Source organism: Melitaea cinxia, chromosome 9, assembly GCF_905220565.1.
Source record: "Melitaea cinxia chromosome 9, ilMelCinx1.1, whole genome shotgun sequence".
NCBI lineage: Eukaryota > Metazoa > Arthropoda > Insecta > Lepidoptera > Nymphalidae > Melitaea > Melitaea cinxia.
The window spans coordinates 6,516,347-6,628,042 of record NC_059402.1 but is presented as its reverse complement, the minus strand read 5'-3'; the positions used below and the strand labels follow the sequence as shown (position 1 = coordinate 6,628,042).

The window sequence follows — 111,696 nt, the reverse complement described above, 5'->3', positions numbered from 1 at the left end:
TACACGGGGAGCGTACATGCCTAATAGAATACAAAGAATGTAATGTAAGGATAGTATGTATTATAAAGAAATATAGATTTAAGATTACCCATGTAACTTTCGTAGGAGTGCACACTGCACCAGCGCTCTTTAGGATGAGCCGCCTCTGGTTACCATACGAATAGTATATAACTGAAAGATACTAAACCTATCTAAGGGAACATCCATTAATTATGTGAGCTATTTTTCGATCAGTTTAGACTCCTCCCCCCTTTGGGTGAGATTTTCCTGGACTCTCCCCCCTCTTAAGTGAGATTGACCCTGAAAATATTTTAAACTAAATTTATTTTTATTATTCGAGAAAATAATAATCTGTTCAGGTATACTATAGTATTTATTTAAATAAAATAAAATTCAAAGAAATAACTAAATGATTTTAATAGAATGAACACTCAATATATATTTTTTAATGTCTGTAATATTTTATATTCTTTGAAGTTGACGTGAGATTTTCAACTATCACCCCTGGGTTTAAGGCTAAGCGCGCACTGGCGGCCAGGCCACAGCGGCCAGTATTGCGACCAGGCCGCGAGTGTCGCGACCAGCCGCAAGCGTCGCTCCCAAGCCCAAATTGTCAGTCTCATAAACCTCTCCGTATCAAAAGACATAACGATATAATTCGAACACTCCGTAAGCAGTAAAACGTCTATCCGCGGCGACCAGTGCGAGCACACTAGCGCACGATCGTACAATTCTTCGAATCTCGATGGCCGCGGCGGCCGCGGCGGCCCGGCCGCTACGGCCAGGCCGCCAGTGCGCGCTTAGGCTAAATGAAATTTGGTGAGATTTCATTGGACCCCTCCCCCCCCCTCCATTCAGAGCTTACTTAATTAATGGATGGATGTCCCTAATCTATCTTATCAGATCACTATTACACATAGAAAGTTCGGACATTACTTTTAGAAATGTGAGAAAATGAATAACAATTTTTTTTGTATTAAAATAACTTTTTCGGATTTTATCGTAGTTTATTATGTTTTTAAATGCTCGATGTTTCGGATACTTTACAGCAACCATGGTCACGGGAGGACCTACCCGGGACCTGGTTGCTAAACAAACGTAATACTCGCGCAATGCAAGCTGCAGGACAGGTCCTGCCCGTCGTACGGCGAGCGTGACGTTAACTACCGTTTCGAGGACACGCACCGTCACCACTTGAGTAAGAAAATAAAGATCCGTATCCGTATTCGTATCCGCGGATCTTGACACTAAATATCCGTGTACCTAGATATACATTTTTGACGATCCGGTACATCACTAATAAGTACTTTAAGTTTAAGCAATCGTAAGTCACACAATTTCAGATATTTTTGCGTGGATTCTAATCGAAATTGTATTTGTTTATATGTAAATTAAATCCTAGAGTGGAAAGCAGAAACACTACCAATTTTACCAGCGGGTCAGTCCTATTTTAATATAATTTTGTGCCGTTGGAAAATAAGTATAAGATCGATGATATATCAATCGAGTACGATGTACATCACTATCTGACAAATCACAATTGAGAATCTTTAACTTTGAAGATTTTGTCTGTTTGTCGTTTTGACATTAAACTAACAAATAATAATAACAAAATAAATTGCAAAAATAATTGAATAAGTTTATTTAAGTTAATTAATATATGTGAAATTATTAGAAAGCATAATATGTGAAACTAATTAAGAAAATTCCTTAAATGTGTTCAATTTTTCTGCTTATTAACATTGTTTACAAAATATTATTTTTCGTTGCTTTTTTCAATATACTCATGATAAGAAGCTTTTTAACTATGCCTATTCATTTTAAATGTCGTTCTCGATTATATCCTCGGTCTTCAGTCGAAAGATTTCCAGTTCCTGATAATAAAGTTGCTTGGAGCACAGAATTTAAAGAGTACAAGCCCCCTACATACACGTCTCCATCAATACAAGGCCAAGTTTGGGCAGATCCTGAAATAAGTATAGTCTTGTGTTTGTTGATAGATGAAAATCATATTTTAGTATATTTATATAATTTAATTTAATTGTAACAAAATTGTATTTCATAGATGAAGTCAATTTTAAACCAAAATGGAATAGCATTGATGGAAATGTAAACAGAGAAAGTTATACAGGTTCATATGATGTACAAAATGGTTACCCACTTAATCCAGTTGGTCGCACTGGTATGAGTGGACGAGGTGTTTTAGGTCGCTGGGGACCTAATCATGCAGCTGATCCTGTTGTCACACGATGGAAACATAATAAAACTGATGTTCAAAACAAGTACTTACTTTACCATACCATATATTGATGATAATTTTTCTAATTTCATTGTAATAGCTAAATGTTAATTTTAAAATGAAAGTTTAAAACATAACATTAATAGTTAACTATTGTGTTTTATATATTTTTAAAAACTTATAATTTTTCTTCAGGCCCATTCTTCAATTTATAGCAATCAAACGAAGAGACACTGGAGAATGGGCATTACCGGGAGGCATGGTAGATCCTGGTGAAAAAGTTGCAGCTACTGCAATCAGAGAATTTCAGGAGGAAGCTTTAAATTCTTTAGAAGCATCTAATGGTATGTTATGTTTTTGATGGAAAAATGTAAATGTCTTCTAAAAAAAATCTTTAAATTATACTATTGCAGATATGAAAAAATTATGGAAAGAGAAATTGGAACATTTCTTTAGTGTTGGTAGTAAAATATATAGCGGATATGTAGATGATCCAAGAAATACAGATAATGCCTGGATGGAAACAATAGCTTATAATTTTCACGATGAAACAGGTTCTGTAGTTAGTGCACTACAACTGCAAGCTGGAGATGATGCAGTTGGTGTACAATGGGTGGATATAACACAAGACCTAAATTTATATGCTAGCCACAAGGATATTGTCAATGCAGTACTAACAAAACATACCTCATTTTATTAATGTGATTGCAACAATAAAAATCATGTCTTGAGGAATTAACTTTATTTCTATAACCATTTTCATTTCATTGTAGTACAGTAAAAAGTAGACATGCAGAACTTAGAATTATTATTAATTCATACAGTTAACTTTGATGTATCAAAGTATAAAATGTTAGATTTTCTTTGATATAAGGATATATTACACACAAGTCATTCTTTCTGGGACTCTTATGTTTAGATATAGAAAATAGTGCAAGAGATTATTACATTAAATAAATTTGGTCCCCTACTTTTGTCAGTGGATATTATTTAAAATAATATAAAAGCGACTATTCCCAACTTATTATGGGTACAAATATGACACCATTATTTCTTATAAATATAATACAGAACTAATAATTTCATTACTATTCAGCAGAATAACACGAAATTTAATGATTCTGAAACTTACTGATACAATTTAAAACTAATGCTGATAAATTTTGTAACTTTAAATAAGTATAATTGCACTATACATATTATAACTTTGCAATGACACATAAGTATCATTACATTCAAGCATGATTTCATTTTCATGTAAAGTATCTGATATATCCAAATTTTTATGTTGATTTTTAAATTGAATTTAAAAAATCTAAATATATATTTCATAACATAATTATAAACAGACATGTGATTATTATCATATATATATAACGAAAATATTTAAGTATGGAGACATATGAAACATCTTTTCTTATAATATATATGCGTTGGCGCAACGGTCACATCACTGATTTCTGGCTGTTGCGCTGGCGGTTGCGGGTTCGATCCTCGCACATGACAAACATTTTTATTGGCCATACAGATGTTGCCGTGGTCCGGGTGTTTGTGCAGTCCTTGTGGGTCAGTCCCGGTTGTTTATCATGCCCAGCAGTGGGATATTACAGGCTAAAGCTAAAGCTATATATACTATGTATTCTTTTTCTTTTTTTGGAGACTTAAAGAGTTTGCTCCTACTTAAAAAGTAAAGAAATAAAAATGCCAATTTTTTACTGACAAAAGAGCAGTATCTACTATATTTTTTATGTGTCTACATTGACTAGCTACAACAAAATAACAAAATTATTATATTTTTGAACTATAAATTCGTCTTTTATCAGACTTAAAATAAACATGACCTTACAGTTATTACAAACTATAGCAATCCATAATTCTTTAAGCTGTAAATGCACCAAATTTTTTTTTATTAACAATAAAGTATGAAATGCCGTCACAAAAATGTAAATGATTCCATTCATGCTACATCATACATAATACGATTATGCAATGAATATGATATTTTTATTTACACTATTTTATAAAGTACCAACGGCCTAATGTTCAAGGTCTGTATCACAGCACCAAAATAATGTTGATTGAGCACGGTTTACGAAATACCCATTTCATTGCACGTGAGGGATTGATATGCCCGGTAACAGTTGACGTCGTTCATCAGTCGCTGGATATTTTGAGTGAATGTTGGTAAATCCTAAAAAACAATTATTACAATGTAAAATATAATAATACTTAGTAATAAGTGATTTATGGGGTGAATTAAGCATGGTGTATTTCAACCTAAACGAATTAAATATTACAACAACAACGAACAACCTAAACGAATGAAATAAGACGCCGCGCTGGCACAACGGTTACAGCCATGGATTGTACCTGTTGCGCTGGCGGTTGCGGGTTCGATCCCCGCACCTGACAAACATTTGTATTGGCCATACAGGTGTTTGCCGTGGTCTGGGTGTTTGTGCAGTCCTTGTGGGTCTCCTCACCGTGCCGCGGAGAGCACGTTAAGGCGTCGGTCCCGGTTGTTATCGTGTACACCTGATAGCGATCGTTACTCATAGTAGGGAACCCACATTGGAGCAGCGTGGTGGATTAAGCTCTGATCCTTCTCCTACATAGGGAAAGAGGTCTATGCCCAGTAGTGGGATATTACAGGCTGAAGCGAATTAAATATTAAGTGATCAGTAGTCCTGTATAACGATAGTTCAATTCTGTTAAAAGTACAAATAGCAGAAAAATATTTATGGGAAACGTTGGTCGGTTTATTATTATACTTGGGTGTGTTGTAATTAAGTCGGCAAATATCGCAATTATGCGAAAGATGGCCTCTATTAAATCGCTAAGACTCTTTAAAGAAGAAATATCAATTATCAAAATACTTTTCGTTTCCAGTTATGTAAAACGAACAATATTAATTGGACTTCTGCATATTTTCATGTACTTACGGAGTTGCTGTTTGCGTCCGTGCGTGCGGGCGTGTGTGTGTGCGCGTGTGTGCGTGTGCGCGTTTGCACGTGTGAGCGAGTGCGCGTTTGCACGTGTGTGCGTATGTGCGTGCGTGCGTTCGTGTGCGCGTGTGCGTGTGTGTATGTGTGTGTGACGGTACCGTGTCGGGCGGAAAGTCGGCGAAGCGCGCCGGGTCGACGCCGGGCAGCGAGCGCAGGAAGTGCGGCAGGAAGGCGTGGCGGAAGGCGGCGAAGTCGACGGCGGCCATGGCGTGCACGGCAGCGAGCGCCTCGTCGCGCAGCAGCGCGCGCGCTCCGCCCTCCGCCAGCCCCGCCAGTAGCACCGACAGGAACGACGCCATGAATTCGCTGCGGAATATCGCCTGCAAGCCGCACCGGAACGACCGGAACTCGTTAATCTTTCCGATCGAACTATTTAGTTATCGAAATCGTTTTCGTTTACGAAAACATAACAATACACTTTGTTGTACAACTTTAACGTACACCAATACAGAAATAATACATATCGGATTGATTTTAGCAGAAATGACATGAAATGAAATCATTTATTTCGTCATAAGGTGATATACACACTTAACGAAAGTCAAAATAATGTCATTCACAAAAATAAAAATACAAATAAATTAAAAAAAACTCGACAATAATAAAAGAAGGTTAAGGCAGCAAAAAAATCAGACATTAAAATAAAAATTTATATCTTAACATTAGGTACATTACAAACTTAGGTAATATACCCAGTGTTATGTGCAATCTTAACTTCGAAATAATCAAAATATTAAGTTAATTTAAATTTCTAATAACTCGGTAGACATTACCTTCCTATTCTGTCCTCGGCTTTATTAAATATTACAAAAAATAAGATAAACTAATGTCCCTAGTGTAGGCCGAGAGAGAAAAAATCCGGAGAAAAAAATCTCTCGGTACTCTTTTAAAAATTTAAAGTCATATACAAGACAAAAAGTAACAGTATGAGCATGAAATCGATGGCTCCTAAGTATACTGAGTCAATTCTACTTCTAATAACTTTATTTTTTTGTTACATAGGTAGATAGGAAATGAAGTAAATGTTATTAATATCTTAAAAAATGAAATCATCAAAAGTTGTTAGTTGACTCAGTATACTTAGGAGCCATCGAAATAATCAGGACAAACACGAGACAGCCAATCGTGTGGGTCGAAACCACCACATATCACCTACTCACAATATTTTAACTATATCTATTTACAGATTAAGATCAAAGACATAGCCTGGTCAAGCTTTATTCAACCCCATGCCTTTTTATCATTAAGATATTCATTGATGTTATAATAGGCTTTACTACATCGCAAGTTCGCTTAATATTTTTGTTTAAACTTCAGTAAAGGCAAATATTGAAGCGCAGCCGGAATCTTATTGTATAAAGACATTCCTATAAAGGAACTACATTTTTTCCTGCGCCGGTATTTAGAAAATATTAATTTGTGGTTGTTCCTGAGTGTTACATCATGTGAGGCATGTTGATCACTACGACTAACAAATAAATGCCTATTTTTCCGTATGTACATTATATTTTCATAAATATACTGTGATGCAAAGGTCAGGATGTTGATCTCTTTAAAATTCTCTTTCAGAGATTCTTTACATCCTATTTTATAAATATAACGGATAGCCCTTTTCTGCAGAATAAAAATAACATTAATATCAGCCGCATTGCCCCATAGCAAAATGCCATAGGATATTATACTATGGAAGTAGCTGAAGTAAACTAATCTAGCTGTAACGACATCTGTTAATAACCTTATCCTTTTAACCGCGTACGCTGCAAAACTCAGTCTATCCGTCAATTGACAGATATGGGGTCCCCACTGCAACTTAGAATCAATGGTCCTAGAAAAACGGTTGAGCTAACTAAGTTCAATTTATCACCATTGAGTTTTGGATGCATATCAATTTGTTTTACATTTGGAGCAGAAAATTTGATACAATTAGTTTTTTTTTACTATTGAGAAGTAAGTTATTCACACTAAACCAGTGCACTAGTTCAGAGAGAGCATTGTTTACATCGTCATAGTTGGTTTCTTGTCTACGTAATTTAAATTTTAATGATGTATCATCAGCAAACAATACAATCTCATGCTTCTTCGTTCGTTCGTTTATGTATATTAAAAACAAAAATGGACCAAGAATTGAGCCTTGTGGGACCCCCATTTGTATATGAGATCCAGACGACTTAGTACCATTTACTTCAACTTTCTGAGTTCTATCACTAAGATAAGAACTCAGAAGTTTTAGTGCGGTATTTTTAATGCCATAGTGACCGAGTTTCCGGATTAATGTGTTATGATGAACACAGTCAAAATGCCTTACATAAATCACAAAATACACCTAAAGCATCACGCGACTCCTCCCAAGCATTGACTATCGAAGTAAAAGCTCGACACCGGCATCAGTTCTTGAGCGTCCTATAGTGAAACTGAACTGCTTGTGACGTAAAAGATTATTTCTTGTGAAATAGTTTAAAAGCTGACCGAGAATCACTTTTTCAAATATTTTACTACAGGCAGGTAGGATAGAAATGGGTCTGTAAGTTGTTGATCTGTATGACAACCGGACTTAAACAAAGTATCATAAGATACAAAGGGCGGCCTTATCGCTGAACAGCAATCTCTTCCAGGCAACCTAGGGGCAAAGGAGATGGTATTGTGTCGGTGTAGGTGTAAAAATTGAGACATAAACGTTTGAATATATTTACTTACACACATATACATATAGGTACATACATACATACATACATACATACATACATACACACATACATTCATACATACATAAATACATACGTACATACATACATACATACATAAATACATACATACATACATACATAGATACATACATATATAAATACATACACACAAACATACATACAAATATACAATTTTATTCACGTTGAATATCAATAAAATGCTTCCTGACAGCATTTTTAATAATTGTGTTTGCAGGCAAACGAAGCAAAACCGACTTCAATTATATCGACAAGTATTACAACGTAGGTAGACGAAAAAATAGTCAAATCAATACGCATTATCAAAGATTACTCCAAAAGTTGTAATCAGATCTCAATGAAATTTAAATGTGACCACATGATTAACATCGGCTTTCGATTAAATTAAAAATCATCAAAATCGGTACACCCAGTAAAAAGTTATGCGGATTTTCGAGTTTCCCTCGATTTCTCTAGGATCTCATGATCAGATCCTGGTTTCCTTACCATGGTACCAAACTAGGGATATCTCTTTTGACAAAAAAAGAATTGTCAAAATCAGTTCATAAACGACGGAGTTATCCCCGAACATACATTAAAAAAATATACAAATATATTATATACGGTCGAATTTAGTAACCTCCTCCTTTTTTGTTTTGAAAACGGTTAAAAATAGAAAGCGATTGTAAACGTCTAATATGCAAGGGTAAAGAATTCCAAATTCGAGAAGCTTAAACAGTGCAAGATTTAGTATAAAAGGAAGAGGAGTGAGAGGGAATTTCAAGAAGTAAGCTATCCCCAGAACGAAGATTGCGTTCATGGGAATCACTAAGAAATTTAAACCGTTGCTTATATAAGCAGGTGCAACAAGGTTAAATAGAATAAAGTAAGTTGACAATATACGTATTCCTGCGAAAGCAAATTAGGAGCTACTGAAGTTTTTTTACGGAATTCAGAGATATGATCATATTTACGAAGTCCAAATACGAATCGTATACATAAATTCTGGATTCGCTCAAGTTTATTAATCTGCTCCCCAGTAATGTCAAGATAACATGTGTCTGCGTAGTCCAGAATTGGTAATAGAAGACTATTTGCAAGAGCAATTTTGGTGAGAACTAAAAGTAGATTACGCAGCCTGCCAAGAAATCCAGCCGAAGCAAAAACCTTACGACTGACTTCACAAATCTGCGGGCCCCATGATAGGTGTTGATCAAAAATAACGCCAAGATTCTTTACATTTTCACTATATAGGATTTCAATACCATCAAAAATTACAGGAGATAGTTGAGATTGATTTATACGACTAATTAATTTAAAACTTCCTATAATTATAGTCTTGGTTTACTACTAATCCGTAAGCTTTACTCCATGTAGTAATGGCAAGGAGATTACGATTTATACGAGATACACATTGAGGCAAGTCACTTACAGTAGAATGAGAGTATATTTGATGATCCTCTGCATAGAGGTGGTAGAGAGAAGTTATAATATTACAAATGGAATTAATAAATATAGAAAATAAAAGAGGAGAGAGCACCACCTTGGGGGGCACCAGCAGCACCAATGACCAATTTGAAAATGTGTCGTTCAATTTAATTCGCTGCCAGCGATCCTGCAAGTAACTTTGAAACCAATCAGTAGCCTCTGGAGATATGTTAAGAGAACGCATAATGTCACAAAGTTTATCATAGTCTACAGTATTGAAAGCGTTACTAAAATCAAGCAACGTCAATACTGTAACCTCGCGCCTGTACATGCTAGATCGTATATCGTCAGTTATTTTGACAAATGCAGTAGTCGTACTATGACCAGGACGGAAACCGGATTGCGAGGTATTTAGGAGACTGTGTTTCAAAAGGAAAAGGTTAAGCTGGTTATACACAGGACACCAGGCGCTCGAGAACTTTGGATAAAAAGGGAAGAATAGAAATGGGACGATATTCGGATAGGGATGATGGATTGAGTTTTTTTGGGATAAGTATAATATCAGCATTTTTCCACGTAGACGGGAAAGAGCCTAAAAATTGTGGTTAATGTGGGTGTAAGTAAATCAAGGAGAGGAATGATCATCTTACGACTAATGCTGTCAGATCCAACGGAGTTGGGATTTAATAGCTAAAATGTTCTTCTTAACATCACATTCAGCCAGCTGATTAAGAAGGAAAGTGGGAGTATTAGGAGTTGGCAAGGTTGAAAGTCAATTTCTTGTCAAAGATTTGGTCACAGTATCAATGATAACGGATGAGGAAAAATGGAGATTCAACTCGTTAAGGTCTAAATTTACGATATACGTATTTTCGGATTACATATATAGAAACACCACAATATACCTTTTATATACAGAAAAACAGAAATATTGAGTGCATCTCATGATACAAAGGTATCTTTAAATTTGAGGTAAGTTTTCCGATAGATGATTGATAGGTGTCATTAATGAAGCTAATGTTAGTACAAATGACATCCTAATCTAATATATAAAATTCTCATGTCGCGGTATTTGTAGTTAAACTGCTCCGAAACGGCTTGACCGGTTCTCATGAAATTTTGTGTGCATATTGGGTAAGTCTGAGAATTGAACAACACCTAATGTTAAGGGGTAGTCCACCCTAATTTTTTTTAATATTTTTAGATATATTATTTATTTTTTATTTTATTATGATTTGGCGTTGAAAAAAACATACAATCCTAAATTTTCACTCTTCTACCACCAACCCCTATTTTTAAATAGCGTTTAGCGGCAAGACAACGTTTGCCGAATCAACTAGTAATGTATATTTTTCTAAAAATTATCTTTCAAATTTGGGCTACACGATAAGGATACAATACCTAAGAAAAATATTCGGTGTAAATTATTTACTTTTTATGTATGTTATGTATTTTTTTAGAATATTTTTTAATTGGTGCTCGTAGTCACGCATTTGCACGTTCAACATGTATGGGATATGCAATTTCGGGGGGGGGGAGTTGTTTCCACCCACTTACCTTGTGGTACAGTTTCCACTTGGCGTTGAGCGTGTCGATAGTTGCGAGCGCGGCACGCAACAGCTCGATGTCTTGCGCCAGCAGCGCGCCCCCCAGCGCCGCCAGTGCGCCGCGCAACTGCTCCGTGCGCCGCGCGCCCTCCGCGCCCTCCACCGACGTCGGGAAGAAGTAGCGCCAGCGGTGGATCAGCACGCTGCAACACGAACACTCTGAGCACCGGTGCCGACTAGGTGCGGTCTGGACTGACAACTTACTAAATTAACATAAATACTAATGACTAACTGCAGTTTCTTGCGGATTACTTTCTGCAAAATAAATCACGGAGGGAAAGGCGCAGCACGTGCACACGTGTCCCTGCAAGCGCACGTGTGCGTGCAGCAGCTGCAGCACGGCGGGCACGCGCACACACGTGTGCGGTCGTACCTGGCGAGCAGACGGTGCGCGGCGCGCGCGAGCGCGGGCGCGGGGTCGGCCCGCGGCAGCACGTGTGCGTGCAGCAGCTGCAGCACGGCGGGCACGCGCACGCCGCTGCCGCCTGCCTCCACGCCCAGCCGCACGCACTCCACCAGCCGCTCCAGGCTGCCCGAGATGTCACCCGTGTCCCTACGAACATCGTTGTCGTTATGTATAAGATGTTAATAATGCTTCGTGAATAAATAAATGAATATTTTTTATAAAATCCTCTCAGTCGTTTGTTCCTTTGTTTTGTTTTAAGTAACAACCGACTAACATAGGTACATTTTTTTATAAATACATACAGACGATACGTAAAAATAATATTAAAAAACACACATTACACCCAGACTTGAGAACGAAATCGAACCCACAATCCCTGAGCAGAAAGCAGGGTCACTACAAACTACGCCAACGGGCTAGTGTATCACATACATCAGGTGGCACTCACCTCTGCGCCACCTCCAGGAATACGTCGATCGCAGTGTAAGCGAAGGCCCCGAGCTGCGGCAGCAGGGCAGTGAAGAGCGCCAGGAAGAAGTCCGTGATGTCCGTCTCGGCGGCCGCGTACGCCGGCTCGCACAGCATGCGGAGCGCGCTCTCGGCCGCGGACGACACGCCCTCGGCTATTATCTACGTGATACATTTATACATATAGTTGCTGTTGGGAGACTAAAAAGTCCGTGAACAAGAGATCTATTTCACATTTTTAACCGACGGTTGTAACGCGAATATATTATAAAAATACGCCAGAACGCCCGTATTCTTTAACTCGTCAATTTAAACACGACGTTCTAATTTACTACGATTAAATTGGTAAAGAAGCGTGGCTAATATATGACAGCGATGACTCACTATTTTCTTAATGCGAATAGACTATAGTTTTTACTTTGCTTTACGTCAAGGAAGGAAGGACAACATTAAAACGTGACAAAAAAAAATCCATAAAACGAAGAGGAGATATCACAACTGAAATAAGGCACACAGGATATGTCCTGCTTCCGCGCGCCTTACAGTTGATCACAGCTAAATAATTCCTGTGATGAGTAAAGTGACCAGAGCTGCTGGGTGGGGGGTGGGGATTGGGGATAAGGTCGGCTTTGCGCTTCCGATGCTTTAGGTGTTGCAGGCGTTTAGCTACTGTGATCGCTTACCATCAGGTGAGCCGTACGCTTGTTTGTCGTACAAAAAAAGACCATAAGAGTCAACTGCACCAAAATAATCTAATAGGAAAATTGTAATTTTACCTTCTTAGCAGCAGTGGGAGCTGCAGCGAAGGCGTGTAGCAAGGCAGTGAGAGGTGGCAGCGCGACGGCGGGGCCGGCCACTGGCAGCGCCGCCGACCAGGCCGCCAGCAGTGCGCGCGCCGCTTCATGTCCGCCGGTAGCGTTGCCGGTCGCGCTGCCAGCCGGTCCACGGGCAAGCGCCAGCGACACCAGCGCCTCGCGGACAACGCCAGCAGTCTGCCATACAAATCGAACGTGTGCTAATTATCACACTTTCGTACAAAGCAAAATTTTCCCACGAGATCCCACGTTACACTGCAATGCCTGAAAGATCTACAGAATTAAATTTATATACAAAAATTTGTTTGTATCTTGAATTTTTTTTTTTCAGTCAATGAGTATTTTGTACAATTCCAATCACTTGTTTGAAAAATAATATTACAATAGTTTACATATTAGTGCCTTTTGTCTGTTTCGAAAAGAGCGGCCTGCTTGATAAAATCTCCGAGAGACTCCGACCTACGCTGCCCCAAATACTATGTGGCTCCGAGCAGTTCCAACTGGAACTCCAAAACCGATTCGATTCGCTGGAAACTACTAGTAGTGAAGACGGTGTGTACACTGGGTTGAAGATACTTTCCACCGACGAATTCAACGAAGCAGTCCAAAGTTTCTACCGAAGCCTTGGATCAGATGCAGCGGAGATGCGAGTTGCCCACTGCTCAAGCAGCTTCGCTAGAACAGAAGGCTTTTTTCCAAGAGGATGCCGAAACTTGTACGCCGAGACCTCCGCTGCTCAAGTAGGAGAGAGATTACTACTCTTATTGAGCAGGATTTGCTGTGTGGTTACGGCAGTAAGGAATATAGCCACCCCCTCCCTTCCCGTGGGTGTCGTAAGAGGCGACTAAGGGATAACACAGTTCCACTACCGCCTTGAAAGTTATAAAGCCGATCGATAGCTTTGGCTTTCAAATACACAGGCCGAAGACGGGCAGCAACGTCTTCGGTTCGGTCCAAAGACGAAGAAGTTAGTGTTCCTTCTACTAATCATCAATTATATATAATTACTAGCGATGTTTCAGATATCCGTATCCGTATCCGTATTAGTATCCGCGCATATCCGTGGGAAAAATGAGGTTCTTATCCGTCACTTTCCTCGCGGATCTTTTATGGATCTTTTATTAGTTTTCAAATTCAATTGATAGGATAAAATGCTACATAATTATGTGATTAAGTAGTATAATTTGAAAAAATCCATTCAGAGTATTTTTTATTTCTTAAAATCAAATATTTGGCACCTTTATTTGCAAACATATAGGTATTCTAGTAAGTTAACTTACTAATAGTATATAGCACATACTAAATCAACTATCTTATGAGATCACTATTACACATAGAAAGTTATGACATTACTTTTATAAATATAAGAAAATAAAAAATAAATAACTTTTTACTGAAACCACTTTTTTGGATTTTATCGCGGTTTATTAAGTTTTTTTACATGCCCGACGTTTCCTGGACCTGGTTGCTAAACTAAAGTAATATGCGCGCAATGCAAGTCGAAACCTATCCTGCCCGTCGCTGCGGCGGGCTTGACGTTAATTATATTTTTATTTATTATTTTATTTTATTAGGAAAGCATACAGTGTTATATTTTAACAATTCCTAAAAAAGAAAATACCTAAGCACCATGTAGTTCCTTTCGCAAGTACAGTATTGTATGATCAATACGATCAAATCATTTACTGTAACATTTACAGTTAACGTGCGCACCTGAATCCATGCTAAAAGTATATAGTCTGTGAAAAGTAGCAGATTGGAAGCTGTCAAACGTCTTTTAACAAATCTATGTTGCTCGGGGATAAACGAAGATGAGAAAAAACTATAGGCTTCGTTGGAATCGGTCGGTATTTTTCACCTCATTCTTATTTTCACTTTTGAGAGTTTTTCACCTCATTCTTATTTTCACTTTTGAAGATTGTCGTTTCAAGGTCACACGCTGACATCGATTGAGTGAGTAAATAAAGATCCGTATCCGTTTCCGTATCCGCGGATCTTGACAATAAATATCCGTATCCGCGGATATACATTTTTGACGATCTGGCACATCACTAATAATTACTAGCTGTGCCTGCGACTTCGTCCGCTTGGAGTTTAAGAAAAAAAGTTATTGTTTAGTTCACAGACTTGTAAAATAAATAAATTTCTAAAATAAAAGTAGCCTAAGTTACTCCTTACTACATCAGCTATCTGCCAATGAAAGTCCGCAGTTTCAGAGATTAGCCGGAACAAACAGACCGACAGACAGACAAAAATTGTAAAAAATGTTATTTTGGTATATGTACCGTATATACATCCATATGTATTTATTAAAAACCGATTATTTTAATATTACAAACAGAGACTCCAATTTTATTTATTTGTATAGATGTCATTAGAGATAACAATTAAATCTTAATATATATAATTTCCCTGTACGAGTGTTTTCCACCAAACATCTCCCTAAGCGGCTAGACTGATTTGGTAGAAATTTTGTATGTAGATTTCAATGGGTTCATAGACAGTTTAAAAAATACAATTGGGCCCGATAGGTGGTAGTGGTTACTAATGTAAGTATAACACCAAATTTAATTTGCTGTCGAGAATATTTTTAGCGGTTCTATTTATTTTTCAGTTAGAAATTATAGAAATTTGTATCTGCTATTCCGGGCAGGAACGTTTGCTGCCTCCGCTAGTATAACATAAATAAAAAAAATATATAGAAAAGCTTATATTAAACGAAAACTAGAAGATACCTTTGGCTCTAGATAATGCAGCGAGCGTTGCGCGTGGTTGTACAGATCATTTAACATGACCATAGGGTCATTTACGAACTTTACGTTCTTGGACATACTGAGCAGCAGGTGAGCAGCTGCGTGGCACAGTAGTGGTGGTTCCTGTAACACAGAAATATATATTTTTTTACCTGCATTTTCACAAAGGAAATAAGTTCAAAGAAAATGAATGCCAAATCTTCTGTTTTGCGTCCAGATTGTTTCTAGATTGAAAGATAGTTAGGGCAATATAGTAAAAAATATTTCTCAATTTTTTGTAAAAACTTCAGTTTTTGTGTCTCAAAAAGAAACAGATAATTGAGGGACAAATATTTTGGAAAGTGTTCTCGATACAAACTGATTTTGACAAAATCTTCTTTTCTTTCATTTTTATTTTTAGCCCGACTTTGGAATTTAGGCAAATCGCAATGTTAGTTCATAAATAAAACAATTTAACTTCATATTACATGATGAAGGGTTATAATATGCCAATATATACTACAGTGAGTGTAGTTCAGTATGTCGGCGGGGCGTCACAGTAACATGCGAAAGCGATCCCACGGCGTGGCGCTATGACGAAGAGAGTACCGTTTTGTTTTAGTGAATATTGTGACTCGTGCTGTCCCTGCCAGGACCCCACTCTCCCGCCGACCTCGTCAGCGGAGTGCGTAAAAACGTTAAAAAAATAAAGAGTCGATGAGTGTGACGTGTGGCGTGTGCTGTGTGGCTACGGCACTAAAGAATTTAGCCACCCCCTCTCTTCCCGTGGGTGTCGTAAGAGGCGACTAAGGGATAACAAGGTTCCACAACCACCTTGGAACTTAAAATGCCGACCGATGGCCGGATAACCATCCAACTACTGGCTTTGAAATACACAGGCCGAAGACGGGCAGCAGCGTCTTCGGTGCGACAAAGCCAGTACTGCGGTCACCAACCCGCCTGTCCAGCGTGGTGACTATGGGCAAAACACATGAGTTCACGTTATTTTTGGCGTGAACTTGTGGAGGCCTATGTCCAGCAGTCGACTGTATAGGCTGTAATGATGATAATGATGAGTGTGACGTACGGGCGCGTCGTGTGGCACGAGGAAGATGTGCGCGCTGGCCAGCAGGCTGCCCAGCGTGTGCGGCGCCGCGCGCACCTCGCCCGCGTAGCAGCTCCACGCGCCCATGCACGCGAACATCTCCGCGTGCCTGCGGGGACACGGCTCATGCAACCTTGCATACATTCTGCTCACATAATCCTTTGGACGAGTGAAAACTTATTGAACTTAAGTATTATTAGTGAAAAGAAAATCTTTATTTTATATCCAAACTTCAAAGATTACGTCAACATGCAGACCTTTTAGCTATTTGTAAATTGAGTAAAACCTACGGCCTAAACATAAATCCAAACAAAACGGAAAGTCATTATTATATAGGAGGATCCAAACTGCTCAGCCGTATTGATAAATCTGAACTACCTCCTGTTACATTTAATGGAGTCAGTATTCCATATAGCGAAAAAGTGACAAATCTAAATGTTATCTTCGACCAACATGCTAATAAAGTTCGATCGCTGTTAAATACCGAACTCCAATCATCTTAAAATGTGTTTATACTTCTTTCTTTTTGTGTTTTTTTATTTTGTTTTTATTTAGTTTTTACTTCGACTCGTGATTAGAAGTTTTATTTCTATTAATTTAAGTGTTTGTTACATCTAGATTAAGTTATGTATATTATGTATTTTTTTTCTGTATGTATTGATGTAAACAAATGTTGGTGGATCAATAAATAAATAAATAAACATCTCTCTCGGGGCCCCGCAGATATGTGAAATTAGTCGCAGGTTGTTCGCTTCGGTTGAGTGAAGTGATTTATATTTGAACTACACAAATATGATATTCCCGAATATCGCAAAAAACTCAAGTGGCTCCTAATTCGCCTTCGCAGGAATACTTATATCCTTTACCTACTTTACTCTATATTATTTAATCCCGTTATCCCACATCCTATTTAATAGAATGGATCAAATTTTTTGGTGATTCCCATGAAAGCTGTCTTCGTTCTACAGTATTTTTTTTTTAAATCTTTCTAACTCTTTTTTCTTTTAGGATAAATCTTTTACATTTCAAGCCTCGCCTGTGGAATACCCTACTCCTGAAAATTTGACGTGTACAAGCAATTGCAACTTGAAAAAAAAACTCTTTTCTTGAAACTCAACAATAAACAAGTAATTTATAATTATATTATATGTGTATTTACAATTATTTAGGTATGAGTGTGTGTAGATATGTATGTATGTATGTATGTATGTATGTATGTATGTATGTATGTATATACTTATGCATATATCTATGTATGAGTATATGTTTAATTATTTGAATATTTATTATAAATTTATTGTAACTTGTACACTCATGCTGACGCTAGACCATTTCTTTTGTCCTAAGGTTGCCTGGAAAAGATCGCTTTTTAGCGATGAGATAGCCTTTGTACCTAATGAATATATTGTTAAAATCTTTCTTTTTTTGCTATGTATTATTTCTGTTTTTGGTACAATAAAGTGTATTTTTATTATATATTAATACGTGAAGCAAAAACTTTGTACCCCTTTTTACGAAAATTGCGCTGACGGAGGAGTATGAAATTTCACAAACTTTTAGTTTAATTAGTGTGGTAGTTTAGGAGTGCAGAAAACTAATATTTTTTTTTTAATTATGCATAAAAAATAAATCAATAAAAAAACACTGCACACACTACCATGTATTTGACACACATGACACGCATATATACTCTTTTGTTTAATCTTCAAACTTATAATTTAAATTTATTATGGTCGAGTTTTGACTACTGGGCGACCACTAGTTATTATTGTCGTGTTCTGTTTGATAAGAGTGAAAGTTTCATTAATAACACGGGTCGCGGTGACATCACGTTATTCCATAAGACAGCTTTCAAAACGAGAGCCGATCGGCAAAAGCGATTTAATGTATTTTAATCAGAATTGATTGAAATAAATTGAATCACTTTTACGTCATCTGAGAAGACCAAAGGCACACGTCTCATAGTGGGACGTGCGCGCGTACGCACAGCATGACGTGCGCCCGCGCCAGCGCCGGCGCCGGCAGCGCGCGGTGCGGGCGGGTGAGCGCGGCGCCGGCCAGCGCGCCCGCGCAGCGCTCCAGCAGCGCCGCGCCCGCCGCCTGCGCGCGCGCCGCGCCCGCGCCCTCCGCCTCTGGGGACCAGCTCGCGCGCTCAGTACGGGGCTCGAACACACTCGTACTTGCCACACTCGACTTGGCGATCGATAGAGTGTACAATAGAAAAAGACAAATCTATCTTACTTTAACTGTTCAATAATTTATTAGTAATGAACAAACACATAACCGCCCCAAACTCGACACTCTTCGATAAAATACTGATATTTTTAGACTACTTATTTCTGATCTCTTAGAGTTATTAAATTTAACCATCCCAGCACAACACTCGTAGGTGGCACACAAGCTAGCTCACCGGCGAGCAGCGCGGGCGCCAGGCGGCCCAGCAGACGCGTGAGCGTGGCGAGGTCCAGCAGCGCGGCCAGCACAACACTCGTAGGAGACACACAAGCTAGCTCACCGGCGAGCAGCGCGGGCGCCAGGCGGCCCAGCAGACGCGTGAGCGTGGCGAGGTCCAGCAGCGCGGCCAGCACAACACTCGTAGGAGACACACAAGCTAGCTCACCGGCGAGCAGCGCGGGCGCCAGGCGGCCCAGCAGACGCGTGAGCGTGGCGAGGTCCAGCAGCGCGGCCAGCACAACACTCGTAGGAGACACACAAGCTAGCTCACCGGCGAGCAGCGCGGGCGCCAGGCGGCCCAGCAGACGCGTGAGCGTGGCGAGGTCCAGCAGCGCGGCCAGCACAACACTCGTAGGAGACACACAAGCTAGCTCACCGGCGAGCAGCGCGGGCGCCAGGCGGCCCAGCAGACGCGTGAGCGTGGCGAGGTCCAGCAGCGCGGCCAGCACAACACTCGTAGGAGACACACAAGCTAGCTCACCGGCGAGCAGCGCGGGCGCCAGGCGGCCCAGCAGACGCGTGAGCGTGGCGAGGTCCAGCAGCGCGGCCAGCACAACACTCGTAGGAGACACACAAGCTAGCTCACCGGCGAGCAGCGCGGGCGCCAGGCGGCCCAGCAGACGCGTGAGCGTGGCGAGGTCCAGCAGCGCGGCCAGCACAACACTCGTAGGAGACACACAAGCTAGCTCACCGGCGAGCAGCGCGGGCGCCAGGCGGCCCAGCAGACGCGTGAGCGTGGCGAGGTCCAGCAGCGCGGCCAGCAGTCGCTCCGCCTCGCCCGCCGCGCCGCCGCGCGCAGCCGCGCGCGCCTGCACGTCCGCCAGGCACTGCCAGCGCTCCATCTGCACCGCACACACCACTCGTCACATCACATACGACACCTCGTATTCATCAGTTCGTTTTGCTACAGTAACGCAACCGACCTCGCATCGGAAGAAAAAAAACAGATAAGACCACGTCATCTTTCGACTACACCAATCTAATACATATATAAAAAAAAAATTGCCGTAAATAAGAAAGATCTACTTTCCGACTTGCGAGAGATTTAAAAATGATTCCGCTGACATAAATTTACAAGCAATAAATAAATATTGGAACCTTAGAACTAGTAATAATTCACATATTTATCATACCACGGCCGTAAACACCTCTAACGGCGCCAGATCTGCTACTCGAGCGATGCATTCTATACAATGTTTTAAGAATGTTTGCCATTCAGTTTCACCCTGCGAAAAACAAAATATTTTGTGACAATAAAAATTACAGTCACCCAGTCTCCAAAATTCAAATAAGATTGTACACTCGACCACACCGCTAAATCTCCTTGGCGTTGATATTGACGAAATCATCCACGCTAGTCGACACTATTGGAAGTCGTCAGTCCAAATAATTAAAGTATGAATAATTTACACAATGAACAACAAAGTAAATAATATTTTATTGTATTTAAATGAATAGAATTATAACAATAATAGTAGTTATTTTTACTCACATCATCATCACAGACATCATTGTCGAGGTGCTGTAACTGCGATTTATTGTGCTGGAACTGTATTTTATTTAATACACTGATAACTAAAGCTTGAAGCGCCTCCCAGTATCTAAACATATAAAAAATATATACTTATAATTTATTATTATTATAATTTCCTGCACACAGTTCGAACATTTTCATTTAAACTTTAACTGATAGCATTAGTTTATGTAAAAAATCAGCATTAGATAAACAAAAAAAATACCGGCCAAATGCGAGTTAGAATCGCGCACCGAGGGTTCCGTACAAAAAAATATTTAAAATATTTTTATTATATGATGTACCCAAAAATTTATGCTTTTCGCAAACTTTTCCATACCAAATTATAAGATTTTGAGTTCACGAGGGTACTTCCCTGTAGGTTTTGATTCCCTTGCAAGTGTCGAAAATTTACATAAACGGTAATCTTTTGATTGCGTTAGCTCAGAACGATTACGCGCTATTTGGTACGAATTTCAGTTTGAGATTCCACGAAAGGATCTTGACAGACAACAAAGTGATCCTATAAGGGTTCCGTTTTTTCTTTTTGAAGTACGGAACCCTAAAAAAAAGAACAGAAAAAAATAAGGATATCCTTAGATTTTATTATAACAAATCGGTTTCCTCCTTCAATTTGAATTAACTTAAAATGGATGGTTTAATAAACAAACATTTTTTTGCATGGTGACGTCACAGCCACATCTAGTCTAAGATAAATAATCTTAATTAAAAACTTTCCTATGCTCAGACTGGAGTTGAGTAAAAAAATTTATACTTACTTTGGAGTGTCTTCGGGTTTCAATACATCTATAAACTGTATCCATATATCTAAACAACTTACAAATGTAGCACATGTGGGGACCTAAAATTATATTTTTCCACATAAATCTCAAATTTTGAAAATCATAAGATTTAATTGTCGACGACAAAAATGTACAGAAATAATAAAATATAAATTTATAAATAATTTTTTGCACAGTAAAGGCCATCCATTAATTACGGAGCTATTTTTGAAGTGAAACTTCTTTAGGCGTATGAGGGGTAAATTTTTTACGGATCAAACGCGTCACGCGTCACGAATTTTTAAACGCCCATACCACGTTGAAATATATCGGTTCTCGTCCGATCACCAAAGTTAAGCAACGTCGGGCGCGGTCAGTACTTGAATTTTGACCTTTTTTTTGATTGAATTTGATTGGATTGGACCGCCTGACGCGACGTTGGGGACCACCGCGTGACGTTGGCTTTTTGTTTTTTTTTTCTCAATTATTTTTATTAAGTTTTTTTTTTTATTATTTTGCCAAAAAAGTTTCACTTCTGACATCTGCACTTTGTACGCATGCAATTTTTTCGATCAGTTTAGGACCCCCCCCCCCTCCGCCCGGTGAGATTTAGTGAGATTTGCCTGGACCCTCCTCCCCCTCCTCTTACGTGATATTGACGCTGAATATAATAGAGATTGGCGGGAAATAATAAACTGTTGTGTAATACACTTGACTATAGTTATTATAACTAAATAAATTTCAAAGCAAAAACTAAATAATTTTACTAGCCATGAGATTTATTTTAGCGGACAAAATGAACGCTCAAAATATATTTTTTAAATAACTATCATATAATATGTTATATTTTTTGAAGTTGATATGAGATTTTCGATTATCCTCCCCTCGGTTTAAATGAGATTTGGTGAGATTTCATTGGACCCCTCTCCCCCATTCTGAGCACACGTAATTAATGGATGTCCCCAAAGGTAATTCAAATATATATATAAAGTAATCAAATAATCAATAAATGTGTACGTACCTGGAATGTGTACTGGAATAAATATGATAAAAATTCTATAGCATCAAACTCAGGCTCAGCCTCAAGTCTCTTAAAATGCAGGGACACAAACAACTTTAGGAACTCCGCTAACTTATTTAAGTAACTGTAAAAATAAAATCATGTATATAGTTAAATGACTGTATAGAGAGAATCTTCATTGTGCACCAAAATATAAATATATACAGTAAAAAGGACAGAACAAAAGTTTACTAAGGTGATCTTGTCGTTAAATAATTGTGTTTGCATGCAAATGAAAAAAAACCGACTTCAATTATATTTAAGTAATACAACGTAGGTAGACGAAAAAATAGTCCAAGTCAATACGCATAATCAAAGATTACTCCAAAAGTTGTAAACAGATTTCGATGAAATTTAAATGTGACCACATCATAAACATCAGCTTTCGATTAAATTAAAAATCATCAAAATCGTTACACCCAGTAAAAAGTTATGCGGATTTTCGAGTTTCGCTCAATTTCTCTGGGATCCCATCATCAGATCCTGGTTTCCTTATCATGGTACTACACCAGGGATATCTACTTACCAACAAAAAAAGATTTATCAAAATCGATTCATAAACGACGAAGTTATCCCCGAACATACATTTAAATATATATATATATACAGAGTGGAGATGACAATACAACGAAAATTGGTAACACCGGTAATACTAGTTTATAGGAGTATTTCAAAACCATCAAAAAAGTCCTAAGGTCAAATCTAAAAAAAAAATTTTTCAAAGAAACTAAATAAGAAAAATATTATAAAATTTTATTACAACATGTGTAACTACTGTACTGTAGGTTCACTGACCTGTTATGACGCGCGGTGACACAACGAACTACTCGTTGGTTTGTTTGGTCGGCGATAGTAAGTTACTAAATTTTTAAATTCTCGAAAATTATGTTCGCCATGAACACTGATGCACATAATTATCTTCTTATAATGTTATTTTTTAATTTTGATATGATGTCGCCATTGGCGGGCATATTTTTTAATTTATTAAAAGCTCTCATAATTCTATTTTTTTAACTCATCAACTGTATTTACATCTGTTGAGTACAAGTCTGTGACGCCGCGTTGGCGCAACGGTCACAGCCATGGATTGTACCTGTTGCGCTGGCGGTTGCGGGTTCGATACCGGCACATGACAAACATTTGTATTGGCCATACAGGTGTTTGCCGTGGTCTGGGTGTTTGTGCAGTCCTTGTGGGTCTCCCCACCGTGCCTCGGAGAGCACGTTAAGCCGTCGGTCTCGCTTGTTATCATGTACACCTGATAGCGATCGTTACTCATAGTAGGGAACATATCCGCCAACCCGCATTTTAGGAGCGTGGTGGATAAAGCTCTGATCCTTCTCCTACAAGGAGAAAGAGGCCTATGCCCAGTAGTGGGATATTATAGGCTGAAGCGAGTACAAGTCGTTTGTTATAAAACTTCACAGAAAATGCGGGATTAAGCATTGATCTTGATTCTCTTGATTTTGTGTTAATTTGTGTTAAGGACGCTATCACATTTTTAACTCGCTCAAGTTTAGGTATTTAAATCGCAACACAATAACATTACACGTACGCACACATTGATACCGCTTTCTGCTCGATTTTGTACCGACGTAACTAATCTTGGTACTTGAAAGTATTAATTTTTAATTTTACTGGTATTGATTAGTAAATTTAGTTGTAAGTTTAAAGTCGAACTTGGTAACTGTTACTAAGTTACTGTTACCTACTATTCACGGAACCTCTCCCTTACTCTGTTTATGACGATGTCTTAAGGCGTCAGGGTATCTACTACTCGTTCGTCGTACTATACAATAAAATGTAATAGATAATAATACGCCTATTTTTATAATTCAAAATCACATACAATTTTAAGTTATATAATTATAGTTTTAACATTATAATAATATAAACATAACATATTTTACGTAAACAATCTATACAAATAAATAAAATTGGAGTGTACTTTTGTTATATTAAAATACTGCTTTTTACTAAATGCATACGGATGTATACACGGTCCATATACCAAAATAACATTTTTCCAATTTTTGTCTGTCTGTCTGTCTGTGTCTTCCGGCTAATCTCTGAAACGGGTGGACCGATTTTGACGGTACTTTCACTGGGATATACCTTATGCAATAAGGAGTAACTTAGGCTACTTTTATTTTAGAAATTTATTTATTTTATAACTCTGCAAACGGAACAATGATGATGATGATGAATGTAAATTTAAAATAAAATAATTTTTAACAAAAAAAAAAGACTTCAAACAGGAAACTAAAAAGTGAAAAATAAATTTACTTAGTACAAAGTAATTCGTATTTTGATTTAGTTAATCAGAAATGATTTAATAAATATTTTATAATTTTGAAGTCGGTGCCAAGTAAAAAAATAATCAGTTTTCTTTCATAATTTGTTTCATTGACTATAAATTAGTTTGAATACTGTTATTATTCTGTTATTGTTTTGATATATTTAATAATATTTTTTACTTGTTTTTTGTGTGTGTTGTTTGTATTTGTTATTGTAGTCAGGTTGTTGTAGTATTTACTTGGCACCGACTTCAATATTATAAAATATTACAATACACAAGCACAAACACCCAGATCATGAGAAACATCTTATATAGCCAATACAAATGTCTGTCCTGCGCGAAGATTGAACCCACTAACGCCAGCGCAACAGCCAGTGCTGTGACCGCTGCGCTAACGCGTCGATATACTATGAGTAAAGTTCGCTATCAGGTGTACGTAATAACAACGTATTTTTTATTATTATTATTATTATTAAAACAACCGGGACTGACAGCCTAGCGTGTTCTCTGAGGCTAGGTTGGTTGGGAGAACCACAAGGATTAACAACTAGACCAAAAATAAATATTAGTATAAACATAAATATCTACTCCGAGCGGAAATTGAACCCGCGACCGTCGGTTCCCTTTATTATCTTTCGTCTCCATCATCAGACTGTAATGGCACTTGTAACTCATATAGGTGCAAAGTTCTCATCGATAGAAACGAATTAAGTTCAAACACCAGGTAATTGCTATAAATTGTTGAAGAGTTCCCTCGACTATCTTTCTTCTCCATCATCAGATCGACTCCAGACCTTTATTAAATAGTAGTGCTTTATAGTACTTAATGAAAACATGATTAAATTTACTAGTCACTCGTACGATTTTTGAAAGTTTTCCTCGATTTCTCTAGGATCCCATCATCAGATCCTAGTTTCCTTATCGTAGTACCAAACTAGGGATATCTCCTTTCCAACAAAAAAAGAATTATCAAAATCGGTTCATAAACGAAAAAGTTATCTCCGAACATACATTAAAAAAATATATATATATACGGTCGAATTGAGTAACCTCCTCCTTTTTTTGAAATCGGTTGAAAAGAAGACAAATTGCGAAGATTACTTATTATTATTGATTATTATATATAAACCAGATGCATAGCAAAGAAAATCGATTGTGAAGTATCAATTTCGTCCAAGCACAGTACACACAAGGAACTCATTTTTTACGTAATTATTACTTGCGCTGAAGCGATACAGCCGTGCTTCCATGAGCGCGTTTCGGCGCGGAATGACGAACGACGATGGTTCACTTGTAAAAAATGTATGAAGAAATTTGAGAGCGTTTCTTATTTTTCTCATAAATGGAAATATTATTTATTTTTATATAAAATATCTAGCGCTACGCATAGAGGACTAAATAAGCAACAATTTCTTAGTGTAGTTATTTTTCTTAGTGCAGTGTATTTAGATATAATGGTTCCTATTCAGACCCGTCTTTTTTTAATTTTTTGCGATTTCTGTGATGATTAAACTGTATTTGTGTGAAAAGTTTGTATGGGGCTATAGAATTTTTATGGTCTCACTCGGAGATGAATATATTATCTTTCATTTGAAACCAAAATATCCTCTCAGGGTGACTCCTAATTGATTAAAATGGTACGTGAAAAACACTGATATTTGTGGAAAAATGTGATAGCGTCCTTAAGTCTTTTGCACGAGCATTACGTATTATCATTGTGTTTGCATGCAAACGGAGAAAAACCAACTTCAATTATATCGACAAGTAGTACAACGTAAGTAGACGAAAAAATACTCGAGTAAATACGCACTATCAAAGATTACTCCAAAATTTGTAATCAGATCTCGATGAAATTTAAATGTGACTACATGATAAGCATCGGCTTTCGATTAAATTAAAAATCATCAAAATCGGTACACCCAGTAAAAAGTTATGCGGATTTATGAGTTTCTCTCGATTTCTCTAGGATCCCATCATCATATCCTGGTTTCCTTATCATGGTACCAAACTAGGAAAATCTCCTTTCCAACAAAAAAAGAATTATCAAAATCGGTTCATAAACGACGGAGTTATCCCCGAACATACATAATATATATATACGGTCGGATTGAGTAACCTCCTCCTTTTTTGAAATCAAGCAAAAACAACACGTTAACGTTATTAAATAACAATTAAATACTTAATGTACTTTTTTTATTCAGTAACTTGGTATTTAATATAATATTTTTGTTTATGAATATTCCATATCTTATAAATTCTAACATTATGTCTCATCACTACTGTCGGATAAATACAGGCGTTGGAAGTCAAAACACTTTCTCCGGGTTAATATTAGTAAATTTACCTTAATTGAAATAGTATTTTATTTTGTTTTTGGATATAGTAAATCTGAATTGCAACACTAATTAAAAGGTTGAATAGATAAACTTTCGAAAAAAAAAATGTATTTTAGGCTAAAACATCATAATACGTTTAGAAATTGAATATATAATACACAGGGTTTTGTGTCGGATAAATCCGACTCAGGCGGAATGAGCCCGAAAGTTTTTGTCGGATAAATCCGACTCAGGCGGTGAAAGGGTTAATGGCCTTGTCAGTATAAAAATAAAGCGTTAAATATCGCACAATTCACTCCAAGAGTCTTTCGAGATAATTCAATAATTAATTAAAACGAACAAAACTCGTGCGCATATGTATAAAATTGACAAATCAACGCGTATGACATCAAGAAACATGAGTATCTAAATAAACGGCACAGAGACCACTGGCCGCTTGTCGCCAGACTTGCCAGAAAGTTTTGATTCAAGTCGCCCCATCTATGATCGAAAGTCGCAAAATATTCTTAGAAGTCGCCAAATGAAAGTTTGAGTATACACTAGGATCTGTCTGTCATTTTTTTATGACAGTCTATCATAACAGACTCGAAATAAAAAATTATTTATTTAAAATATTATTAACTTACATGATGTCCCAAGATACAAAAGATAAAATAAAAGATACAGATAAAATATATTGACTCAATTTCAAAATGAAAGGAGCTTATATATAAGAAGCTTATTGGGACATTAAAAAAAACAATATTTTTTGTAACGGTTTTTGTACTTTTAACTTGTTGCCAAGGCTGAGGATTAAAAAGAGCCTAATTTGCGACTTGTCGCCCAAACTTAAAAAAGGAGCGTATCCATGAAAAAAATCGCCCAATTCGCGACAAATCGCCCCATCTGGCAGCCCTGCTTGTCGCGTACGCGGCGAGTCTGGGCAAAAACCGAAAACAGGTTATAACATGTTTTGTTTACGCTAGCCTACACACCAGGGCTGCCAGATGTACGATTTTAATCGATACGATTTTTTTTTCATTTTTATCATCGCTAGACTAAGATCGTAAGCAAAATGTACGATTTTTATATTCCTATTACCTGGAAGCATTTCATAATTAAAGAAACTTCATTCACCGGCAAGCATGAATTTCGTTAAATTCCCTTACTTGAATGAACCTACATCTCTTACTTGAATAAAGACTCTTTGAAAAATCATATAAAGGCTGTATTGTTTGCCTTCTAATGAAGCTTATAATTTATCTTGTGGTAATAATTGCGACTTGAAAAAAAAAAAAACATTTTACAGTCCTTTACACGTTCTCAGGGTCATTGCAACACACGTGACACGTTGATTGTTTTTTTCAGCTGTTGCAAGATTTAATATTTTAATGTAATAACGTGGTATTTTATTATTAATAATTGTTGTTATTCTTATTTGTTGTCTTTATCGCATTTGTTGAATTGCTCGAGCAAAAGTTTCGCGAATATTTCGATCTTGAAATAAATATAGTCAATGTTGGCAACGAAATACTTAAATTTATTAATGATTGTAAATTTGATATTTCAAAATTTACATTTTCAGAATTTAAAATTTAAGCATTAAAAGAAACAATAAATTTTTAAATAACAAAAATTATAAAAAGAAAATTATTAGAATCATACTGAATATCAAAACTATTTAACAAATGTTTTTAATATGTCTTAACAAATCACTGACCTACCAAAATAGATAACAATTTTGCACGTTTTTAAATTATGCGTACGCGTAATATTATGAAGTGACGAATCGATTGTTTGTACCAATCATGTTCCAATCGCGTTCAAAGGGTCGTTAACCTGCGGGTGACCGTTTATTAATGTTTATTAAAGTAATTTAAAAAAATAAAAATTATATTCTGTGACTAAACTACTGGATGTATTTTATTGATTTTTTGTATGTGGGCTTGTACTATCATTACATATACGATGTCAAATTTATCGTTGTATTGTCATCTCCACCCTGTATACTAGCTGACTCAGCAAACGTTGTCTTGCCGCTAAACGCTATTTAAAAATAGGGGTTGATGGTAGAAGGGTGAAAATTTAAGGTTGTATCTATTTTTCAACGCCAAATCATAATAAAATAAAAAATAAATAATTTATCTAAAAATAAAAAATAAAATATTTAGGGGTGGACTACCCGTAACATTTAGGGGGATGAAAAATACATGTTGTACGGTTTTCAGACCTACCCAATATGCACACAAAATTTCATGAGAATCAGTCAAGCCGTTTCGAAGGAGTTAACTACAAACACCGCGACACGAGAATTTTATATATTATATACATACGGTATAGCCTCCTCCTTTTTTGAACTCGGTTAAAAAAGTAGTTAGGTTACGATACATTTCAAGTAAAGTTGAAATAATATCCATGCCGATAAGTATAGTAGAACACTGGAATATGGGCAAAGACAATTTCAATGTGGGTACCCTAGGCTAACCGGTGTGTTAACTTACTCGGGGTGCACGCGCAGCATGTGGTGCGCGTGCTGCAGGTGGCGCAACAGGCGCAGCGCGCAGTGCTGCAGGCGCAGCGCGGTGGCGGCGGACGACGGCGGCGCGTACCGCCGGTACAGCAGCTCGCACACGCCGCCCAGCCCCGCCAGCGCCGCTTCCGTGCTCTGACAGCGTCCGCAAGAATAACATTTCGTATTAACCATAACCTGATCACTTTACCTAGTAAAGAGTCGTCCATTAATCGCGTGATGTTTAGTAGTAACTTTTAACGCCCTACCTCCCTTTGTGATATTTTATTCAAAGTAAATTGAAATTTTCAGAATTCTTTAAAGATATTTTATTAATTTTTTAAATTTAAGCATATTCATATAATTTTCTAGACAGGCATGGAAGATGAAAGACTAGTACAAACTAATTTAAGATATAAAAAATAGGAGAAAATAAAATGTATACATTTTTCTTGATATTTAATAAGTTTAATATTTCAATAATTATTAATTGCTTCAGCTTTACTATGATTTCTATTACCTGTGACTGTGTAGCTATACTGCCCCAATAGAACACAGTAGTGACAAGTGAAGGAGGTACATGGGAAGACAGTGGCAACCATGAGAATAAATGCTGTAGTGTTGTCAGGCATTTAACAACAATTTCCATATTGAGTGCTCTAAAAATACATAAATATTTAACATTAAAAACACAAAATTATGTCAACTTGTGGTCGTCCAGTGGTCGAAATTCGACCATAATTAATTTAAATTATAAGGTTGAACATTATTAAGGTTCTATTGTCAAAGACCATAGTTCTATAATAATAAACAAAAAAGGATAAAAGGATTTTTTTTTATTTCCACTACCATCTTGGAACTGTTAAAACCGACCGATACCGGGATACCAACCAACTGTCGGCTTACAAATACACAGGGCGAAGACGGACAGCAACGTCTTCGCCCTGTGCGATCGCGGTAACGGTGGGGCTGAGGTGATGGGCTTTCTCAAGGTGATGTTGGTTTTCTGGTCCACAAGACTCTCACTAGCAACGTTGTGGAAGTCAGCAGTGTGTCGACCCGGGTAATGTACCTTGTACTTAAACTCACTGACAGGTACTCCCTGAAAGTGATACAGGTATATGCGCCGACCTCGGAACACTCTAACGATGAGTCAAAGCCTTGTACGACGACGGAACTCCGAAACCGATTCAATTCGTAGGAACCCAGGAGCAACGTAGAGGAGATGACCGACAACGTGGTGAAGATGGTGTGTACACTGGATCGCAGACACTTCCCGCCGACAAAATTAACGAAGCAGTCTAATTTATCTGCCTAAGCCCTGGATCTGATGCGGCGCAGGCGCTAGTTGCCCGCTGCTTAAGCAGCTTCGCCAGAGCAAAACGCTCTTTTCAAGAGGATACGGAAACATGTACGCAGAGACCTCCACTATTGTAATACGAAAGACATTACTACTCTGATAGAGCAGAATAGATGGTCCAAAGTTTTCCAAAGACCATTGGGGAGAAGCCTTCTTGTGAAGCTCAAAATAGCAGATGGCGGAACCGTTTGCTCTCGCCCGAGAACCATGAGCTCTCGATCCGAGAAGAGGTCGAGAAATTTTATGGACAGTTGTACTCGTCGAGGTACGCATTACTGACTCAGGATACCGAAACCCACGTGGACCATTGTTGCGCTATTTTTAGGGTATGGTAACCCAAAACGGTTTAGCATACCCTAACCTAACAGTTATACATCAAATCCCAACAATATTTCATCAAATGATAATCTCATAGAAGAATTACTCTCTATAGTTAACTTAGTCTCCCGGTTTAGTGACACCGGTCTACCGAACAACCTCATGGCCACATTATCCAACTTAATTTCCTTGTCACAAAACAATGGCGGACAACGTGATTCAATCGAATCGCTGTGGCTAAACTCCTTTGCACAAAGCCTGGCTCCTCCTTATGTTCCTTCCTTAGAAGAATCTGAATGTTTTGCCTCTATTCCCCTCTCTACTTCAGAAAATTTTGATTCCCCATTTCTTGGGAGGAATTTCAGTTGGTACTAGGGTACCCTTGTAGATTCCTCCCCTGGTGTTAATGGCATACCATATTCCTTTTTTGTTAAAAGTGGTCCATCTACAAAAAAAAATGTCTTGGATGTTATTAATGCTATTTATTTGACTGGAATTCCTCCTGAGGAATGGAAAACTCGAGTAATTTTGCCATTACTTAAACCGGGAAAACTCTCTACCGATCCTTATGGATTTGGATTTCGCAAAGGCCTGGGAACAATGGATAGTCTCACGATCTTAGTTACTGATATCTAGATTGCCTTCTCCAGACGTGAGACCCTCATAGGATTATTCTTGGACATTTCTTCCGCGTACAATAATGTACTACTTCCGATACTCAGACAAAAAATGCTCAATCTGAGTATTCCAGTGAGGATAGTAAATTACATCTTCAATTATCTCTCTTGTCGCTCCTGTAGGGTATGGCAACAAACTACAACTATTTTTAACCGACTTCCAAAAAAGGAGGAGGTTCTCAATTTGACTGTATTTTTTTTTATGTATGTTACATCATTCACTTCGAAGATTCCGCAATGCTTGAAGACAAAAGTTTTCGAGCAATGCGTCCTGCCTGTGTTAACATACGGAGCCGAGACGTGGACACTGACCAAGGGACTGGTCCACAAGTTTAAAGTCGCTCAACGTGCAATGGAACGGGCTATGCTTGGGGTCTGTCTCAAAGACAGGATTAGAAATGAGACTATCCGCGAGAGAACGAAAGTAACCGACATAGCCCACAGAATTAGCAAGTTGAAGTGGCAGTGGGCTGGTCATCTGTGTCGCAGGACCGATGGCCGTTGGAGTAGACGGGTCCTAGAGTGGAGACCGCGTCTTGGCAAACGCAGTGTGGGACGTCCTCCGGCCCGTTGGACCGACGATCTACGTAAGATTGCCGGTGTAGGCTGGATGAGGATTGGAGGCGGAAGACCGGGATGTGTGGCGCGAACTTGGGGAGGCCTATGCCCAGCAGTGGACTGCGATAGGCTGAAGTGAATGAATGTGAATGTATGTTACATCAGAACTTTTGACCGGGTGGACCGATTTCGACAATTTTTTTACGGGTTTTCCAATCCGTTTACTTTCCGATAGTAGATCGGTCCTGCAAGCCCTGCAGAGCGACATTATGACATCCGGGCTAATATACGAGTGCCATCGAGCTCTGAGGAAGGTAAGTGAAACAAACAACATTATCCTTCAATGGATAAAGAGCCACAGTGAATCGCGAGGCAACGACGCGGCCGATCGACTGGCGAGGAAAGACGTCGAGTTGCGGAAAACAGCCCGTGTCCAACAACAATAACAACAAGTGTCACTTTCAATGGACAAGTTTTCCCAGTTAAGGATTGTGTAAAATTTTTGGGTGTTGTACTAGATTCGAAAATTTCAGGATCAACTCACATTAATACGAAGGTTAAAATATGTAAAAAAAAAATATTAATATTATGCGTTCGCTCTCTGGTGTCTGGTGAGGTTCACATCCATACACCCAAAAACTGGTGTACAACGCCCTGGTTCGCAGCCACTTGGACTATGGATCGTTTTTACTTCAAAACAGTAATAAAACTAGTTTAAAATTATTTTATAGAATTCAGTCAAAGTCGCTACGAATAATTATTGGTGCCATGAGATCTTCTCCAATCAACGCTCTTCAGACTGAATGTGGGGAGCCAGCCTCCTCTTATTCCAAAATTATCCTATCTGAACTTACTTCTTCTAATTACTGAAGACACAAGGAGCTGCCATGTTTAATCGAATCTTTCCTTAAATTGACCAGTCTTCCCTGTCCAATTTATCAGTGTAGGCTCAATCCTATATACAAGATTCCATATGAAGCTATCACTAGTGTCCCCGAAGTTGTATTAAATCTTGGTATAGAAAAAGGTTCCTCCTTTGCTAACTTCCAGTTTAATTATAAAATTAATGAAATATGTAAGGACTTGATACATGTATATACAGATGCCTCAAAATTAACCCAGGAGGGATGTATTGGATCAGCAGTTTGGATTCCGAGATTTAATGTGATACTAAATTTTAAATTGCCTCCACATTCTTCTGTTTTTACTGGTGAACTTTTGGCTATTTTTAAAGCAGTATCCTACATAGAGTCGCACCATTTAGATAAATCTGTTATACTCTCGGATTCTCAATGCTCACTTCAAGCCATCCTTTCTAATCAATTTAAATCGAAAGTCAAATTCTATCTAGTCCTAAAAATAAAGCATTTGCTCTTTAAGTGTCACTCAAAGGGGATCCATGTCAAACTGGTATGGATTGCTGGTCACTCAGGTATCAAAGGTAATGAAGATGCAGATTACTATGCGAAGGGAGTCACTACATATGGAATATTGTGTCAATATAGGGTTTACTGTTATGATCTCATGACCCTTTCTAATACCCGCATGATCTCAGACTGGGGTGAACATTGATCCCGTAGTAGCCTCATTAAAGGGAAGTACTATGCTAGCATCCAAGAATCAGTATTAGTCAAGCTGTGGTTTTTTAAATATCTAAATTTATAAAATCCTTATTAATGTGTTTTCACCCCGTTTATAATTTTTTTATGCACTTTCATTGAAACTAACAATATGAAACTATAACGGGATGGAGATATCTAAAAAAAGTTAACTATAGTATAGTAGAGTATATATTTATATATCTTTGTGTGTTTTTGTCTTAGGCAAGTTAACTTTTCTTTCAGGCAAACTGGTGCGGGAATTGGAACCGAACTTGTACTCCCACTATAACTCCAAATAAAGCAAAGTTTAAATACTCTGATATTGGCAAATCCGCAAGAGAGCCATTTCAAGAACAAGAAGAAGACAAGTAGATTAAGCTCCAATCTTTCTGCCCAGTAGTGGGATGTTACAGGCTGAATCGAGGCCATACCGTTTAACTAGGCCTAAACCAAGAATAAAAATAAATAATAAGGATACTAACTTGTCTGTCGAATGTACATCATGAGCATTTGCTAATAAATCAGGTAATGCTGATGTTTGTGGTAAACCACTTGTTGGCGAAGGTGGAGGATTTGATTGACCTTCTTTTTGAGCATTTTTTTCCAATATTGCTGCAATAGTAAAAATATTAATGAAGATTGATTTGGTGTATTTCATAAAAAAATGTATTATTATTATAAATAGGTTGGACAATTACCACTTAGTGCTGATAACATTTGTGGCATGCCTTTGAGCATAAGTCTTTCTAATTGACTCTTTCTTTCAGATGGCAACAGTACTCCAGTGTCTCGAGCTGCACCCAACTCTTCACTTGCTGCTTGCGCTAACACCAAGCCAACAATGCACTGACGACCCTCACATTTTAACAACTAAATAGAGAAAAGTTAAAATCTCGGTATGTCATAATACACAAAAATTATGCATACATAAAGGAGAGTTACTTGTTTAGTATGTATATTATGAAAAAGTTTTTATTAGTTTTTTTTTTTTTTTTTTATTAATTTTTAAAGACAGTGTGCAATGATAACATGTTAATTATTTATAAGAGAGCCCTTAATTTTTTACTTAACTAGCATAGGTACACATAAATTTTATTACCTCTACAATATTTGTGAAAAAGTCTGGATATAAATGAGGCCAGTCATAACGAGCTATGGAGACAAGTAGTGCAGCTAACTTGTTTCTGATGAAGTATAACATTACTTCATGTTTGGTCATAAGTTCATTCATTAAATTAAGTCTAATTTCTGTTTTTTCATCATCTGATAGTCTGATCCATTGTCTGTTTATTATTTTCTAAAATAAAGAGTATTTATCCATACAAATAAATAAGATTCGAGTGTCTGTTTACAATATTAAAATACCCGCTTTTTACTAAATGCATATGAATGTATATACGGTACACATACTAAAATAATATTTTTACAATTTTTGTCTGTCTGTTTGTTCTGGCTAATCTCTGAAATGGCTGGATCGATTTTGACGAGACTTCCACTGGCAGATAGCTGATGTAGTAAGAAGTAACTTTGGCTACTTTTATTTTAGAAATTTATTTATTTTATAACTCTGGGAACTGAACAATAGTTTTTTAGTTGAAATTCACGCGGACGAAGTTGCAAGCACAGCTAGTTTACAAATAAAATACAATAAATAAAGTTTACTAGCAAGAACTTGATAATAATTTGATACAAACAATTTATACTATGCCAACTCAAATTTTAGGTGTTTGTTTCTTTATGCAAACTTAGTAAAATGTGTTTTTTATATGTAATAAAAAAAAATGAAATTGTAATTAACAAATTAACTATTAAAGATACCAAATTTCAAATAAGTTTCTTAATGAATATAAAAGATATCATGTTTTCCCCTTTTATAAGCCTCTATTCTACAGTTCACTTTTATGAGTTAGCTTAGTATAAATTGCTGTTGTCGAATTATTTCCATTTATTAGATTTCACTAAAATAAAAATTTTATAAATTAATTATAAAGGAAAAACCAACTTCTAGTGTTGTTAGAATAAACATTAAAACATATTGATTTTGAGATTTTTGAAGAAAAAATAAACAGTGTTTCCAAGAATCTCTGGCGTTAGAAAAATTTTCAAGCATATTTTCTATTTCCCTTTTTCTGAAATTATTTGTAGTTGGCGCAAAGAACTCCGACATCAACATCTCTAACGAGGCTAGAGCCTCGTTTATTTCAAAATCACCCTGAAAAATAAGTATGATAAAATTAATTCAAATACTGTATATACGTATAAGTACAATTGAGAATTGTTTTCATTGAAAGTTGCATTAATTTTTACTGCATTCAATAAATAAAGATTACAATTTATTATTGTTGCAAAACTTACCATTATTTAGTTTACCGTTCAACGAAATTTACATAATGGCATGTATTATTATATTTATTACTATAATAAAAATTAAATTTGAATGTCAGTAGTTAGTTATTAAAATGTAAATTGTATGAAAAATAACACAATTCACAATTTTTATCAGAAAAATTTTGTCTTGACACACAACATAATGTCAAAGTCAATGGTGCTGAGGTAAGTAGTGATGAGTAGGGATGTTAACCAAATTGTAGACTTTTATTTAAATCGAGTAGTCGTGGGTCGTAACGTCTTTTATGTGTAATCGGTTATACGTAGTTTCGTGGATACGCGTAACTAGTTTCGAAACTGCTTATTTTTCGAAACTAGTTATTTTTGTATACAGTATCAGTACGGGACGGCGACGTTATATTACTTTTGTTTGTATTATGGTTATGAAGTAGTTATATGTTATACCTTGTAACATATACGAATGCCGTTACGTACGTTAATATTGATGGATAGTATAATTAAATTAACTTCCCTTCATATTTTATCCAGGCTTACGACTGGCTGCAAAACATGTTATTTAAATTACTTTTTGATTTTTGTATAGTCATAATAATCGATGCAGGCGTATTTAGAAGTTCATTTGATTTTATGTACAGTTTTTAATTATTTTTCGAAATACATACATACATACATACATATAATTAAAAATACAACAAAAAACCCATACTATTTTAGTATATACTTCAACACGAGACAATAACATAAATCGTTAATAATTAATCACTCATCAACTGTCTTAACTTAATGCTAAATAGTAAATTCGAAAATATTTAAAAAGAAACACGACCGAAATTAAAATTTCTTTAAAAAAACTGTGCGTATTAAAATAAACTTAAGCTCATAGTCAATTGCGTACAAAATCCCATGAGCATATTCGAAAACAAAGATGCATCTATAGTACTTATAGCCATCTCTTTTTATCCTACGCGTAAGCGTATCTGCGTATTGTAATGATTAATATTAGTAACCTGTAACCTGTTACGTTATTAAGCAAAACGCTTATGCGCCGGTCGTTGTGTCAAGTTTTTGATAAAACTGCGTACGCAAAAAAAACTGCGTACGTAAAATAATCGTTACATTTGTATCGGCGAAACTACGTATATGGTTATTAGCTTCGTAACTAGTTACTGAAACCGATTACGTTAAATAACGCCCACCGCTAAAATCGAGTATTAGTTTCTTATAATCGATTTTAAGGTACGCTTGACTTGGGTAGTAGTCTGGTGAATGCGTGACGAGAACGTTACGAAAAGTGTGATTGGGTGAGAGGAGATAACGATAATGAACGGGAGTTGAGAGGGAGATTAGGGGAAGTTAGTGACAACAGAAAGAGGGAGTTACGTTTTGTACGTTTTACTGTAGTCGTGTGGTGTATAGAGGGTGATAGACATGCGAACTTAAAGTACGCGGTTCTTAAGATCGCGAACTTACTCGGCTCATCACGGTGACACACGTGAAGCTTATTCATTCTGTATCGCAATGTTGTCGACAGAAGAAGCTTTGTATTATTTAGGAATTGTATCGTATTACATTTTAAAAACCAAAAAAAAAAAAAAAAGTTCTGAAATAATTCATTTTGAGTAATTTTTCAATCAAAAGTAATAAAAATTACAAATACCTACTCTACAAGCATTGCGTATCCACGGAGTAGCGAAACTTAATTGTGTTTAAAAAAACCGACTTCAATTAAAACGACTAGTAACACATCATAGGTAGACGAAAAAACAGTCACGTAAATACGCAATATTACATATAACCCAAAAAGTACTTATTAGATCGCAATCAAATTTAAATGGGAACACACGACATACAACACTTTTGATTAAAACAAAAATCATGGAAATCGATCCACCCAGTCAAAAGTTCTAATGTTCATCATCATCTTTCTGCCCTTATCCCACTTATGTAGGGTCGGCACAACATGTTTTCCTCTTCCATTCCTCTCTATTATTCGTCACTTCAGTGCTTACTCCTTTCTTTCTCATAATGTTGTAATATAATGATTTGGCATGTATATTTTACGACCGGCCGCCTGCCTGACATCAACCCTCCTTGGGAAATTCATCAAATCAAATCAAAAGTTCTAATGTTCTGAATCGAATTGAGAACCTCCTCCTTTTTTGGAAGTCAGTTATGGCAATTTTTTTATTAGATTTTTTTATTTTAGTTTTTGAGCCAATAAGGTTATCATTTTGTTGGGAAGCTAATTAATAATAAATAAATAGATAAATATCTACACAACATACACATGGTCGTCTGTTCCTAAAGTATAACTCGCGTCATGTAAAAAAAAAGCTGAAAGAAACTGGAGGGGTGCGTTTGCGCATGGGCATAGTCGCGCACGAATTTTATTATTTAATTTTTTTGCACACTGTTTTATTTTTTAATTAGGCTTTCACTCGCGGCTTCGTATAATGGTTATTGGTAGGTACATTAAAAAATAGTAGAAATACCAGTGCGAATAATTCAGACTAAATAAGTATAATAATTATCACTTTACAAAATTACATTTATTTTTAAACAAAAGCAATAACAAATTTTTTAGTTATTGAAATGTCGTATTCAAATATATTAATTATCTGACCTCTGTAAAATGATATATTGATATTTGTTTTTTAGTGAAATAAATAGTAAATGAAGTTTTACAAGTGTCCGCTAATATGTTGTGAAAGTGAGTGATAAATCGACACTAGTATTTTATATTAAGCTAAGTCATAAAAGTGAACTTTACAATAGAGGCTTATAAAAGGGAAAAACGTGATACAAATATATTATATATGATCAAGCTAGCTCGAAATGTTTTTGCGGAAACTAAAATGGGTTCTGAAAAAGGAGAAATTAATAAGAATAAGATCAAACCATTTAAGGCAATCTAGAAAAAAACTGTTTGTTAGGTTAAACTGTAGGTAGGTAGGGATTTTACATTTAGTGTGTTCACCCTATTTTCGAAGCTTGTTAGATACACATCTTCTTCTTCTTTAAAAACTATGGCTCCATCAGCTTTTCGCCGATGATTTTGCCAATGACACATCTCTATGTTCCATACCATGGAGCATAGTTTCTCTATGCTCCATGTTCCATACGGTATACTATACTTACTGTACTCCAGGGGGTGGACACTTACATATTGCTGTACTCTGTGGCTCTGTGTTTGACACCTTAAATCGCCTTCATTGATTAATAGTTCCATGGGATAGTTCCTTTTAATATAGGGATGGGCAAATGAAAAATATATATCAATATTTATCGTATCGATGTTTTTAAAAAGTATCGATATATACTGAATAAAAAATATCGATATATCGATATTTTTACTACAAATTGAAAATTAATACATATTTGGCAAGTATATTAATTTTATTATATATTATTACAATGAAGACAAGTATTATGATAACAATGAAGAATATATATATTATTGTATATATGAATTACATATTATTACTAGCTGCTGTGCCCGCGACTTCATCCGCGTGGAATTTAACAAAAAAGTTATTGTTCAGTTCGCAGTTATAAAAAAAAAAAAATGTAAAATAAAAGTAGCCTAAGTTACACCTTATTACACCAGCTATCTGCTAGTGAAAGTTCCGTCAAAATCGGTCCAGCTTAATGAACATGTGCGCACACGTTACACTATAGATTAGCATTAGATTCACACTTTGGTATTTGATCACACTTAAATTAAGTCTACAGAAACTACCCATACACATGTTTTTTGGTTGCGTTCACAAACTACAGAGAGATTATAGACAGCACTAATACCAAAACTACACAATCGTAAAATCTCGCGCGCTCTGTTACCGTTATTCATTTACAGATAAAACGGACCATATGTTGAAATAAAAGTAGAATACATAATTCATTTAAAATATAATATAATTTAAAAAAAAAATATCGACTTCGATATTCAAAAATAAATATCGATTATCGATATTTTGAAATTAAAAATATCGCCCATATTTATCGATATTTTTTTGAAAAAATATCGATATTTCGATATATCGATATTTGGTGCCCTTCCCTATTTGAATATTTAATCTACTCTATGATTGAAAGCCATTTAAACCATTAATCCGAATGAATTAATTGATTGCTTCGTTAAACTATTGTAGATACAAGTAATTTTATTTGCTGAGTGGCTTGTTTATTTTTTAAATGTAATATAACGTACAAATTTGTTATGGTATATCTCATATTTACCAATACCAATGTTTTGATGACTTCCAACTATATTTTCATAAAGCTAAAGATATCGAAACACCATTATTAGTAAGAAAAATAACGGTATATCTTCAATATTTAAAAATTATCATCATCATGGAAATAGACGACACAAAACTTACAGAACAACCCCCTGTTCACCCAACCCCCCAAAAAGTTGAAGATTTAGCAAAACCTTCGAACTTAGAAAGTGATCCTAATCCACCAATTCAATCAAAATCAAAAACTAATGAAATTGAAAACGAAGGAGGGGCCAATCTTGTGACCTCAAAAGATACACAAAAACCGTCGCCAAAAAAACCAAAAAAACGAAAACCTAAAGTTCCCCGAGATGTGACTGCTCCACGACAACCTCTCACTGGTATGTCACTATTAATTATTGTTACCAAATTAATCCTTTTAAAGGATTAAGAGTCTTTCTCTTTGGTATCGTTGGTATACGATTCCTATAATATTAAGATTTTTGTGATTATAACATACTTTGTGTTTTATTATCATAATTATAACTATGTTACTATTTTTTAAGGATATGTGCGGTTTTTGAATGAAAGACGTGATGAGTTACGTGCTAAGCAGCCTGAGCTGGGCTTTGCTGAAATAACTAGAAAATTAGCCAGTGAATGGAGTAAATTACCTGCTGAGGCAAAGCAGTATTTCCTTGATGCAGCTGATCAAGATAAGGAACGGTAAGCCAATTGACTTTTTTTTTTTTTTAATTCACTTGCTCATTTATTAGCACTTTATTAATATTGGAATGGTAAATTCAATAGGTACATTAAGGAATGGGCTGAATATAAGAAAACGGATGCCTACAAAGAATTTAGAAAGCAGCAGTTGGAACAAAAAGATTCAAGTATTACCTCAAAAAAAATTAAACCCAATCCAAGTACTGATAATAATTTGACAAGTTCAGGTAATGTTACATATTGATTTTTAACATTTGATTAAAATACTTTGGTTTCTCTAACAAATAAAATGAATATTTCTTGAATAATAAGATCTCTGCATCAACATTTATTATGTACTTTTTTATTACAACACTAGCTGTGCCCGTGACTTCATCCAATTTAACAAAAAAGTTATTGTTATTAAACAAATAAATTTCTAAAATAAATGTAGGCAAGTTAGTCCTTACTACATCAGCTATCTGCCTGTGAAAGTCCCGTAAAAATTGGTACAGCAGTTTCAGAGATTAGCCAGAACAAACAGACAGACAGTTACATGTTATTTTGGTATAGGTACCATGTACATCCACATGCATTTAGTGAAAAGCTGTTATTTTAATATTAAAAACATATGATGATGATATGTATCTGACTGTCATCCGGATAAGTCGTTTCGTAACTTTTTCACGTTTACCGCGTAACAATCTGTGAAAACTAAAATTAGTGAACTTTGGAACTTTTGAAATAGTTTACAATATAAGTGCATGGATATTTCGAAGGTGAACTTTAGTAATACAGGAATACAGACTGATAGTGGATGTGAGAAAATAAGACTACCTCCAATTATATTTATAATTTATATTGCCACTAATAGGGTAAACAGTGCAATAAGCGTATTCTTAAAACTATTAATTATATATTTTTTATTCTTGTTCTGATATCGATTCTTTCGAATTTTCTTTTTCGCTGTACTGGTTTTTATACACATCGTAGTAACAGCAAAATGATAAACGAATGCTACATTTGTAAAGTTGCTGTGTTAGTTACGCAAAAGAGAACTAAATGTATAAAATGTCATACTCAATGTCACTTGGACTGTATAAGTCCAACGGACAGTAACAAATCCGTAGGACCTCGCGGAAAATGATTATGTCCTCCTTGTGCGTTGACGGCGAATAAGGGAGAAAAAAATATTAAATCGCCAAGCAGTGAGAGTAAAATTAAAGAAATTGAAAATAATACACAGGTACTATCAACTCCGAGTACTTCAACAGAGGAGCAACACCTGGATAAAAATTCTCCTCTGCTATTGGCAATAAGGAACGAGGTTAATGAAGTCGTATCAGGCACTATTGGAAGTGAACTTTCTATAATTCGTAATGAACTAAGTGGCTTACATGACATAAAAGTGTCGCTAGATTATCTGTCAAACTTGTTTGATAGTGTGAAACAAGAACTGAAAGAGGCTAGGACAGAGATAGTTGAGCTTAAAAAGGAGAACAACAACCTCAGAGAAATCGTTGCAGCTAACAGTAGCACTATTGACTTACTAGAAAAAGAATTAAGATCAAATAATATTGAACTACATTGTGTCCCAGAATTTAGAAGTGAAAATCTAGTTAACGTAGTTGAAAATATTGGTAACGTAATAAAGGTCCCAATACAAGAAGGACAAATAACTAAGTGTACAAGAATAGCTAAGTTTAACAAAAATTTCTCACGTCCTAGATCCGTTCTTGTCAAATTCGCGAATCAGTTTCTGAGGGACCGTTTTCTGGCTGGTGTTACTAAGTTTAATAAATCTAATTCAGATAACAAATTAAATACATCACACATCGGAATATCAGGAGAAAAAGCTCCGATTTATGTCCAGGAAAATTTGACTGCAGTGGCCAAAGAGATTCACAGTGCAACACGCATTTTTGCAAGAGAAAAAGGATACCGTTTTGTATGGACTCGCAACGGAAGAATTTTCTTACGAAAATCTATATCTAGTGATTTAATAGTAGTCAAGACCAAGGAACAATTGCAATCATTAGAATAACTTTGTATTAGAAGTACTTTTTTATTATTATTTTGTATTCCATAAAATTATTGATATTGGACCTCATTGGTTATAATTTTTTTTATTTTATTTTTTTAGATTCTACATAGTATTGAATTATTTATATAGTCATTTATGCAAATATATTTTTTATGTCAGATACTATAAGATTTTTTTATCAAAATGTGAGAGGTATAAGAACGAAAACGGTTGAAGTTTATCAATCAATACTAAATTCAGATTTCGACATATTGGTATTTACGGAAACGTGGCTAAATAGTAATATAAGTAGTAATGAGTTTATAGATGATAGATATTACGTATTTCGTAGAGATCGTGAAACTACAAATTCTACTCGCCTGGACGGTGGAGGAGTTCTAATAGCTGTTTCCAAGCGGCATAAATGTCACAGAGTAAACTCGTGGGAAACGAGTAATGAAGATCTTTGGGTTAATGTAATTTTAGGTGCAAAGACTATCTCAATATGTGGAGTTTATTTGCCCCCACCATTGAACTATGAAAGAATAGAGGGATTCATACAAAATGTGGAAAAAATTATATATAGGCAAAGGTTGACGTTGATAGTTGGAGATTTTAACTTACCAGTAATTAAATGGAACAAAGAAAATGATTATGGACAAAGTTTGATCCCTAGTAACCTCAATACAATTAGCACATTGATAAATGATTTTATATCCGTGTCAGGGTTAAAACAATATAATAGTACTAGTAATGCTTTTAATAAAAAATTAGACTTAGTATTTAGTAACGTAAGTAATATTGAAGTTGATATTAGCGATTTTTCAGCATGTAAGGTTGACAAACATCATCCACCACTGTCTCTGGAAGTTATCTGTAATTATGATAGTCTCCAACTATCATCGAAGCCGGAATCAACAATACGATATAACTACATGAAAGCAGATTATAGTGCTATTAATGAAAAACTTAAAATAATACCCTGGACCGAATTATTTCAAAATTGCGATGATATAAATAAAATGGTAGATATATTTTATATGGAGTTGCGTAAGGTAATAGAGACAATGATACCAAAAACTAAATCAAAGATTAAAAACAAATATCCAGTCTGGTACTCAAAAAATCTAATTAGAAGATTAGCAGAGAAGAATAAATATAGAATTTTGTATAAAAAATATAAGAATCCGCTTGATAACATAGAATTCCACCTACTTAGAAAAAGATGTCAACTCATTATAAAGTTAGAATATAGTCATTATTTGCAGACAGTGGAAGATAATATTAAAATAAATCCTAAATATTTTCATTCATACATAAAAAGAATGAGAAATAATAAATGTGACTATCCTGCGTTAATGACATTTAATGACTGTGAATTTACTGATACGAGAGATATTTGTAATCAATTTGCTCTGCATTTTTCAAGTGCATATGTAACTTACGACAGTAAACTAGACTTAAATCAACACCCGAATCTTCAATCTAACTTGAATTTACAACTCCCTAATGTAGGTATAGAAAAGCAGGAAGTAATAGATCAATTAAATAAACTTGATATACACAAGGGCGCAGGCCCAGACAATATACCACCCGTTTTTGTAAAAAATTGCTCGCAGGCATTAGCAAATCCATTAAGTATTTTATATAAAGTATCCCTAGCAGATGGTATATTTCCGGATGTTTGGAAGAAAGCCAGAATTGTACCTATTTTTAAAAGTGGAGATAGAAAGGACATAACTAAGTATAGGCCCATTTGTATACTATCTGTTTTCTCAAAGATTTTTGAAATCATTATATGTAAATCGCTTAGTTGGCACATTAAACCTGTTATGATTGATAATCAACATGGATTTTTAAAAAATAGATCCACAATGTCTAATTTAGCCTCATTTGTAACGGATATATCTGAAGTACTGGACAGTAACGGGCAAATAGACTGTATCTACACAGATTTGGCCAAGGCTTTTGACGTGGTTGACCACAATATTTTACTACAAAAGTTAATGAATTACGGTATCTGTGGAAAATTTATTGATTGGATTACGTCGTATTTGCATAATCGAGAAATGAACGTTGTAATTGGTGGAAATCAATCTGATACTTTTATTGCTGCATCCGGTGTACCGCAGGGATCGCATCTTGGTCCAATACTCTTTGGAATTTTTATAAACGACGTGCTAACGTGTTTCGAGCATTCTAAAATATATTTATATGCGGATGATCTAAAAATGTTTAAACAAATATCAACAGCAGATGATTCCATAAAAATGCAAGCAGATTTAGAAAGACTTGTATCGTGGTGTGAACGGAATCACTTAACATTAAATCACCAAAAGTGTTATAAAATTACATATAGTCGAAAAATTCGAAATCTTTATTATGATTATAATATTGGGGGTAATAACTTGGTATGTGTTAATGAAATATATGATCTGGGAATCTTAATGGATTCGAAGCTAAGTTTTATCCCACATATAGAAGATATTGTTAAAAAGTCCCTTAAAATGCTGGGATTTATCTTTAGAAATACAAAGGATTTCAAAAAATCATATACAAAAATAGTACTTTTTAATTCATACATCAGGAGCAAAATCGAATATTGTTCAATTGTCTGGAACCCATACTACCAAATTCACAAAAATAGATTAGAAAGAATACAAAAAAGATTATTACGTGCATTATCTTATAAAGACAATTTAAAATATAACTACAATAAAATGTTGAAACACTATAAAGTATTGTCATTGTCTACACGAAGAGATGTTTTGGATCTTTGCTTTTTAAATAAAATTATTAGAGGAGATATTGACTGTCCTGATTTGGTCCGAAGATTAAAACTGGCAATCCCTAGAAAACCTATGAGGACTACCAGATCAAAACAAACATTCGTGAGCAGATTTGCTAGAACCAATTTGGGCATGAATACATGCTTAAATAGAATCATAAACTTATATAATTCAATTTTAAAAGAGGATGCAGATATTGATATTTTTAGATATTCTGGGAAAGCATTCAAGAGAAAAGTTAAGATGCTTTTTTTACATTTGAACTCAAATTAGTTACCTACTGTATGAAGTTATGAACATTCTTTCCATATTATACTTTAAATTAGCTGATTTCTTGTACCTCAAACCGTTTACCTATAGATATATTATATTTATAATTTTTATATTTATTCATAGAATTCCCGATGTATTATCATATTAATTGTTGTATTTCGTTGTTTTTTTTTTTACATATACCTACATATTTTAACTTTTTTCTTTTAAATATTTTTTACTGTTTTAGCACGGGTTTTAATTGTTGTAATTTTTTTTTTTTGATAGTTGGTTTTATACTTTTATTGATGAGTTAATTTTTCATAAGATAGATATTTATTGTTAGTATAAGTTTCGAAGCAACTGTTTAAAGTGTATTGCATGCTGAGTTAGCCTATAAGTGTGGTGTATAGTGTAAGATATTCTGTTTAACTATATAATTATGATAGAAACCACTGTATACTACGTTGGCTTCCTATGTAAATAAATAAATAAATAAATAAAACAGACACTCCAATATTATTTATTTGTACAGATGCTGGTACACAGCCTTCAGAACAAAATACTGCTAGTGGAAATGCAAGTGCTGTACCAATAACAACTGTACAAAGGCAACAAACTCCACCTCGACCAAGACCTTGTATAACTCCTGCTTCAGTAGGTTTTACTTTTTTTTAATATAAAATCTATATCTAATATATTTAAAGTATTTCTTATAATTTTTTTATATATAACAACCTTGTTTTATAGGGAGAAGAAATACCTGGAGACACAGATATTCCTATATTTACAGATCAGTTCTTACAGCACAATAAACTTAGAGAAACTGAGCTTCGTCAATTACGGAAAGCTAATTCTGATTATGAACAACAGGTAAATGATTATATTTATTTTTAAACTACCAAACTTCGTTGCTTCCATAGGGATAGGGAAGTTAAAAAAATTAATCACAAAATCGAGAATTTTTTTGAGCTGGTTTTTTTTTATACAAATCTTCTGACATAATAATCAGAAAAAAAGGATTACCACAATTATAATTGTTGACACACATATGTCTTGATGATTTATTTTTGTTTATATTATGTGCACTACTGTAATTATTGATGTTACATTAAGTTTTACCTAGTCATTATTTAAATTCTTATCCAATTATACAATTTATTCTGGATTTTCGTATACTCTGTGCAGTTAATTATTTTAAAAGTAAAAGAAAACTGAAGAATTAGCTACGCACTCAATCAATAATTTACTATAAATTTTGTACATTCACTCTTACAGATATGTTTATATAATCGCATTATAATTTGTTAATGTGCAGTAAAAATATATAATATTAAATATCATAACATTTTAGAATGCTATTTTACAACGCCATGCTGAAGAAGTAAGTGCTGCCACTGCAAGACTTCGTGCAGAAACTGCAGCAGCAGCTGAAAGAACAGCAGCACTTGTAGCTCATCGTCGAGCTCTTGTGTGTACCCTAACCCAAGCCTTTCAATCAGTAATATTGCCACTACAAGGTACATTTTCTATTCTTTTACTAAAATACTTTACACAGTTTTGTAACCTGTTCATCCTCATGGATAATGGACTGCCACAGTCTTCACAGCTACTGATTGTTGAACTTGAAGTGTGGATTGGTATGTTTATCATCTAATCAAAAAAGATATTTGTTTTAGTCTGGGCGTTCTTATTTGTCTTGTATATTTCCTGATCTCTGACACAGGTTGCTTATGATAATGGGGACTATGTGTCTAGAAGTTTAACTGTTTGTCTAATTCTATGATTCAATAAAGATGAAGGATTAATTTTATTATTTGAAAGATAGAAATTGACCTAGTTTGTATCTTTGCATGTTATCAAAACCCTTTATCATCACTTTTTTAGGAGATTATATATTAAACGAAATTGCTTTATGTCCTCTCTGAGAGTGCAGAATAATTAGAGTATAAAACAGTCGCTTCCTGCTAGCTGTATGCTTAGATCTTTAAAACTACGCAACAGATTTTGATGTGGTTTTCTTTAGTAAATAAAGTGATTCCAGAGGAAGTTTTATATGTATAATACATGCGTAATATAGTAGAGGAACACTGATAGTTTTTGCAACTGAGCAAAGCTGGGGCGGGTCGCTGGTAAATTGACATTCATAAAATTTATCAAAATTTGTGACAATTTAATAGTTCTATAGTTACAATAATTTTGAAACTTTTCAGGAGGATCTAATGGAGCTACTGAAAGTAATATTGAAGAGTACATGGAAAAATTACAAAGTTTTGCCTTAGAAGGAAAGAATAATCCTGTTCTAAAACAGGCTAGAGATATCTTAAACAGAACTGAGTTACCAATTGTTTAACATCTTTTTAATAAAACTATACTACATAAATGTTTTGTTTCAATAATCTAGTTACATCTAATGTAGAAAAAAAAAACGCCTCTGTTGACCAATTTAGGTAAAAATTATGTAGGTCCATCAATCGCAACAATAGGGGATCGGGCAAATCTTCAGAAAGCGTTTTAAATTAATCTTTATGGATACTTATTACAATAAAAAATTAAATTTTATCTTTTTATAGCCTTTTAGGTTCTCAAAATCATGTTTTAATATTGTTAGCTTAAAAATCCCGCTAAAATGCCACGTTATGTCATCTGAGAGAGCGTAACGTCATTTGAAGTAATAATAAAGGCGCGTCCCACAACGCCATCGATCACGACCGCTGAAATTGCCGTTCCACAAACGTAAAAAACGCCGCGGGCGTTGTAGGCGAATTTTGTAAGTAGAACGCATATTTGGGTGGTGTCAAGTGTCAGCTGTGTGCGCGAAATATGGCGGCATGGTGAAAACGTGATGCAGGCTTTGCGGATGCTTAGTGGAACGCTATCAATGTTTGATCCTACAAATGACGTCACGTACTGTAGTTGGTGTTTCAGTATAGATAAATATTGTAAATAATATTTCTTCATTTAAATTTTTTTAATGAATTATATTAAATTATTATTCGATAAATAATCGTACATTATAGATTTTAATCAGATTACTGTCCGATCCCCTATTGTATATATGAATCTGAAGAATGAGATGAAGATTCGTCTGATTCATTGTCGTCCTTATTAGCTTCAGTATCATATTGATGTAATTTTTTCCTCCACATTTTTATTAACATGTCCCAAGATCTTCTGCTATATTTTGTATACTTATCTGGTGTTTTTGGGTCATCCTTTGTACGTTTGTCTCTGAAATTTTAAGAACAAAGTAATGCATAATATTTTCGTTTATGACTTAAGCTATAAGTCAGTAAATTTGGAAGAAATAACAATTTAGACTCTTTGTAATGAAAATCAAGGTACAACTACATTATTTTAATAATTCTATTACCATTAGAAGTCCATAATTTTAGGGCCAACTTAGTAATAAAACTAGGCTTAAGCTTAAGCATTGGCTTTAGAGTACTTATATGAAAAAGAAGAAAAAAATAAGTTACATTAGTATCTTTAGTTTTAACAATGCCTTACTAGTATTTTAAGACAATTAAACTTGACACATTAACATATTATTATAATACGGCTATTCTTGTACAATACCTGGCCATAAAAAATGTATATCGATCTTTGGAAAGCTCGGAGGCACATTACCAATTTGACGAGCATTCTTTCTTTTCTATAAATTAAGGCTCCATCAGACAAGTGCTAAAGACAAATTGTCTAAATCCGAAGACAGAATCTGGTTTTGACAGTTCAATAAAAAGTTAAGTTGCGTTTAATTGAAGTGGTTATTAATTTTTTTAAGTAGATTATACTTTTATTAATAAAATTATTTAAAACGGGATATTTACAATGTGTATTTTTTTATAATATTTTGTGGAGCTCAATATTTCGACATAATCTATGATAGTCTTGTTCACGAGACTTGTGTTATCTTGAATAATTTTAGGAACGAAAATATCAATGTTAATTTAAAATCTAATTCTAGTTTTCAACACAAAAAGAAATCGACTCTAAAGTTGGAAGAAAATTAACCAGACATGGAACGCTTTTGGAAAGCATATCATATAATGATACTATTATTTTTGCACAATTAAAAAACAAATGATCGAGATAGCCTTCCTCCAGGCCACATTCACACAAGGAACTATCATGGATGCGTAATTTAGCCAAGAACACAGGTGTACAAGAGAAACTTAATCACATGCGAATAATTATCAACGTAGTTATTCTACCTAGGTTGGTATATTTAAAAAACCACAGCTTGATAGGAATACACGGTTACACTGTCATAGTGTTTACCTGAAACTAGCCTCGAGGATTACCAAAGTATTCCAGGATTTCTCCGAACATTGGTTAGCCAAACTTCTAAAGTACTTAATATATTTATTACAGCCTAGGAGAATGGTGTATTTTGCACATATTTCTGCCTACTCATCACCTGATATACCATTATGACTCGGTATCCAGGCAAGCAATTAACTTGACTGTTGATATTTAAACAGGATCTCTTTTATCTTTAGAGTAATGGGGGAAAATTATTTTTAGCGTGAAATGGAGTTTTCAATACATCTTGAAGACAGCTTTGAGAATCAGTGAATATTATAGATTTATTAAGACCATGAGATTCAAAAAAGTGTAATGGATCAAGCAGAGTAAAGATCCAACACAATATTAATCATAATTTACTACTACAGATAACAACCTTTTAAAAGGTGTGTGACAGCAAGCAATACATAAAAACTTTTATGAGAACTGTTTACTTACATGGGGACCTGTTTCATGTAACAATGATAACCAACAGTGTTTTTTCCATAATCTATCTGCTTTTGACGTCTTTGTAAAACTGATGGATCAGTTTCCAGCTCAAGTGGTTTTCTTTTTGTACTAAAAATATAAAAGTGAAGTTAGTCATTGTAAACATGTTAAGTAACCTTTTTAACAGTTTTGTTTTAAATTATATACTCACCTATCTTCAGTCTCATTTTTTGTATTCAATTTAATTTTTTTTCTACTGGTAGAGTTTTCTCTACTATCTGTTTTATTTTTTTCCTTTGTCTTTCGTATTACTGAAATGTAACGCAATAATTAAAACAAAAATTTTAATTAATCAACACTGATTCATCAATCATGATTGATTCAACCTGTAACATCCCACTCCTAGGCATAGGTTTCCCCATATAGGAGTAAAAAATAAAAAGTAATAATTCTTAATTCACCAAATAGCCCACCCTACATACCTTCTGTAGTAGCGTTTTGATCTTCACTACAAATTGTTGGAAAGATAAGATTATCCATTATTCCGTAGATAATTTATTATACAAGCACTATTCATTAAATATTGTACTAAGACACAATTTAATTAGCTTTTAAGACCCCGTTTAATTTTTACTACTTAGCTATAAAATAATATTAAATCATCAAGGCAGCGTCCAATTAAAGAACCAAAACCATTATCACTTAAATAATCAGTTCCATTGATGCAATGAATATGATAAGTAATTTTGTATTTATAAGATTTTGTTTGAGAATAAAATGAAAGCCTTCTATTTACTTCTCAAAGCTGTTTATATTGAAATACTTGAAGAATTGTTAATTTTCACCGGTTAATACTATGACGTTAATAACGCGCGAAAAATGACATATTATTGTTGTTGTTTTAAAATTTATCCCCAATAGGGAAAGGCAAAGGACTATAATCCATACAGCCTAGTCTGAATTTGTAAGTTTCGTTCTGATATAAGACATATTATTGTTTCATGACAGTCACTTTGCTTTTTTTTTTAATTTATTGAGAGCTAGATTCGAGTTCTTCGCTCTAAACTGTACACAGTCACTTCTCTCAGGAGCAGTGTGAACAGATTCTATTTAACGAATCTACTGCTAGTGAAGGTTAAAAACTACTAAATTCTACCAAAAGAGAACGAGAAAATACTAAAAATCTATTACATTTCTTCGCTGTTGTGTTACAACGAAGAAGCTTGTATGTTCTCTTGATTATAACGATAAAACAATAAAATGAACAAAAAAACTAGCATAAATTAGATGAACCAATGTTTATAACTTAAAATAAAAATCTACAGAAATATTTTGTCTTATCTTATTTGTCTTTATCTCGGATAACATTCTTATAAACCTGAGTCCATTAATTTGATTTTAAGCCCTATTTCTTATCATTTTTATCTATTCAACTTTTATTGAAATTTCGTGTTTCACTCGGCATTGACAACTGTGGGAAGCCCCTACATTCCAAAGACAATAATATTCAATCCTTAGTACCTATGAAATACCGCTTAGATTTGCTTGTTTAATAAGAGACCACTATAAAATGCCTCCGGGAATCACTATTTACCTACAGTTAAATTTAGATACAAACAGTGTTACAACCTCAAAACTTGTATAATTTAAGTTTTATGTGCTAAAATAAGGAGAAAATCGGGTAATTATATCTTAAAGTCGATGATCGGTATTTAACCACCAATTAAATTAAGAGTTCTACCGATAAATCGGTTATTTTTACATCACTGGCTCATGGCACCAAAGAGCAACACGGAGGGGAGTAGCCATCTACAGGCGTTCCCCTCTGTCAAGGTATAAGGCCAAATGGCCATATGCGTACAATAAAACTAGTTGCAGCCGCACTGATCACTAGACTAAATCTAGTTGCGCGATTGAATCAACGTCCTTCAAAAAATGCTAAATTGTTCTGTTTTTTGCTTCAAAAAAAGATCTGCCACGTCAAATTTACTAAAACATGGCGTTACCTTTCATACGTAAGTATTTTTTAATCACATTATTACTTGTATACTACTTTTAAACCTTTTTTAAACTTAAAAATTACAAATATTATCGGTCGTGTTGACTCGATTTGTTTACCAACATAGGCCGCTCGCCCTCATACAATATGCGGATCGGTCGAGCGACTGATCGGAGTCTATTTCCGAGAAGTCACTGTCGCCGAGCGATAGTGTTGTTACCGGTTTGTTTGTAGATAGTTATCGATAAAAACGGCAAAGGCAAAATAGGTGACAGACATTTTTAAGATCTTGATTTATTTATAATATAATATTGCTAGCTTTTTTTAATAAACATAGTTATATAATAAAATTGCATTAAATTAAATATAATACGCGTATTACGAGTATTAATACATTTTACTAGAATTACTTAATGTGAACTTCGACCATAATGTTTTATATAAAAATTTGGCAGGTTTTCTGAAAATCCAAATTTAAGGGATACATGGAAAAAAATTGTAATAACAGACAGACCTAGACGCCCACAAAAAATAGTGTAATTTGTTCAGATCATATCAATACCACTAACTTTCAAGTGTTGGCGAACAATAGAAGGATTAGTCGAGGGCACCAAACCAACACTAACGCCACACTGTCTCATGTACAAGGTAATCGAGATATGGTTCACCTTTGTCATAGTAGTGAAACGAAACTTAGATTTGTCAACTTTGAAAATTAACAATGTTAAATCCATCCTTTCAGAGTCATCAACAAATCATTCAATCTAGCAGATGACAGGCTATCATCTTATGATGCCATTAGTGCTACGCTCCCTATTCCTGATTTGTTGACATCACAGTGTACATCATCAACTCCTCAAAATGTGGGTTAATTTTAAATCGTTTATTGTAGACTGGCATTGTTTGGCACAACAACGTTGCACCAAACGTATTGTGACATAATTATAATAGTTAGACATATGCTGTCGCGACACTTTTTAACCGACTTCCAAAAAGGGAGGAGGGTCTCAATTCGAGTGTATTTTTTTATGTATGTTACTTCAGAACTTTTGACTGGGTGGACCAATTTTGATAATTTTTAATTTAATAGAAAGCTGATGTTTATCATGTGGTTGCACTTAAATTTCATCGAGATCTGATAACATCTTTTTGAGTAACCTTTGATTACGCGTATATATTACATATATTGTATTACTTGTCCATGTAATTGAAGTCAGTTTTTTTTTTTCGTTTGCGAGCAAATACAATTATAGTAGATAATGATGTATTCTACAAAGTCTTACTACATTTTGTATTTCTATTATCATTAGTTTTTGCAGCGCACGCAATGTAAGGAATTTTTTAGGATATTTTTTTATCCCTTGGGTTACATTATTGGAGTTTTAGTAAAGATCCCTAATATTTTTAAAAATATAGTATAACCTATGTCGCTCAAGGATAGTGTAGCTTCTCAACGATGAAATAATTTTTTGAATCGGTCCAATAGTTTCGGAGCCTATTCAATGCTAAAAAACAAACAATCAAATCTTTACTCTTTATAATCGTTTATTTTACATGAAGATGTTTGATTTGTAGTATATAATAAATCAAGTCTATTTTTATAATAATATCTTACCTTTGTATCACTTTAAAAACATTATTTCCCTAACCGAGTAGTTGAATTTATCGATAATGCATATCGACAGTTGTTACAACCACGGCTGTTAGCAACTTTTCAGTGTAGTTGCGGCGTGTCATTATACTGTAATGACATAGAATGTATCTATGTGTGTGTGAAAAATGTAAGTGTGATTTTAATTTAGTATGTGTGAGTTTCGTAGTGACAGACGATTATTTTTGTGTGGGAATTAGATAAAGTGTGCATGTGTGTAATTTCCCCCCGCAAAAAATGACAGAAAGTTTTGTATCGGTAACAAACGCAATGGCCACTCCCCTCCGTGTTGCTCTATGCATGGCACGAACGGTTACGAAAAGAATAAAAATTAAAGACAAACCTACCTAACCAATTTTTTTCAATACATGTGGGATTCCCCTAACAGCTATCCCTCTCGAAAAATTAATAGTAGAAAGTAATAGTTACAATCCATTCGAAAATTAACAATTCTTCAAGTATTTCAATATAAACAGCTTTGAGAAGTAAACAAAATCTTATAAATACAAAATCACTTATCATATTCATTACATCAATGGAACTGATCATTTAAGTGATAATGGTTTTGGTTCTTTAATTGGACGCTGCCTTGATGATTTAATATTATTTTATAGCTAAGTAGTAAAAATTAAACGAGGTCTTAAAAGCTAATTAAATTGATATAATCTAATTATAAAATAAATTACTTTAAAAATAAATACTATAAAAATGAAATTATTAAAAATAAAAATGACCCCAGAAAACTATGTCAATTGTTAAATACACTTACCGGTAGGATAAAAAAATCTTTAGATGAATTTATACTACACGCCTTCGATAAAAAACATGCCTCGATTAAAGATATTTGTAATAATTTCGCAAAATCTTTTAATAATAACGCTAAAAATATTTTAAATACATGTCAAATACCGTTACTTGACAAAAATATTTACAGAAATTCAATTGATGTTATGTAGCATAATAAACGAGAAACCAAGAGGAATATTGGTTTCTCGTTTATTATGCTACAATTTATTTAACTGAAAGAATTCTACTAGACAAATAAAATATATCTTAAATTAATAATAATAAATAACAAAGTATGACAGTTGACACGTTTGGTTTTAACAATACTACGGAGATCGTATACATGGCGCGGAGGTCGCATATCACCTCATTCTCCCCCGGTTCAGTTTTCACTCTCACTCCCATCAACCACAAAGTCCGCTAGGTAGGAGGATAATTTTCGCGTCCTATTAGATCTCCTGGGGAGTCCAGTCCGAAGAACTGGCGAAGTCGTCGACGGCTCTCCTACACGAGGCGGTGACGAAGGAGCGATATTTTCAGGAATATTGGTTTCTCGTTTATTATGCTACAATTTATTTAACTGAAAGAATTCTACTAGACAAATATAATATATCTTAAATTAATAATAATAAATAACAAAGTATGACAGTTGACACGTTTGGTTTTAACAATACTACGGAGATCGTATACATGGCGCGGAGGTCGCATATCACCTCAGTTGTGTAGTCATTGATTGTCGGAATCGGATTGATTGTCGGAATTTCGTGTAAATAAACACTTGAACGATAGAAATCACATTTTAGTAATATTTATAGATTATAGCAAAGCATTTGATACTCTACAACATATCATTCTTCTTGAAAAATTAGAAAATAACGGAATCACTTTTAAATTGGTGTTATAATTATCTTTCAAATAGAACATATCGCGTTAAAATTACTGACACCCTCAGTGCCGAAAAAACAAAAGCCATCTATATAAGCTCAACGCAAAATAGATTCTCTGGGGACATACAAATCACTGCACATAGCCATCAATGTTTTCATAATTCATATACTGGTACCTGCAACTGTAACCACATTGACTTTGTTAAAACTCAGCGTTACCTTGGTATTACTATAGATACTAACCTCAATTAGAAGGAACATATAAACAGTGTTTGCGACAAATTACGTCCCCTTTTAGCCAAATTAACCATAATTAAACCCAAAATTCCATTCACAATACTATTAATGTTTTATAAATCTTTAGGTGAATCTATTATATCTTATGGACTAGGTATACCATTAGAATTAATAGTACATGCAGCGGTCCCAGTTATTTTATTTAAAATTCCGTTAATTAAACAAAGATTTGAAAACTCGCTACCGGGTGTATTAAGATATTTGAGTTGTTAAAACCAAACGTGTCAACTGTCATACTTTGTTATTTATTATTATTAATTTAGTCATTATATTTGTCTAGTAGAATTCTTTCAGTTAAATAAAACCAATATCCCTATTGGTTTCTCGTTTATTATGCCACAAAATTGTGCAGCTAAGGAGTCACAGATTTAAATAAACCGAGTGAGGATGTTAGGGTTTCTGTCAAATTCCGGGACAAGGCGAAGGGCCTTGAAAATTTCGTCTGCGTTATTTTGCGTCATTATTAAACTATTTAATTCTAAATTTTCTAATTCTAAATTATCTAACTCTACGATATCTCTATTATTATCTGCTAATTGTCTACAGGCCTGGCACGATTTAGCCTTCCGCGAACTAGAGGCTCTGGGATAATAAATCTTGAAGTTTAAGATTTAAAGGTGCAACACGAGAATAGTTCAAATGTACTTAAAACAGCATTTCTGGTTTTCTCCGTGAATCGATTTTCGGATTCTTCCTCTGGTCTGCAGCAGGCCCGTAGATTCAGGATATCCGGAACGGTGCTTGATAGCCCCCCGGGTGACTCGCGACGCGATTATCGATGTGAGATATTAGATAGAGAGATGGTAAAAAAGACGTCAAAAATTATAACAAAATAGGGCCGCTTGTGTCTAGAATAAAAAAGTCGATCCTATTAGTATTATTGTCACATTATTTGTATTCACTATAAATATAAAGCCTTGCGCCGGCGGCACACTCTATAACATGTAAACAAAAGGATTGATAACACTGTTGTTGCTCACGTAGCTCTCATTGGGTAATCCTAAGTCTCATACTAAAGTCCCGCAAAATTTTCCTGTGAACTACAATAAACTTTTATGCCAATGCTATGTGCTTTTATATTATATGGGATAGCGTTAAAAATTTTTAGAATGAAACTGATATTCAGAAATATTCATAATATAAAATAAAACTCTTACAATAAACACTTTACTATAAAAGATTGACATTTATAATATTTTGTTAGCATTTTTTACGCTCAACATAAATAAAAAAACAATATCTCAAACATAATAACAAATCGCTTTACGGTAACATTGTTTTACAACTTACTATCAAATTATGATTCGTAAAAATTTAAAATATAAGTAAAAAAACACGGCCCATTTTATCGCTCATGCCGTTCATTCTCTTATACTCATTCAAATCTGAAAATGTTATGACCACATCCCTATTTGCGTCAAAAAAATCCGTATTTTAATAATTTTTAAGTGTTTAAAATGATAAATTGATATTTGTTTTTAGTAAAATAAATAGTAAATGGAGTTTTACAAGTGTCCGTAAGCTAATATGTTGTGAAAGTGAGTGATAAATGCGGAAAAAACGTGAATTACGATTGACAGGGGTTTGTTTACCAAATAAGACTCTTCCAAAATAAACAGAATTATAGTATCTTCACTTCTATATGTTTATTAATAAAGAACACATTAGGAAAACATCCGGACTTATGTCCATACATTATCAATGATACGGTCAAGAAATTCTTCGAAAGATTTGACAGATACGATTCTTTTTTTTTGAGTTTTTATAGTCCGGTCTTCCCTCCTCGTCCTAATTAAGTTTCTATAACTTTTATCTATCCATAATTAATGAAAAAGTACCTAACTAAGATCGGATAATCATAGCGTCATTGCATAGTACAAACTTTAAAATTAAAAATTACTTACGCACATTGCGTACGTAATTTATTTCATATTTATAAAGACTTGGTTGAAATATTCAGAGCATATTTAATTTCGAAAAAAATTTTTTCGTTGTAAACTGAGAAAAGTACTTACGTACGTACATACCTACCTACTCAGGACTGATTTAATATTTTTACTATAAAATTGTGATGCATAAAATATTAACAATTGAATTATAACAGGACCTACTACAATAGAAATAAAAACTACCTGATAGGTTAATCAATTTTATTTAGAGAATGTTCACAAAAAAAAAATCTAAAAAAATGTTTCCCATTGAATACAATCAAGGGATTTAATTTGTCTCCTGCCGCATTAACAGTTGCTAATATTGTTTTTTTTTTACCTGGACCTCTTTTTATAACTAAACACTATATCAATCAGATGAATAGTTTTTGAGATGATGAGACAAGTTAGATCACGTGGCTAATAAAGAAAATCTGTGGCGGTGTGGCTTGACATATTGGGCGTGTAATAAATCGAATAAAAATACTCAAGACTTAACCTAAAGGTCTAGATACCAGGCCATAAACTCCAAAAAAAAAACTCATTGGGTGTGTTCCACTAAATGCCCGCGCATGGATTGGAGTAAAACGTTCATTCAATATGGATACGCGTAGTGGAACGCACTGATTATTTCCCGTTAACAAATATTAAAATATTAATAATTTATTATCGAGTTATTATAGCTCATTAATTCTTTCGGGTGCCATCTGCGCGTGTCATACGCAGTCGATATGTATAAATAAAAATATTCAATACTGCCATTTTTAAGCCAAAAGTGGATTTTATTTTTGGGTGCTGGCGTTGTAGCACCCGTTTGATTTTGATTTTTCTTAAAAACGAGGACACGCGCAAACAAATGTTATTGATCCTTTTTTTCATAAATTTTAACGCGCAGGCGATTAAATAAAACTAAATTATCATAAATTATAAATTCATAATTCTAGGTGCCAACTTCATGAACCTCTAATTTGTGAGTTATTCCATGCATCCGATCTTATATCACATCCGATCTTAGGCGAGCCAACTATATATGTCTATCTCTTATGGATATCCCACAATAACATTTTTTTATCATTTACTTTTTACGACAAATAATTGCTAATTTTCAAAGCGATTTTAACCAATACAGCATTAATCCTTATCTAATTAAATACCTTTAATACATTGTTGATTTAATATAGATCTATATGGCCCTTTACAGCATCTATACATATATTAAAATGGTAGGAAAGTCAAAACTGTACATTGAATATTTTTTTAAAAGAATACTTGGGGTATGATCTACAATCGACACCGAAGCAAAAAATATAGTTTTTAGAATTTTTGTCTGTTTGTCTGTATGTATGTGCGGGATAAACTCAAAAAGTACTGCATGGATTAACTTCAAATTTGGCATTTATAAGTATCAATTAATTATTAGAAAACCATTTTAAGTAGTCTGTTTTTTTTTTTTAAATATAAATTCAAACATTAAAATAAATTAAATAATTATCTGTATTTGCTGTTCAGTAAATAATAATGATATCAGTCTAAATAATTGATATTTATTTCAAACAGGTACGCTACATCGTATTATGTTCGCCATGCCAAGGATTTATAAACCAGATCCTCGTGGCAAGAAGTATAAAAGGTATCCTAAAGAATTGTTCTTCTGAGCGATGCAGAATTAAAGAAAACATTGTCAAATACATTTGTTGAGACAGCATCAACGAAAACCATTTCTGGGCGGCCCACTTATTATAGGTGTGATGATCATATATTAAATGCTCTGATGGATTCAGATTAAATAGGTAGTATAACAAGTTACCAATTTAATTTAAAACTATACCCCAAAAGTGAATTATATTGCTACTATAAACACAATGTTCCCAATTTTATTTTCAATTGTGATTTCTGATCTCATTTTATAGAAAACCTTAGATTAATTACCAAATATAGTTTTTTTTAGAATTTTATAGTTTGTTAGAATTAAACATTCTTATATTTTTGTTATTTGTAAAATTGCTTGTAAAATTATTAACTTGCTGCTCATGTTTATATTTCTAAATAAATGATAAAATATGAATAAATGTTCCTGAAAATACTTAATAGTTATATATATAATGTATATATACTGATTTATAAAATATATACATACATTTATGTTCTTTGTTCTTACTTATTCTTTCAATAAATAAATTAAAGTTGAATTTGACAGCCCGTGTTTTTTCTCTATTCACCCCCTCCCTCATGTCTTTTGACTTCAGTTTCCGGGTAAATAGAAACCACCTACTTTTTCTTCATTTACAAATAATAGACATGATTTCGCTAATTTTTGGGATTCATTTTTGGCATATTACAATACGACTCACGATTTCACAATGTTTTATTACTAAGCTTCTATACAAAATATGTAAGAAAATCAGTGTTGAAGTTGTGTCTATTCACCCCATTTTACGGTACCACCTTGGGACTTAAAAAGCCGACCGATTGCGGGATTTCCATCCAACTGCTGGCTTTGAAATACACAGGCCTGCGGTCACCAACCCGCTGCCCAGCGCGGTGACTATGGGCAACACACAATGAGTTCATTCCATTTTTGATGCGAACTTGTGGAGGCCTATAGCCAGCAGTGGACTGCGATAGACTGAAGTGATGATCAGCTTTGCACCCGTGTGAAGCCGGGGCAGGTCGCTAGTATGATTTACAGATTTAAAAATTGCGGTACGTTGCGGTATACGGTTTACGCGTTTACGGCGGTTCCGGCCGGCTTTTACTCATAAAGTTAACGCGTACGGGGCACGGGCAGTAATGAATAAATCAAAACTACTGGAACGATTTTAATCATTTTTTCAGTGAATGACATAGGCTATAATTATATTTTATACCCGTGCGAAGCCGGAGCGGGTCGCTAGTTTATATTATAAATCAGAAACAATGTCTATATATAGAATATCTATACATATAACAAAATGGTAGGAAAACTGTACATTGAATATTTTTTTAAAATAATACTTCGGGTGTGATCTACAAGCGATACCGAAGCCAAAAATATAGTTTTTAGAATTTTTGTCTGTTTTGTCTGTGTACGTCTGGGATAAACTCAAAAAGCACTGCATGGATTTACTTCAAATTTGGCACAAATAGGAGTAAGGAGTCGGGTCAACATATAGGCTACAAATTATCACACGATCACCTACGGGGAACGAGCAGTCAACCTTTATTTCTTTAACGCATTCTGTCACAACGTGTAATCTAACGACGCATATTTGAATGTTGTTGTTATTATGTCAATAACCATGTCATAAGCTAGCTTCACACTATAAATAGATTCTCGATTCTAAGAGGCGGATCGCTAGTAAAGAATATTATACAGAATCTATCTGAAATCATCCAAATTTTTATTTCCATTTCCATTAAATATAAAGTTCCAAACGTCCATAACATTTCTACCTTGAAACTGCAATTAACACTAGGTTTTGAAAAAAATAAATAAAAAAAATCAGGTAATTACTTTATTAAAAATATGTTTTTGATCAATCTGCTGTTGCATTTTAAATGACCAGGTCAAGAAGTTGAGGTTAATTAAACCAAAAATTTATTAATTATACCAACTTATTCGTATCTTATAATTAAGGTTGTCATTATACTATAACTAAATGGAGTTAAATTCGTATCACTTTATTTCTTTAACATATGCATCTAGTTCTGCATCTAGTTGTTCAGCCGTTGGAACTGGTCGCTTGCCTCGAGCTACTCCACCTCCACGGCCGCCGCGTCGTCCTCTTCCCCCACGGCCACCACCACCCTGTGGTCTATTTCCTCCACCTGTAAATTATTAATAATCATAATTACTTTATTAAAAACTAATTAAATGTTCCAATTAACAATTTAAAAAGTATTTGAAGTTTACTTTAAGTTGTTTTATGATTTTCTTTAACTAAGGGGACTAACTTCCCCTAAGATGTTAACCCCATTTTCTGTTGTGCCCTTTACCCCATGTGGTCTGGAAGATATCACTCTTTCTAAACTATTCGTACTAAGACACATTTGAATATCTTTTATGTAACTTTTTTTTTTATTTATTTTATTTCTTTTATTTCTTTAAATGGTTTATAATAAAAATTATTATTATTATCTATACATATATATAATTTTATTATATATAATTACAGTGTCCATTTGTAATATTTAAATAACCATCATCATCATCATCTTCCTGCCCTTATCCCACTTATGTAGGGTCGGCACAACATGTTTTCCATGTTGTAATGTGATTTGGCTTGTATATTTTACGACCGGCCGCCTGCCTGACATCAACCCTCCTTGGGAAATATTTAAATAACCACTTTTACTAAATACATATGTATGTATATGTATACACAGTATATATACCAAAATAATATTCTATCACTGGTAGATAGCTGATGTAATAAGGAGTAACTTAAGCTCAGTTTATTTTAAAACTTTGCAAACTGAACAATAACTTTTTTGTTTAATTCCACGCAGGCGAAATATCATTACTAGTGGTCGCCCAGTGGTCGAAATTCGACCATAATTAAAAATTTAAATAAAAACAAGCAAAAAATAATAATAATTAAGAACCTTTTTTTAAAACATTACAATTTGACTAGGCTTTGACAATCAACAAAAGGGTAGATATAATATGCGTGTGTGTGTCAAATAGATTATTTTTATTCGTAATATTTAAAAAAAATTTAGCATTCTGCACTCCTTCTCTATATGAAGTATAAGTGCACAAAATTTCATACCCATCTGTCCACGCATTTTTCGTAAAAAGGTGTACAAAGTTTTTGCTTCACATATTAATATAGATTAAATATTGTATTCATTATATTTTTTGTGTCATGTATTCACAATTGTGTCATTAAAGTAAACTTGGCTAAATAATATAATTATATAATTGATATTTTTATACTAGTTTTACAAAACAGCAAGTTCATGAGTTTTTTTATAGGTCTATAGGAGCAAGTCATTGAATTTCGAAAATAATTACTTACACCTACAAAATATGCAAGGCTCAGTCAATGTAATAATAAATATAAAGATATTTACCTCTATTTGAATTCCTTCTGACTGCTCCTCCACCAACAGGCCTTGTCCTATCTTCATTTCTGAATGTGTTTATTTCAGATGTAGCAAGTTGAATATTCATAGCACGCCCGTCAAGTGGCACCCCGTTGTATTGTTTCATCGCTTTTAATGCATCTGATCTTCTTTCAAAGACAACATCAGCAGTGCCTGTAAATTATACAAGAACATGTACATTTACATCTATATGTGGTGTACTTTCTAAGATTTGTGCAATTTTTTATAGCATTCTATAGGAAAATGAGTATTTTTTTGAAATAAGAATGTTATTTAAAATCTGTAAAATATAAACAACATTTAGCTTAAATAACACTGAAGGAAATATGAGAAATAGAGATAATTCATCATACATACCTAATGATCGGCCAGATCTATCATAGTGAACGGCAGCACTCTTTAAAATTCCAAATTCTGAAAATAGTTCTTGAATATCAGAGTCTGAAACTCCGAAATCCAAATTTGAAACTAAAAGTTTTGTTGGTCCTGTTGTGATGGGAGCACTTCGTTGTATCTTCCTATCATTGAAGTCATTGAACATGTCATGTTTCCATGTGCTGTTTACATCACCCTGAAATAGGTTGTCCTTCATAGATCATGCCAACTGCCCGCTGCAGCTTCTTTGAGCAAACACTCAAAATACTTAGCAAACTTAAGTTGTACATGTTCTATTACAATTCACAAAATTCATAAATTATGTGCTAAATACATTTAAAGTATTGTATGCATTGACAAAAATAATCAAATTTTGAAAGCAATTAACAAACATTTTATTATGTACTCATTATTAAAACCACTGACACTGCACTGTTTAAAATGTTGCACAAGAAAGTCATTAAATCCACAATCGATGTTGAAGACAACAGCTGTGGCTTAGTTTCGCATATGTTGATTATCATCACCCATGCAAATTGACAGCTACTCGAAGAAAGGCTTGTTTGCAAACAAGCCTTGCCCCCATCCGAAACATAATTAGTTGCAATATTGTTAAGTATCTTCACAAGTGTAGTCCTGGCTCGATGAAAGCTAATTGAAGACATTAAATCCGAGTCCAAAGAACAGAGCTTGAGTCCATTATAAGTGATAAAGATAACAAAAAATTGCCCCATATTTTCTGACAGAAAAATACAAATAGGAGTGGAAGAACCGACCGCCTTTAAGATACTTTTTCATTAATAATTAACTACACTGTCGCAATAAATTTCCTGTACTACTATATTTCATTGAAAAGAAATTGGCGCTAGATGCGTTGCACTTGCCGCGTCATTTCACCACGTTAATCCGCCATATTGCAAATTGTATAATCAACTTAATACTTTTATTCGATTTACCCTTGTGTAATTAGCTGGCTTGGATACGCCACCGCGGTTTCTTCCTCGTAAAACACCCCCTGCACGCGCATTACGAAAACCACCGCCAACTCCACCTCCTCCTCGATTAGATCTTTTGGGATCAAATTTTCTACCAGCTCCACCGCCTCCACTTCTTCCTTTCTTGTTTGCCTTTATTATATCATCTAATGCCATATCGATTCTGTCAGCCATATTTGGTCTAATTATAGTAATGAATGAAGGAAAATATACAAAACTTGACGACTATAAGCAATAGAACTAGTTGAATTAAAATTATAGATGGAACGCGGCCTTGTACACTTGAAATTGACTAAAAACAAAATGGAGTAATGCACAGATTACTATATGTGTAGCTATCTAGAGTAATAAACCATAGAGAATATGCATTAGTGATTGGTTCGATCCGTGGGTTCGATATTCTCTCATCGATTTTTCGGTTCGAACTTCGAATTACTTGTATAATTTTAAAATTGTTAATGTAAAAATAATTTAGTACAAAATATCGAATATCACAATATTATCCACAATATTTATTACTTTCATAAAATATTCAATTGGGACGTCAAAATATAATATAAGATATAAAAATTAAATAGGTAGCTATACTAGTTACCCACGCAAAGCTAACAAAGGACGCTGGAGAACTATAAAAATTTCAACAAAATCAGTGACAACAAGTAGGCGGTACCTTCTTGTTAGTTAATTAATTAATTAATTTTATTAATTTTGACATAAAATATATCACGCAAATTTGTATCATTTGGGACCCCTCCATCCCCCTTTGTCACGCTAAGTCACACGTTCAATGATTCCCTAACAAACATTACTCCGTAACAACCACATAAAGGAGTCAAATCCTTATCTCAGAAATAAAACGTAGTTTGTAGGAATAAAACAGAATTATATTTCGACACAACCTTCTCACAGCTCGGTACAAAGTAAAGTGAGTCGACATTGTTGCTGTCAGTTGACTCCGACATATCGAATGACCGACATTAATCATTTGATTGTTTGCAATGATTAGTCAATGTGACTAATCATTGCTTACAAAATGTTTTTAAAAAAAACTTAAGAATTATATATTAATTAAATTAACCTTACAGCTCGGCCATCCTTTGTAAGTGAGTCCTCTCACTTTTACGTGTAATAATCATATACCTTTTTAATTTAAATAATCCTTCGCAACACTTTATTTAACAAAATCACTCAAGAGAGCGAGAAAGAGAAAAAAAATTACACAAATAATAATAATATAAGTATGCATAGCAAGGAAAAAAGTAATAATAACAAAATAAAATACACTAATTAAATCTATACCTTAAATAAAATACCTTAATTAATCATAGTACAATTCTCGTCTGAAGTTCATAATTTAAAATACAAATATTTATCTATCTCTTATCACAAATCTCAAGTCTATATTTCTATTATCTTATTATCCTGCACAGTTTGTCACAATCTGCGGTCATCTGTGCGACACCATCATGGTGCCATTCTCAATCTGCACTGACCTCTGACAACTAGCTGTGCTTACAATAATAAAAAAAAAAGATCATAATCTCGCAATCATCTGTGCGACATCGGACTCGATGCCATTCTCAATCTGCACTGATTGCTCATAAAGTCTAAATAATAAAGTAATTCTCAGCAGTAACACACAATCTAACATCTCACCAAAAATAAGTATTAGAGTAAAAACTAATATAACGAATGAATACAAAATTAATTATTATGTTCACTCATCGGTTGCATCGGTATTGTTACCCTGCTCACTTTCAGTGTCACTGGAATAACCAGTAAAGTTCATCCAGGGATGAATTTTGTCTAAAGCGATAACGTTTTCATATCTTTTATTCCCTTTTCTCGTTAAGGGGGTATCTTCAACTAAAAACCGATCATTTGACAAAATTTTTAAAATTCTATAGGGCCCTTGAAATTTAGGGATCAGTTTTTTAGATTTTCCTATGTGGTCTTTATCGATAACGGTTCTTTCAATCCTAACAAGGTCACCTACCTTATAACTAGTTTGTCTTTTTCTATGTTTGTTAAATTGCTTTTGAGCGTATTCTTGTTGTTTCTCTATTTTATTTTTAGTATCTGATCTCAACTGCATCAGATCATCGCCAGTAACCCGCTCGTATGTTTCATCAATCACGTCAACCAACAGGTTTTCTGAGGCACTAACTAATTTACACCCAAATAATAATTCAGAGGGGCTTTTACCCGTGCTTTTATTGACCGTTGTATTAATTCCTAATTGTATATCACCGATGTATTCGTCCCATATGCTATCATTACCTCCATGACACTTTGTACTTAAGGCATCTGAGATAGTGCGGTTAAATCTTTCCACCTGCCCATTCGCTCTCGGGGTCGCTACGGCATTCAGTATATGTTTAATTTTAGTTTTGTCCATAAAATCTTTGAATTTTGCACTAGTGAAGCAAGAACCGCGATCTGTTATAAGGCGTGCAGGTAAGCCAAAAAAAACTAAAGTGCTGTTTAAATACCTTCATCGCGGTTGTAGTTTTTGTATCCTTAACAGCAGTTATATTAATAAACTTGGTAAATGCATCTATAATAACTAACAAGTACATGTTTCCCCTTTTTGAACGAATGAACGGCCCTAAATGATCCGCGTGAATGGTATGGAAGGGTTTTTCTAATTTTGGTATTGGGTGAAGCATTCCTTCCTTAGGGCCACCTGGTGCCTTGTGATGCGCACATTCCAGACACGAAGTCACGTACTTTTTAGTAAATTTACGCATTTTAGGAAACCAAAATGCACCTTTTAATCGGCTTAGCGTTTTCTCGTAGCCGAAATGACCAACGTCGTCGTGGTTCATGCGCAGCACCTGCCACCTACAGCCCCTTGGAACCACCCATCTCAATCCCTCATCTAAAATTCGATATACGCGACTACCTTTTAACTGATAATTTTTACGAACGTCTGCAACAAATTTAGTACTATCATCTTCTAGTATGTCCTTTATACGCCTTATCTCACTATCATCATCCTGTACGGTGGCGATCCAATCGCATATATCTACATGTAAAACATCAATTACGTGTTCGGAAATTTCATCACTAGGCTCAGCTACAGGACCACGACTCAAGGCATCTACGTGGCTCATTCGGGAGCCCGGTCTGTACTCAATTTCACAGTCGTACTCCTGAAGTTGAACCCACCAGCGAGAAATTCGGGGTATGACGTCTCTTTTGGTTAAAGTGGTACGAAGCGCATTACAGTCCGTCACTATCTTGAACTTCAAACCCAACAAATAAACACGAAAACGACTTAGAGAAGAAATAACCGCCAAAGTTTCTAACTCAAATGAGTGAAACTTCTGTTCATCCACTGACGTTTTGCGACTATAATAAGCCACAGGTCTAAGCAAACCATCAACACCCCTTTGCATTAGAATTCCAGCTACCCCAATTTTTGAAGCATCGGTGTGCAATTCTGTTTCTAATTTTGGATCGTATAAGGCTAAAATAGGGCGCTCTATCAATTTTGTCTTTAAGACTTTGAAAGCTTCTTCTTCCCTCTCAGTCCACCTCCACTCAAATTTAAATCTCATTAGGTCTGTTAGAGGGCGGGCTAGGAGAGCAAAATCTTTAACAAACCTACGGAAGAAACTTGCAAGACCTATAAATCGCCTAACGTCATGAACACTTTTTGGGGTTGGAAAGTTACTAATGGCCATGGTTTTGCGTGTACCTGGGCGAATACCATTACCACTAACGTGAAATCCTAAGAATTCTTGTTCGGTACAGAAAAAGTTACATTTTTTAAGTTTTAAGGTAAGTCCTGCATCATTCAAAATACTTAATACCTCTTCTAAGCGAGTGATACCTTCGTTGAACGACCGCGCCGGGATTAATACGTCATCCATATAAATGATGGTGTAATTGACTCTAGAAAGTATTTTATTCATCGCTCGTTGAAAAACCGAGGGTGCATTTGCCAATCCGAAGGGCATACGCTTAAATTGGTATTGCCCATCGGGTGTAACAAACGATGTCTTATCTTGTGAGTTTGCATCAACTGCGATCTGGTAATACCCAGAAGCGAGGTCTAAACTTATAAATAAAGAATTACCGGCTAATCGATCTAGCTGATCATCTATTAGGGGCATCGGGTAGTGTTCCTTTCGAGTTTTATTATTTAAGGCGCGATAATCGATGCAGAGTCTACTTTCACCAGTCTTTTTCTTTACTAAGAGAACCGGACTGGCGTAGGATGAGTTGGACTCGCATACAATATCCGCTTCAACCATCTCTTTAACCATACTCCGAACCTGTTCACGTTCCGGAAACGATAGTCTATATGGCCTATAGACCACTGGTTGACTGTCATTCAGTTCGATTTCCATCTTGACTATGGTAGTAAGTCCTAAATCATTCAAATTATCCGAAAAACATGTTTCGTATTTCTTAAGTAACTCTTTTAATCGTTTAACTTCAGTATCACTTAACTGTTTACCATAGTGAAATGAACTAGTAGTATCGACACTATCGAAATTTAATAGATTAACATTTAAGTAATTTTTAGTACAAACGACGCGAGTGATCAGTGCATTGTGTTTTAACGTAATTGGTCTTTTGGTAAAATTCTGTACCAGCAACGTACCCCTTCCGTTAACTAATTCGTACTCGCCAGGAAGCAAATAGAACTCGGACTGTGGTATACCGCGTAAAGAACCCCTTACGACTACTGCGCCCGAATAATTATCACTAGAGAAAACTGGTAACGGAAACATTCCTAGTGACGGAACCGTGACGTCATTTAATAATCGTAAATGTAGCTTGGTTAAATTGTCACGTGAAAATATTAAGGAATCAGTAGTTTTTGTTATAATGATTCCAGTCTTTTCAGTAAAGCTGTGCCCAATTAAGATTGGGTACTTAATAACATTATCGTCAACAATGTAAATCACGACGTCTTCTATAAGATCTTGAATATCAATGCTTACATTTGTAACGCCTAATGGTTGCACAATATTATTACCTATCCCCCTCATACATGGTAAGTTCTTATTTGACCAAGTAATACCCCTTTTAATAGCCTCACTATATTGGAGCAACGTACATTGACTACCTAGATCAATATAACCTTGAATTGTATCCCCGTTGATTTTAAGATTCAATAAATATTTAGAATCACTACAGTCATTTGTCACGATACGCATAACATCCTTGTCCTTACTTGTATCATTTTTATCTAAAGATCCTGTCGGTAATCTGGGGCAGTTTATAGTTAAGTGTCCCAGCCTATTGCAAACGTTACATTTTAATATCCTTTTTGTGCATTTAGTACTAAAGTGACCCGATTCATTGCAGTTATAACAAATGACTGGCGATTTATTTTGTGATTTTGACATTCTAGACTCGTTACTGCTCGCTATGCTCTTTAAATTATTATTAGACATTATATTAGTAGAATTACGTTTTTCGTTATTTACCTTTAATCTGTCTAATTCGCGAGACTGTTGTTTTATTGATTGAAAGTATTTTAAAACTTGCTCTGGTTCTTGGCATTTCGCCGCTTTTGCACCTAGCCTTAAGGATCGATCATCGATGCCATACAACAGACAATCAACAGCTCTCTTACCCTGTATTTCACAGCGGTTGAGTAAATTAATTTTTTTCATAATAATAAAGTTCTAAAGATTCGTTAAACCTGACACGTTTTGAAAGCATTTCTGTTAATAATTCGGCATAGTCGTCACTGCTAGGAAAGGAATCTTTCAATTTTACCTTCCATTCCGACCACGAAAATGACATAGTGGGGAGTGCCTGATACCAGGTTTTAGCAACACCTGACAATTTTGGTAAGGCATAATGAATAATTTGGTCATCGCCCCAATTATAAAGACTCGCACATTCATCCACCTTATTAATCCACATGTGGATAGTTTGACCCTTAATCATGGGGTCAAACTCAGGTATTACATTACCCAACATGGGAAATTTGTTACCCTGCGGTCGATTATTAGTCAAAGCCTCTACCAAAGTACTCAGAAAAGTTTGTGTGTCACTACTGAGAAAATTAGAATTACTTACATGAATGGGAGGAGTTTTACAGTCATTTCTCGCTACCGACCTCGTTCTACTAGCACGCTTGTCGCACGTACTGCTGCTACGCCTCCTGCTGCTACGCGGTCTGCTACTGCGACTTCTACTGCGCTGCGCACTGCTGCTGCGTTTTCTGCGGCCATGTTGTGACCTTCCACTGGCGGTCTCCCGAAAATCACGTATATGTCTTCTGCTGCTAACACTCCTTCTTTTGCGATTACGACTTCGCCGAAGAGAATCTTCATTTTCGTCACAAGATCTTGAAGGGCTAACCGTCCGCTGTCGTCGACGCTTCCGTACGCTCGACACAGTTCTACTTCGGTTTCGGCGCCGCTTTTGCCGTATTTTCTTTAGAGTCGGTGTTCTTCGTCGAGGGCGACTTCTTATTTCACCTTCATTGTTGCTCGAGACGTTCATATTCGAAACGAAATTAATAAATACGAATTTTCAATTGAGGGTAGAAAGAAAAAAATAGCACTTGTGTAAGCTACTTTCTCTTAATCTGCGATATTTCTTCGAAATCGTGGGCGTCCTTGATATATCCCACTTCTGAGATAAAGGAGTCAAATCCTTATCTCAGAAATAAAACGTAGTTTGTAGGAATAAAACAGAATTATATTTCGACACAACCTTCTCACAGCTCGGTACAAAGTAAAGTGAGTCGACATTGTTGCTGTCAGTTGACTCCGACATATCGAATGACCGACATTAATCATTTGATTGTTTGCAATGATTAGTCAATGTGACTAATCATTGCTTACAAAATGTTTTTAAAAAAAACTTAAGAATTATATATTAATTAAATTAACCTTACACACAGTCCACCCATCCTCCTAAAATATTTTTATTTTGAAAGTGTGGGTATCTATATTTATTTAGATAAATACATATTAGTATATAGGACGCTATCAGTGGGTGCTATTCTACTTCCGCGATTGCAAACAGAACGTATTCTGTAATAATTCAAAAACCAATAAAGAAAATTACAAATCTAATCTGTCTCTTTCATACATTGTACGAGCTTAATAATTTCGTTACCTATGTGGCTACCTACCACATCGAACCATTATTACTTAAGTAGTAATAGTAATTCAATGAGGCTACTACTATACTAACTTACCTGATACCGATACCTTTACCATTTAACCTTACCGATACCTTTACCATTTAACCTTACCGATACCTTTACCTTAAAAATACCTTCACCATTCATAACCTCAAACCATTACCATTACCAAGAAACATTGACGTGTACGTGAAACAGGAAGTACATAGCTCTGAAAAGAGCTGTTTTAATGTTCGTGAAACAAGATTGTTAGCTCTGAAAAGAACTGTTTTGAAGCACACCATGCAAGCGGATACACCAGCAATTACATGCACAGAAGTCTTCGAGCTAACTTGCACGTATTCTTCATGATGATCTTCACGAAGTACAATCACGCCGCCGCCGAGTGAAGTACACGTCAGAGATCCGTTCGCCGCGCCGATCGCCGCCGAAAAGGGCGAGACGCGGGAACGTATGATCTATTTATAGATATCGCTCCGCGCTACCGTGCCTCCGACTCGCGACGAAGCGCATGAGTAATCGACAGCGGCACGCGCGGAGAAAGAGATAGCCACGTGCGGAAAAGAGACGCAAGGCTTACTAATAAAGATCTCTGATTGGTTATACAACTTCTTTACTATTGATATACTTAGTTTTTTATTGCTAATAATTTTATATAAATATTACCATTTTTTTGTTTAAATATATTCGATCGACACCTTCTGAGAAGACTTTCATTTCGACACAACAATAGTCCCTAAACCTATAACGTTAAGAGTAGCAATTATTGTATTATATAGGTAGCCTAAACTATTTACCTTAAGGGAATACTTTTCCTAACAAAAGATAGAACACATAAATAATTACTTTATGTGTAAATATGAGCTTAAAATTCGTTTAAATAAAAAAAGTTTTAACCTTCCCCTGTAAAATTGCATCTATTGCAATTACGCGCCCTTTACCCGTAGCAGAATCGCGGATTTGCACTATCCCCGACGATGTATACTTTAGTAGATTTAAAAGGTATCGAAAGCAGTTAACATAGAGTAGAATAAACATTAAAAGGAAAAGGAATTGTTTCGAACATGAGGTACCGCCATCTATTGACAGTTATTCCAAAGTAATGAAACGTGTTGTGTTGTTCCAAAAAGTAGATGTCAGTAGTGTAAACGGAATTAAAGCTGTCAAAATAAAATATTTTAACTGTGACAGTGTGACCCATAGATTATACACTTATATACTGGTATAGATACGCCACTCAGAAATTAAAATTGATGTATCACGACCTCCCCCACTAACAGATGGCGTGCACATACAATTTTATTTCTATAATAATACTACAGGTGGCGCTGTTTATTTATTTTTTACCAGATTGATTATTATTTAAATAATATACTGTATGTACTTTTCACACTTTTTCCACTTATTTATTAATACAAACAGTTCGTATTAATAAATTGGTGGAAATAGTGTAAAAAGTATTTCATATTTATCATCAACTTTTATCAAAAAGTAACAAGTATGTACATTAAGAATATTTTCTATTTTTTTTGTGTTAAGTATTAAAAATTTGATTTCAAATTAATTCTATTTTACCTAATATTAACAGATAATCGAGGGTTTAAAAATAAAACACCAGTACCATATAGAATTTATAAAACTGTTGTTTATTTTCATCTTTTATTATAATAATCGGATGCTTGTTTTTTAACATGATCATTCCTATCAAAATTTCAAAATTTTCATTGGTTTAACTTCTCTGTATGAGGATATTCCCATTTGGGAAAGCGATGTAAGGGTCCTGAAAATTTTTAATACTCTTAAAATATTGCTTTATACATAAAAGTGATACTAAAGAGACATAATAATGAATTCTAAATGCAATGAAAGGAATAAAAAGAGTTAATTATTACTTCTATTTTATTAAGGGTGTGATTTAAACAGTTTGCAAAGTATTTGTATCATTGTTAGCAAAAAAATATTACTGATTAGCTAGTACAATTGGGCAACAACATATAGTCAGCAAATATTTCTAAATCCGTCTGCAATTTGTATTGTCTCTGAACAGTTATAGTTTTTTTTTTTTGTGGCTGAATATATGTAAAAGCAGCAATGAGTGACCCATGTGCTGGTAATATAAGCCTTTAAGATAATTATGCCTACTGAAATAGTATGCCAAAAAATACCTAACTGCAAAATTAAATTAGAAAAACAAAAATTCGAAAGAAAGGGATCCCTATTTAGTAATATTGGGATAGTGTCATATATATAGCTTTATTTTCCACCCACTTTTAACGAAGACTGCTGATTTTGAAAAAAAAAACGTAATCTATTTTTATTGCTAACCAAAATTTAAATATGAATGCCAATCAATCTTGCTCCGACAAATAATTATTTTGCAGTATGACTGTTTTTTTTTTTTGTAGATACATAATAAGACAAGCTGCTTGCTTATGTTTGAATTACTAACTATTATTATGATATTATAAGGAAAAAAATTTTGCAGCCTCATTTTATTATTACTGAAAAAATCCTTGTATGCTTGCCAAATGATTTATAGGCTGTTTTTCTTGCTAACCAAATTTTAAAATGGCATACAAATTAATTACTTCTTTTATAATTTTTTTTACTAAGTCGAATAGAGAAGAAAAGAGTAATCTTGGTATAATACTTAATGTCTAAATACTGCTTTGAAACGTTTCTTTAAATAATTTGAATACTCACCATCAATATCACATTTGAAATAACATTTTAATTCAGCTGATTTCGGCATTTTAAAATACTTAATCAAAATTGCAAAAATTGTAATCCGTGTAATAAAGAGCCAAGTTAACAGTCATGCAATCAGTCCGGGGTCCAAATAACAATCCAGGTGATGTCGTAACACGTAGAAGATCAAAAAGTCCGTAAACAAGCCAAAACGTAGGGAATAACACAATAAAATTAAAATCACAACGAACACTGAACAAACACAAATAAACGAGTGATTCAAAATTCAAATATGGCCGACTAATGCACGATGGGCCTCAATAATATTGCCACGGCAAAAAATATTGGAGATAAATTAAAATATACTTATATTTTATAATATATTTTTTTATACCTATGAATCGTACAAAACATGTTTGATTGATTATTTAAATTAATTATATTTGCAAAAATTCTAGACTCTACTGCCGCTACTGCCATCTATTTTTGGCACATTAATCTATCACCCCGAACTCACCCTCCTCCTTTAAAAGATGGCGTTAGTTTGTATGAATATTTTTGAATTACGATATTGTATGAGAGTTTCACACCCCTGGTGTGACCCAGGGGTGTGAAACCATGAAACTATACATAAACTGGACTGTGCAGTATCTAAGAGTAGATGCGCGTCCTTTTCTAATAGAGTATTCATAAAATATTATCTCATCGGATAAACTTACAGGATCAATAAGTACTTACTGGATTAAAAACTATTTAAAACAGGTTTTACTGTATCTGGGATTTTATTAGGTATAATTAATATAATACATAAACTGATTTTATGTACCTATAGTCACCTGCCAGGCCATCCTATTTTGTTAAATTAGGTATTCTTAATAGAGTAGTGCTGGTGGTGCCGATGACTGTACCTAATTTAATCATTAGTCGATTTAGATTTTAGTAAGCGATGTGATTGGCAAAGCAAATAAAACAAGAAATTAATTTCAGAACTTTATTAAGGCTTAAAGCTATGTATTTCATATTATACATTTTCCAATAAATAAAGCATTTCTATTTTTTCTCTTCGTTTAAATTCAGAAATTACGATTCAATTCAATTAACTGATTCATTAAAAAAATATTTACATTGTGAATATTTATTGAATATATTGAAATATAATGCCTATAAAAATAACCACATATAAATTAAATTGAATTAGTATGCATAACAAATGCAATACATAATGTTACTAAATACTAATAATGTTATTTATTTTACATCACTAGTCATGATGAATTGACAGGTGTCAGAATCAGAAACGTATTCTTAGAGCGGACGGACTGTAATCTATGGTGTAACCCTCTGGATTTCCCCTGGCAGTTTTAAGTAGTTAATCAATTGGAGCACTAATAATGGCATTAAATAAGTATATGCATCCCCGTAATATCTACAGAACTCCTCCTGATTTTTCGAAACTGGCAAAAACATATAAGGAGTTTTCCAACGTAGCAAAAGTGGTAGGTAAATTATGCTACTTATATTTATTAGAACCATTTGTGAACCTAAATTTAGTTCCGGTGAAATTTAAATTCGTTTGGCATGAATTTAAGGGCGAAAAGGGGTGAGGGAGGATGGGGGTATCGTCCTCAACTCCCCGATACCACTCGCAATACAAGGTAATGGACCAAAACTGGAAAAAAATGTAATCCCATAGATGTAACTTCAAAATTAGACCATTCATCGACATAATTTCATTCCCTAACGTAACACACCCTTAAATTCGTTCCAAATGATTTAAATCCAACCCTTAGTTTCTTTTACGTTTTAGGACATCACTGGCAAGGTGAGTATTGACTTCAAAGATCCACACGTTTTAAGAGTTTTGACCAAATCCTTGCTTAAGTCAGACTTCAACCTTGATATTAATATTCCCGAGGATCGGCTGGTTCCAACACTTCCTTTGAGGCTCAATTACATTTTATGGATTGAGGATTTATTGAATGTTGTCAATAAAAATAATACAGTCAGGGGTCTTGATATTGGTAAGTAATACTCAACCGAGGGTACCAATGTTACTAATATTTCACATTTTTATTCATATATAAATAACAATAATATACAACAGGGACAGGTGCCTGTGCTATATATCCTTTATTAGCTGCAGTAAAGAACAAGTGGCAAATGATTGGCACGGAGACAGATGATGAAAGCTTACAGAAAGCAGCAGATAATATTAAGAGGAACAAATTACAGGATCTGGTTACACGTATGCAAGTTTTTATTCTTTTGTTATGTAATGTTTTAACATTAGTATAGTAATTCGCGCTGGCGTAACAGTTACAGCACTGGCTGTTGCGCTAGCAGTCACGAGTTCTATCCCCGCTCACGATAGACATTTGTATTGGCCATATAGATGTTTGTTGTGGTCTGGGTGTTTGTGCAGTCCTTGTGTGTTTCTCCACTGTGCCTGTATATATATATATATATATATATATATATATATATATATATATATATATATATATATACATATGTATATATATAATGGTAAAAATAATTATAATGATCTTTAAATGTCAGCTTTTAACTTATTTTCATAGTGTAAGACAAAGAGGCACAATATTTACCGTTTTAAATGTCAGGATAATTCAACAAAAGAGCTAGGAATCAAGTTGAAACGCGTTTATTAAAACCATACAAGTGAACAGCTTTGTCAATCAGGTTTGGCGAGTATTTAATTTTTCAGTGACAAAGAGTGACATGCAGAAAAATTATAATAATTGCAGTGAAAAAGAACTTCACAACAACTATATTTGAATGTGTATTTTCGGATGATAGCCAGCAAATGTTTGATTTTTGTATGTGCAATCCACCATTTTATACAAATATAGAAGAGTTGTTGGAATCTCGAAGTCCAGCCAGGTAAAAAATCTTTATGTAAAATAAGAAATCCAAAATATTTGAAAAGTTAAAGTTTATTTATGTTAATACTCTTAATACATATTCATGCCAGTAACATGCAAATTTTATCATTAGGCTGTAATTTTAAAAACAAAATCTTTTTTTTTTGTTTAATAAAGACCTATACCAAAAAATGGTTTCACTGGATCCCCTCATGAGCTCATAACTGAAGGCGGCGAACTACAATTTTGTAGAAAAATTATAGAAGAAAGTAAAATATACAAAAACAAAATTCTGTAAGTAATTTTTTACTACTATTTAACATACAATACTACTATTTAACAAACAATGCTAAAACCAATTCTTGACACTTTTTTTATGAAATAATTGTGTTTGCGCGCAAATGAAAAAATAACCGACTTCAATTACATCGACGAGTAATACAACGTAGATCGATGAAAAAATAGTCAAGTAACTATGTGTTATCAAAAATTACTCAAAAAGTAGTTATCAGATCTCGATAAAATTTATATGTGACCACATGATAAACATCAGCTTTTGATTAAATTAAAAATTATCAAAATCGGTACACCCAGTAAAAAGTTATTGCGGATTTTCGAGAGTTTCCCTCGATTTCTCTGGGATCCTATCATCAGTGCCTAGTTTCTTTATCATGGTACCAAACTACGGATATCCCCTTTCCAACAAAAAAAGAATTATCAAAATCGGTACATCCAGTAGAAAGTTACTGCAAATTTTCTAGAGTTTCCCTCGATTTCTCTGGGATCCCATCATCAGATCCTAGTTTCCTTATCATGGTATCAAACTAGGGATATCCCCTTTCCAACAAAAAAAGAATTATCAAAATCGGTACATCCAGTAGAAAGTTATGCGGTGTAATACAATGTAGGTCGACGAAAAAAGCGTCAAGTAAAAACGCATTATTAGATATAACTCGAAAAGTAGTTGTTAGATCTCAAATAAATTTAAACGGGACCAATAGGCACACACTACCTTTCGATTAAAAAGAAAAATTGTCGAAATCGGTCCACACGGTTAAAAGTTCTGATGTAACATACCTACATAAAAAAAAAAAAAAAAATAGTCGAATCTAGAACCTCCTCCTTTTTTGGAAGTTGGTTAAAAATTATTTGGTTTTTAGTTTTTATAAGTAAAAAGTGGGAAAGTTCAATTTCTGGTATTCATTTATATTTATGTACTAACTTCCCGAACAGACTTTGTTCTGTCAAAAATTTCATCATTACAGCCTATACAGTCCACTGCTGGACATAGGCCTCCACAAGTTTACGTCAAAAATAACGTGAACTCATGTGTTTTGCCCATAGTCACCACGCTGGGCAGGCGGGTTGGTAACCGCAGTACTGCCTTTGTAGCACCAAAGACGCTGCTGCCCGTCTTCGGCCTGTGTATTTCAAAGCCAGCAGTTGGATGGTTATCCCGCCATCGGTCGGCTTCTTAAGTTCCAAGATGGTTGTGGAACCTTGTTATCCCTTAGTCGTCTCTTACGACACCCACGGGAATAGAGGGGGTGGCTAAATTCTTTAGTGCCGTAGCCACACAGCACTTTTACACAATTTATACACACAATTTATAGTAATTTTGTTTTTTTTTTTTTTGTATTTTAATACCTTCCGTGCGCCTTAAGGACAAAAAATAAATCAGCCGAATTTGTCGAGCCATTCTGGAGTTATGCGCTTAGCAACAATCATTTTATCTATATAGATATGTACCTATATGAATTATAATTGCTTGAATAAATAACTGAGTAATGTTTTAATTATTTCAGAATATTTACTACTATGGTTGGTCACAAATATAACTTGAAGGAGCTAGTTCTAGATCTCAAAGCAGAAGATATTGAGCATACTACCACTGAATTTTGTCAGGGTCGTGTGACGCGATGGGGCTTAGCTTGGACATATGGAGATGTTAAATTGTCTGAGTTGGGTAAGTTTCATAACATCTAAGAAAGTGTAAGCAAAAAAAGGAAAGGATTAAAATATTTTTTCTTTGGCTTTTCAGTTGCAGCAAAACATAAATCTCGAAAGAAAAATGTACCAATTAAATTTAGTTTACCAGAACTACCTGTTGAAAAAAATAATGTAACTGATTACTTCGAAAAAGTAAAAGCAATACTACAAAATTTAAAAATTATTTTTAAAATAATTAGTAAAAGAAAAAATGAAGTAAACCTTAGTGTTATTGCACATGAGAACACTTGGTCGAATCAACGTCGAAAAAGAAGACTTCTTAAACAGTCTTTAGAAACCCAAGCTAAACAGATTAAACTTGATTCTGAAAATCATATATCAGAAGGATTAAATCCTTCAGAAGTTTTGTCTAATGAACATGATCATCATTCGGAAAACAATGAAACTGAAGAAGAAAAGATAGCAAAGCAATTATTTAAGGCTGAACAAGAATCAGTTGTCCAAGGTTTTATGAAACTTTATATAAAAGAAAATCATCCAAATATTGAAATGGAATATGTAAGTGGTAGTGCCGGAAAGGAAGGATTACATCAAATAATGCAGTATATTAAAAATAACTGGAAGTAAATGTATTTTTAATTTTATAAGCAAAACTGCTTAATGAACAAACAGGTTTAATATATAACTCAATATCAGTCTTTCGTTTTATTTATCTCATTTAAAATTTTAAATAAAAAATTCAACTTTGATTAAATTATTTTTATAACATATCTGAGGTTCAAACATCTAGCATCCATAAACCACGTAGCCTGGTCGAAGGGGGGAAGGATAACTTTGAATGCTACGCTGAGCTACGTAACGGGGGGAGGGGGTAAGAGCAAAGCTACGTAGTTTTCTTCAGATGAAAATTTTCATCTTAAAAGATGGAAAAAGATCCATTGTTTATGCTATATATAAAGAAGATATCCCAATAATCGATAACTTACAAGAGTGGCTAAAGCCAGTAAAGTGTCATTTGAGTGCCATTGAGATATTAAGCAAAAAAAAATTATTATTCCTTTAAAATACTAAATTTTAAAAACTGAATTGACTGCTCATCCTATTCGACCCTTATATGTTCGCCGACTGGAAAGGGATCAGTGTTTTTATATAAAATAATTATATTGATTGCTTTTCTCTTACTTAACAGTGACAAAATGTCCACGTATAAGTGCTCGATCGAAGGAGTCGTACCATATACCCAAAACCAAAACCAAGTATGGCGACAACGCATTCATTCTACGTGCAACTTTCATAAATAATATACTTTTTAAAACAATCTGGTGCTTACTAATTCTTATAAGAGTAGGGTTAGAGAATTGGCTTGCAACAAATCTTGGTAATGTCTAATCTAAGGTTTATTTATTGTTTAATATTGTTTCGTAATATTTCTTCCTTTGCCTGCAATTGTTAGCTTGAATTTACTTTTTAATTAATTGATCGTTGCGATATTAAACTAATCCGCCAGACCCAGGTTGAATACACCTGTTCTTGTCCGATTACCGAAGTTAAGCAACGTCGGGTGCGGCCGCCTGGGACAACCGCGTGTTTCAAGTAATTTTTCTTTAAGTTTTCTAATTTCTTACATTTCACATATTTTATGGTAAATTAAAAAATAAATAGGAAATTCTGATTTGAACTGTTTACGGAAACTACCGTGAGTCCGTGATATATTGAATTTCTTTTAATTAAAATAAAAAAATTAATGTTTGTTTTTGGGTAGGTAGAGCCACCTAGCATCATAGCATGTACTATAAAAACTACAAAGGTATTAATTATATATAATATATATTATATTAATAGTATTGCATTGCAATCTATTATAGATGACGCTAAAATTAAATATTAATAAAATGTTAAAAGAATTTTGACACTATAATTTAGTCTCTGCAAGTTTTTTGTAATTTAGCTTAACATAAAAAAATATAGATTATGGTCGAAACTCAATTTTTAACCGACTTCCAAAAAAGGAGGAGGTTCTCAATTCGACTGTATTTTTTTTTTTTTTTATGTATGTTATCCCTAAATCAGGTGTTCTTAAGGTAGAAAATACCGAAGTTACAAAGGTTTCCGCAAAATGGACAAACTTGTAAAAAGTATTATATTTGGCCCGGTGTCCAAATAGAGGGTTTTGGCAAAAAATATTCATTATATTGATATTATCATAGATACTCGGCAAAGAACACCACATTTACCAATTATGTAGCGCAATAACACATCATATCACACATCAAAAAGTTGTTATCAGATCTCGATAAAATTTAAATGTGACCACATGATAAACAACTGTACACCCAGTAAAAAGTTATTGCGGATTTTCAAGTTTCCCTCGATTTCTTTGGGATCGCATCATCAGATCCTGGTTTCCTTATCATGGTACCAAACTAGGGATATCCCCTTTCCAACAAAAGAAGAATTATCAAAATCGGTACATCCAGTAGAAAGTTATGCGGTATAATACAACGTAGGTCGACGAAAAAAGCGTCAAGTAAAAACGCATTATTAGATATAACTCGAAAAGTAGTTGTTAGATCTCAAATAAATTTAAATGGGACCAATTGACACACACCACCTTTCGATTAAAAAAAAATTGTCGAAATGTGACCACATGATAAACACCAGCTTTCGATTAAATTAAAAATTATCAAAATCGGTACACCCAGTAAAAAGTTATGCGGATTTTCGAGAGTTTCCCTCGATTTCTCTGGGATCCCATCATCAGATCCTGGTTTCCTTATCATGGTACCAAACTAAGGATATCCCCTTTCCAACAAAAAAAGAATTATCAAAATCGGTACATCCAGTAGAAAGTTATGCGGTATAACACAACGTAGGTCGACGAAAAAAGCGTCAAGTAAAAACGCATTATGTCCATGAATTCAGAATTGAACGCAATTTGACATTTGACATGAATTAAATATGAAATTTAACATTGGCAACATTGTGTATAGCAATGTAGTTTTTTTTAATTTTAATATTTTTTTGTACTTATCGTAAATACTATACGAATTTATTGTGATAAAAAGACAAACAAGTTACTAGATAATTAGATAATAATAAGTGCAGTTAGAAAGAAAGTTTCGTTAAATATTTTTTGTCATATGTTTAAATAATTTGTTTTTGTATATATTTTTTGAACATAGTAACGAAAATGAATTATTTGGGTAACTTTGCAACTATAAATTTATTTTGATAAAAGTGTAGGTATTTCATAAAGTAATATTGTTTAAATTTATAGATTCATCAGACGATGATTCGAGTAGTGATGAAAGTCCTGTGCCAAGTAAACGGCCACGAGCGGACACGTACGGTGCCTCATCAACAACCTCTCACGGTTCAGGTTTGTGTTTCTGTTTAAAAATTATCATTGACGCAATATATTTGATTAGGAACATATTTTACATAATTTAATGTCATATTCAAGTAGACTGGGTAGATAAAATTAACTGAATACAACAGTATCATGTATACATGTTAGTATTATCTTTCAAATTGTAGTACTTTTGAACTAATCAATAAAATCCTAAGACTAGTAATAAAACTTGCTTTTTAACCAAAGAAAAATAATTTTACTGTGTAATTTTTAGTCCTTCAAGAATCTGATGAAGAGGCACCTGAAACACAATATACAGAAGGTTGTGCAAGTGAAGGTCATAGACCCAGTAAAATTAGACTAAGCTATACAGAAAATAACTTTGAAAGAGAAAATAGATTAAGCAGAAGTAGTTTAAGTGAAAATTGTTCATCACCAAATGAACAATATGATGAGTATCGACCAGGATTTAAGGATAATGATGGAGAAGAAGGAACTGGTCGGGCAAGCTTTCAAATGTCCAATGATAATACTTTTTACAACAAACCACTTAATATGAATAAAGATGTTGATTCATACACAAGCGGGTATTCTGAGATATCTAAGAAGTTGATGACCAACATGGGTCATAAGCCTGGAAGAGGATTAGGTAAATTTGAACATGGTAGGGTAGAACCGGTACAAGCTTCTACTCAAAAAGGAAGAAGAGGTTTGGGCTTAAAACCTTCTGTTGTGGGTGATGTACCTCAAGACTTTAAGTGGTCCTCAGATGATACACTACCTTTGGCCACAGAGGAAGTGGTAAGTTTGCTACATATTGTTAGATGTTATCAACGATTAAGTTTTGAGAAAAGAAAAAAAATAGGATATTTTTAATAGAATATTATAATTTTCATAGAATAATGGGTACAAAACCGGTGACTAATTTATGGGGTTGGGGGGAGAGGGGTTGAAGGGGGGGAGGGTGAGGTATTCCCTCCGCGCCTTCAGCTTAAAAAACACTCAAGGGGTAGGGCAGACCAAGACCATGTGGACAGTGGGGTGTTCCGATTCGGTTTTGGGTATTTTTCGAATTTCCATACCTATATTCTAGCACGTAATGTTACTAATTTTATTAGAATATTATGTCTGACACGTTATTTTGTTTAAAAGTGTCTATTTGTCAGTCGTTAAAGGTCAATTCGTATCATATGTATGTTGATATTGCAGTAGAGATCGTTTTTACGTACATTTATTCGAAAATAACGTGTGAAAGTCGTGGAACGGAGCATGAGTGCACTTCCTGCAGCACCGGAGTTAAGGTAGAGTCAGAAATAACAAAAATTTAAGCCCCCATAAATTATTCACCGGCTATGTAAATTGCCGAATAATGTATTTTTCAAAGAATAATACTATTTTTTCTCAAAACGTAATCCTTGATATAATATAAAAAATTGGCCAAGTGTGAGTTGGACTCATGAACGAAGCTTTCCGTACCATTGACTATGTTGTCGCATGTTAAAAAAATAAACTAGAGAGAAATTAAATTCTTAACGCAACAAACTAAAAAAAAAAAACTATAAATCAAATAAAAGGACGATGAAATCAAAAATAACAGATTGAAATTAATTTATTACAAAGTATCAAGCCAAAGAACAACACGGAGGGCAGTCGCCATAGCGTTTTTTACCGATACATAACTGTCTGTCATTTTTTGCGGGGGGATCACTGACACGCACACTATCTAATTCCGCCTTAATTAGCCTTGAATATTGATTTTATTTTAATTTTATTATCTACTAGCGGACCCGGCAGACGTTGTCCTGCCCGGAAAAGAACCCAAAGCAAGGAAGCTACCAAATTTGATAGCTTACATACCGATAGCAGCGCCACCTAACGGGTCCAATTGAAATAAAAACTACCATATCTTCCAAGTCAGACAAAATTACAGATGCTTACAAAATTTGATAAAAATTGGTTAAGTAGTTTCAGAGTTACATACCAATAGCGGTGTCATCTACTGGGTCCAATTAAGATAAAAACTACCCTATCTCCCAAGTTGGACCAAACTACAAATGCTTAAAAAATCATCATCATAATTTCAGCCTATCACAGTCCACTGCTAGACATAGGCCTCCACAAGTTCACGCCAAAAATGGTGTGCACTTATGTGTGTTACCCATAGTCACCACGCTGGGCAGGCGGGTTGGTGACCGCAGGGCTGGCTTTGTCGCACCGAACACGTTGCTGCCCGTCTACGGCCTGTATATTTCATTGTCAGTAGTTGGATGGTTATCCCGCCATCGGTCGGCTTTTTAAGTTGGCCAATGTGGTAGTGGAACTGTGTTATCCCTTAGTGGCCTCTTACGACACCCACAACCGTTTTTACTGTATGTAAATTAAATTAAAATGCAGTCTACGAATAAGAGCAATTTAATCATTAATAACTTACGTACATTTTACGCCCTAATATATTATATAAAAAAGCGATAAAGTTTAAATTGACTCTACATTTTTGTTACAAAACGTTTGTATGGGAAAAAGAAGAGGGCTGTTTAGGGTTTTCACGGAAATTATTTATATTTTTCTCGCCGTAAAGCCATCCTTGGACTTAAGAGCCATTTCACAATTTTACGCTCTGCAAGTTTAGGTAAATTTGGTCGCATCGCGCGAGTCGTACGAGCCGCGCGATCTTTGTGCTAGTACGTATAGTGTGACAACCAAAAGACCATCGTGATCATTTTCTGATGTATAATAAAAATTATAACTATGGTATAAAATGTTTTTTACATAATTAATTTGTTAAAAATTTCAAGTATGTTATATAACAACAGTCAATAAATTTAAAATAAAATTAAAAAAATCAATTTTATGAAACAATTTTTTTAAATTGATTTAGTTTTTTCGGTTTACGAATGAATCTAATATTTACGATATGAATAAAAAAGCATTTAATGACATCGACACCGACAAACATATTAATTAACAAATAACAAGACAAACAGATTGAAATGCCTATTTGTATTGATAGTGTGAGAAAAGAAAATTAAATTATACATTTGTTTACAGAAATTATCATTATATTATTTTACAGTCATTTTCGTAATATGTTTATTTTATTATGAAAGTATCAAATGCGTTTTATCCGCTATAACAACAGGCGCTTGGCGCTTGTGAGCGAAAGAGACGGCTGCGCAGAATTTGGCGTGGACCTTACCTCTAAGAGCGCTAGCGCTCGACTGATTTACCGGGCTTGATGCGTGGCAATATATACTATCTTTTTATTATTTAATATAAAATGTATTAAAAATAATTACATCTTTTAATTATTTTTTTTGTATTCCTTAATGATGTAAGTTTACTTTGATGAAGATAGTTCGTTAAAATTTCTTAGTTTTCTAAGACAAATATCGCTTTTAAAATTGTACTTATTTGGAAAATATTCGTAACTTTAAATTTTTTTTATCGTTTAATAGAGATACAAATGGAATAAAAATCTATGATAGTGGACAACAAAATTATATTCCACATATTATGATATTTTTTTAAAAATGGTTTCAACGTAGAGGTTATTGAAAAGTAGGACTTCAAAGTATACATTGCGACCGTTTACCCAGGGAGGAGGCTGATGAAAAGGTTAATAATTTTATACACATAATATAAATCAAAATTCTGATCTGACTATGGACTACAACAAAGGTTGCTCTATTATATTTCAAGAATATAAATTACATTATTGCATCCAACACTGAGATTAACGACGTCAAAATATTACAATTTCGCGGATTGTTACCGATTTTTGTGAAATGGCTCTTAAACGAACATTTAAAAAAAAGAATTGGTAAAATTGGTCCAGGCGTTGTTGAGTTATACGCTTACGAACACATTTTGCGATTCATTTTTATATATAAGATTATTAAAGTAAAAATACTACTGAGTAGTGTTTACCAGTTGCCATTATTGATATCGAGCAAAAATGGGAAAAAAAATCGCGTTAGTTGTATGGAATACGCCCTTAAATATTTATTTTATTTTGTTTTTAGTATTTGATGTTATAGTGGCAACAGAAACACATAATTTGTGAAAATTACAACTGTCTAGCTATCGCCGTTCTTGAGATACAGCCTGGTGACAGACAGACAGCGAAGTCTCAGTAATAGGGTTCCGTTTTTACCTTTTTTAAATTTTCTCTTTTAGGTATGGATGCCTCATCCTCCAGAAGATACTCTTGATGGTGATGATTTAGAGAAGTGGTTAAAAAAAGGTCCTAAAAAATTAACCATTGATGATGAGACTGACTTTGTTGATCCCCAAATATTAAAAGGAATAGTAAATTCTAAAGTAAGTGCAAAGTATCTACAATTTTGGTAAAAATAAATTTTCTAAACTACATTATTTTGTATAAATACTGTGTTTTGTAATAAATAAATATCAAATCTAAGTAAAGTTCATATTTGGAAAAATAGTAGAGATAAAAGTCAAATAAACTACACATATCTGCAGTGATATTAATTTTAGAAAATTAAATTAAATTTTACCATGGGTAGTGCAATTTTTTAACCGTTTTTTCAAAGTACACATATCTTTCTTAAAATGATAATTTATTTGTTTTATATAAAATGAAAAATAAATTTCAGACAATATTTGATAACTTGGATGGAGAAGATATGAGAACTGCTAGATCTCGTAGCAATCCATATGAGACAATAGGCTCTGTAATATTTTTAAACCGTGCAGCAGTAAAAATGGCTAATATGGATGCAATTTTGGACTTCATGTTTACCAGTCCCAAGAAACAGAATGGCGAACCAGCAGTCGACAAAAGAGATTTGTTGTATTTTGCAGATGTTTGTGCCGGCCCTGGAGGCTTCTCAGAATATGTTTTCTACAGGAAAGGCTGGAGAGCAAAAGGTACTTTACGATAAAAATTTGACGTTTCGAAATGTATGTTAGAAATTCTAACTATGTCTAATTTCATTTAATTTTAAATATATATTATATTTTGATCTGTAGGTTTTGGGTTTACACTAAAAAGTTCAAAAGATTTTAAGTTAAGCGATTTTTATGCCGGTACTCCAGAAACTTTCAATCCATATTATGGCGTAAATGATGATGGCAACATTTTTGATCCAGCTAATTTGTCGTCCTTAAAAGACCATGTTTTGAAGCACACAGAGGACATAGGCGTTCACTTTTTAATGGCGGATGGAGTAAGTTACACTGATGTTGCTTGTAATATTTTTATTATTTTATTATTATTAGAGATTATTCTCCAAACATACTTGACTTGAACTAAAACTAAAACTTTTGTAGGGATTTTCAGTCGAGGGCCAGGAGAACATTCAGGAAATATTATCGAAACAACTTTATTTATGTCAGTGTCTTGCTGCCTTAATGCTTGTAAGAACTGGTGGTCATTTTGTTGTTAAACTTTTTGATGTTTTTACTCACTTCAGCGTTGGAATTGTTTACATTATGTACAGATGTTTCGAAGAAGGTAGGTAAATTATATATGGTGTAATTAAGGCTAATTTTAATGCATGTAAATTTAATTATACTTAACCATTTTCAGTTTGTATACATAAACCAGTTACATCAAGGCCAGCAAATTCTGAGCGATATCTAATTTGTAAGTGGAAAAAACTTGGAACAGAAGCCGCAGAAAAACATCTGTTTTCTGTTAATTCAATGTTATGGAACAACCGAACAGGAGATGACGATGTGGTCGAGTTGGTGCCCTTGTCAGTCATTCAAGAAGACAGCGGCTTTTATGAGTATATATACAAGAGCAATTGTATGTACGTAAATAAATTATCCTTTAGTATTTTAAAAACTAACTATATAGTGTAAAAAATTATGTTAAACTACTCATGCATTTTTTGCCAGCGTTTGAATTACCCTATTAACGCCGAGTTGCACGAAAAGAAATTAATATTTAAGTAGTGATTAAACTAATTTAATCGCAAGAATTGTATGAAATTCTTGTGATTAAATTAGTTTAATCTCTACTTAAATTTTAATTTTGTTTCGTGCAACACGGCGTAAGTCCCTTGTGTTATTACCAGGTTGTTAAAGACAAAAACTTGACAAGTAGTTTGTTGAATTGGCTAAAGCGAAGTTTACCTGCATATATTTAAATCCATAGATATATAAAAGAGACTACGTTGCATACGTTTTATGTTTTATTTTCGATAAAGTCAAACAATAAAGGTCACTATTTTTATTTAGATTGTCATGCATTTGAAGTTCGAAGGTAGTAAATTTGTTATAAAATAGCTCATATTTAAATTCTTGAGACAAGTCATGTGGGTAATGTACATCTAACGTTTTTTTTTCATTGTGCAATCGGCTGGTAGGCCATGAACAGATACGGTGTCGCTCCATCTTGTTCAGGATGCAACTCCCATTGAATTTCAGCCCTTTAGTGTGTTACAGCTAATCAGGTTGACAGCCTTCATCGTCAAACATGTGCTGTCGCTTTTTTAGAAGGCGATTACTTTCAGGTATCGTCAGCTGAAACCCGCGAAGGTTTGGAAGTAGCCTTCGCGGCTTTCCAGACGTCGTGGCGGTTGGCTTGGCGGACTGCTTTGCAGACGACGCCGCGATCAGCATGACGGCTGTCTTGGTATAAGTCGCAGGGGTAGGGGTGGAAGACTTTCCCTTCCCTTTTTTTACTACTGCGGTCCAGGATTTCTCTTGGGCAGCAGTGGACGGGCCAATCGTGGGGCGGCTGTCACCTCGGGACCTCGAGGTGTAGGTGACGGCTTAGGTAGTGCGGAAGCCACCACCTTTGCCCTCGGTGGAGGGCGCGACGTTGGGCCTGGCAGCAGCCGGTCCTCGATCCCCGCTAGCCGGACGTCGAGCATGTCGCCCAGCGTAGTGGTCAAGGACCGCTTTAGCTCCTCGACCACCATCCCCAGCGAGGGTGCAGATGTCGTTCGCACTCCAGTAGCGGCAGCGGTGGCAGCGGCGCTAGTGGCCGCAGCCGCCTGCGACTCGGCGTCGGTGAAGCCGCGCCTCAGCGCCTTCACCTCGGCTTTGATCGCCTAAACCTCCAGCTTGAGGCGGTGCTTCTCCGCCCTCAGCCGCCTCGTTTCTTCGGCTTCACTACGGTTCGCCAGCGCGTCAAGCTCGGTGAGGGCCGAGGCGGACCTCTTCAGCCGGGCCACAAACTGTCCTTTGAGAGTGCCAGACTTCTTGGCAACCTCCAAGATGCAGGCGAGGCCCTCGCCCGCGCGCGGCCGAAGTTCCTGCGCATTTAGCACGCTGGTATCAGAAACTCCGGCGAGGAAGTTGGACTCGATCTCTTCTGTACTCCCGTCAGTGACGCTCCCGGGCCTGTACTGCCTGCCACGGAGTACGGCATCCAGTTCGTCCGCAATAGGCACTGGGGTAGATTTTAAAAATTTTGCCCTCATACTCGAACCCGCCTTCGAGCCCAACGGCCTCCCACGCCTTGCAGTGGTTATTTTGGAGACCGCCGTCTCCTCCGTCTCCGTGTCTGAACCCACAAAAAAAAACGGAGATCTCTTCCTTCCCTCAGTACGGCCCTGAGAAGGACTTTTTCCAACAATGTCCATGTCGAGGTCAGACTCGACGTTCGGCTCGTCCAGACGACGGTCGGACTCGGCTTGGCCCTGAGAAGGGCCGTTGGGTTGGCCCCGAGAAGGGCCGTCGGCTTGGCCCTCAGCTACTGCTTTGTCCACTACAATCTTACATATAAAGAGATTGCAATGCTCGTATGAGGACACTGCTCACACAGTTCACAGACAATGCTAACCACAATTCATTGCTCATCACTCTATCATAGGTCTTTTCCAAATCCACGAACGCGTAATAGACTTTTTTGTTTTTTGCCAAACACTTTTCGGCTATGCACCGCAAAGAAAAGACCTGATCCGTACATCCCATTCCCTTTCTAAATCCCGCGAACAAAGTGTATATGGCAAGTGTGGATGGAAGGGTTGCAAGGGTCTACCCCTTAGGCGGACGTTCTGAGACCAAAAAAGGCCAGGTCAAGAGTAAAACCGAAGAGCATGTATGAAGGGAATAATGAAAGTGGACGAAGCGAAAGAACTATGTAAGGATCGTAGCAAGTGGAAAGAAGTGGTCTCTGCCTACCCCTACGGGAAAGAGGCGTGATTGTATGTATGTATGTATGCATTAATCTTTAAAAAATTTAACGTAAAAAAATTTTAAAAACTATACGTGTCCATGTCAGTGAAAAGATCAATTGGTTATTTATTCGTATAAAGTTTGTTAATGCGTATTTTTGTTTCGTTTTTAGAATTGGCGAAAAACAAATAAAAAATCTTTTGAAGATAGCTGAATTTAGTAAAGACAAAACATTAATTGATGAGAATCAAGCTGACATGAAAGAACAATGTTTGAAGCTATGGAAAGTAAGAACCATAAAAATATTATAATATAGCTGTTTCAGATGTATAACTGTCTACTTGCAAATATATTTATATTTAAACAATTAATAACATTCGTATTTTCACTCGATTGATTATATACATTGCAGGATGATTAAATTTTTAGTATCAAATAATAAATTGGACAAAAAAAAAATTTAAATTTATATTATTCTAGATCATAATTAGCCTACATAAAGATCAAGGAAAAGAGAGTTATGACAGATTATTCCATAGTATGGGAATAAGTGTAATGGAAGATGTAATGTTGTGCCAAAGACAAAAGGAGTTAAAGATTTTTTTTTTTTCAGTTACCAGACAAAGTACGTACAAAACCAGAGCGTCGCAGTCCCGACGACACCTTAACAAACATCTTAAACATATCAAAGAGCACAAAGGGAGGCGTTCCGAGCGCATATTCCTTTAAAAACAGTCACCTCAATAAACCTGCGAAGTATTTAGAAAAACCTGCTGATTTAAGAACAATGTTTGCTAATGTGTATGATTGGCATTTTACTTTTTTGAGTAGTGGTAAAAACAGTCCAGACTTAAGGATTTTTATAGGTAAAATGTTCGTTATTTTAGGAAGTTATATTGTTATAGGCGTGCCACGCGGTTTTTAACTACGAGTCGAAATAATAACACGACTAATTACAAATATATTTTTTTTTTGTTAATTGGCATTTTCTATCATATATATTAATACGTGAAGCAAACACTTTTGCCCTTTTTTACCAAAATTTGCGCGGACGGAGAAGTGTAAAAATTCGCACATTTATAGTTTATGTACAGAAGGACTGCAGAATGTTAATATTTTCTTAAATTACAAAATACATTAAATTAATTAAAAAAAAAAAAAAAAAACATTACATACCATGGTAGTTATTTGACACATACACACACACGCATATATACTCTTTTGTTTATTATTATAGAAATATAGTTTTGACAACAGAACCTTAATAATGTTCAAACTTATAATTTAAATTAATTATGGTTGAATTTCGACCACTGGGCGACCACTAGTTTAAATTAAAATACATATAATTATTTCTAAAACTAAGAACTCCCTACTAATTGCAAGTCTACTAACAAAAGCAACACTGTTGTTTTTGGTTAATGTGTCTTTTATACAATTTTGAAAGCTTCTTCCTCCACTTTAGTTCACTTATTTCATTTCTTATAACATATCTCTAAAATCATCGTAAGAGCGCTTTGTTTTATTTTATTCATAAATAATTTGTGTTATATATTCTTTATATAACACAAATTATTTGTGTCCTCCTTTCTAACTTTTAAACCAAGATAAAAGTTAAACTTTTTTTTTAATATCATATCAAAAATCGACCGTTCCAGCGGGGATTAAACCTGCATCTCTAACTCTCTTTATCCCCGCTGAAACGGTCCATTTTTGATATGATATTTAAAAAAATGTTTAGAATTCCCTAATGTGTGGATAACACAAAAATAAATAATACGAAGATAAAAGTTAAAAACTAAAACCCGACTATGAGAAAAAAAATTAGTACGTCACTTTATGTCCTATAGAGGGCGTCACATTCAATGTAATGTGACACCATATAGTCTATAACCAGCGGACAATTAAGATTAAGACTTATGATACGTAATTTGTCTATATGACAAGGAGGTTGGTAGATATGAACATACATACATGCATACATACATACATACATGCATACATAAATGCATACATACATGCATACATACATACATACATGCATACATACATACATGCATACATACGTACATACATAGACTGCTAAAATTATAACCCTCTATTTAGTTTTGCCATAGTCAGATAATAACTCCATTAGTTTCATTGCAAACCATTCAGTAGTGTTTGACAGAAGTAATTTCATTCATTCATTTAGTGTGCGCTTAGCTAAAAAAATATTTAAATATGGATATATAAGCTATAACATTAATATTTCACGAGATAATTTCGAAAATAATCCAATTCACTTTTTCAAAATTCCACCTATGACAATATTTGAAATTTGTAATTGGCTATTTTTGTAAATAAAAAATGTATTATTATGTTAAAATATTTTAAAGAAATTTTCATTATATTTAACTTTGTTTGAAGGAAATTTAATTGCTTTCAATTCTCAGTAGAAAGATTTAGAAATTGGAGTATGTATCTAGAATTTTAATTTTAAGATGAACACTTTTAAAAATTATCTCCTTTTATAGTTATGTATATGCAATTATTAAAATCTGAAATACAAAAAATACTTAATATTTTTAAATTTTAAAAATTTTGTTTTTTGTTTTCAGCTTGTGGAGGTAAACAAGTATATCAATTAGAGGGCACAAATTGGAGAATTGTTGCTGACCTACATATTACACTGCCGGCAAATACTCTACTTTATGGAGAGGTAATATTTAAATATTGGATCGTTTTTTTTATACAACTAGCTCGGTAAATAAGTGTTCGACTCACCTGATGGTAAACGATTAGCAAAATATTATAGATGCAACACCAGAAGCGTGGTAAACGCGTTGCCGACCTTACCCCTGACCCTCCCCAGGAGCTCTGGTCACCTTACTCTAACCCAGAAAACATCACTGCTTAAGATCAGTATTTTTAGCTGTGATCTTCTACTAGGTTGAGATACTTCCCAGACAGGCTTTTGCAGATTATGAGCGGAATAGTTCCTGCTGTGTCTCGCCTCAATAAATGCATAATATGATATAATATTTGCTCTTAGATTATTTGACATTAATATTGAAAGTTATTTTTCTTAGATCGCAAGAGAGTATCGCGGAGAGGGAGGTAAACAGATCCGCAGCAAGGCACTTCATGTTATAGACGCTATGGTACTTGGTGGTATTGATATATCAGACATGCCATTGACTGAACGGTAATTTACATTGTCACATTTAATAAATCTTAAAACAAAACGATTGAAATGGATAAATTATTTATCATAAACTTGATTCCATTGTATTTCTAATTTTCATTTTCTAATTTATTTATATATATTTGTAATAATGAATTACTAAATGGTATGTTAAGCGTAAAACTCGGAATGGCCGGACTGATTTAGGTAACTTTTGGTCTTCCTTTTTTAATTTGGTTTAAAGTTTGGGAAATTGTTTAAAAAAAATTAACTTTCAGAAAACGTATAGTTATTAAAACTTCACGCGTTTGAGAATTCGCAATACAGGAATACGTCTGTCAGGTCAGCGAGTAAATAAAACATTAAAATTTTTCAGGGTCAATCAATGTATTTTATTCTGCAACGCGTTAGAAAAACCAGATGATGCTCAAGCTCTTCCTATAAGATGCAAAAGATTTTTCAACCTGGAATCGTTTTCAACGGCGATAGCTAACCTAGAGTATAGAGTCATGAAAAGGATAAAGAAGGCTTTGACTGTTGATGTACCAAAACGAGGACAAAGAAACGAAATGTTCTATGAAATAGGGAGTCTTCTGTTTATAAAAGAAATAAAAGGTATGTCTGATACTTGATTGAAATTTATCTTTGACTTTGAAGTGACTTGCTGAAACTGACTGTGACTTGCTTGAAAGTGTATAGACACTAAAGATTTATACACTCAGCGGCGCATTAACTGGCCACCTACCTTTTTTCAATTTGTTCAAGATTCTATGCGATAAACTATTATGTTATAATTTAAGATTGGTTTAACATTTATGAAAACAAAAAAAAAACTTAGAAGTTTTTAAAAGGCAAAATAAAGAAAAAAAAAATGAGAAGTTTTCTTACAAAACAAAAAATCTGTAAAATAGTTAATTCGAAATTGTGCTATTAATTGTCAATTTAACTACTAAATATTGACTATATTCGAACGATCGTAAAGCTAAATATTGACTTCATCAAAGTAACCGGCAACAACTCTCGCTGATAAATGGCACAATCGAAATGACACATGGTACTTACCCTCGCCTCCTTGAGTCCACATAGTATGCACATTGGAAACTCTTTAGAGTCACCGTAAGTACACTGTGGGTACACCGTGTATTTGTTCCATTTTTACACGCTGAATCGACAGTACTTCCATAAAAATTCTGTTGCGATTAAACTTCGTTTTTCGGTATGTTTTCAAAGCAATTCCACGACAAATTCATGATGTAGTTATGCTGAAAAGATGGTAAATATACAATGGTTAAGTAGAAGTTTGTCAATGCTAATTCAATAGTTTTACAATTAAAACGCGATAATGTCACGGTAAAAACGACCAATCGAATTCATACAGCTATATAGCTAAAAACAGAGTTTTTACGATATATACACTAATATCATTATGAAATCGACACGTAACGATCATCTCTCTGATGTAAATCTTCTGCGACCGTCCTTATGTAAGAACCGGTCTGTCTGTAACACTGGATAGCGTATTGAATAATGGTTTGTGGATATCCAAGCATTCAGCCAATGCAATGCTGTCTGAAACCAGCGTCTGCAAGGTACACAGTCTTGGCTGGTCCAGCTGCGTCCTGTGGCCTTATTTTGGTGAAAATGAAATCACGGAACCCTAACCTAGATTTAAATCAAAGGAATGGTATCACAACGCTTTAAAACAATTTTTCAATTCTTATAGAATGTGTAGCTGAAATGTGAAATTTCGATTAAACGTATATTATTGATGAATAAAAACCACCAAAGTAAACATAACGAGTGTACGTTTGTTTTGTTTATTGTAAATTGATCCACTTATAATGTTGCGCCTGGCACTTAAAGTGCAAGTTAAGATAATGAAACGATATCGCATTTTAGATGGGTGACCGGTTAGTTACGAAAAAAAAATATACAAATATAGTGTACATAGCTTACCAACAAACATATCCTTCAGGCTGTAATATCCCGCTTTAGACCTCTTTTCCAATGTTGAAGAAGACTCAGAGCTTAATCCACCACGCTGCTCCAATGCGGGTTGGTGGACCAACAGACATAACACTCTCCCAACACAACACACACACTCACAAACTCATACATACATATTTAAACAATTCAAGAAATAATTTAATATATTTACCATCTTACAAAATTAAGCCTAAAAAATATTTATTCAATTAATGTATAAGATTAAAGGGGGAGGAGTAACTAAATAAATAAAAAAGGATACTATTATTTTAGAATTTTTTTTTATATTTCTGCGAACTGAAAAATATATTTTTTTCTTAAATTTCACGCGAACGTAGTCGCAGGCACAGCTAGTATAGCAATATAAACTTCATATATCTATTTATTAGGTGCTAAGCATGGCACCTAATAAATACGCGAAGGGAAAGGCGCTGATTGCCGAAATACAGGCTTTGTCTAGTTCGGCTACAGATGCTAATCTCACTAATTTTGATATTGTTGCCACATTATTATTGTAATATAGTGCTAAGTTTGTGAAATAAAGATACTTATTATTATTATTATAGCGCCTCTAATATTATCCAGCCTCATTGAATTATTAAATTTGTTTCAGAACCGTGGATAGCACAAATTTCAAAAAAAAGTGGATGTAAATACTATTACTGCGTCGGTCCAGACAGAAAACCACGAAGTGAATACTACATTCCAGATAAAGCACAACTAGATATGATTAGTGCGTATTCGGAGCGGGTTATGTGGCCATGGGAGTCGCCCAGTGCCATTTTTGAAGGTCTACCAAATGTACCACTTTCTAAAATACATATAGAGGAACATATAGGACTTCAAATTTAAATTTACAACCCAGAAGCATAAAGTTATCATATAATTTTCATAAAAAAATACACCATGTTCTTGAATTAAAAACTAAACGAATGAAACGATCTTTTTATATTAAATTCCTATCTCAAATATTTATTGATTTATAAAGTTATTAAATATTACAAAGCTAAATATTTTAAACAAAAAACGGAATTACAGCTAAACAGCACATATAATTATAATGAAACACCTTTTTTGGAAGTTAATGCGGATGATAATGTTTTTTTGATGCCCGACGTTTCGGATAATTTACAGCAACTATGGTCACGGCAGGCCCATAAAATCCGAAAAAATTGTTTCATTATAATGAGTGAAATTGGCGTAAACACCAAAAAGCACATATGCCAAAATAAAAATACAAGACTTTTTAGGTAGATGAACTAATACAAATGTGCTCCTAAAATAGTACCTAATTTAAAATTAATTTAGGATCTTTTTCATACATTTATGTGTCTTATTTTATGCGCTAGAACCAAACAGTTCGCAGAACACCTTTCATCATCATCATTTCAGCCTATTGCAGTCCACTGCTGGACATAGGCCCTCCACAAGTTCGCGTCAAAAATGCATGAACTCATGTGTGTTGCCCAAAGTCACTACGCTGGGCAGGTGGGTTGGTGACCGCAGGGCTGGCTTTGTCGATTGCACCTAAGACGCTGCTGCCCGTCTTCGGCCTGTGTCTTTCAAAGCCAGCGGTTAGATGGTTATCCCGCCATCGGTCGGCTTCTTAAGTTCCAAGGTGGTAGTGGAACCTTGTTATCCCTTAGTCGCCTCTTACGACACCCACGGGAAGAGAGGGGGTGGCTTTATTCTTTGGTGCCGTAGCCACACAGCACCTTTAATATTATTAACACCTTTAATATTATTATATTTAATTTTGATATACATATATTAGTGTAAAGGTGTGGGGAACAGGGTGTAAAGTTCCTCATCCACCCTTGAAAAGGGAGGATCCTCCGACTAGACGGGTGTTCTGTCTGGTGGGCTACCGGACCGGACCTACCGTTGTTGTCGGGTTCTTGTATATAATTATGTTCAATCGCTCGAATAACTTTAATATCGTGATGTGGGATACGTCAGTTTTTAGTTCGTATGTGGTTCGTACGTTCATAGGTGGTATGAGATAGATGTCGCTACAAACTCATAATAGCATCTGAGAACGACACGTGTGCTCTCAGAAGCACCGTGGGGAGACTCACAAGGATTAAAATCCAGACCGGAAACAAATATTTGCTCAAATACAATTCATCCTGAACGGGAATCAAATCCGCAATCGCCGATGCTTAGACGCCTACCCGCACCAGAAAAGATGTAGCTAGCTTCAGCCTGTAATATCCCACTGCTGGGTATAGGCCTCTTCCCCATCTAGGAGAAGAATAGGCGGATATATTCCCTACTATGAGTAACGATCGCTATTAGGTGTACATGATAACAACCAGGACCGACGGCTTAACGTGCTCTCCGAGGCACGAGGAGGACAAGGACTGCACAAACACCCAGACCACGGCTAACATTTCTGTGCGGGGATCGAACCCGCAACCGCCAGCGTAATAACCACAAACCAGTGCTGTGACCGCGCCAACGCGTTGTCATTATCACATGTCACGTGTATCTAAAATTTATACTTTATTAATTAAGATAAAACAGGCTTTAATACATTATTCTACCTAAATCTTCCCGTCCCATAAAAGATGAAAAAGGTAATGACAACATCCCCTGCTGAAAATTCCAAATAAAAACCGGCCAAGTGCGAGTCGGACTCGCACATGAAAGGTTCCGTATTATTAACTAGGTAAAATATCTCGACCTTTTTGTCTAAATATTTATTTTATTTTTATAATTTATTATTAAAGTAAAAATACAACTGAGTATTGGTGAATATTTCAAGTGCCTACCTGTTTCCTTTATTGATATCGAGCAAAAAGGGGCAAAAATCGCGTTTGTTGTATGGGAGTTCCACTTAAATATTTATTTTATTTTGTTTTTAACCGACTTCCAAAAAAGGAGGAGGTTCTCAATTCGACTGTATTTTTTTTTGGTGTTGTTAAAAAGGCCAGTGTGGATCAAAGATTTTTATTGATTAAATTTACAATATGAACGGGTGCGAGTTTAAGCATGTAGACGAGAGGAACCAAAGAGAACAAAACACATTGATGTTCGATATCATTTTGTGAAGGATTTGGTGTCCAATGATTGTATTCATGTAACTTATCTTCCTACAGACAGAATGATATCGAACATCAATGCCTTTTGTACTCTGTGGTTCCTCTCGTCTACATGTTTAAACTCGCACCCGTTCATATTGTAAATTTAATCAATAAAAATCTTTGATCCACACTGGCCTTTTTAACAGGTGTGCCAATTGGTCCCATTTAAATTTATTTGAGATCTAACAACTACTTTTCGAGTTATATCTAATAATGCGTTTTTACTTGACGCTTTTTTCGTCGACCTACGTTGTATTATACCGCATAACTTTCTACTGGATGTACCGATTTTGATAATTCTTTTTTTGTTGGAAAGGGGATATCCCTAGTTTGATACTGTGATAAGGAAACTAAGATCTGATGATGGGATCCCAGAGAAAAAGAAGGAAACTCTCGAAAATCCGCAATAACTTTTTACTGGGTGTTTCGATTTTGATAATCGAAAGCTGATGTTTATCATGTGGTCACATATAAATTTTATCGAGATCTGATAACTACTTTTTGAGTAATCTTTGATAACGCGTAGTTGCTTGACTTTTTTTTCGTCGATCTACGTTGTATTAACTATTACTTGTCGATGTAATTGAAGTCGGTTTTTTTTTCGTTTGCGAGCAAACACAATTAATTATGTTGAGTTTCGGAATGCGACATTAGATCGTCCAACGCGAACACGCACACTGTTTTGATAGATGTGATTTAATTTGAACTTTGTGCAGCGATAATAAAGTGCAAATTGACTATTTGATGTTAGGAACATACCTACACTGCTTAGATAACAGTGAGTGCTTGTAATTTAATATAATAATAATAATAATAATAATAATAATAATAATATATTTATTTCGGGACTAGCCCATATAGTGTTAGTAATAATTTTTCTTATAATCTAGTGTTAGTACAATTACAAAGTATAAACTAAATACATTTTAATAATAATCTACGTGTTAGGTACACAAAACTTAAAACTAAACTTACAACTAAGTTAGTAAAACTTATAAATGTAATATAATAATTTCTTCCTATGGGACCCCTGTGCTAAAGATTATAGTTAGCAGAAGGAGCATGAAGCTGTACCCAGCGACAAAATAGTGGGGAGTCCCATCGGTCGGCCAAGACGTTCAGGATGGTGTTCGATGCTCCGCGTACTCGCGCCCACAACGACGCGCACCGCTTTCTAATGATCGCGTGGAAGCAGTCGGTGCGCGCCTCGGCGAACATAGACGACGCGCTACAGAAGCGCGGCAAACCAAACAACATCCTGAACGCATTGTTGTACTGGACACGGAGTGCACTGTATGCTCGCTGCGTGAAATCGACCCACAGACCGCACGTGTAGAACGATTGACAGTAGGCTTTGAAAAGTGTTATTTTGACTTGTTTACTACAGCGCGCAAATCTGTGAATCAACATGTTACAGCGAACAGACAGCGCCCTACGCTCTCTTTCAATATCCACCGTGTCTGTCAAGCTCTCAGTGACCCAGTGACCCAGATATTTGAATCGGTCAACTCTTTTCAGCTGAGAGCCCCCTAGAGTAACACAAGTTACTCTCCGTTGTCTCCTCGCGCCCGTCGCCCGAAAAACCATGAACTCGCTTTTCAACGCGTTATATCTGAGTCCATGAGCCACTGCGTACTCTTCACATATGTGAAGCAACTTAGTCAAGGCGCCGATCGACGGGCTCAGCAGCACCATATCGTCTGCGTAGCTGATGTTATTGATGCAAGTCCCGCCTACATGGCATCCTATGTAGGTGCTGCTGAGCTCCTCGATCAGCTTATTAATATACAAGTTAAAAAGCTTGGGTGAGGTCAACCCCCCCTGCCTCATCCCACATTCCAACCCGTACTCATCCGATCGCGAGCCAGCCCACTTGACGCAATTCCTCTGGTTGTCATACCAATATTTAAATATTGATATGACATCAAGAGGTAGACTGCTTTCACACCGTAGTTTTCTCCACAGCAAATTGTACGATACTAAATCGAATGCCTTCGACAAGTCCAAAAAGCAAGCAAAGACTGGGGTTTTTCGAGCCGTGTAGTACTGCACAGTTTGCTTAAGACAGAAAACGGCACTCTCTGTGGACAAGCCAGGCTTAAAACCAAACTGTAAATCGTGGATTTTAATATTTTCGGCCAGTCTTCTGTCAAGCAAACCATCCAGCACCTTGGCTATAACCGTAGCCAGAGATATAGGCCTGTAGTTGGACAAGTCGGAGGCATCCCCCGTTCTATTTTTTATTATAGGCACAACAACAGTATACATTAGTTCATTTGGTAGGTAACAATGGCTTATACATAAATTAAAAAATGTGGCCAGAACTCGAGGCAAGTGTACCCCCGCGTACTTCAGGTGCTCGATACTGAGATCATCGTGACCGGGAGACTTACCTCTGGCCATTCCTTTAATAACCGAAGCGACCTCACCTTCAGAAAATCTAACAGCAAAGTCCCCGTCGCGACACCCAACATCGAACACCTGCGACTCTATAGGGAGGGAAGACTCCACTTTAAAGTGTTTACGGAAGGCATTGGCTATGTCAGACGGATCAAACTTACCATCAATACTCACGGGGAGGCTCGATTTTGGATTAAGCTTATTAGTATTTTTCCAAAATTTATTGAAATTTTTATCAGCATGATTTTGAGCAATAATATCTAATTTTATTTGTTTTTCATTATTTTGACAATATTTTAACTTAGCTTTAAATAATTTTTTCGAGTCACGCATCTTATCATAAATAAAACCAGAGTCCGGTTTACCATACAATAACCAAGACTGATACCAAAACCGAGCCTCCCTGTGAGCGCTACTAACGTGCATATTCCAGCCCGCTATGCACTTATGCCTCGTCACTTTTTTATCGATATAGCTACATGCTGCCGATTCCCTCAGAATACATACAATCTTATTATACATAGCTGTTATTTTAATTTTAATTTTAATTTAATTTTAATTTTAATTTAATTTTAATTTTAATTTAATATGAACTTTATGGAATTGCAATAAAGTTCAAATTGACTCCTCATTTTAGTTAGAAAACGTTTGTATGGAAAAAAGAAAAGACTGTTTTTAGGGTTTTACCGGAAATTATTCGAATTTTTCTCGCCGTATAAACCATTCTTGGACTTCAACGAACAGTTAAAAAAAAGAACTGTTAAAATTAGTCCAGGCGTTGTTGAGTTATGCGCTTACTAACACATTTTGCGATTCATTTTTATATTTATATAAGATTACAAATGAAACTCCCTCCACACAAGAACCAGGAGAACATGAGATATTATATCTTTACTAGCTGACCCGGCAAACGTGTATTGCCGCTAAACGCTATTAAAACATTTAGAGTTGTATGTATTTTTTAATGTTGTATCATAAAAAAAAAAAAAAAAAAAATTCTAAAAATTAAAAAAAAAATTTGGGGTGGACTACCCTTAACATTTAGGGGTATGAAAAATAGATGTTGTTCGATTCTCAGACGTACCCGATATGCACACAAAATTTCATGAGAATCGGTCTAGCCGGTGCTGTGTGGCTACGGCACCAAAGAATATAGCCACCCCCTCTCTTCCCGTGGGTGTCGGTAAGAGGCGACTAGGGGATAACAAGGTTCCTCTACCACCTTGGAACTTAAAAAGCCGACCGATGGCGGGATAACCATTTAACCGCTGGCTTTGAAACACACAGGCCGAAGACGGGCAGCAGCGTCTTAGGTGCGACTTTAGTAGCGAGAGGAACGTGATTTGTGAAGTTCCTCATCCACCCTCACAAAGGGAGGATTCTCCAACCAGACGGGTGTTGTGTCTGGCGGGCTAACGCCCCGACGGCTGTTGTCGGGATCTTGTATATATACTTAATCACTTTGAAAACTTTGATAGCGCGATGTAGCATACGTCAGTTTTTCCCTAATTACGTAGTTTTTGTAGTCGTTCGTATTTCGCGCGATAGATGTCGCCACAGTTTATTGGCAAGAACATGGTGTTGAAGTTGTACAGGATTAACATTTGTATAGTCCAAACATGTTCTACGTTACGGTGTGCAAATATTAAATATTAATGTGGTTATTATACAATATTTTTAACATAAACTGTAGATTATATATCTTTGGATTATTTATATATTATTAAATTATTTATAGATTATTAATATATGATTTACTTTCTTCCTAAAACTATACAACCAATATTAATATAATTGAGTAAGAAAAAGTATTAAATTATTTATACATTATTAATATATGTTATAATCTCTTCCTAAAACGATATAATTAATACTACCATAATAGATATGTTTCTTAGATGTGACGTTTGATTGACTATCTTTAAGGTCATTAAATGAATATCTTAAATTCCGTGCACTAAAAAGTCATTAACATCGTAATACATTTTCTCCAACAGCAGATCAAATAATTTTTTCTTAAACATTGCAGTTGTAAGGTCTTTTAATGTATCGGGCAATGTGTTATAAATTTTTATAGCCATACAGTATACATTTTTTTTATAAAGAGTAACTTTTGTGGATATCTTGTTGTTCGTGATATCATATCTGTGCGTGCAGGGGGTTTTAAAAATTCAGGAATCCAAGGAAATTTAAAATAAATGAGATCTTACTATGAGCAGTGCTAGCAGTATATAATAATAATTTTTATTCACCGTCACTTTGGATCGGTTGACGCCTTACAAAATAAAAAGGCAATCGCGTCTTGAAGCGCAGTTGAGCCTGATGCTTCAACATGCCCCCGGCCGTTGAAAGCTTGCCTTTCAACAGGATTCCTCCAATAAGGGACAAATTCTCGAGACTGCTCTTCGTATTATGCCAGTAGCAGTCTTGATGTCGACAACTCTGACAATGTTGTCCGTCCCAGGATGAAGGGCTATAACTCGACCCATTCTCCACTTTAACGGTGGTAAGTTATCTTCCTTGACAACGAATAGGGAGTTGAGTTTGATGACGCCCTTTGATTTTTGCCATTTTACTCGTTGTTGCAACTCAGAGATGTACTCCTTGTTCCATCGGCTCCAAAAATGCTGTCTTAATTGTTCAATACGCTGATAGCGATTTAAGTGAGGAGTTGAAACATCACGAATGTCCTGCACCGGGTGTGAAGTAATAGGCCGTCCGATTAAAAAATGACCAGGAGTCAGCGGAAGCATATCCTCTGGGTCTGTAGACAAAGGGGTAAGGGGCCGCGAATTCAAAATACCCTCAATTTGAACAAGTAAGGAGTTAAGCTCCTCGTACGTTAGGTTACAATTTCCCAACACTCTGACTAAATGGTGTTTAGTAGACTTAACACCTGCCTCCCAAAGACCACCGAAATGCGGAGCGTATGCAGGTATAAAATGGAATTTGATTCCGTCACGCGCAACATCTTCTGCTACAGAGTTACAGCTACGTTTTAAAAAATTAGAAAGCTCGTTATAAGCGCCTACAAATGACGTACCATTATCAGAGTAGATATTTATTGGCTTTCCTATTCTAGACATGAACCTGCGCAAAGCTTGTAAATAATTACTACTTGTTAAATCGCTTACCAATTCCAAATGAATAGCTTTAGTAGTAAAGCATATAAATATGACTATATATACCTTCACCAACCTACATCCACGACCCTGACGACTAGCCGAGGAAACAGGCCCCGCATAATCGACCCCAACGTTTTGAAAGGCGAAGTCAGCTGGCGAGAGTCTACTGACAGGCAAATTTCCCATTTGTGGAACAATCACTTGTGGTTTGAAACGCCGACATCGAACACACTGACGATAGCAGGCTTTGGCCAGACTACGCCCTCCCAGTGGCCAATAAGTTTATCTAATTGTATTTAATAAAAACTGAGGCCTAGCGTACATAAGTTTAATATGTTCATGTTTAAATAAAAGTTTCACAAAATGATGAGTGGACTGTAATAGTATAGGATATTTCTTTTCGAAAGAGAATTCAGAGTTATGTAGTCTCCCTCCTACACGCATTATTTTATTATTATAGAAAAACATTTAATTTTAATAATTGATTTTTCGGAGATAAACACTTGTCATTTAATAATAAGTTGTACTCGGGAAAGGATTCCTTTTGTGATTGAATAATAATAGTATTTAAAGAATACTCTAATTCTTCGGGAGAAAAAAAAGTGCGAAAGTACCGAACGTGTCTTACATATATGAATAAAACGCAATACGAAACAAACGCAACGATGTAGTCTTAAAAATTTCGAAAATAGTTCAAAATTTATTAATTTGCTGTCCAAATTGTAGCTACAATCATTCGCGAGGAATGATATATTTGATCTGATCTCCGGCAAGGTTCCTAAATCCTTAAACGTGGTACTACTATTTTCACGTAAAGCTCCATGATGAGGTATAAAAAAGGATAAATTATTTAAACTAATACGACTCTCGGACATATGACCAAAAGAAGCGTACTCTGACATAAAGTCTTTGTACATTTTGTCGAGTGAAGGCTGCTTTAAATTTCTGCGCTCTAATGACAGAAAACAGCGTTTGGCCCTATGATACGAATCACCTAGACAAGACGTTGATTCCTTAAGGGGAATTTTGACACAAAAGCGCCGGCATGGCAATCGCGTAGTATTTTTGATAAAGTGCTCTTCGCAGGCCTTCTCCTCAATGGAAAGAGTGGATGATTCATGACATACTTCTTCAAGTTGCCTAAACGCGTAAGTTGGTTTTGAATATCATCCAACTCAATAGAAGTTAAAGAATTTTTATTTTTAGAGTTTGTAAAATTACAATACAGTGGTGGGAATTGAGATGACAACATGTTATAATGGCCGCCATTAACCGGGCCACAAACCAGCCAACCGAGTCTAGTTTGATATAATGTTAGTTTCCCATCACCTAATATGATTTTATCTGAGCCCAACAAACTCCAAAACACATCAGCTCCAATTATAATATCTATTTCAGCTGGTGTATTGAAATATGGATCCGCCAACTGTATATTGGACGGTATATTATCTATAGTTATATGCCTAGCGGGAACCCTGTCCGTTATAGTAGGCAAAACATGACATAATAAATCATTAGTATATGTTTCACATAAGGATTCTATACGAACTCGACACATTTTATTAATCAGTGAATTTTTATTATTAATACCTTGAACATATTTGTGTATTTTCAAATACGGTAGATTTAACTTTTTGAATAAATTCTCGGTTATTAAACAAGATGAGCTACCGGAATCAAGAAGGGCGCGTGCGATGTATTCCTTATTATACGCATCATAACATTTAATTAACGCAGTCGACAAAAGGACGTCACCCGAGGTGCGTGTATGCGTGTGCGTCGCGATATTAGCCGAGAGTACGACGTGATTACTATCGCTGCTGTCAACTGAGATGGAGGACAACGCAACCTTGGCCTTGTCGGCCGGGCAATCAGCTGTTTTACTTGAAACAGGATTTTTACAATAATCGGGGTTGTGAATAAGCGTGTGATGTTTGCGCTTACAAACCTTACATCCTGATTTTTTGCAAGAATTAGGATAGTGACCGGACCTAAAGCAATTGTAACATATTTTGTATTTTTTGTATTTTGTATTTTTTCAATAATGATATTCTATCGCTGACGCTAAGTGCTAAAAACTGAGGACAAGAATTTAAATAATGATCACCACTGCAATTTGGACAACCGTGTGAAGATGACGAATTGAACTTCTCTGTTGACATCATAGCCCGTATTTTGATATTTGGCTTTACGTTAGTAACAGAGGGACGTGATGATTCTACGCTTTCAAGAAGATCAGCACGGTTGCGCAAGAAACCCATAAATTGTTCAAATGAAATTAATTTATTTTTATCTAAGGACCCTTTAAACTGTTCTAACTCTTTGAATGTTTTAAAATCTAATTTTTTGCTTATTATGTATATTAAAAGTGTATCCCAACTATTAACAGGCTCACCTAGTGAACTTAGTGCCCTAATATTTTTGTTTACATTGTCAATAGTGCGTTTTAATGCTATGGAAGATTCTTTAGTGATCGGTTCGATATCAAATAATGCTGTGACGTGATTATTAATTAATAAACGTTTATTATCAAAGCGCTCACAAAGAAGTTCCCACGCCAGTGTGTAATTGTGGGCGGAGAACTCAATCGACTTAATTACAATAGCAGCTGACCCTTCCAAAGATGACCGAAGATAGTGAAATTTATTAATTTCGTCCATGTCGTCATTATCATGAATGAGGCTGGTAAAGGTATCGCGAAACTCAAGCCAGTTTACATAAGATCCAGAGAATTTTGGTAATGATATTGTGGGTAATTTGACTAACTGATGCCTACATTTTGATTGATTGGATTTTAAATCGACTGTTTCTAATTTTGAAAAGTTATTTATCATTATTTTAGCTTGAGCTATTAAACTATAATACTGCGATTCTATAGTAGACCTCTCAATAAATTCGGCTTCAATATTGTCACACAAGCATTCTAATTGCTGTTGAGTGTTGTTAAAATCGTCATAAGTATTTTCTAATTTTTCAATACGCAACTGTAACTCCATTACCTGACAAGGGCTTAAGTTAGAATCCTTTAGTAGACCTAAATAGGTTCCAAATGAAGTAAATCTACCCTTATAACTGCCTCGCTTCTTTTTAAGCTCCTTTAGATCGGTCATTTTGAAAGGCAGGTGAAGTCAACCTGAAATTTTATAACAATACAAATCACTAAACAATGCAACAAATATTTAAAATTATTTCAATTTACGAAGATGGACACTAAATGAATATAATATAATCAGCCTGAGACTTTTAATAATAAATCAATATACAATGTGACAAAATATTTTTAAATTATTAAAAATTATGAAAATGAACACTGATTAATATAATACAACGTTAAAATTTTAAAATTTAAGCACTGCAAGTAGATGTTATATAATTTTATTGTTATATGTAGGTAGGTAAATATTACAGTAACTAATTTGATTATTTACAAAAAGCTTGTTAAAAGTTTAAATTAAGCCTTAAAATGAAAAGTATATTGTATAAAAATAAAATAATTAACTAATGTAATACTAAGATTACTGTACTGTATTAATTAAGTACTGTTAACTATGACATACAATATTTATCTAAATAGCCTTATTATAATTGTAAATAATGTATACTTAAACCTACTTATTAATTGTAAATAGCTAATAATGAAATATACAATAAAAATTAAAAAATTAGTTACTGACCTTATATCGCCTTTTATTTCTTATAACTAAAATAGGTATTACCTTAAAATAAAGTGTTGGGTGATGTAAATTAAATAATTTGCACTGTATTAATTTTAAGCTCTAATGTCCAGGCCACTTATTCCCTTCACAGAGGTTTGCAGTTTCTTTGTTCCCACGTTGCTTCATTGATTAAGGTAATTCCAGGTTTTCAAAAGTGAATTTCCAATTTTTCCATAATAAAATCCAGGCCTTAATAATGCGGCTCGTTATGGACCACTATGTGCGTGCAGGGGGTTTTAAAAATTCAGGAATCCAAGGAAATTTAAAATAAATGAGATCTTACTATGAGCAGTGCTAGCAGTATATAATAATAATTTTTATTCACCGTCACTTTGGATCGGTTGACGCCTTACAAAATAAAAAGGCAATCGCGTCTTGAAGCGCAGTTGAGCCTGATGCTTCAACAATATCTGAATAAGCCTTGAAGAGATACAAATGTTTTTTTTACGAAAGCATTTGTATAGTAGAAGACCTTATAGATGAACCTTAATTAAAAAAAAATAGCATGTTTTAGAAATAAAAAAGGACATGGGTTTCAAAAGCCCGTGGATGTATATTAATTATATTAAAAAAAAAATATTTCTTCAACGGCTATAACGAGTCGGAAAGGTGTGTCCTGTTTGATTATTGCTGGCCCAATTAGATATACGAGTTCATCAAAAGACGAAATACTCATTCTGTAGTATGAAAAAAAAAATATATGGATAACATCTGAGTTTAGAATGCAATGTACGATGCTTCCCATATTCTAATCTATTACTTAATATATGTACACCCAAAATTTTCTTTTTTGTTTTCATCTTCTTTTTATTATTAGAGCAATTAGAGCGTATTTTCCCGCATTTTTACGCACACGTGCCGCGCTAGCAACACTGTCACTGATTAAATCGAATAGTCTGCGGCTAACCAACCAACAAAATAAAGTTGATCAACTAAGTTGTAAACGTCCGCACACGTACGTAATTTAGTTGTTCAGTAGTCGGCCACCTTAATTGTAAGTGTGCGGGAGCACTAAGAGCGCTAGCGCTCGACTGATTTACTGGGCTTGATGCGTGGTAATATATACTATCTTTTTATTATCTTATACTATTAAACGAGCAATTCTTGTATATATATATATCGCACCTTCGGTGGAACAAGGGCTCAACTTCACTTTTTGTAATTTTACAGGAGAGCCATTTTAAAGTTTTTTTTACATTCCGAGTCGTATTATTCGTCTTTGTACTGCTTCAAAGTGTTTGTTCTTTGCATGAAATACAACCTATTTATTTGTGAATATGGCCATGTAGTTTGCAAGTGCCAAATATTTTTTGTTAATTGCTATTAATATTTTTTTCAAAATAAGGTGTACATTTATGCCTTTGTTCCACCAATATTTAAATCGTTTTGTAATTATGACCATATTTATCGTTCGTGTTTTAAAGATTTTGAAAAATAGAAATTAGTTTATTTCTTGCAAAAAATGTTTTATTTTATAATTAAACATCTTTTTTAGGAACTTCTGTTGAAAAATCTTAAAAAACTCTAGCGAAACTCTTTGGGATTTGCCTTTAAAATTAGCGTCAATATTAACGTTATAAAATCTTTGTCCATAGTAATCAGTCCGTTTTTACTTTACTCTTACAAATCAAACTCACTTACTAACTCCATTTGAACAAATCAAAACTAACAAACATAAAACTACAAACAATCTTCATAGTTATTGTTGTACAGACCACTTTGGCATTTTACAGTAAATATTTAACAAAAAAAAAAAAAAAAAAAACGATAAAAAGAAAACGTATCTAAGAAACTAAAATGATAATAGCAACGATGCTTTCATAGAAAACAAATGAATCACGTAGCGCGAGATCTATCCCTTAAAGAGGTATCTGTAATTTCACCCCATCTCATCCCGTGGGTATCGTAAGAGGCGATAGAGGAAAAACCACTAGAGGGTGGACAGCAGCGCCTTCTAAGCACAGCCTAGCAAGCGTGGCGATTACGCCAAATCCCCCTAAATGGCAGACACGACAAAAAATTGTCCCCCAGTCCCCGGCGGCTCCGATAACGGCGGGGCAAGAGGCTATAATCTCCGGCAGAAGCCAGGCCACTACACCCAACGACGACACTCGGTCCTGGCAACATATAACGCTAGGACGCTGCGGACCGACACGAAGCTCATTGAGTTGAAAGAAGCTCTCAGCAGGTTGAGATGGGATATTATAGGCTTATCTGAAGTCCGAAGAGAGGGAGAGGACTCGATGTCTCAAGTCTGGCAACCTGCCAGACTTGAGACATCGAGTCCCCCGATAGTACTATCGGGAAGGCGACTAACAGTCCCAGGGTGGTGTCAGGTTCCTCGTCCGCAAGGCTCTCGTCAACAACATCGACGTCGTCAGGAGAGTGTCGCGCAGGGTGGCGTACCTTATACTCAGAATATCCAAGCGGTATTCGCTAAAGGTCATACAGGTTTACGCACCGAATTGGACACATCCATGTGACGAAGTGCAAGCTATGTATGAGGAAATCTCTACAGCCATACATAGCTCTACATGCCACTACACTGCTGTGATGGGGGACTTCAATGCGAAGCTAAGACGATGCGGTGATGAGTTGTGAGTGGAGCAATTTGGATACGAGCAACGGAACTCCCGGGACTGGCTACTGACTGACTTCATGGAGAAGGAGGGACTCTTTATAATGAACTCCTTCTTCAGAAAGCCGGAACGGCGCAAATGGACCTGGTTGAGTCCCGACGGCACCGTCAGGAACGAGATAGACTTTATCATGTCGACGAACAAGCACATATTTAGAATTGTCTTAGTGATCATTGCTTTGAAAACAGGAAGTGATCACCGACTTGTCCGAGGCACATTGAATATCGATGTCAAGTTTGAGAGAAATCGGCTGATAGGGTCTGGGCTCCGACCTGCGCCTGCTCAGATTCAAAACCCCGAGAGCTTTCAACTCGAACTCCAAAATCGCTTTGGCCTGTCGCCTGGCCGACTGCGTAAATGTGGACGAGCTCAACGATGGGCTGGTGGAAATTGCCCGTGCGGCGGGGTCTAAGTTCTTCACGACCCGCTGCCAAAAAAAAAGAACCAACGCA

At 35.0% G+C, this 111,696-nt stretch overlaps 7 protein-coding genes and 1 long non-coding RNA gene across 9 annotated transcripts; 4 read left to right on the top strand and 4 right to left on the bottom strand.

Annotated features, from left to right (window-relative positions):
* The first annotated feature begins 1,711 nt into the window (after nucleotides 1–1,711).
* Nucleotides 1,712–2,974, top strand: LOC123656756 (ADP-ribose pyrophosphatase, mitochondrial). The gene is made up of 4 exons (XM_045592414.1): nucleotides 1,712–1,976; nucleotides 2,066–2,282; nucleotides 2,435–2,583; nucleotides 2,653–2,974. The coding sequence occupies exons 1-4, from the start codon at nucleotides 1,715–1,717 to the stop codon at nucleotides 2,937–2,939; spliced, it is 915 nt and encodes a 304-aa protein (XP_045448370.1). The 5' UTR covers nucleotides 1,712–1,714; the 3' UTR covers nucleotides 2,940–2,974.
* A 1,039-nt stretch (nucleotides 2,975–4,013) lies between these two features.
* Nucleotides 4,014–36,509, bottom strand: LOC123656600 (exportin-6-A). The gene is made up of 21 exons (XM_045592269.1): nucleotides 36,309–36,509; nucleotides 35,956–36,165; nucleotides 35,053–35,250; nucleotides 34,652–34,823; nucleotides 34,436–34,565; nucleotides 29,960–30,098; nucleotides 29,432–29,595; nucleotides 22,278–22,401; nucleotides 21,254–21,336; nucleotides 20,454–20,562; nucleotides 20,095–20,187; nucleotides 18,875–19,803; nucleotides 18,495–18,686; nucleotides 16,490–16,616; nucleotides 15,406–15,546; nucleotides 12,632–12,847; nucleotides 11,836–12,017; nucleotides 11,355–11,534; nucleotides 10,932–11,124; nucleotides 5,343–5,564; nucleotides 4,014–4,430 (listed from the first exon to the last, which is right to left on the bottom strand). Exons 1-21 carry the CDS (start codon nucleotides 36,309–36,311, stop codon nucleotides 4,329–4,331), a joined length of 3,909 nt encoding a protein of 1,302 aa, XP_045448225.1. The 5' UTR covers nucleotides 36,312–36,509; the 3' UTR covers nucleotides 4,014–4,328.
* A 3,868-nt stretch (nucleotides 36,510–40,377) lies between these two features.
* LOC123656735 (high mobility group protein 20A) lies at nucleotides 40,378–48,674 on the top strand. The gene is made up of 7 exons (XM_045592394.1): nucleotides 40,378–40,923; nucleotides 41,089–41,248; nucleotides 41,333–41,475; nucleotides 46,827–46,948; nucleotides 47,042–47,164; nucleotides 47,646–47,811; nucleotides 48,505–48,674. The coding sequence occupies exons 1-7, from the start codon at nucleotides 40,659–40,661 to the stop codon at nucleotides 48,642–48,644; spliced, it is 1,119 nt and encodes a 372-aa protein (XP_045448350.1). The 5' UTR covers nucleotides 40,378–40,658; the 3' UTR covers nucleotides 48,645–48,674.
* Nucleotides 48,675–49,307: 633 nt separating this feature from the next.
* LOC123656737 (histone RNA hairpin-binding protein) lies at nucleotides 49,308–51,909 on the bottom strand. Its single transcript, XM_045592398.1, has 5 exons — nucleotides 51,825–51,909; nucleotides 51,511–51,669; nucleotides 51,240–51,339; nucleotides 51,038–51,157; nucleotides 49,308–49,522 (listed from the first exon to the last, which is right to left on the bottom strand). Exons 2-5 carry the CDS (start codon nucleotides 51,566–51,568, stop codon nucleotides 49,339–49,341), a joined length of 462 nt encoding a protein of 153 aa, XP_045448354.1. The 5' UTR covers nucleotides 51,569–51,669; nucleotides 51,825–51,909; the 3' UTR covers nucleotides 49,308–49,338.
* Nucleotides 51,910–62,056: 10,147 nt separating this feature from the next.
* On the bottom strand, nucleotides 62,057–65,365 carry LOC123656736 (THO complex subunit 4). Of its 2 annotated transcripts, none has more exons than XM_045592395.1 (4): nucleotides 64,996–65,365; nucleotides 64,022–64,250; nucleotides 63,632–63,817; nucleotides 62,057–62,383 (listed from the first exon to the last, which is right to left on the bottom strand). In XM_045592395.1, exons 1-4 carry the CDS (start codon nucleotides 65,206–65,208, stop codon nucleotides 62,232–62,234), a joined length of 780 nt encoding a protein of 259 aa, XP_045448351.1. In that variant the 5' UTR covers nucleotides 65,209–65,365; the 3' UTR covers nucleotides 62,057–62,231. The 2 variants fall into 2 exon arrangements, with proteins under 2 accessions (XP_045448351.1, XP_045448352.1); XM_045592396.1 differs by having other exon boundaries at nucleotides 64,022–64,235; nucleotides 64,996–65,364.
* Nucleotides 65,366–73,785: 8,420 nt separating this feature from the next.
* Nucleotides 73,786–75,253, bottom strand: LOC123656310. The gene is made up of 2 exons (XR_006743516.1): nucleotides 74,864–75,253; nucleotides 73,786–73,940 (listed from the first exon to the last, which is right to left on the bottom strand). It is a non-coding gene; the product is annotated as an uncharacterized LOC123656310 (long non-coding RNA).
* A 906-nt stretch (nucleotides 75,254–76,159) lies between these two features.
* LOC123656299 (U6 small nuclear RNA (adenine-(43)-N(6))-methyltransferase) lies at nucleotides 76,160–80,375 on the top strand. Its single transcript, XM_045592004.1, has 7 exons — nucleotides 76,160–76,344; nucleotides 76,656–76,869; nucleotides 76,953–77,093; nucleotides 77,614–77,749; nucleotides 77,908–78,024; nucleotides 79,536–79,696; nucleotides 79,772–80,375. The coding sequence occupies exons 1-7, from the start codon at nucleotides 76,240–76,242 to the stop codon at nucleotides 80,305–80,307; spliced, it is 1,410 nt and encodes a 469-aa protein (XP_045447960.1). The 5' UTR covers nucleotides 76,160–76,239; the 3' UTR covers nucleotides 80,308–80,375.
* Nucleotides 80,376–82,665: 2,290 nt separating this feature from the next.
* On the top strand, nucleotides 82,666–97,216 carry LOC123656484 (cap-specific mRNA (nucleoside-2'-O-)-methyltransferase 1). Its single transcript, XM_045592161.1, has 14 exons — nucleotides 82,666–82,883; nucleotides 82,958–83,059; nucleotides 83,307–83,833; nucleotides 87,209–87,352; nucleotides 87,649–87,922; nucleotides 88,025–88,221; nucleotides 88,325–88,508; nucleotides 88,584–88,809; nucleotides 91,299–91,413; nucleotides 91,740–91,992; nucleotides 93,727–93,827; nucleotides 94,198–94,313; nucleotides 94,669–94,907; nucleotides 96,892–97,216. The coding sequence occupies exons 1-14, from the start codon at nucleotides 82,871–82,873 to the stop codon at nucleotides 97,128–97,130; spliced, it is 2,730 nt and encodes a 909-aa protein (XP_045448117.1). The 5' UTR covers nucleotides 82,666–82,870; the 3' UTR covers nucleotides 97,131–97,216.
* The last annotated feature ends 14,480 nt before the right edge of the window (nucleotides 97,217–111,696 follow it).

Coding starts and splice junctions, on each gene's coding strand:
- LOC123656756 (XM_045592414.1), top strand. CDS start 1,715: ATGTGTTCAATTTTTCTGCTTATTAACATTGTTTACAAAATATTATTT. Junction 1,977..2,065: donor TTGGGCAGATCCTGAAATAA/GTATAGTCTTGT, acceptor TGTATTTCATAG/ATGAAGTCAATTTTAAACCA. Junction 2,584..2,652: donor TTCTTTAGAAGCATCTAATG/GTATGTTATGTT, acceptor ATACTATTGCAG/ATATGAAAAAATTATGGAAA.
- LOC123656600 (XM_045592269.1), bottom strand. Junction 12,848..15,405: donor TGCATTATCTAGAGCCAAAG/GTATCTTCTAGT, acceptor TTTGTATGGCAG/ACTGCTGGCGTTGTCCGCGA. Junction 11,535..11,835: donor TTCCTGGAGGTGGCGCAGAG/GTGAGTGCCACC, acceptor CGATGTTCGTAG/GGACACGGGTGACATCTCGG.
- LOC123656735 (XM_045592394.1), top strand. CDS start 40,659: ATGGAAATAGACGACACAAAACTTACAGAACAACCCCCTGTTCACCCA. Junction 41,249..41,332: donor GCTGATCAAGATAAGGAACG/GTAAGCCAATTG, acceptor TAAATTCAATAG/GTACATTAAGGAATGGGCTG. Junction 47,812..48,504: donor AGTAATATTGCCACTACAAG/GTACATTTTCTA, acceptor GAAACTTTTCAG/GAGGATCTAATGGAGCTACT.
- LOC123656737 (XM_045592398.1), bottom strand. CDS start 51,568: ATGGATAATCTTATCTTTCCAACAATTTGTAGTGAAGATCAAAACGCT. Junction 51,158..51,239: donor AAAAATGAGACTGAAGATAG/GTGAGTATATAA, acceptor TTATATTTTTAG/TACAAAAAGAAAACCACTTG. Junction 49,523..51,037: donor TACATGAAACAGGTCCCCAT/GTAAGTAAACAG, acceptor TTAAAATTTCAG/AGACAAACGTACAAAGGATG.
- LOC123656736 (XM_045592395.1), bottom strand. CDS start 65,208: ATGGCTGACAGAATCGATATGGCATTAGATGATATAATAAAGGCAAAC. Junction 64,251..64,995: donor AGCCAGCTAATTACACAAGG/GTAAATCGAATA, acceptor TGATCTATGAAG/GACAACCTATTTCAGGGTGA. Junction 63,818..64,021: donor TAGATCTGGCCGATCATTAG/GTATGTATGATG, acceptor TATAATTTACAG/GCACTGCTGATGTTGTCTTT.
- LOC123656299 (XM_045592004.1), top strand. CDS start 76,240: ATGGCATTAAATAAGTATATGCATCCCCGTAATATCTACAGAACTCCT. Junction 77,750..77,907: donor GAATCTCGAAGTCCAGCCAG/GTAAAAAATCTT, acceptor TGTTTAATAAAG/ACCTATACCAAAAAATGGTT. Junction 79,697..79,771: donor TGTTAAATTGTCTGAGTTGG/GTAAGTTTCATA, acceptor TTGGCTTTTCAG/TTGCAGCAAAACATAAATCT.
- LOC123656484 (XM_045592161.1), top strand. Junction 91,414..91,739: donor AATGTTTGAAGCTATGGAAA/GTAAGAACCATA, acceptor TTTTTTTTTCAG/TTACCAGACAAAGTACGTAC. Junction 94,314..94,668: donor GACATGCCATTGACTGAACG/GTAATTTACATT, acceptor AAAATTTTTCAG/GGTCAATCAATGTATTTTAT.